Raw genomic sequence first — 106,741 nt, forward strand, 5'->3', positions numbered from 1 at the left:
CCTTCTGCCCACAGGTTCTGTCCTGTGAGCAGGCAAGGGGTTAATGTCTAGGCAGGAGAGGCTGGAGGCTGACCCGGCTCCAAAATACATAGCAGGTGGAGACGCTGAGATGGAGCAGAACAAGAGATAAGGGGAAAACCAAGACCGGTACAGGAATCTCAAGGCCACGAGCCTCCCAGTTTTCAACAAAAGATTGCCACTAACAGCCCTCCATGGCAAACCATTCAGATCCCCTCCCACTCTAGAGAGCTTTTTCCTTTCTTTTCTGCTCTCATCTTCACTTAATAAACTTTCACTTCACTTCACGCTTTGGTGTCCATGAGATTCATTCTTCAACTCCATGAGATAAGAACCCTGCAATCTGGCAACAATAACATCTGGCTTTAAAAATCAGCAGGGCAGGGACTCCTGGGTGGCTTAGAACTTGAGCTTCTGCCTTTGGCTCTGGGTGCAATCCAGGGTCTGAGGATCCAGTCCCTTCTTGGGCTCCCTGGAGGGAGCCTGCTTCTCCCTCTGTCTGTGTATCTCATGAATAAATAAATAAAATTAAAAAAAAAATCAGCAGGGCATAACTCCAGGAGCTTTGAAAATCTGTAGGGCCAGAGAGATATAGGAAATTGAGATTCTTAAAGGGCCAGCACACTCTATCACCCTGTCTGAGACCCAGCACAGAAGCAGCAGTTTGAAAAGCACTTGGGTTATCCATGAAGGAGGTTCATTGGCTAAGTTTAGCATGTCTGTGAATTAGTATTGTTAATTGATATGCATATTGATGCATATATGTCAATCACATCATCTTTATTCACTCATAAATGTAATGGAATATATCCATTATAATTTTTTTTAAGATTTTATTTATTTGACAGAGAGGGCAAGCAAGAGAACAGCAGAGGGAGAGAGAGAAGCAGGCTCCTTGCTGAGCAGGGAGCTGGATGCAGGTTCCATCTCAAAACTCTGGGATCCTGACCAGAGTTGAAGGCAGATGCTTAACAACTGAGCCACTCAGATGCCTCGATTATTATTTTGTATATATGGAATATTATATATTATTATCATATATGTTATATATATGGAATATTATTATCCATTCATATATGTAATGGAATATTACTCAGCCATAAAACATAGAAAATAATGAAATCAGGATCCCTGGGTGGCGCAGCGGTTTAGTGCCTGCCTTTGGCCCAGGGCGCGATCCTGGAGACCCAGGATTGAATCCCATGTCGGGCTCCCGATGCATGGAGCCTGCTTCTCCCTCTGCCTGTGTCTCTCTCTCTCTCTCTCTCTCTCTGTGACTATCATAAATAAATAAAAAATATATATATATAAAAAATAATAATGAAATCTTGCCATTCACAACATGGATGGACCTAGAGGTTATTATTCTAAGTGACATAAGTCAGACAGAGAAAGACAAATACCATATGATTTCAGTTACATGTGGAATCTAAAAAACAAATCAAACCAACAAACGAACCAACCAACAAAACCCAGAAAGATTCATAAATACAGAGATCAAAGTGATGGTACCCGAGGGGAAGGGTGTGGGAGAATGGGCAAAATAAGTGAAGGGGATTAAGAAGTACAAAATTCCAGGTACAAAATAATTAAGTCACAAAGATGAAAAGAAAAGCATAGAGAATAGTCAAGGATATGGTAACTTTATGATGATAGATGGTAGCTACATTTATTGTGGTAAATATATGTAATATATAGAACCGTCAAATCACCACGTTGTACACCTGAAACTAATATATAATATTGTGTGTCAGCTATACTCCGATTCAAAAAAACTTGTTAATAATAGAATAGAAACAAACAAAATAAAACAAACAAGAAACAAAAGACAACATATATTGATGAGGATGTGGAGAAATTGGAACTCTTGTCTGCCATTGGTGGGGGATGCAAAATGGTAAGACCACTGTGGAAAACAGTATGGAGATTTCTTTAAAAAATAAAAATAGAATTATATATGACACAATCCCACTTCTGGATATTTATGGAAAAGAATTGAAATCAAAGAGATATTAGTACTTCCATGTTCATTGCAGCACTATGCACAATAGCCAAGATGTGGAAACAACCTAAATGTCAAATGGATAAAGAAAATGTGGTCTATACGTACAATAGAATACTATTTAGGCTTAAGAAGAAGGCAATTCTGTAATAGGTGGCAATATACATGAAGCTCAAGGGCATTTTGCTAAGTGAAATAAGCTAGTCACAGAAAGACAAATGTTTCAAGATTTCACCTATATGGCATATCTAAAATAGTCAACTTCGTAGAATCCAAGAGTGAAGCAATGGTCTCCAGGGACTGAGGAGAGGGAGAAATGGGGAGCTACTAACCAATAGGCAGAAGTTAAACAATGTGAATAAGTTCTAGAGATCTGCTGTACCACACTGTACCTATAATCAACAATACTATATTGCATTCTTAAAATTTTTGTTAGGAGGGTAGATCTTATACTAAATGTTCTTAGTACAATAAAATAAAATTGTTTAAAATTAGGAAAAAAAATAACAATTGGCATAAAAATTCATAATTTAATAAGCCAGTAATGTTGAAAGGAACTAAGCTGAAATCAAAGAATTCCCCTGACAAAAACCCCCCAGACCCAGATAATTGTGAAGGAATAGAAATACCCATCTTATATACATGTTTCTAAATGGAGAACTACTAAAAGATTAAGTAATTTCTCTAAGGCTAGTGTCAATTTCAAAACCTTAATTTGAAAATTTTATTTCAGAGCTGGGGAAAGATAATTCAAAGAAATGAAAATTATTATCCTGTTTTATTTAAAATATAAGCAAGAAAATAGTCCCAAAATAGTCTGTCAATGTAGTTTATCATATTAATGGACTACTATGGAAACTTCATATGACTATCTTAACAGATAGAAAAATATTACTTCTTAAGTTCAACAGTCTGTATATGATAAATGATAGAAAATAGAAATATTAAAACATTTTCTAAACTCGACAATATGCTTAATAGCCAAATACCACAGAAAATATTATACTTAGTTAAATTTTAAACACCGTCTTTCATTTCAGAAAAGCAAGACAGAGGTAATTGGTGCTATTGAATATAAACAAGACATATAAGGATTAGAAAGAAAGAAGCAAAAATGTCACTGAGTGTACAAGAGATGATTGTCTACATGGAAAAGTTTTAGATAAACAGAAAAACTTTGAATTAATAAAGAGTTTGGCAAGGTTTCCAAATATAGGTTAACCTAAAAAATCCAGAACTGTTCCTAAATCACTAATAACAACCTAGAAAATTTCATTAAAAAATAAAATCCCATTCATTATAGTGAACAAAGTAAAAGTACCAAGGAATTAATTTAACAGAAAGTACACAAAACCTACCGAGACAAAATTTTAAAATTTTTGAATAAATGGAGTAAACTACACTGTAAAGATATCAATGCTCTCTAAATTAAATTAATATATTAATTTCAATGTAAGATGAATTAAAATTCCAGCTGTATTTTTTTTAAAAGCATAAACCTATTTCATGGTGTGTATGTGCATGTGTGTGAATCCCTGAATAGATACACCTTTAAAAAACACAAAAGGAGATCTCTCCCTACCACATTTTAACATAACAAAAGACATAACAATAACTATACACAATCATGAATAAATAAAAAATTAAATAGTGGGACAAAACTCTCCTTGACAGAGCTGAAAAACAGAGCTCATCAATAAGGAAAGGACAGATTGTATAGTAGCCTATGTTAGGAAATCTGGCTCTTTGTATGATGAAATGACAATACATGTCATTCCTGCAATATGTTCAAAGGTTAAAAGACCTAAATATGAAATATAAAAATATGAAACTAATAGATATTATTATATTTTTGTGAACTTACATGGATGATGACTTCTTAAAAAGGTCCCCAAACTCAAACTGTTAGGTGAAAAATGGATGGGTTTAACAACATTAAAGCATTAAAGATTTCTTTCTTTTTTTTTCTTTTTTGCATTAAAGATTTCTGTTCTTTTGATGATATAACTGAGAAATTTAATAGAGTGGTGCCAAATGGGGAGGAGCAATCACTATCTAGTACTGCATAAAGAATCTAGAATATAGGGGCACCTGGGTGGCTAAGTGGTTGAGCGCCTGCCTTTGGCTCAGGGCATGATCCCAGGGTTCTGGAATCAAGTCCACATCAGGCTCCCTACAGGGAGCCTGCTTCTCCCTCTATTGCTGAACCTCTCTCTCTCTGTGTGTCTCTCATGAATAAATAAAATCTTTTTAAAAATCTAGACTATAAAGAATTTCTGTAAATACAGACAACCAATCAGAAATTACATGAAGATATAGACAGGAACCCCACAAAGGGGAAGCCCGAATGGCTAAGAAATATATGAAGACATGCTCATACTTATTAATACTCAGAAAACAAACAAACAAAAATAACCCAATTCAGGAGGCGTCCTGGATTAGGGAATGAATAGAAACATTCAAAGTCATTAATATTAATACAACTTCACTTGAACCTACTAGTTCATGAAACTGAATTACATAAACAAATCCTTGTTTCCATTTATTTTTAAAATGGTAATTGCTGCTACCAAATTGATAATTTAACATGGAAGGTTTAGTCTTAAATTTGAAGTATGTGCAATGTAAGCAAAAGTCACATACCTGCCAATTACAAGTGTACAGAAACAGAGTGTCTCATTAAGGATTGCTCTGCAGGCTGCCTCAGCTGAGGTGTACTTTCAAGAGCATTCTCTGACCTACAGCTATGAAGACATTGACAGATCCATACAATTAAGACAGACCAAACACTCCCCCTAATGGCAGTAGATTTTAAAAGTATGCTATGAATAAAAAATTGGGAGATTCAGATCTCTTTAGAGATTGATCAAAGTATCTTTTCAATGCTTAGTTCAGCATAAAAATACTCCACTAACAGAACTTGCAGGTTATTTCTACCCTATAATAGTGAAAGTCATAATTTATGATTTGTCTTGTTGAAGAACATATCCACTGCACTCTCAAATTTGTACCTCTGGTCTCCTCTGCTCTATATATCCAGGTTCAAATATAATTGACATATTCTCTTGGATGTCAAATAGGCATTTAAAAATTAACATGTTCAAAATAGAACGCTTGATCTTCCCTCAAAATTTGTTCTAATTTTCCCCATTTATAAAAGGTTTCTTTAATCTATGCCAAAGTGTTTAGAATCACCAAGATAATTTCCCTCTTATCCCCTTTATCCACATGTATCCAGTACAAATCTTGTCACCTATCCCTAATCCCTCCATTCCCACTGCTACCACCCTAGTCCAGGCCACTAATGATTCCCATCTTGACTATGGCAATCACCTCTTTAAAACGCTCCTTTCATTCATTCTTGAATTCTAAGAAACTTTGTTCACATTCCAGTGAGAGAGATCTTTTTAAAGTGTAAATAAAAAAAAAAAAGTGTAAATTAGGTATTTACACCTCCTTGGTCTAAATACTTCGATGGATTAGTACTGCACATGCCTTTGAAGGTCCAAGGGCCTTAGCCATTCTAAACCCCATCTCTATTTTTTAATCATTGCTCTATGTACACTGACTTCATTTTGTCTTGGGACACATCAAGCTCATTCCCACCCCAGGACCTATAATAACTCTTCCTTTTTTGTCTGGAATACTCTTCGTTGAGAACTTCAGATTCCAATTTAAAATGTCAACTCTTCAGAGAGATCATTCAATATAAACAAGTCCCATAGCCTCTTTCAATTAGATCACTCTGCCTTATTTTCTAAATCTATTTTATAAATTTTCTATTATTTTCTAAATAAATAGTGCATATCACCACCCAGTGTTCTCTTGTTTCCTTTTAACTTTTCATTGATTACCTCTCCCTACTGAAGCATAAGCTTCTAAAACTTGTCTGTTTTAGTTGCGTCTCTGTTGCCCTCACTGAGAATTATGAAGAGCAATATATAGGCACTCAAGAAGTATTTATCAAATAAAGAGGTATTTCACTATATTAGTCCTATAAAGTATGACCACTTTCATCTTACTGTGGTTTTGTGAGGTTGATTTATCTCAAGCTTCCAATCTCAGGCTTTTTTACCACCCAGCGGATCACCTCCCACCAGTCATCTGAAGTCCATATGCTCTCTTCTTCAAAATCTGTTCTAAAAAAAGAATCTTAAGCTCAATTTACCATAAGAATAAATTACTAATAGCCCAAGTAGGGTATCATTTGAACAAAGAGAAACCCTTGACTGCAAAAATTACTAAGTACACAGAAAAGAGTTTTCCATCATCATCCTTTCCATGATGAATTTTGCCAAAGCCCTTGAAATTTCTTTTCTTATATTTAAAACTAACCCTATTTGACCCACCTTCCCTATCATAGATAGTAATACAACTTATTTTTTTATTTCTCTGAACAAGATGGAAAATGATAAACAAAATACATAGCAAAATGATGAATGTACCAACTATCCACAACCAAATATATGAACCAGAAGTACCTGAAAGACACAAACCAGAAACATGGTCTTTGTGACTATACTTCATTTCCATACATTGGACTGTCATTTTGGTACTTTAAATCTGCAATGCTCTTTTTTTTTTCTAAGATTTTATTTATTTATTCATGAGAGACATAGACTGAGAGAGAGAGGCAGAGACACAGGCAGAGGGAGAAACAGACTCCACGCAGGAGCCCAATGTGGGACTCAATCCTGGATCCTGGGATCATGCCCTGGGCCAAAGGTAGACATTCAACCGCTGAGCCATCCAGGTGTCCCTGCAATGCTCTTTTGATTTGCCATTGCTTTGTTGACTTTCAAATTGATACTATGAGATTATTTGCCATAGTCAATTTTATAAAAGACTGTACTAATGCATATTTAAATTGAAGACAGATAATATTTAATACCATTTTACCACGCTCAAAAATAAGAAAAAAAAATATAAAAAATAAAAAATAAAAAAGATATAACCACTCAAATATTCAATGCAAGATAATGTTTAAGAAAAACGTAATGTAGTCAGGATGAAATATTACTCAATTACTAAAATGGAATTTTCAAAGTATCTGCAAAAAACTCAAAATAAATTGGTAATGATAAGTTAGTAGTTAAGATTAATGTGTTAAGCAATGTGATAAGCATCTTATAAGGGTTATTTATATCAGCTAAGTGAGTATGATTATTAGGTACAGATGGAAAAACAAAGACTGATTTTAAGAAAATTGCCCAAAGATACATAGTGATTAAGTGGCAAAATTGGGAAGCAAATTCAGTTCTGTCTGGTTCTAGAGCCTGCAGTCTTTTTTTCTTTCTTTTTTTTTTTTTTTATTATTTATTCATGAGAGACAGAGAGAGAGAGAGAGAGAGAGAGAGAGAGAGAGAAAGAGAGGCAGAGACACAGGCAGAGGGAGAAGCAGGCCCTATGCAGGGAGCCGACATGGGACTGGATCCCGGGTCTCCAGGAACACACCCCGGTCCGAAGGCAGCTAAACCGCTGAACCACCCAGGCTGCCCCTAGAGCCTGCAGTCTTATGGAAAGAAACATATTATGTCAACACTGTATAGTAGGTATTTTGACCACAGTGTTCCTAAATTGTATTACAAATCCACTTCTTTCTGCATAATCTTCTGAATATAATTTCCATTTTTCATTGTAACATAAGTTTAACCAAAGGTCATCGTGATCATCGATGCTGGTTCTTAGGTATAACATAAAAGTGAAACACTACACTTTGTGAATGGACCTTAAGGAAATTTGCACTTATATTAAATAGCATGAATTATTGTGCATTTTATATTCTTAGGTCTGTTTGTGGTAGATTTTGGGGTCCTCTATCTGATTGAGGTTATTTTTCTGCTCATTGTACCAGCTTACCTCTTTTTAATTCGCAGCTTTGAATTTTTCATTACCACTGAAGAGAAATTCTTGCTAGCAATTATTTCTTTCCTGATGCTATTAGGGAAATCCATGTGAGAAACTTTGTGCTATTTATTTTTGACTGTTCAGATAACACCTTGCTGCAGTTTTTAATTTTAACTATGTTCTTTTTCAGTGGGATATTACATAGCTTATTCAAAATGGGCAAAGGAGGCTGAATGGGCCTAAAATGTGAACAGAGCCCTAAGTCAGCAATAATAAAGCATGGGAATTAAGGCTGCATAGAAGATTTCAGTAGTGGGGCGCCTGGGTGGTTCAGTGGTTGACCTTCTGCCTCTGGCCCAGGTAGTGATCCCAGGGTCCTGGGATCAAGTCTCACATCAGGCTCCCTGCAGGGCATCTCCTTCTGCCTATGTCTCTGCCTCCCTTTCTGTGTCTCTCATAAGTAAATAAAATCTTAAAAAATAAAAAAGATTTCAGAATCAGGAATCTATATCCCTAATATTTGTTGCAAAGCTAAGCAAGGAAGAATTATCTTCTAAATTCATAAGTTACTTCTTTATAGACATTTGTAGCTCAATAAGAAGTGAAATTAACCATAATAATTCAGCCAATAGACTGATGGGAGATACAATGGGCATGTTCCAATCACATGATTTGGGGAATTTTTCCAGGAAAAAGAAGCTGATTAATTTCACTTTCAAGAAACACAAGAATATTTACCTCTACTCCTTTCTAAGACTTCATTAAAATGATAGTAACAAAGGTAAAATGATTAAGTGAAAAACAGCAAACAGAAAAGTGATCTTTACTGGCAAGAGATTTTAAACAAATTTACAAAAGATGTAAAGTGGATAGAGGAATGGCTTATGAAGGTGTAGGATGAGAGAAACTGCAGGTTTCATGTATGCACAAAGAGGCCTACACCTGCAGGGACAGCTCTGCAGAACCTGGAGAGCATTAGAACTCAGATGACAAAAGAAGGAGGGGTGAATGTGAGAATGAAACTTACAGTCAAAAACACCCATTTCCATATCTGAAGTCACAATGCTGGAGAGCCAGGTGTGCTTACCCCTCAGCCAAGAAAAAGAGAGAGAGAGAGAGAGAAGAAAGGGGCAGTTAAGGAATTTAACAAATATACTGGAAATAACTAGAGTAGGAGGTCAGAAGCCCAAAGTACAGTCCTCTACATTCTGGCTTTTGGAGTCTCCTGAGTAACAGCTGCCTGCTTTCTACAACCAAAAATCTTTCTTTACAAAATGCAATAAACCAAATAATATTCTGTAATTCTCCAGTCAGGGCTCACTAGGCTTTGAATAAAGCATGAAATCAAAGTGAGAAAGACTAAGTAAAAGAAACATAAAATTAAAATGGTGGGGAGCACCTGGCTGGCTCAGTCAGTAAAGCATGTGACTCTCAATCTCAGGGTTGTGAGTTCAAGCCCTTGTTGAGCATGGAACCTACTTAAATCAATCAATCAATCAATCAATAAGGTGGTAGTGAGTTGGCAAGGGGGGGTGGGAGGATAGGAGATAATTAAAGAAACAGAAGATAATTACAACGCTTCTATTTTTTAAATTTTTTTTAATTTATTAATGAGAGACAGAGAGAGAGAGAGGCAGAGACACAGGAAGAGGGAGAAGCAGGCTCCCTGCAAGGAGCCTGTTGCAGGACTTGATCCCAGACCCCAGGATCACACCCTGAGCTAAAGGCAGATGCTCAACTGCTGAGCCACCAAGGCATCTCAATTACAACTACTTCTAAATTATTATTCTCAGATAGATTTGACAAGATAATTGCTTTTTTTTTTAAGTAGGAAAAACAGGGCATGAAAAAAATTAAATGAACTTTAATTTGTAAAATTAATCTTAAATTGTAAAAGCAGTTCAAAATTATAAACCTGATTGTCAAAAGAAGGAAAAATCGAATGAAAGCAGTTAAAGATAACTTTTTAAAATCTCTCTGATACTTTGAAAAAAGAGGTATATTTCTTAAAAGAAGAAAATAAAATTCAATTGAAATGTATTAATGCCCACTTAATTGAGGTTTATATATTTTTATGTATATTTTTTAGTGGAGTTCAATTTGCCAACATATAGTATAACACCCAGTGCTCGTCCTGTCAAGTGCCCCCTCAGTGCCCGTCACCCATTCACACACCACCACCCCCCCTCCCCCGCCCTCCTCCCCTTCCACCACCCCTAGTTCGTTTCCCAGAGTTAGGAGTCTTTATGTTCTGTCTCCCTTTCTGATATTTCCCACACATTTCTTCTCCCTTCCCTTATATTCCCTTTCACTATTATTTATATTCCCCAAATGAATGAGAACATATAATGTTTGTCCTTCACCGACTGACTTACTTCACTCAGCATAATACCCTCCAGTTCCATCCACGTTGAAGCAAATGGTGGGTATTTGTCGTTTCTAATGGCTGAGGAACATTCCATTGTATACATAGACCACATCTTCTTTATCCATCATCTTTCGATGGACACCGAGGCTCCTTCCACAGTTTGGCTATTGTGGACATTGCTGCTAGAAACATCGGGGTGCAGGTGCCTCGGTGTTTCATTGAGTGTGTATCTTTGGGGTAAATCCCCAGCAGTGCAATTGCTGGGTCGTAGGGCAGATCTATTTTTAACTCTTTGAGGAACCTCCACAGTTTTCCAGAGTGGCTGCACCAGTTCACATTCCCACCAACAGTGCAAGAGGGTTCCCCTTTCTCCGCATCCTCTCCAACATTTGTTGTTTCCTCATTGGTGTCAGGTGGTATCTCATTGTGGTTTTGATTTGTATTTCCCTGATGGCAAGTGATCGGAGCATTTTTTCATGTGCTTGTTGGCCACGTGTATCTTTTCTTTTCTTTTCTTTTCTTTTCTTTTCTTTTCTTTTCTTTTCTTTTCTTTCTTTTCTTTTCTTTTTAAAGATTTATTTATTTATTTATTCATGAGAGAGAGAGAGAAAGAGAGAGAGAGAGAGGCAGAGACACAGGAGGAGGGAGAAGCAGGCTCCATGCCAGGAGCCCGACGTGGGACTCGATCCCAGGACTCCAGGATCGTGCCCTGGGGCAAAGGCAAGCGCTAAACCGCTGAGCCACCCAGGGATCCCCACGTGCATGTTTTCTTTGGTGAAATTTCTGTTCATGTCTATTGCCAATTTCATGATTGGATTGTTATGTTTCTTTGCTGTTGAGTTTCATAAGTTCTTTATAGATCTTGGATACTAGCCCTTTATCTGATAGGTCATTTGCAAATCTCTTCTCCTATTCTGTAGGTTGTCTTTTAGTTTTGTTGACTGTTTCTTTTGCTGCCCAGAAGCTTTTTATCTTGATTAAGTTCCAATAGTTCTTTTTTGCTTTTGTTTCCCTTGCCTTTATAGATGTTATCTTGCAAGAAGTTGCTGTGGCTGAGTTCAAAAAGGGTGTTGCCTGTGTTCTCCTCTAGGATTTTTTTAAAGATTTTATTTATTTATTCATGAACACACAGAGAGAGAGGAACAGACATAGGCAGAGGGAGAAGCAGGCTTCCATGCAGGGAGCCCAACGCGGGACTCGATCCCAGGACTCCAGGATCACATCCTGGGCTGAGGGCAGTGCTAAACCACTGAGCCACCCGGGATGCTCACTCCTCTAGGATTTTGATGGGTTCATGTCTCACATTTAGATCTTTCATCCATTTTGAGTTTATCTTTGTGTCTGGTGTAAGAGAATGGTGTAGTTTCATTCTTCTGCAAGTGGATGTCCAATTTTCCCAGCACCATTTATTGAATAGACTGTCCTTTTTCCAGTGGATAGTTTTTCCTGCTTTGTCGAATATTAGTTGACCATAGAGTTGAGGGCCCATTTCTGGATTCTCTATTCTGTTGCATGGAACTATGTGTCTGTTTTTGTGCCAGGACCACACTGTCTTGATGACCACAGCTTTGTACTACAACTTGAAATCCACCATTGTGATGCTCCCAGCTCTGGTTTTCTTTTTCAATATTCCCCTGGCTATTCAGGGTCTTTTCTGATTTGACACAAATCTTAAGATGATTTGTTCCAACTCTCTGAAGAAAGTCCATGGTATGTTGATAGGGATTGCATTGAATGTGTAAATTGCCCTGGGTAGCATAGACATGTTCACAATATTAATTCTTCCATTCCATAAACATGGAATATTTTTCCATCTCTTTGCGTCTTCCTCAATTTCTTTCAGAAATGGTCTGTAGTTTTTAGGGTATAGATCCTTTACCCCTTTGGTTAGGTTTATTCCTAGGTAACTTATGCTTCTGGGTGCAATTGTACATGGGATTGACTCCTTAATTTCTCTTTCTTCAGTCTCATTGTTAGTGTATAGAAATGCCACTGACTTCTGGGCACTGATTTTGTATCCTGCCACATTGCCGAATTGCCGTATGAGTTCTAGCAATCTGTTCAGTTTTTCTATTTCTTCCTGTTCCAGTTTTGGCAATTTGTGATTTTCCAGAAATGCATCCATTTCTTCTAGATTGCCTAATTTATTGGTGAATAGCTGCTCATAATATATTTTTAAATCGTTTGTATTTCCCTGGTATTGTTTATCTCTCCTCTTTCATTTATGATTTTATTAATTTGAATTTTTTCTTTTTAATAAGGCTTGCTAATGGTTTATCTATCTTATTAATTCTTTCAAAGAACCAATTCCTGTTTCAGTTGATGCATTCTACAGTTCTGGTCTCTGTTTCATTGAGTTCTGCTCGCGGATCTTTATTATCTTTCTTCTTCTGCTTGGTGTAGGTTTTATTTGGTATTCTTTCTCCAGTTCCTCCAGGTGTGAGGTTAGCTTGTGTATTTGAGTTTTTTCCAATTTTTTGAGGGATGCTTGTATTGCGATGTATTTTCCTCTTAGGACTGCCTTTCCTGTATCCCAAAGATTTTGAACAGTTGTTATCTTCCTTTTCATTAGTTTCCATGAATCTTTTTAATTCTTCTCTAATTTCCTGGTTGACCCATTCATCTTTTAGTAGGATGCTCTTTAACCTCTACATGTTTGAGTTTCTTCCAAATTTCTTCTTGTGATTAAGTTCTAGTTTCAAAGCATTGTGGCCTGAGAATATGCAGGGGACAATCCCAATCATTTGGTATTGGTTGAGACCTGATTTGTGACCCAGTATGTTGTCTATTCTGGAGAAAGTTCCATGTGCACTTGAGAAGAATGTGTATTCAGTTGCATTTATATGGAAAGTTCTGTAAATATCTGTGAGATCCATCTGGTCCAGTGTATCATTTAAAGTCCTTGTTTCTTTGTTGATGTTGTGCTTAGAAAATCTGTCATTTGCAGAAAGTGCCATGTTGAAATCTCCTACTATTAGTGGAGACTAATATGGAGATATGCCTCCTTCATATCTCTTTACTTTGGTTATTAATTGATTGATATACTTGGCAGCTCCCACATTAGGGACATATATATTCATGATTGTTAGGTCTTCTTGTTGGATAGACCCGTTAAGTATGATATAGTGTCCCTCTTCATCTCTTACTACAGTCTTTGGGATAAACTTTAATTTATCTGATATGAGGATTGCTACCCCAGCTTTCTTTTGAGAACCATTTGAATGGTAAATGGTTCTCCACTCCCTCAATTTCAATCTGAAGGTGTCCTTAGGTCTGAAATGAGTCTCTTGTAGACAGAAAATAGATGGGTCCTGTTTTTTAATCCAGGCTGAAACCCTGGGTCTTTCGATGGCGTCATTTAGCCCATTCACATTCAGAGTAACTATTGAAAGATATGAATTTAGTGTCATAGTAACACCTATTCAGTCCCTGTTTTTGTGGATTGTTTCTTTGGGCTTCCTCTTTCTTTTACAGGGTCTCCCTTAATATTTCTTGCAGAGCTGGTTTGGTGGTCATATATTCTTTCAGTTTCTGCCTATCTTTGAATCTCTTTCTCTCTCCTTCTATTCTGAATGAGAACCTTGCTGGATAAAGTATTCTTGGCATCATGTTCTTCTCACTTAGGACCCTGAATATATCCTGCCAGCCCTTTCTGGCCTGCCAGATCTCTGTGGAGAGGTCTGCTGTTAATCTAATATTTCTCCCCATCTAAGTTAGGGATCTCTTGTCTCTTGCCGCTTTAAGGATTTTTTTCTTTACTTTGGAATTTACAAGTTTCACTATTAAATATTGAGGTGTCGAATGGTTTTTCTTGATTTGGGGGGGACCTTTCTATCTGGATCTGAATGCCTGTTTCCCTCCCCAAATTAGGGAATTTCTCAGCTATGATTTGTTCAAATATGCTTTCTGGCCCTCTCTCCCTCTCGGTGTTTTCTGAAGCCCCAATTATACATAGATTCTTCCTTCTGAGGCTATCATTTATTTCCCTTAACCTTTCCTCATCATCCCTTAATTGCTTTTCTCGTTTTTCCTCAGCTTCCTTCCTTGCCATCAACTTGTCTTTTATGTCTCTCACTCTTTCTCCCACCTCATTAACCCTCATCATTAGGACCTCCAGTTTGGATTGCATCTCTTTTAATTGATTTTTAATTTCGGCCTGATTAGGTCTAAATTCTGCAGTCATGAAGTCTCTAGAATCCTTTATAATTTTTTCCAGAACCACCAATAACTTTATAATTGTGCTTCTGAATTGGTTTTCTGATACTGAATTATAGTCCAAATTCTGTAACTCTGTGGCAGAGAGTACTGCTTCTGCTTGTTTCTTTTGTGGTGAATTCTTGATTCTAGTCATTTATCTCAGTGCAGAGTGGCTGTATGAGCAGGTTGAGTCAAGAATATCAACCACGACCCAAGTAATCTTCACCCTAGAGAATTCTTGCTAGAAGCGAAAACCCTTCTCTCTATAGCATTCCGGCTGTTCTTTCTTTAAATCTCAGGTCGAATTTGTGTATTTTAAAAGTTATCTCAGTAAGTTGGTGGACCAGGTGAGTTGAGGACCCCTACTCTTCCGCCATCTTGCCCCGCCCCCCTTAACTGAGGTTTATAAAAAAGAGTAAGTTAAGTGAGCAGGTGGAAAATTCTTAAAGAAATGAGAAAATATTCAAATTGAGGGATTTGAGTTTCCAAACCAAGGGAACTCACCAAATGCCAACTGCATTGAAGTATTAAAAATAAAACACCCTAAAAAATAGCACTAGGAAGTTTCAGAACTCTAAGGATAAAGAGAAGATACTACATTATCTAAGAGAAGATACAGTAATATTTACTATTATAATTATTGGATCGACATTTGACTTCTCAGCAATAACAATGATCAAAGACAATAGAGGAGTATTTTACAAATTCTAAGGGTGGGTAGGTAATTAAAGCAAAGTTGTGTAACAAGCAAATTATCAATCACATGAAACAACATTGTAAGACCATAGGATAGATTCTGTGGCCTGTTTGCCTGACTACCAAAATCACTAGGGAAACTGCTCACTCTTCTAACTCTGCAGCAGAGTTGACTCTACTTGAACCAGGTTGTGCTAACCTGGGTTGGCTGAAAATGATGCAAGGATAATTTATGTTGGCCTAAGTGTATTATGCTTTATAGTAGTTTCATTTTGTGCTGGTCATTTTTTTGTGCTTTATTTAGGTTAGTTCACAGGTTGTTTAGTTAAGAGATTAATGATATGTCCTAGGTTTAAATGAGGTTATGTTTATCGCATCCGGACTGTGTACTAGGCTATTTATTTCAATAGACCCATAAAATGTTATGCAGAAAAACTGTTAAACTTCCAAAAGATGTGATATCTCCTTCATTCATTCAAACTTTATGATTCAATATCATCGATGGCTAGTGATGCTTTTTGGCTCTTGGATGATTGTAACAAATTATGGAGAAATGTTATCCTCATCATTTTCCTGAGTTCACATATTTTCCAAAAGTGATGAAAGACATTAACCCACAGACTCAAAAAGCTTAGGGAAATGCAAACAAGATAAGTACACAAAGAATGTGACACCAAAACACTAATAATAAAACTAATATAAAACAAATACTAGGATAAAATTTTAAAAACATCCAGGGTAAAGGGGAGATACATTCCTTTCAAAGGACCAGCCATAAAACTGACATATACCTTTTCAAAAGAAATAATGAAATAAAATGAAGTGAATTAAATTAAATCATACCTTGTTTAACTATGGCTTTGGAACAGAGTGTACAATTGACAGAGCTTGGGTGGAAGATAGGCAAGGAAAAATGAGCAACTAAGAGAGCCTTTTTATGGTGAATGTCACAAAATTAGTTTTACTGCACTGCTGAAGGTTGTAGAAGTAATCAGCAAAAGAACTATATTGGGAAGAAAGGAACTATATTGGGAAGAGGAAAAGTTAAAGGAGATGTAAATGAACCTGGTCTTCACTGACCATGGCAGAAATTCAGTGGAAACCAGGTAAGGGAGATCAATTAAAAATTTGCCATTTAAGAACAGTTACCTTTGGAGGCAGAACTGAATCAGACAAAGTTTTCATTACTTGATTCTTTTAACCAACCATGTGCATCAGGATGACTTAACATTTCTAAAAATAGATGAGTACAAAAATACTTCTGAAATGAATTTTTAAAGCATTTCCCCTTGTTGACTATTACTTCTACTTACATTTTTGTTTAACTGACAAAGGAACAATCTTCTCTTCATTCCTTAGAGGATGATCCATGTGCACAGTCAGATGTTGGAGACCTAGGGACCTCACAGTCTTCAAGGAGATATTGTACATTTTAGTGATAGTCACCGTGCCATTTGGGTTCTGAGCAAAGTATTCTTCTGGTGGATTGATTAAGACTTGTGATGGGAAAAGAGATATTTGAGGAACAGGTTTTCCCACAGCTGAGTAAATAAATGTAAGAAAATCTTCAGAGTCAAGACTGGACTGGAGTTCAGATTTTAATTCAGATACAGCTGGGACAAAAAAGGAGACACAAAATTAAATATAAAAATATACCATACTAGATTTCTGAGAGATAGACTCCCTCAAATATTTATATGATGACAAAATGTTGAAATATGTCCATTTCAGATACCTCTTCTCACATTTTTCAAAACTTCACAATTCCATCTCTCATACCTACTATCCTCCAACTTAAGAGAAATGATTCATATCTCCACTTTCATCCAACCTTAAAATTAGCTTATATAAACATCCAATACTTTAAATTTACTGCAATATAATGAGGGGACACTATGACACTATCACTATTCCTTCAACATTTTGTTAATTTGTTAGGAAATTCTTATTCTCTAAGTCTTTCCTCTTTCATTTTCTCTACTCTCTTTTTCTTTTAAAAAAATGTTTTATTTATTTATTCATGAGAACCACAGAGAGAGAGAGGCAGAGGGAGAAGCAGGCTCCCTACTGGGAGCCATGCTGGACTCCATGCTGGGACTCTGGGATCACACCCTGAACTGAAGGCAGATGCTCAACCACTGAGCCCCCCCAGGAATCCCTCTATTCTCCTTTTCTTTTCCTCTCTTTCCCAGTGAAAATTCTGATGCCATTCACAAAATTTATTCACCAGAATAAAATCAGTGTGGTATAAAAAGTTAGATGAGAGGTCAGAAGACCCAAATGTTATACCTGCCCTTCATTGTGTGAAGACAGAAAAGTTATGTAACTATCACTGACTTCCATTTTTTTTCCTCTGTCTAACAAAAGACCTGCCATGGGTGACCTCTATTATGATCTTTCCTTCTCTAACATTCTTTCTCTGGATCTTAACTTTTAAAGACCATATCACCACAATTTTGACTGTACATAAAACATTTATATACCTATAATGCTAAGGCAGATTTGTCCAACATGGCTGCCATGTGGGAACACATTAAATAGACATTTGTAGCAGGCTTCATCTTCAAATGTTACTTCACGGATAGTTATGAATGAGGAATTGGATTCGATGACCTCACAGTGCAGCTGATCTCTGTATGGTGGGAAAATCTTTTCTCCATATATACTGCTATATCTTCCAATATTTTGTGTCAAAGAACCTTGAATCTTCTGCCAAGTAACTTGCACAACATCTGCTGAAGTTGTTAAATTGCAGAAGATGGTCACATTTTCTCCAGATACAGCTGTCTCATTATTTTTGTATTTTATTCTGTGCCTAGAATCTGAAAATAAAACCCAGTACTAATTAAGAGAAATGTACTTTCATACTACCCTGGACTTACCCCTATCCTAACTCTTATCTCTTTGTTTTAGAATTATCAATTTATTTGTGTCTCTTCCCTACTAGAAAATGAACTTTCCAATATTCTACATCATTGATAAGTAGTTTCTAAAAGTGTCTCTGGCATATACTACCTAATCAATAAATATTTATTGAGTACAAAAATTGAAACATAAATTAACAAACACAAGTAATGGTAATTTTGATGCACTTCTGGAGGATGAGTATGAATTCACTTGAGGGTGACAAACTCCTCAGGGCTCTAGTCTTAGAGAGGACCTAAAATTCTATAGGTTTCACCAGCATGAACACCTCCAGATTCTCATAGTGAAGAACTGAGAACAATCACCTCATATCTTTGGCAAAAGAAGGGAAACATCATAGTGAAATAAACCCAGGCCATTTTCCATAAAAAGACCTACTCTCCAGGGAAAAGACCTTACCAGATCCTTATTACATAGGTAGAGGACAAAGACCTTACTCTGGTTCCCTTTAGCTTCCCTGTCTTATCTAAGGTGGAGAAGGAGGAGAAAAAAGTAAGAAACGTGAGGGTCACAGCCAAGGGTCATAGGCCCACCAAAAGAGTGAAATATAAACATAAGATTTTAAAATACTTCCCTCTCCAACTTTTCATCACCACATCAATAGAGCTCAAACATAATGACAGTGGCAGTACTACTACAGTTGTATTTTGACCCACTGATTATCTCCTAGATATATACATCCAAGAGAAATGAATTAATATGCGCATGAAAAGACATACAAAAATATAACAGAAGCCTTATGTGTGGTAGCCAAAACTAAAAACAATTTAAATGGCATCAACTCTAGAAAGGATAAGTAAATTATAGTAATCTTCATAAAATTAGATGCTACATAGCAATTAAAAAAGAAAAACTATGTCGTGGATGATCTCATGAAATAATAATGAGTGGAAGAAGTCAGAATACATATTATTTGGTACCATTTATAGGAAATGTAAGAAATAGGTAAAATATTCAAGGGTAATAGAAATCCAAATAAAGATAATTCTGGGAAAGGGATACTGACTGGAAAGAGGTACAGGAAATATTCTGGGTTGTTGAAAATATTCTGTATTTTTCTATAGGCTGTTTTCACAGGTTGATATATATGTGAAAATTAATTGAGTTGAAAACCTACTACATGTGTGTATGTGTGTCTGTAAAACTTAATTAAAAAAAGCTTTTAAGGATTTTCTTCCATTTCACTTTGTAATACATTCTAGTGGCCATACACTGGACATCCTTGGAATCCAAATCATTGAGCTTTTGAGATATTTTTTGTTTTTTAACTACACCTTTCTCAACTCCCTGGTCTTTCTTTCTTTCTTTCTTTCTTTCTTTCTTTCTTTCTTTCTTTCTTCCTTCCTTCCTTCCTTCCTTCCTTCCTTCCTTCCTTCCTTCCTTCCTTCCTTTCTTTCTTTCTTTCTTTCTTTCTTTCTTTCTTTCTTTCTTTCTTTCTTTCTTTCTTTTTAAAAGATTTTATTTATTTATTCATGAGAGACACAGAGACAGAGAGAGGCAGAGACACAGGCAGAGGGAGAAGCAGGCTCCAGGCAGGGAGCCCGACAACGTGGGACTCCATCCGGGCCCTCCAGGATCACATTCTGGGCTGAAAGCGGCACTAAACCGCTGAGCCACCTGGGCTGCCCCGCCCTGGTCTTTCTAACTTAATTTCTATTGTATTTACTATTTACTATTTAACTTCCTTAAGAAGAGTCTTCTATCTCTCTATTAAGACCAATGATATTACTCCATACTCACTACAATAAACAATGGAGAATATCCCAAGCACATCACGTATTTCAAAAAAATCTGTGCATATGTAAGCTTAGTTTATCTATCGAAATATGCTAAGATATTACCTCATTTATACCAATCTCTAATTGGTATAAATATAAAATATAAATATAAACTTCTAGGACTCTGCACCCACCTGCCAGAGTCCTAGAAGTTTATATACAGAGAGAGGGCTTACCTGTGTTCCATCACACATACTGTTCAGATAGTTTCAAGATGCATTGCTCTCTTAGGGCTGCATTCTTGAAAATGAGTCCCACTGTGGGAACAGTGGGTAGAATGTACACAAGGACAGGGGAGGAAGTGAGGAGCCTGGATCCAGCTTAAGGGTCAACCAGTGGCCACTTCCTCTTAGTGACCGACTCCAGCAATGACTAACACAACTGCCTTTAGTATACCCATTGACTGGAGAAAAAGAACAAAGACCAGACTTTGCTTACGCTCTAGGTCTCCAGGCAGGATTCCTGAGGCATACGGATTACAATAGTCCTACTGTTCCCTCAAAGAACTTCCTTTAATATATTACCACTATAATTTTGCTCTTGATAATGCTGCTTTCCTCTCATAACTGTAAGAATGCCCATTACCCAAGATACATGTTAGCAATCACCTTTCACATGTATAGCCCATTGATAATACATTTGAAGTGTCTCATAACTAATGTTTACTAGACAACAATAAAACCAATCTTATCTTAACAATAGCTAGCCCACCAAGATCTTGCAGACCTTGCTTTTAATATGCACGAAGTCCTGGAGACTTGTGCTATCCCTAACCCCAACTAAGAGGTATACAATCAGTCACTCTTCATAATTCAGGGCAGCTCTTTCTGCCCACTGGTCCTGTCCCCCAGCTATCAAAAGCATTTTTTTGTACCAAAAAGTGTCAAGAATTCTCCCAGTGGAGACTCTGCTTCTCCCTCTCCCTCTGCCCCACTCCACTGTTCATGCTCTCCCTTGCTACTCTCTCTGTCTCTCAAATAAATGAATAAATAAATAAATAGGCAAATAAGAATTGAGAGGAAATCACTTACAGTAGATATTATAGAAACAAATAATGACTAATCATTTATTTTCCATTGAATTCACCCAAATTATATGTTCTCATTCATTTGGGGAATATAAATAATAGTGAAAGAGAATATAAGGGAAGGGGGAAGAAATGTGTGGGAAATATCAGAAAGGGAGACAGAACGTAAAGACTGCTAACTCTGGGAAACGAACTAGGGGTGTTGGAAGGGGAGGAGGGCGGGGGGTGGGAGTGAATGGGTGACGGGCACTGGGGGTTATTCTGTATGTTAGTAAATTGAACACCAATAAAAAATAAATTTAAAAAAATGAATCAGAGAAAATAAAGGGGAAAATATAGTTCCTCTTCCTTGTAGTTACTGGGGTGGAATTAAGTATGCCTGGAGAAAGAGATGAAACACAAAGAATGGAAAATAAATCTTTAAAGTAAATGTTTATATGTCTCTCATGAGAGTATAGGTATCGTGATTGCTTCATCTGCTAATCTAATTTTAACTCCAATAGAAGATAACTTGCATGTCTCTCATAAGCAATCTTGACTTTCATGTCCTTCAAATGTTACATACACTTTATCACTTTTGAAAGCCTTTCTTAGTTTCCTTGAATGACCACCCCTAAAATGGATTTCCATTGCTAACTTTGTGAAAATAATTTTCTTCAGCAACGTCTATTGTTTTATAGCCACTACAAGACCACCTATGAAGTCTGTGAAAGATTCTCTGCAGGCCGGGAGGATAATTTAATCAGCCATTATTCAGCATTTACTTCTGTCTTTGGTGGCTTCACCTTTAGCTTCCTCACTCTATGACCTCTCTTCCCTGCACAAACCTTTTTGTAGGCATTGAAATAACTTCACAAAGGTTTTGTGTGAGTAAAATTATGAAGATATCACATGTGCCAAGTAAGTATCTAAATTTCAAAATCATTACAAAATGTCTCCTAAAATATTTCATGATGATAGTAGAAATATGAAAATTGGCTTTATGGTACTATAAGTAAGTAATTTCAATTAAAATATCCTTTATATAGTATGTTTAGGAACAAGAAATGAGTGTATCAGGAATGCTTGGGTGGCTCAGAGGTTGAGCGTCTGCCTTCTGCCCAGGGCATGATCCTGGGGTCCCAGAATCAGGTCCCACATGGGGCTCCCTGCATGGAGCCTGCTTCCTCTTCTCCCTGTATCTCTGCCTCTGTGTGTGTGTGTGTCTCTCATGAATAAATAAATAAATAAAATCTTAAAAAAAAAGAAATGAGTATATCATTATTCCTAAAAATTCCACACATAAATGTTCCAGAAGTGAAAGTCCACCAAGCCTGTCCATTCTCCTACCTGTCCCAAATAGCCTTTCTCTCTCTCTTTTTTCTTACCCAGCAACCTGCCTCCTCATTTTTCAAAATCTATGCCACCCTGTCTTTCCCAGGAAACCCACTTCTTCTAGAATTTTAGGAAAACAGTGTCCATCGGCTCTTTGCCAGAAATCCATTGTTTAAAACTTTAAGTTAACATAGCAGTAAAATCCGTGGGGTTCCTTTTCACCTTTATTTGTCTATTTATGATTACTATTTTAAATAACCACGGCCTTAAGACTTCCAAGGTTGCCTTGGCAGGAAAGGGGCAATGATGCTGAAGAGCATCTTCAGGTGTATTTCATCAGCCAATCAAGTCAGGAGTTATGAAGCTGAAGCCAATGGGTGCAGAGCAGGGGCGGGGCTTGGAGCAAGTAACTGCCAGCGAGGATGCAGTTGACTGTGGCTCTTCTGGGGTGAACAGAATCGCTCGCCTCCACTTCTCATTTACTCCCTCAGGATATTCCTCCTGAGGCTCTGGACGGTGAGCCAGCCCAGTTTCCCCTTCGAGAAGTTGCCCTTCCTCTCTGGTGCTTTCCCCCTCGGCCTTCCTTCCTGGAGGATCAAATGCTCCCAAGAGGTCCAGCTACCCATTCGGCCAGCCATTCCCTCCTGGAGTTTGCATCCTTCCTCATGGCAGCCAAAGCCAGGCAGAGGAGCCTCTCAGTTGGCCTTTCTGACCCTCAGCCCCTGCCCTTCCTCCCTGACTCTTCCTCTATCACCCCTCCCAACTATTTATCTGGCTTGTGTTGGCTCCCTTTGCCTTGCTGAGGCCCTGAGAGGGAAGCACCCTGACGCCCTGGTCCATCTCCTCAGGTGATGGAGCTGAGCTGAGAAGGAGGAAGGGCCCCGTGGGAGTGAAGAGGCATTAGGAGGGCACCTGACGGCCCACCTCAGAGTCCGTGAGTATGGGCTGCTGTGTAGTGTGGCAGGACCCCAGGCGTGGGTCTGTCACAAACCATTAGGCCAGAGTTTGCACATGTGAAGATTACTGGGATGCCACCGTGCCCTCATCAGGGTGCTTTGTCAGCTACTTCCTGGAAACTGTGGTGATCATAGGAAAGAACTCCCCTTTTCAGGGGCAGGGAACTAGTCTGACTTCTACTTTTCCATGGCAGAGAATTTCTTAAGGGTGACTGACTGTTGAGGACAAAGATACATGCCCTTTTTGAGTGAGCAATCATTAACTCCACACACAGTGCGCGAACGGAGGCATTTTCTTTCTTTCTTTTTTTTAAAGATTTTATTTATTGATTCATGAGATACATACAGAGAGAGGCAGAGACATAGGCAGAGGGAGAAGCAGGCTCCCTGTGGAGAGAGCCTGGTGTGGGACTCGATCCCAGGACCCCAGGATCATGACCTGAGCCGAAGGCAGACGCTCAACCACTGAGCCACCCAGGCACCTTAAGATTTTATTTTTAAGTAATCTCTATACCCAACATGGGGCTCATGTGTACAACCCCAAATCCAGAGTCCCATTCTCTACCAACTGAGCCAGTCAGGCTCCCCTATCTTTATTTTTAAAACTGTCTAAGTGATTCCAGTGCAGAGCCAAGGTTGAGAATCTCTGTCTTAGAGGGATGGCAGGCTTGCTTTGCTTTTCAACTTGTATGGCTATCAAGATCCCCTGGTTTACCTTCAGCTCTTGACGTGATAAAGTCAGGTTAAGGAATTTAGAAATCCTTTGGGGCAAAACAAAAAACAAAAAACAAACAAACAAACAAAAAGGAGTCCCTGACATCAGAGAGCTGGTCAAGATGTCACTCAGTGTCACTACCAGCAGGTCTGTTGCTCATACATAGTCTATGTTATTCTCTTGTTGGACACAGTCTCACAGAACATCAGCATCAGATGAGGTCACTCAATACCATAATAAAGTGAAACAAAAAGTCACCAGGTAACCCATAGATCCCAAATATCCCCTCTCTTGGCTAAAATGAGTGACGGCTGCTTCTTTCCCCATGACAGCTTTATCCTTATTCCAGCCTGCCCTCCCTACAGGTATCTTAAGATACCCAGTCACAGAATTATCCTTGCTTTCTGACAACATCAATTTATAGTAAACCCTCGCTTTTCCAGAATTCTAAGAAAATTTTCTAGGATTTCTTTTTTTTTTTTTAATTTTTATTTATTTATGATAGTCACACACAGAGAGAGAGAGAGGCAGAGACACAGGCAGAGGGAGAAGCAGGCTCCATGCACCGGGAGCCCGACGTGGGATTCGATTCCAGGTCTCCAGGATCGCGCCCTGGGCCAAAGGCAGGCGCCAAACCGCTGCGCCACCCAGGGATCCCCTTCTAGGATTTCTAAATCTGCTCCAGAATTACCCAGCCAGAGCCCAGATCCACAATAATTTCAACATCCTGCTGCTAAAACACCCCCACAGTTCCCCAGGGTAAATGTTCTCCCTTATCGTGACAAACAATGAACCCAACTTACCAACCTCAGATGTGGTTTTGGTGGTCTTTGCCCAAAGGGCATTGATACTCTTTCTCACAAAACCTGACTCAAGAATATTAAAAAGAAACTGGATTTGAGACTAAAAATTGAACAATTTTGCCTTTGAATTGGGTGAACCCTGGTGGTTCCATGCAACCATGGTGGTTGCTGACCTTAACTACACATTAAATTTGTTCGTGGAGCCCCACTGCAAGCCAGACTAATTTAAATAGAAATCCCTGGGGATAGGAGCCAGGGACCAGTATCATCATAACACCACAGGTGATGCCAAATAAATATAATAAACACAGATAAGTTACATGGACTATGGACCTGTACAGATGGGAAAGCTGAGGCCAACAGCCGTGAAGGAAGCTACCCAGAGTCTTTCACCCAGCAAACCGCAGCCCCTCAGGCCTTCACTTACAGGCAGCCTGACCGCAGTCAGCACGTTTGCATTGGTGCTAATAGGATACAAGCTTTATAAATGGTGTTTGCAAGGCTCTTTGATGCTAGTGATACATACCAAGTGGAAAGCAGCATAAAGTATAATTTTTTAAGGATGAGCCCAACTGTGTAAATAAAACACACAAGAGCCATAAGACGGCATGACTGTGGTTGATTTTTTTCCTGTTTTTTGAAATGTTTGTTTACATATTTATTTCAAAAGTGTTCAATAAACATCTATTCATTTAATTTTCTCTTTCAAAACACTTTTTATAATCAGAAAAGGGCCTATAATAAAACATACATGTTTGAAATTTAAAAAGACATTGAAATTTGCATTTTAAAAGGACATTTTTTGGGGGGTGCCTGGGTGACTCAGTTAAGTGTCTGCCTTCAGCTCAAGTTATGATCCCAGGGTCCTGGGATCGAGCCCCATGTTGGGCCCCCTACTAGCGGAGAAGCTGCTTTTCCCTCTGCCCTCCCCCTGCTTGTGCTTTCTCTCTCTCTCTCTCAAGGAAAGAAAGAAGAAAGAAAGAAAGAAAGAAAGAAAGAAAGAAAGAAAGAAAGAAAGAAAGAGAAAGAAAGAAAGAGAAAATTATGGGATTATGAGGGGAAGTTTAGTAAAATAATTGATTAAGCACAACAGCCAGATAAGATGGTAATAGTAGGCACTAGAAAATGTTAAGTCACTACTATGACTTGGAATTGGAGAATTCCCGGGCATGACTTTCAAGACCCTGATATAAAACTTTCCTTAGCATGGGAAGCAGATGAGATTAGCAGACTGTAGCTATTACCTACTTCTTCAAACAAGACACATCCCAGGACACATTGGGGCCCTCGTGATTCCTCTTTCAGGAAGTAACAATAAGATACAACATGTAACAATTCCCCTTGTCTTAAATTCTTTTGATTTTAACATTTTTCTCCTATTCTTGGTCACTATATATGAATATATAAGAATCAGAGAAAACCTAGCTTATCACTCCCAGATGAGATAAAAGGCTGTGATGAGAGATCACCATGGTTTATTAATTATTCTGTTTGGAGAGAACAACAAAAGAGATCAGAATATTCTGACCCCATCCCATTTCCCACTTTGGAATAGCTACCAGAACATGCTTCCAGAGGCTCAGATATGCTGAAGACAGACCCCTCAGTTGTCTATGCCAGCTTGTGGTCCCAGTAACTGATTAGATGAAAACTCCTTTCAAACGGTTGGGTAGATGTGGAACAACTAACAGCTGAGTAGTCCTTGGCTTATAAGTGAACACAGGGTGACACTGGCTAGTGTCTATCACTTGGGGTTGTACCTTTTCTATCTCATTTAAATTGTAAGCATCATAGAAGGTAGAGGGTTCTCTAAATTTGGTGGACCCTAAGATATCACCAAAAAGAATTATGGAGAAATATGACCTTCTTTCTTCTCCTCCTCCTCCTCCTCCTCCTCCTTCTTCTTTCTTCTTCTTCTTCTTCTTCTTCTTCTTCTTCTTCTTCTTCTTCTTCTTCTTCTTCTTCTTCTTCTTTTCTTTCTTCTTCTTCTTTCTTCTTCTTTCTTCTTCTTCTTCTTTTTAAAGAAAAGCACTAGAAGGCCAGGACGAAAGCAAATTTTACAATCCTTTGATCCTGTGAGAGTTTTGCTGTGTCTGAAGAGTTGAATTCAGATGGTCTGTGAGAAACAACAGAATGGATTTGAATTACACTATGTCTAATTTCACTCTACTTACCAAAGGATTTCCTAGCATATGGTTGGAATTTTTAAGAAATACGTTTATTAATGCTTCTGATGATCTCCCTAAAATCATTCTAGTATTGTCCTTGATCTGCACAGTTGGAGGTAGGTGTAACTCTCTTTATTTGAGTTTATTCTATGGATATATCTAGTAAATGTCACCATATAGAATTGAGGAAAGTAGCAGTAGTAGAAAATCAGAATTTTATTCCTAAATTCATACTTTTAACCCAAGATTATCAGCTAAATGAATTCAATGATAATCTGCCCCTGAAAAGAAACATGTAGAGTCTGATTCATATCCTTCAACTTTTTTTTGAATTCAAAGTAGTCACACCATTTTACTTGATAGATAGATCCTAGTTAGACTTAAATGATAAGAAGAATTGAAGCAGATGAGCCAAGAATCAAGGGTTGGGGGATTTTGATTGTTATCTGTATTATCACAAACTATAGTTTCATTTATATATTAAAGCTAATTATGTATGTCTTTTTTTGTTTGGGCAAACAATTTTCAAAATGATATGTCTTCTGAGTGGGTGAGTTATTTTTAACCACATGGTGGAATGTCCCATAGGTTTTGTTCAAAAGATAAATTATGCCTAGCTTTCATGAGAAGAAAAGAATACTGTAGAAATCAAAAGAAAGCACCTTTTTTTGCATTATTTGATTGATTAGAAATTATGTTACAAAGAAGCAGAAAACATTACACTGAAGGAAATGCTTATTGGATTTTGATAATTCATTATAGGCTTTCTAATGTGTAGTAGGTAACCAGTTGTAGGATGCTAGTTTTTCTCATTGGGCAAATTCTTATACCTATTTCCTCATTGTTATTTTGGGAATCAGCCAGGAGATTTCATTAAAGTTTAGTTATTTATTGACCTCTTATTGGAAAATTGCTAAATAAATTAATATCTGATTTATAGCATGTACAAAAAGTTGCTATACATATTTTAGTAATAACCCAAGAGCCAGTGATTTCTAGCAATATTTACTAAAGATTCTACAGCAATGAAATACTTCATAGAAGAGGTAACTACAGGGATCCCTGGGTGGCGCAGCGGTTTGGCGCCTGCCTTTGGCCCAGGGCGCGATCCTGAAGACCCGGGATCGAATCCCACGTCGGGCTCCCGGTGCATGGAGCCTGCTTCTCCTTCTGCCTATGTCTCTGCCTCTCTCTCTCTCTGTGTGTGACTATCATAAATAAATAAAAATTAAAAAAAAAAAAAAGAAGAGGTAACTACAGAGTCTAGCAGATTAATAGTTACACTGATTCGGTGTGCTTAAGTATGAGGAAGGGTTTCAATTACAGGAATTAAGTGAAAAGTGGAACGGTATTTCATTATCCTCAGTATTAAGAAATCATATCAAAGTTCTATGAGTCATATTAATCATATGAAAGTTCTATAAATGTGGTATTTATTTCTCCTGCCTTTCAGTAAAGATGTATTTTTTTGCAGCATTTTTGAACCTACACTTAAAAGACTTTCCAATTCCTCTACCTGTGATATTATTTTTAATTGGATGCAGTTTTGAAATATTAAGTTTTACATCTGAACAGGTGTGTATAGTAAATATGAGTATTTTGTACTATATCTCAAATTCATACAAATACAAAGATGGCTTAAGGAAATTTGTAAAAATACTTGCCAATTCACTGCTCTGCCAGTTGATGGATGCTTGTGATCTGGATAAATCAGGCCAAATGTGTGAAAAAAGGAACCAGGCAAGACAGAGCTGAGGTCCAGCTAAACGTCATCAAGACAGAGCCTCCATCTGAAAGGAGACGGACGACTCAGAGAATGAGTTCACGTACACCCACCAAGAGTGTGAGCAACTAATGACAGTTTAAGCAGAATTCAAAAGCTTAGATAAGAATTGGTTGATAAGATAGAAGCCCAGAGACACTGGGCTGCTGGTACTGGACTCTAGTAGCAAGAGAATTCTGACATTAAACCAATCTATTCCCTCAGTTAGGAATGTTTTAGAGGGTTCCTATTAGAATAGAGGCTAGTCTTTAAGTGTGCTTGGCTTATAAGATCTCAAGGAACAGAAGTTGAACCTCTTGCCTGGAGTTGTACGTGAGGACGAAGGCAAACTACAGATGTAGTCAAGGCAGCTACAGTGTTGTAAATAGTTGAGAACGGCTGGAGTCAGGTAAGAGGAGACTATCTTTACTATAAGGGAGATAGAATGCATCATTGACACATTAAATAGTTCTCTAACCCCGGGGTTGGGGTTTTTTCTATGAAAGGTCATATAGTCAATATTTTCAATTATACAGGCCACATGCACTCTGTCACAATTACTCAACTCTGCCATTATAGTTCAAAAGCAACCAGAGGCAATATATAATTGAAGTGGCAGCGCTGTGTTCCAAAGACTTTATTTACAAAAACAGACATTGAGTTAGATGTGGCCCAGGGCCATAATTCACCAACACCTGCTCTAATCAATCAGACTGTAAATGAGAACATGTAGGAAAAGGATTGACTTTCCCAAACAAATGTAACCAGTGATATTAACAAACATTATGAAAAACATGTATCCATATAAGAACCAGAAGCCGATTACTACTTCATTTGTCATCAACAGGCTTTGTAATAGTAGAGTCTTAACTTTTATGCAACTTTAAGTACTTGTATAAACTTAATGTTTCTATTTGTCAAGGATCTTTTAAAAGAAGAGAACATAGGTCTAGAATTGTGAAGGGTCTAAGATTTTACTCTATTTGCAAGAAATAAGTTAGCCTGCCCTAGTCTCATGGTCTTAGCAAAAGACACGGGGCCCCTGGGCCCAAGACAAAGGACTTTAGTACTCACAGCAATAGCAGAAGCCAGAGTATCAGCATCTTCTTGTGCCTGTTCTATGAGCCCTTACACCCACATGAAGAAGCAAAGAAGGCCTGATGAAGCCTGCATCACAATGGATTGCATTATAAGAGAATAAACCCGAGTTTAGAGAACTTGAATATTTTCCTTTCTTTCTTTTTTTCTTTCTTTCTTTCTTTCTTTCTTTCTTTCTTTCTTTCTTTCTTTCTTTCTTTCTTTCTTTCTTTCTCTTTCTTTCTTTCTTTCTTTCTTTCTTTCTTTCTTTCTTTCTTTCTTTCTTTCTTCTTTCTTTCTTTTTTATTGGTGTTCAATTTGAACTTGGATATTTTCTGATGGGCAGTAAGCTCATCTGACCTCTTGCCCTAGAGGGAGACATTATCCTAATTACACTATACAGGATAGTAAACCACCTCTTTTTTTTTTTTTTTTTTTTTTTTTGATGGAGGGCACTTGGCTCTATCTTCCAAAGCTGTTAGCAGAACAAATATTTTTGAAAAATAGTCTGGAAGAAAAGCAATCATCTCTCTACTCATAAGATGTGGAGAAACACAAGAGACCCACAGAAAATCATCTCCCCAAAGCAAAGATACCACCTAACATTAGCAAGCAATCAGTGTTTCCTTCATGAACAAATGTTGAGTGGATGCCTATAACAGGATTTACAAGTATCAAGTAGAGACTTTTTGATAAACACCATTGATTAGTCATTTCATTTATAGCATTAACTTCCCGGTTTTTGTTCCTGATATTCTTCTCCATGCATCTTCTATGTAAGCCATGGTTAATTATTTGTAATTTCTGAGATTTGATATGACTCCTTTGTGGATGTTGTGCATGAAAATCCATCTACCTTAAACCTGTATGCCTGAAAATCTCCTCATAATCTCTTTTACACACATCAATGTACTTTTTTAAAAAAAATTATTTATTTATTCATGAGAGACCCAGAAGAGAGGCACAGAAAGAAGCAGAGAGAAAAGTAGGCTCCCTGTGGGGAGGTTGATGCGGGACTTGATCCCAGGATCCCGGGATCACACCTTGAGCCAAAGGCAGACACTCAACCACTGAGCCACCCAGGCACCCTCAATGTACTTTCTATGTTTGTTGTTTAAAAAATAAAATGGGCATGGAGCTGTGTATTAACTTTCCACTGTAACTGGTAATTTGATGGAGAATTATGAAAATCTGGGGCATGCAGTTGGTTAAGTGTCCGACTCTTGGTTTTGGCTCAGGTCATGATCTCAGGGTGGTGTGATGGAGACCACATGGGGGCTTAAGACTCTCTCTCTCCCCTATACACATCTTATTCCCTCCCTCTAAAATAAATAAATAAATCTTCAAAAAAAGAAGGAAAATTATGAAAATCAATGAGTTAAGATTTGAACACCTATTACATAGGTGATATATCTTTTTCTCTTTTGCTAGAGATAAGAGCGACTGGCATGTCTTCTATGCTAATAGAAGGATGGAAAATGAGAAAATGACATATTTTTATATTATTAGGTCCAAGCATATGCAGATGCCATACAATGGATGAGTCCAAAATTAGTTTTTGATATGTTTACACCAATAATTATCTTTAATGTTGCATTTGACATGGATGTTTACATGCTGCAGAAGTTATTTTGGCAGGTAAGAAACACTCCTTTTCAATAATACAATTCATTTATGAACTACTAGTTTATGTTATCTATGTTCAGATTTTTTTTAATTTCTCGAAATTAGAAAACAAGACAAGGAAAAAATATAATGTGTGGGAAGTAAATTCAGCTTTATATTTTAGTGAATAAACTGTATCTTAGCAATTGTCCAGCATATTGAAGGCTCAGAAAAAAAAATTATGGGAAAAAAGGTAATTCTGAAAATTTGACTGGGAGAGCTTAATTCCAGTTAGAATTTTAACTCTGAGATGTGATTAGAGAGCTACTATGAAATATATTTGGTCTATATATAGACCAAAAACTATATATAGTTTTTTTTAATTTTTCATAAAATTCGTGTTTTAAATACTGACCTTCTAAATCCTTAAATCAAGGAAATACCTCAAGGGAAAAATACTCCAGATCTTAAGCAAGGTATACATTTCTTTCAAAGTAATTAAAACAGCTTTGTAAATGTAAGGCCATTACCTAAACTACTTTGGAAACAAAACTATTAAAATAACTTACATTCTCACTTGAGTCTAGGCAAATGGGAGTTCAGACAAATGACCAAAAAAAAAAAAAAAAAAAGAAAAAGAAAGAAGAAAGAAAGAAAGAAAGAAAGAAAGAAAGAAAGAAAGAAAGAAAGAAAGAAATTGAAAAGAATAAAGATATAAAAGTACTTCGGGCTGGTTTGGGTGATCTCTGCAGAGCCATGTCTTGCATCTCTGTACAACTGTAGACTCAGCTGAAGTGGGATGGCCTGGATGGCCCCATGTGTGTGTGTGTCTGTTGGTTGTTACAGTCAGCATTGGCTGTAGGCAATGGGTGTCACTACCATGAAGGTTATTCCAGACTTCTTCCCATGATGGTTGCAGAGTCTCAGGCACCAGCAGAAGAGGGCAAGCTTGAATTTGCTAGTACTTTTTAGGCCTGTACTTCTATCCTGTTTGCTCTTGTACCTTTTAGTCAAAGCAAACGACATGACTGACCAAGTCAGTGCTGGAGATAACTTTCGAGTGGTGTGAATTCAGGGAGCAGAATTACTGCAGCCACTTTTACCAACAACATGCTATGTGACCTGTTAGGAGTGTTGACAGCTATTTGGTGGGAGAACAAGAATTTGGGCCTCCTGACCCTCAGTCTTCTTGTCTCAGAGCCCCATTTTAATTTTTTCTTTGAACAAGAGTTAGTAATACAACTCTCCAGATCAAAACCTTAAAATGAGAACGCAGCCACCCTAGAGGTAGGTTATGTAGGAGGCCTTGATTTTCTCCCACCATCACAATGCTATCATCAAGATTTATCCACCAAAGACTCCCGCTCAGGAGCTCGAGGGCTCAACGGTGCCGTGTGAACACTTCATCCCAGTTCTCCCATTTCTAAGATTCATTAAGAGATTTATGATTAAGTGACGTAATCAAATCACTTAGCACTACCTCACCCTAGGGTCCTGAATTAGAGTGCAGTGCTGGACTCATCATGCATGCAACTCATCATGCATGACTGTGCCTGTACAAATGAAGAAGAAATAATCAGAAGGAGGATAGCTTTTAATATTTTAGTTCTTTTGAATGTGCCTCTTTAGGTCTTATCGCAATGCGTCATCGCCTAGCAGATGGCGAATAAACATGCAATGAATGTTTCACCCCTTTCACCAACCTCCTCACCCCACCCCCTACTTCTGGCAATCACCTATCTTTTTTCTGTGTCTCAGGTTTTTTTTTTTTTTTTAAGATCCCACATGTGAGATTATACAGTATTTCTCTTTTTCTATCTGACTTATTTCACTTAGCATAATGCCTTTAAGTTTCATCCATGTTGTCACAAATGGCAAGATTTCCTTCTCTTTTATGGTTTAATAATATTCCGTTGTATATATAATACCTATTCTTTATCAACTCCATCTATCAATGAACACTTGCTTCCATGTCTTATTATTGCACATCATTATTGTAAATAATTGTAAATAGTGTAAATTTACATTATTGCTCTATAAGTAATGCTTCAATGAACATGGAGATGCATTTCTGAATTCTTATAAGTAGCTTCAGACACAATTACATCTTCTAAGTCCATCTGGGAATGCAATCTTGCTACATAGCGGCCACTGATACAATAAGGTATAGGAAGCAGAAGGCAATGGTGGGAAAGCAGAAGGCCAGCTTCTAGTTCTAGAACAACAGAAATTTTCTTCCCATCTTTTCTATAGTCCTCTGTTATTTCTCTACATCCTTTCTATTATCTTATTTTCTCCTTCTTTTCTTCTTTTGCAACTTCTTTCAAATTTGTGTTCTTTTTTCCTATGTTAATAGGCTGTGTTTCAGTTCTATGAATAGTTAAATGTGTATATATATATGTGTGTGTGTGTGTGTATGGTGTGTGCATATACCTTTACACATACATACCTATATTCAACAAACGTATCAAAAAATTAAAAGTTCCTTTTTTAATTACAATGTGGTATTTCCTACAACTGATATGTCCTAAGAATCTCTCGCAATATTTGCCTCTAATTTACAGAGTTGCAAGCACATATTTGTTAAATAAGATTACTTCAAACTTCCCTTTGAGGAATTCAGTGTAGTTCTGTATCCCCAATAATCCTGAATGTCTGCTTTTTAAAATAGGATACAAAGGCAATTTGATTTTTCTATCTATAAAATTTCTTTGCAGATACTCTTAATTACAATTCCTGGCTTTTTGATGAATTATACATTTATTCTTTGGTATCTGGCATCTGCGAATAAATTATTTTTGAAAAACACTCCATGGTTATTATTTTCAGCTATCCTTGTGAGTTCAGACCCCATGCTGACGGCAGCTGCTATAAGAGACCTTGGTGGGTATATTTTTTCACTTTTTCTACATTTAAAATATCGTATTATATACTTAATGTAGCTAGTTTTTTTTTTTTAAGAATTTATTTATTCATGAGAGACACGGACAGAGGCAGAGACACAGACAGAGGCAGAGACACAGATAGAGGGAGAAGCAGATTCCTCGCAGGGAGCCTGACATGGGGCTCGATCCCTAGACCCGGGATCACACCCAGAGCCGAAGGCAGACACTCAACCACTGAGCTACCCAGGAGTCCCATGATATATCTAGTTTTAAGATCTTTTGTTCACTGCAGCTTTTGACTATGTGAATAAGGTTCTGTGACATTGCGGATTGAGTATGGAGATTTGGGTTAGTGATGTTTAGAACAAAACAAAATGCCAGTAATAGGCTTACTTAGCACATATATTTTTAAAGTCTTTTATCCAACTGTGGAATAAAACAGGGTTATTTGGGATGCTTTTGCCTTAAGCCAACAGTTCTGGAGCAAATAATTTGCATATACATTTTGGTGACATTTCTATTGTCCAATACTGTTTTCCCTTTGACAATACTGTCATCAGGATAATGCCATTTGTTTTTTTAAAAAAATTGCCTTTATAGTCATAGGACCAAGAAACTTGAAAAGTCAAAAACAATAAAATCACATATTCAAACAGTGTTTTCAGTGTATACTATTCTAGGAGAAATAAATATTTAAAAATAAAATACCAAGTCAATGTAACCCATACAAACATACACACACACAAACCTAAGAGCCTTATTTAAGAAAAATGATAACCTAATTTGTTTTCCTCCAGTCAGCTTTTAGTAACAAGAATTACAACATCTGTTTTGAAGTGGACTTTTAATATGGCATGTGTACATGTGTACACACAAACACACACATAAAAATAAAAAATAAAGTATTTTTCTCTTGGTAACATTTTTGTCTGAGTTTTCAAAGCAAGATATTTATATTTGTTTTATTTTACTTTCACACACACACACACACACACACACAAAGTCTTCCCAGGCTATGCGTACATGAATACATTCACATGGTCTTGAGCTTTTGATGGTCCGTTGACTCCTTTTATGCCTACATGTCAGTTGTCTATTTTCAAATTTTTACATTTTGTTATAGTTCCATTTTCCAAATTGGAATAGTTATACAACAGTACCAGTTAGGTTTTTCTCAGTAAGGAACAACTCTGAGTTTCAACAACAGCATTAAAAAACACAGTGGCTTGGGCAACCCAGGTGGCTCAGGGGTTTAGCACTGCCTTCAACCCAGGTTGCGATCCTGGAGACCTGAGATTGAGTCCCACATCGGGTTCCCTGCATGGAGCCTACTCCCTTTGCCTGTGTCTCTGCCTCTCTCTGTGTGTGTGTGTCTCTCATTAATAAATAAATAAAATCTTTAAAAAAAAACACAGAGTGGCTTAAAACAATAGTTATTTATTATTTTTCAAGAGTCTAGCAGTTATGATGGTATGGCTGGACTCTGCTGATCTTGGCCGGGCTCATTAATGAGTCTACAGTCAGCTGGAGGGTCACCTGAGGGCCAAGTGATCTGGGATGGCCCCACTTGGGAAGATCCACCTTTCTTCCATGTATTTCTCACAATCTTCTAGTAGTGCAGCCAGGGAACACTATCATGATGGTGGCAGAGACTCAAGAGATAGGAAGCAAAAATCTTTCTTAAGTCTCTGTTTGCATCATGTCGCATAACAAAACAGACTGGATCTCTTAGGTGAAGAAAGTGCACTTTTAGAGAAACGGGCATGGATGCATAAGGAGGCGAACAATTGGACCATTAAGGTACTTGAGCTTCCACAAGAGCAAAATGCCTTGGCTTTTCTTCTCTGGCAACAGCATACTTACTGTATTAGTTGTAATCATAGAGTGGTTCGGGGATGTAATAACATTTCCTTCTGTGGACATATAGAAAATCATTAAGATGGTCAAAGTTATAGTTTTGCCACTACAATTATATTTAATAGAAAAAAATGATAATTGATAGATATCTAAACTTAGAATATCATCATATATGGAGGGAAATTAGATGGGAGTACATAATATCTGGGTGCTCTCCACTTCATAGAGCTTGATTTCAAACTCCTTGAATGTATGGGAAAGTCAAGCCAATTTCTAATCATACAGAGATTATCTTGACAATTGCCCTAATACTTTACATGCTCTAAGCTTGGCTTATGAATTTCCTTTATTCCTCCATCATTGTTTTTTGTCTTCCTAAAATACATAATATTGGCTAAATCACCAAATTTATCAAAAATTAGTGAATTTCATGTTTTCATCTGGACTTTAAAACAAAGAATGACAGCTCACTGATCTTACATATTACTTGTATAAACCATAGTCAACCACAATTAATTTCATTCCTAATTATGGGAGTCTAAACTTAACTTACAGCTGATACATAATTAAATTTCCTTAAAGGGAGTTTTCAAACATGACTACAGTTTATTTAAGTACATGGGGAAGTATGTGACATTAATCTATAGCTAAGAACATATTCCTACTTGCTAATAAAATTTTATTATTTTTTTAAAGATTTTATTTATTTATTCATAGAAACACAGAGAGAGAATGAGGCAGAGACACAGGCAGAGGGAGAAGCAGGCTCCAATGCAGAGAGCCTGACATGGGACTTGATCCAGGATCTCCAGGATCATGCCCTGAGCTGCAGGCGGCGCTAAACTGCTGCGCCACCGGGGCTGCCCAAAATTTTATTCTTTAATGTTGATGATTTTCCCACCTCAAATAAAATATTTTCTCTTCCATAGGTCTTTCTAGAAGCCTCGTCAATTTAATTAATGGAGAAAGTCTGATGACCTCTATAATGTCTTTGATTATATTCAGTGGTATTGAGGAGATTAATGTCAACCTGCAAAAGAAGAACCATTCTATAAGTAAGTACTTGTTTTTTCTGAATTTCTTAAAATCAGAATGCTGTATTTTCTAAAAGCTGATACGGATTTTATATTTTCTCATTAAGTTATGCTTATACAACTATAATTGTATTAGTATAATGATCTACCCTTTACAAAGAACTACTACACATCCTTTATTTAATAGTTGTGGTTTTATTGTGAAGCTGGGTAGGGACTTTCATGAGGATGCTTATAGGGCCAACATTCCACAGACCTAGGCTGAGTTGAATGCTTGACAAGAATGAGAAATGTTTTGTAAGGGTTGAAGATGAACTCAGAAGATAGGCCAGGTAGTGCGCCTGCCAGTGGTGAGAGGATGCAGCAATTGCCCTTCCCTTCACTGGAGCTATCTCCCCATGGGAACATCAAGTGGAATTATATGGCCATCTTCAGGGTCTGGGAGCAGTGCTTGTAAACAGAAAGATTGCAAGGTGTTCATGAGCTTGTTTACCTATTCAGAGAGCCCTGAACATAAGTATCTTTCATTACTTTATCGTAGGTCTACACATATATACATATATAATAAATGATATATGTACACTATAATGAATGATTATAAAATATACAGGTGTGTAATTAGCATTCGAGACAAGAAATATGTCATCAGCAGTCCCAGAAGCATCTTATGTGTCTCTCCCTGATCAAAATTCCATACTCTCCTCCTGCAGCAGTGGTTCTCAGAGTATAGTCACTACATTGGATGTGGTGGGAGGCTTTACACACGACCTTTTAAGGATGTCCATGAAATCAAATATTTTCAAAGTAATATTTAGAAATTATTTGCTTTTTTTTTTACTGTGTTACTACTGCACTGGTCTTGGAAAAGTAATGATTATAGGTTTCTTGAGAAAATTGTTGGCATATGGTATTCCATATAATATCCAGGTGCTCTCTATTTCATAGAGCTTGATTTCTAAATCTTATTTACATAAACCATAGTCAACCACAATTAATTTGGTTCTTAATTATGAGAATCTAGATTTGACTTACAGTTGATATATAGTTCATTGTGGGGCAGCAGGGATCCTACTTGCCTCTATTCTGACCCATGTATGCCTTACATATTTATAATCAATGTCTAAAGCTAAGAACTAAAGACTCTTCTTTCCCAAGAATACCCATTCTGGGTATCATCACTCTTCTCATGTCTTCCTCAAGGGAGCTGGTCCAGAGGGTGGACAGTTACCCGACTCACCCTCAGTCTTATTCCATATCCAATTAGTTTATCCAGACCATGGCAGCTTGGAATATCTGTGGTGAGCCTAGAACCCCAATTTAGCACAGGAAGGTACATCTTCTTTAAGTACTTCATATATTCCATCTGTGGTATGTGAGGAAATCAAATCACCACATATATTCAACCTTTTCCAAAATCCATATTTTGCCACCCAGAGAGCTTTCACCATTAAACTGCAGATAGGGCCTTCTAAAAATGATGAAAGTAAGCAACAAAGAGATATATTCAGGAGCTTCTTAAAACTCAAGGACCACTCTTTCAGAAAACCAAAAAATACAAGGATATAGTCACAAGTGCTGATTGGACAGATAAATGTCCAGCCTCCAAACCTGGTCCAGTATTCTACTAGGCTCCATTTAAGGCAGTAAATATTGACCACAGAATTTCAGGGAACCTTATCAGAGCTTACATCTACATTTAAACAAGAGAACTTGATTTACTGGTAAACAAAAGAGAGACAGAGAGGTAGGAGATGGGTACTGATATGGAGATTAATTAATTAATTTGTTAATACAATTATTTATTGATATGTACTATGTGATAGCTCCTATTCTAGGCCTTGTGCTTAACCATGAACATAATAGTCCTTGTTTTCACAGAGCTGGCTTCATAATTTTGATAAAATTAATTGAATAGAATTTTGTGTTAAAATTTCAGAAAAGTAAAAACTGTAAGTAATCACTCTATTTAAATAATAATAGTAAGAACTACTATTCTTACTATTCTCATTATTTGTACCAAGAATATACTACTACTATACTTCTATATATTCTCACTATTTATACAAATTCTTACTATTTATAAAAAATAAAAACTCTCCTGAAGGATGAAGAGAACAGTAAACTTAATTCCTCAGCTACAAGGGATTTCTCTGGATTTTTAAAGCTTTGAAAGAAAAATTTCTTTTAAGAAAAAAAGAGGCTTGATAAGCTTTACTGATAGTTCATTTATAACAAATGACATAATAGTGATCAATTATCTTCATAGTAATTATTATTTTTAAAACTCATGTAATTATTTAAATAATGTTGTTCAATCTTTGAAATCAGCACGTATTTCATAAAGAGGAAAACTAAGAGGAGTTACCACACTCACAGGTCTGTCTTTTCCAACTTGCATGCTAGGAGTTTAAAAACATTGTAAGAAATAATGGATTTCCGGGATGCCTGGGTGGCTTAGCGATTGAGCTTCTGCCTTCAGCTCAGAGCATGATCCCAGGGTCCTGGGATCCAGTCCCGCATCAGGCTCCCTGCAGGGAGCTTGCTTCTGCCTCTGCCTATGTCTCTGCCTCTCTTTCTGTGTCTCTCATGAATAGATGAGTGGAATCAGAAAGAAAAAGAAAGAAAGAAAGAAAGAAAGAAAGAAAGAAAGAAAGAAAGAAAGAGAAAGAAAGAAAGAAAGAAAGAAAGAAAGAAAGACAGAAAGAAAGAAAGAAAAAAAGAAAAAGAAAGAAAGAAAGAAAAGGAAGGAAAATAATGGGTTTTCTTTGAGGCTTCTCCTGGCCTAATAATTCCATGCAGTAAATATTTTACTGATTAAAAACTATTTTCCTTTCTTAAAAAAAGAAAGCAACTTTCAAATGGGGTCTTTGTAACTCCAGTTCCCTACCTCTTTCTGAAATCAGAGTCAATCTCTGTTCTGTTTCAGTTGCAGGAGGTGCTAGACTCCCCAAATTACCAGGATGGCTTAACTCATGGCTTAACATGCCTAGAGCAGGGCGTGACCTAAAGAAATCAATCAGTTCATTTGGCAAGCCAAAAGAACCCAAGAGGTTCACTCCAATGGGACTCAAGAGGCATTCCTTTCTCTGTATTTCCTGTGAGGATCTTTCTAGATAATAGAATATAAATTCCAAGAGTTTGAGGACTTTCTACTTCTTTTTCATTACTGCATCTCCAAGAATTATTGCACGGTTTGGCCCTGAATGCATGTGTATTTCTTTGTTGTTGTTGTTTTTTTAGATTTTATTTATTTATTCATGAGACACACAGAGAGAGGCAGAGACATAGGCAGAGAGAGAAGCAGGCTTCTCATGTGAGTCCAATACGGGACTAGATCCCAGGACTCCAGATCATGACCTGAGCCAAAGGCAGACCACTGACCCACCCACGTGCCCCTACATGTGTATTTCTTAATGGGCACTGAGAGAAGCTCTTAAATTAAACTGACTGAATTTTGCAAACTTGTATATGGCTTTCAGCATTTGAATAGAAACTTTCAATTTAGGAATAAGAAATTACCATACATACCAATGGCAATGAGCTATTTTTAAAGGTAAGGACAAAAAGAAAAGCTGACCCAGAGTATTGCTTAAAATTAAGTTCAAGTAATTTCTATTAACCATTTTCTGTTTACTCTCCTGTCTTGCAGCCCTTGACATCCTGCTTGAACTTTGGTTTTATTTTCTAGCAAGTTTCTTATTTGGAATTCTAAGTTCAAAACTGATTCAATTGTGGATGTCTACTGTTTTTGGAGAGGATGTCAATCACATAAGTCTCAGCTCTTCAATTCTGTACTTCATCTTTTTTATTTGTAAGTCTGGGGCCTATGCCTAAAACTAAATAACAGAAAAATTTAAAACAAACATATGGGAAAATACACACCAGGCAAAATTTGTAAAAAAAAAAAAAAAAAAAAAAAATTCAACTTCTCTAGGAGGAATGCTTTTGTTAAAATAACCTATCAAAGGATAAAAATATTAGTATCTATACAACAGAAATCAATGTCTCAAGATATATAAAGCAAATATCACTATAAAATATCACTATATAATTGTGATTTTGACAAAATCACAATTAAAATAAGATACTTCAGTTTGCCTTTCCCAGATAATTTCATAACCAGTTGGACAAAAAATAATGATGTCTATAAAAAGATATAAATAAAAACTTAAATGTTTGGTTTATAGAATATATAGTTTCATCTCCCCAAATAGAATATATATTCTTTACATATACTAGTAGAAAAGTATATGACTAGTAATTCATTTAAAGAAATGAACTAGACTTGAAGAACATTTTAATAAATCCCAAACACTGTTCAATCACAATACAATCACAATTTACCAATTACAGAAGTAGAGTCTTTAAAAATAGTCATTCTGGGATGCCCAGGTGGCTCAGTGGTTGAGTGTTTGCCTTCAGCTCAGGGCATGATCCTGGGGTCCCAGGATCGAGTCCCATATTGGACTCCATGTGGGGAGCCTGCTTCTCCCTCTGCCTGTGTCTCTGTCTCTCTTTCTGTGTCTCTCATGAATAAATAAATAAATAAAATCTTTAAAAAAATAGTCATTCTAATAGCTTGAAATTAAATATATTTTTCTTGGTAAATTTTAGATCAAAAAGGAAATCAAAATAGAAGTTACAGATCAAGTAAGACTAAATATTAGGAAATCTATCAATGTTATTAATCCATTTCCTACCACTTCCTCCTCACAGAAGCATGGCAGATATTAGTAATTCACCATATTATTGTTTTCTGATGCAGCCTCAGAAAGTTGTTCAACTCAGCTCTTCAAGACAGCCCTATAAATGACTTGGAGTTAGCATGTGCAGTAAATAATACCTAGTTACCAACTTACACTATGCCCTTCCATCTACATATAGGAGCAAAGCAATGTTTTCTATTCTGATATCCATGATTTCTCTGGAAGCTTTAGCTAGTGCAATAAGAGATACAGAGAGAGAAACAAAAAAAGAAAGATATATATCCTTAATTTTGAAAGAGAAAATGATTGCATTAGTGACCATGTTTTAGACTTCAGAGAAAAACCAAAAGAGTTAATTAATAAACTAAGCCTAAAAGGCTTTTTAATAGCTCAATTTAAGATAAGTATACAAAAAGATAGTGTCTTATAAGCCAGCAGTAGCTAGGTAGAAAATATAATGAGAATTTGATTCTCTTTACATTGGCAAAACATTATAAAATATAAAGGGGTAAATTGAACAAGAAGATTGAGGCTAAACATGGAAAAGTATAAAAGTTTACTAAGAAATATAAAATTTGAATAAATCAAGACAGAGAACATCTTCTTAGAAATGCAAGAGTAACAACATTCATTATTTTCATGTCTGGGACAGAAAGGCGAAATATAGGATCTTGAGGCTTCCTAACTCTAATCGGTAGATTAAAGCCAGTTATAATCAAGTGAATTTACAGAATCAAGTTTATGAATTAATGGATAGCAAGAGAGCAGTCAGTACAGATACATTCTTACATACTACTTTAATTGTGGATACCTAAATTTCTACAAAAAAACATATTCTAGTGAATAGAATTTCTTCTACCACATTTAGTAAGTGAACATAGCCTCAAGATTAAGGGTTATACCCCCTTAAATAATTATAAACCTTTAAAGTTAAAATGTCTCTATAAACGTTTTTTTAAATGATTTTATTTATTTATTCATGAGAGACATAGAGAGAGAGGGAGGCAGAGACACAGGCAGAGGGAGAAGCAGGCTCCATGTGGGGAACCTGATGTGGGACTTGATCCCAGGTCTCCAGGATCACGCTCTGGACTGAAGGCACCAATAAACCGCTGAGCCACCGGGGCTGCCCTATAAACATTTTAGAAAGGAAACTTCTAGAACAGAATATCATGAAAATGAGGTACAGAGTAAATATAAATCTAATGTAAAAGAACTTCCATTCATTTTAAGATAAATTAGTTGTGCTAAGCCAGGAGGCTGGCTTAATGTTTATATTATTGGTATTTTCAAGATATTCACCATAAATATTTTCCAAGTTTCACTATTACCTAATAAATGACTATGACTACCAAGGAGTTAATCTCCTCAAAGTGCCTATATCCACACTTCCCTCTTACTTTATAATTCAAAACTAACTAACCAAAGCATTAGTTTATGGCTTAGGTAGCATTTCTAGCCAGGATTAAAATAAAGAATATAAAACTTGTAATTTTCCATCTCTGGAAGGGAAGATTCAGTAGTATGCTAAGGTCACTAATTTTGTAAAATTGAAATGTATCACAATCTGAATCAAACAATAACTGTTTGAGGGTGTTGAAATTTTACCAATTTAAAATATCATCTGGAAATACTGATTGTAAAAACAGACAATATAACCTTTAAAAAAGTGAAGAGCTTTCTCTACTAGGTAGGTAAGAAACATTTAACAAGCCACCAGTAAAAAAACAAACAAACAAACAAAAAAGCAAGCCACCAGTAATTAAAATACTGATTATTGTAACAAAGTAATGTAAAGTAAGCCAAAGAAATGGAGGGGCAAAGAAGCGATCCAAATATGCCTGGCAAACAAAACAAACAAAACAAAACAAAACAAAACAAAAAAACAAATATGCCTGGCAATCGATAAATATGGCAACGTTATAAAAGTAGTATACGCACAATATTCTTTACTATTAAAAGTTTTCATTTTTATTTATTAACCAGAACAATGTCTGCTAAACAATAAGTGGAAAAAAGCTTATTACAAAACCCTATTGCTGTATAATCTCATTATAGCTTTTTTTAATGTGTGGCTTTGTGTGCATGTCGTATATATGCCATCATGAGGAGTTCATTGGGTACTCCACTCTTCTTAAAGATCTTGATCCAATTATCTTGAATTCCCAATTCTATAGCTTATGAGCACCCAAAGATCTCATGCTCTCTGAAAATTGCTGGTTTAGTTCCTCATGATCCCTGCTACCTCCTTTTAAATATACAGAAGTTTTTGGTTCTTAGCAAATTTTACTGACGATGAGCACAAGGGAGCTCACAAGGGAAGTTAAATTATTTAATTCGTGGTTCTATGAGATCTGAAAGCTCCCTTTAATTCCTCACTTTTCCATGCTTCCTGTTTAATTCTTACTGCTTGTATCTAGTATATAAATTCAACAAGTACCTTTTTTTTCTTTAAACTGTTTCTTTTTCTTTTCTTTTCTTTCTTTCTTTCTTTCTTTCTTTCTTTCTTTCTTTCTTTCTTTCTTTTTTTTTTTTTATTCATGAGAGACACAGAGAGAGAGGCAGAAACATAGGCAGAGGGAGAAGCCTGCTCCTTCCTGGCAGGGAACCCGATGTGGGACTCGATCCCTGGAACCCAGGATCATGACCCGAGTGGAAGGCAGACACTCAATCACTGAGCCACCCAGGCGTCCCAACGTATCTTTTAATGTTTAAAGCTGCCCTTTGGGTCTCATTCTCTATTCTTAACTAATTTATCAAATTATTTCTTCCAAACAAATACAGTCCTTTACATGATAAAAATTCTAATATATTTTTTTTAGAATTATACCGATCTTCCTTGACTCACAATGGGGTCATATCTCAATACACCCCACTGTATGTTGAAAATATCGTAAGTCAAAAATGCATTTAGTACACTTCACTTACCAAAAATCGTCGCTTAGCCTAGCCTACCTTAAACATGCCTAGAATACTTACATTAGCCTACAGTTGGGCAAATCATCTCACACAAAGTCTATTTTATGATAAGGTGTTGGATATCTCATGTAATTTATTGAGTCCTGGCTGTACTGAAAGTGAAAAACAGAATGGCTGTAGGGGTGCAGAATGACTGCAAATGTATCAGCTGTCCACCTCAGGACGGCCTGGCAGACTGGGAGCTGTGGCTTGCTGCTACTGCCCAGCATCATGAGAGAGCATCTTACTGCAAATTGCTAGCCTGAGAAAAGATCAATATTCAAAATTCGAAGTTCTGTTTCTATTGGCTTCACACTGCTTGTGCACCATTGTAAAGCTGAAAAATTGCCATGTCAAATCTTCGTAAGTTGGGGATGGTCTGTACTTAAAGTCTTGGTAGTTCGATTATAGCTCCTCTTTTAAAAAATGATACCATACCATATTATTTGAATTTCTTTAAAGATTTTATTTATTTATTCATGAGAGACACAGAGAAAGGCAGAGACATAGGCAGAGGGAGAAGCAGGCTCCATGCAGGGAGCCCGATGTGGGACTCGATCCCGGGACCCCAGGATCACGCCCTGAGCCGAAGGCAGACTCTCAATGGCTGAGCCACCCAGGCGTCCCAATTATTTGAATTTTTTACAGTGATAATATACTACTTTCATAAGCAAGGGGGAATATAACTCTAATACAACTACTTTTAAGAATAGTCCAGTTTTATATGCTTTTCAGTCCTGCAGAGTAAATGTACCCAAACAAAATTAAGCTGGAGAAGTATATCCATATGGGGTTTCTACTGGCTTGATTTCCTGAGTCCTGCCACAAAGTCAAGCCATTTCTATCTCCTACTGTCTCCTAAGAAGAAAGCACAGGAACTGGACTAGTCCATAAAGAACTCATTGGCTCACTTCCATGTCATTCCTCCAAGAGCCCCTCTGAAAAAATTAGACCTGTAGAGGGGGCTCAATCCACACTGGGGCACAAGGAGTTTGCGAGCTTCATATCATTGGCAAGGATCTGAAACCAGAGCAGTGCAAGGATGCTCAGTACAGACTTGACAACACAGTTGGGTGCAAATCTGAAAAAGAAGACAGATGATGGGTGGTGGTAAGAATCCGCCGCATAATCAAGTTGAAACCAAGTAAGGTAGCTTCTCTATAAAGTTACTGTACTATCAATATCAAGATGATAGTTTCATCTCAGGCAAAATTTGTGCCATTGTTGATGTTAGAGTAATACTTTATTTCTTTTAAAATAGGTGAGATAGTTGGAATGTCTGGAATATTTACCTTGGCCATTATGGGACTTTTTTTAAATTCCACAAGTTTTAAACCAGGAGTTGAAGTGCTTCTTCTTGAGTGAGTAGCTAGCATATTTTAGAAGCTATAATATTGTACTGGTGACTATATCTACATCTACATTGGTCAAAGTAAGATGCTGACTCCAAACTACCCAACTAAAATCCTTTATTAAAAACTCTATTCTTAAAAAATAAAAAAAAATTTAAAAATTAAAAAAATAAAAACTCTATTCTTGTGTCTTCTAGTCCTCTAATTTTAGGCAAAATTTGGAACCTTATCTTGAATTCATGTGGGCTCCCTTTTCCTTCTAATTTTCTCCATTCTCTGCCCATCTACTTAATAATTTCCAGTAGAATTCACTAGACAGGGCCAGGATTAAGGTAAGGCATGTGAAGCCACTCATCTCAGGCACAAAATTTAAGAAGGTGTAAAAAAAAAAAAAAAACAGTAATCAAGATAAATAATATTTTAGCACAATATTTTTAAAAAATAGAATTAATGCAGAAACTCCATGGTGAAAATACAAAAATTTTAAATAAAGATGAGACCAATATTACTGATTAGTTCCTTTTGCCTCAGGCTCCAATATGGCTCAGCATGGCACTGCTACTAGAATAGAAAACCAATGTTTTAAGGACAATGAAGAGGTGGCATGAAAAACAAAAAATTAAGCTAGGGCATTTGAAGAGCATTGGCAATGCTATAAGAGGAAATATGGTCACACCATTATTCTATCACCACACAGTTGATCCTTCTACTCCACCTTTCAGTTCCTGGACCTCCTCTCTTCCTATGAGCATGTTTGCCATCCCGCTTAAAACACCCACTAAATGATCACTTCATAATCTCAATTTCAAGAATCTTACTGTCTAACATATGACATGTACCAGCTCCTACTCACCAAGATAGTAGAAATCTGGGGTAACAATGGTAAACCCTCCTATATCCTACAACATCTGCAGCAGGTCCTTGCCACTGTCTCATGTGCATCACCTCTCATGTTTTCAGCTTAAAGTCTCTAGGACCCCATTTCAAACAATTCTGCAATCACACTGAGACTACACTGTGTCAATCTTATGATTTTCCTCACCGGCCTCACTTCCTCCTTACTGAGATCCTGCCTTTTGTTTAAAAACCATCTAATAACTTCTCATCCCTTCTGGCTACAGGTCAAAGTTGTTTTAATGGCAAATAAAGTCCTATGTCCCCCTGATTTCCACCACTCTCACCCTCACTGACCCTGCCCTAGCCACACTGATCACTCTGCTGCTCCTCAGACATGCCAGTCATGCTCCCTGTTTGTGCTTCTGTCCTTGTGTTTCTGCTCCTAAAATGTGCTTCCCCTGCATGCTGGTATAGTGGCTGCCTTACTTCTTTCATGCTTCTCTTCTATATTTATTTTGTTATAACACTATGACATTAAGCAGGAAATATATAGAAAGATAATAAGAAGTAAATTGTAAATAGCCTCCTATGGCACCAGCACCAAAATATGATCAATATTGGTAATTGAGTTTCCTTTTCCAAATTGCTTTGCCTGTAGCAGATGAGAACACGCACCTTGGAGTGATGTAGAGTTTTCCTGGGCTCTAGGGCACTTGAATATACATATGCTCACAAATCCCAAATGGAGAATCTACAAAGGACATTCATTTGAATAAAGGATTAATTCACATCTAAATGCTAGCTAGATTTTAGGATAAGCCTTAATTCTATCACTATGTAAGGCAGACTAGCAGTTCAGCATTTCTTTTAAAGACAAATAATTTTAGCTCTTCCTAATGATATAAGGAGTTCACAATTAGGATTCTCAAGTATATGAATCATGATGCCTGAATGAACCAAAACATATTTTCAGAATCCGTGCCAAAAAAACACACTCATTTACATGTAGTTGCTCTAGAATTATTTACTTGTCTTAGTGCTCCTTCCCCTCCAGTTAAATTATAAGCCCTTTGTGTGTAGGCAAATGCCTTATTCATATTTTCTTGATTAAACCTAGTACAATGCCTCACATGGATAACTTTGTGATAAATATATTAGATTAGTTAACTGTAATTAACTACATTTATTTCTTCTGTAAATGCAGATTCTGGAATTGTCTCTCATTTGTTGCTTTTCTTATGGTGTTTACCTTCATTGGACTTCTAATTCCTGCGCATACGTATTTATATGTATCATTTTATGACATATATTATTCATTAAATATCTATTTCACACTTATTGTTTTAAGGTAAGAATGTCATTTGTATTTTTTTTTATTTATAGGGCATTGACTAAGTCCAAAGATATTGTTTAAATAGAAATGATTCATCCCTTAGAATGAAAATGAAGAATTGCCTCTTAAACTTGCCAAGGAATCATTAGCAAATTACTGTTTTAGTGGGGTGGTTTTTCTTTTTTTCCAGTTTTTAACTGCATTTCAGAGCAATCCAAGCTCTTTATACAATTTTTGATAATTGAAAGAAAAAAATTTTTCATAATTTTCCTACCTAGAGGCAACTGCTGTTAACATTTGCTATTGTTTCATCCAGTGTTACTTTTTTCTATGAGGTTTCATAAAGTTCAGCACCAATCATAAATAAAAGTTTTATGTTGCTTTTGTTTGCCCAACATTGTATAACAAATAATTTCCTTCTGATTAAATTATAGTTACAAAGAGCTTTTTAAAAATCATTAGGAAGTCCTCTTTGTAAATGTCCTTTTTCCTTAAATAATTTTGTAGCCCCCTTTTCAACGGTAAGAGGCAGAAGAGGGCAGCCCGGGTGGCTCAGTGGTTTAGCGCCTGTCTTCCAACCAGGGTGTGATCCTGGAGACCCGGGATCAAGTCCAACGTCGGGCTCCCTGCATGGAACCTGCTTCTGTCTCTGCCTCTCTTTCTCTCATGAATAAATAAATAAAATGTTAAAAGAAAAAAAAAAGGGGGGGCGGGCAGAAGAGAGTCTGCCCGTGTAAGTAAAAAGGACATGACACAGAGGAGGAAAACTCTCTGGATTCTATTCCTCACCTTGCTAGCATTCTACTTCCATCTAGGAAAACTAATTAGGCGTCGACATCAGTTGGCTAGTGCCAACTAATGGAAATTAGTCCCATTCGTGTAAAATGTAGGAAATGTGTGATTAAAAGAAAAAATAGAAATGAATCAGCCAATATTGGATAGATTCAGCAAGGTTAAAATCTACAAAGAGAAAGGGAAGACATTCCACCTCCCCTTCAGTTCTTATTCATTAGATTTGCTTTTATTTATTTTTGGGATCCAGAAGAGAATGTATCTACAAACATCTCTTTTTCTTTTCTGCCTAAGAAATGTGGAATTACCTGACTATAAACCTAATAGGAGGAAATAAAGAGAATAATGTCATCGTCTTGTCATCTCTCTCTAGGAAATGCCCTTTTGCCTTTTTTTGGTGCCATCCATGCTAACAATGTGTGAAAGATGACTCCTTCATCTGAGAGTTGGCAATTCCACAGGGAATAGATTGGAATAGAGTAGAATGAAATGGAAAAAAAATGTCTATGGCAAGAATACATTTTAAAATCTCTTTTGTCTTTTAGACTCCTGGTCTTTCTATTATTGAGCCCTCTTCTGTCTCGATTTGGACATGGGTTCAGCTGGCGCTGGGCATTCATAATGGTCTGGAGTGAAATGAAAGGAACACCTAATATAAACATGGCTCTTCTGCTTGCCTACTCTGACCTTTCTTTTGGCTCTGAGAGGGAAAAATCTCAAGTAAAGATAAATTAATTCTTTTATTTGAACATTTAATGAATACTATTACAGTGTACTTTGTATGTTTTTGTCCTGAGGTAGCTCAACCCTACTTGGACTGTGGGAGTGATTTAGCTATGATGGCATGACTGGAGAGAAGAAAAACAACTGACAACTTTTTCTCTTCCTGGAGGCTCAAGGGATTTCTAAATCCTTTCCTTATATTGCAATCATATTTTTCATTACAAGAGCCACGTCAAATAAGAAAGAAATAAGAAAATAAGAAAAGAGAGATGAACACACCCATTCCTTCTCTTACCTATCACCTGATTGAATCATTTGGGTTTATCTTTTCTGGCTTCTTTTTTCTTAAAAAAGATTTTTTTTTTGTTTCTTTGAGAAAGAGAGAGAACATGCTGGAGAGAGCACTAGCAAGAGAGCACAAGCAGGGTGAGTGGCAGAAGGAGAGGGCAAATCAGACTCCCTGATGAACAGAGAGTCCAACATGAGACTCAATCCCAGGACCTGGGATCATGATCTGAGTAGAAGGCAGACACTTAACCAACTGAGACACCCAGGCATCCCTTTTCATTACACTCTTAAAATAAGTTTATTATGAAGGTTAAAGGAGTTAAATTTTATAAATAATTTAAAATAGTACCTGATTACAGCACCTGGATAGCTCGATCAGTTAAGCATCAAAATCTTGTTTTTGGCTCAGATCATGATTTCAGGGTCATGAGATGGAGCCTTGCATTGGGCTCCATGCTGGGCAAGGAGTCTGCTTGAGATTCTCTCTCTCTCCCTCTGCCTTCCTTTTGTGTTCTCTCGCTGTGCCAAATAAACAAATAAATAAAATAGCACCTAATACAGGGTACGAACTCAATAAGTGTTTTTTTTTTACTTACTCCTAATACTCAAGAAAAGCAGAAACTGCTTATGATTGGCTATCGCTTTCTGTAATTTTGTGCAGTGACATTTAATAATGCTAGGAACCAGAACATTTTAATTGTCAAGTGAAGTTGCCTCTTCACTGATACTAGCCCCCAGTTCTGCCTAACAGAACACTATGGGCATAACTCTCCCTCCTTGTCATCTCCAGGTAAGAACATTACAACATTACAAGGAGCTTTGCAAGAAATTTCCTGTGCAGATATCACAATGCATGTAACACTTCCATTGTGGGTTTTTTTTTTTTTTTAACAAAAACTCCAAATGTAAAGGGAAGGACAGCAAGGGAATCATTGCATGTTCAACTGGATAATAGCGTAATCATTAAACAATTAAACACTGCTTTAAAACCAAAGTATCTAATATTACATGATCTCCCCCTTCTTTTTTACTATCTCCACATGCCTGAATAATCAAGGTCCATTCAGCACCACACATCCTGACCAGTGTAATGGTAGACACTGCACATGGATCTGGATTCTGAATTTCTAGTTGGCTGCTATTTGCTGTGTGGCCATCAGCAAGTTATTTAACTCTCATCCCATCACACATGTCAGTTTCCTCATTTCAAAAGGGCTTGCTAGAAAATGTTTAATAAGTCACTTTATTAGGAGTCAAAGGGAGCCCTAATTCATAGCATTTGCCAATTGGTGTTGCCTAATCACTCTAACAGAATAACAGTCAACTCAATAACTTCCTGAAAATTTAATGATCAGCTCTCTTGAATTGGCAAATTTCACACAATTTCAAAGGGTTATGATGAGAAATAGAAAACGTACATAAAATGCTTAACACATTGTTTAGCAAGTAGTGTGAATGTATAAGAAATATGAGCTATAGTGATGAGGATAATGATGCCATGTAGACCTGATATGAGATAAAACTCTAGCAAATAAAATCTTGTAATGAAATGCCCTCACTAGTAGTAATTAGTTGAGAAGGAAGTCACACTTCTACCTTAATTTAACTTGGCTGAATCCTACAGCTAACTTTCTAATACTTATGAAGCAGCACTACAGGAAAAGGTTGAAAGTGAGTTAATCTTGTCTCCACAACTCCCAAGTTAAATGACCTTGGGTGAGTGACAGTACCTGAGTTTCCCACCCATGTAATTGGACAATATTGGTATTTACTTCATAGAATTGTGAGGATTAAATACTCCTCATATATTGTGCTCTGTGCTTCCTATAGAGATGTTAGCTTGCATTACTATTACCTAATTTGGTGGTTCTCAACTTTGAATGCACATTAGAATGCTTCAGGAACTTATAGCAAATTGCCGATGCCTGTGGAATTCTGACGCTGGCCATAATAAATAATGGGTATCAGAACTATTTCCTATAGTAAACAACTATTAAACTAGTTAAAATATATGAAGCACCTGAATATATTCTTCAAATTTTCTACAATTTTATAATAAAGGAAAAACAATCTAATTTTTAAAATAGGCATAAGAATTGAACAGACACTTCACAAAGAAGGATATATAACACTAAGTACATTAAAAATGTTCGACATAGTTACTTTAGGAAAATGCAAACTAAAACCACAATGGGAAACATAATGTTCAATTTACCTGAAGGTTTTAGAATTGGCAGTTCTTATCTATAGACATAGAAATCAGAACTGTAGTTGCCTCTTGTGGGGTACAGGATTGATTGTGAAGGGGTACTTGAGATATTGTGGGGGAATATAAAAATATTGTACTTCTAGATGGGGTTGAGGGTTATGTGAATGTATGCAATGTCAAAAATTTATCAAAGGGAACACAAGTGCATTTCAAGTATGTACATTATACCTCGGTTTTTCTAATTACTAATGCTTGGGCTCCACCCTTGAGTAAATCAGAATATTCAGTGGGAGCATCCTGGGCACTATTATGTTAAAGTTTCCCAATGATTCTAATGTGCAGCCTGGAAGGCTTCTGTTGTGGTTTCATGCTCTGTCTCTAACCTCCATCTGTAGCCAAAAAACAGGACTGGCTAAGGGTATAGCATAAATTCTAGAAGTTGGAGCTATGTAAATCAATAGAAGTGTGCAGTCTTAGATTGAAAACTATTGTTTCAACTTGGAATACAAGTAGAAAAAAAAAGAATCAAGTGGCACCAAAGACATAATTGCTCCTCCTTCCTGACAATGAAGGGATGCAGAGAGGCAAAATATGAGGTGAAGCCAACCTATCAAGAACGCTGATGGGTTCTCTTTTCTCAGATGATAATTATTTGCTATGGATGGTAATGTTGAACACAGAATGGCTATGCACATGGTGGTGTGTATAGTGAATAAGAATTGATAAAGTACAGGCATATTCCCAAGATCTAAGAAGTACAGCAATGGAATTTAAGGAAAAGCCTTTTTTTTTCAGTGTCTCTATAAATGTATGTTTACTTGTCAAATCATGTTTCCTGAGTTTTGATTTGGTTCCAAAAAGATGGATAAAACATATTCAGGAAAATTGAGAATCCCCAGAGCACTTTAACATGCCTGATGTTCAAATTCTTTCCTACTATGAGGACTTTTTAACTTAGTACAATTTAGCTGAATTTAAATATAGAATATGTTATAAGAAATTGTCATGAATACTTACTTTGTATTTTTCTTTCTATTCTAGATACTATTTCATGGAGTTTCAGTATGCTTAGTTACGTTGATTGTCAATAGATTTATTTTGCCAATTGCAGTTAGTAAATTAGGTAAGCCCTACTAATTACTAACACTGAGTGAAGAAACAGACATTCTAAATATGCCAAAGAATTACTAATGATGAAGAAAGCATCTGCATAAGTAAAAATCAACAGTATATCTAATTGAAGAGAAAATTGGATCTCTGTATAAAAGTATATGAACAGTTTAGGCCAATAAGCTTGTATAAAAAGATACTTGTTTACATTGGTCTAATTTAAATAAGTAATACAATAAGTTTATTTAATTATTCAACAAACTTTTATTGAAAGCCTCCTATCTGCCAGGCACTATTCTAACTGACAATGATGCATTATGGTCTTGTGTGCATCAAAGTAAACAAATCACACATAAATAAGATAGAAAATAAAATGAGTGCTAGGTTCCTGAGGAAGCTAGAAGCTGAATGTGTTTAAGGAAAGAGAGTTTGACCTTTTGAGAACAAGGCAGGTAGTAGAGAAAGTACAGATGGAGAGGTAGGAAGGAATTACGTAGTGAAGGGCCTTGGATGTTAAGATTTTTATTCTAAGGGCAAAAAGAGTTCCTTGACCAGTTTTAAACAAGTAAATATAATTATATGGTTAACTCGAGTTCTGTGGATAACTGATTGCTGGGTATGAGGAGCATAGAAGCAGAAATAGCAGTCGTAGGAGGCAGTTGGATTGTGCAATATGCCTGTTTTCATCCTCTACTTGTTAACAAGGGAAAAATGGAGATCTAGAGAGTAAAAAGTTCCTCCCCAAGATCATGCAACAAGGTAATGGCAGTTGAGGAACTAGAAGCAAATGGCCCTCATGTTTTGTTTGTTTGTTCTGTTTTTTTAAGATTTTATTTATTTATGAGAGACAGAGAGAGAGAGGCAGAGACACAGGAAGAGGGAGAAGCAGGCTCCATGCAGATCCTGGGACCCCAGGATCACACCCTGGGCTGAAGGCAGCGCTAAACCGCTGAGCCACCTGGGCTGCCTGGCCCTGATGCTTTTAATTCATTATACTCCCAACTGCTCTATCACCCTTTCTTTTACACAGATCTTTCATCCCAATGCCACTTTTAATCAGTGTGAGACTTCATCTTTATGGATGACATTGCATGCCCCAATCTATCTTCATTCCTTGTATTTGCAAAAAATCTTTTTTCTTTTCTTTTTTTTTCAAATTCTCTGAGCTTTAACATAGTAAATTGGGAAGAAAAGATTAAAGAGGGGAGGTTTCACAAAGAGTACATTTGTTCTACTTAGTAGCTAAATAAGCTTAAAATTCTTATTGTGGAGCATTTGTTTACTTGCACTGAGAGCAGAGAAAATTTGCTCACTGAACATTATTGCTTTCCAAGGAAGCTTCTATGGCTCATAAAAAGAAATTTGTGTCTGATACAAAGAGTCTTTCAAACCTTAATGAGATCTGGAGATAAATATATATCGCATATATTTATCATATATATACACAGTATTACATTTAGATAGGATATGTATATGCATATATCTATATCAATACCTCCTACATATGTATCCTACATACATTCTGTATATTTATACATATATAGGGGATACATATACCAGGGATGTATATGTAAGAAGTATAAATATACACAGATATATATCTCCTCCATGGATATCTCCTATATATTTATGTATCATCTACTCTGTGTATGTATGTATGTATATATATATATATGTGACCTTATTATAAGAAATCGGCTTACGTGATTATGAAAGCTGAGAAGTCCCAAGATCTATAGTCCAGAAGTCTGAGAACCAGGAAAGCCAAAAGTGTAAGTTCCTGTCCAAATGCAAAGGCAGGAGAGGACTGATGTCCCAACTCAAAGACCATGAGGCAGAGAGAGTGGTTTGGATGAGGGCTGCCCACGACGAGGAGAGCAATCTGCTTTACCCAGTCTACCCATGTAAATGTTATTCTTATCCAGAAACCCCTTCACAAACACACCTAGAATAATGTTACCAAATATCTGGGTATCGTGTAGCCCAGTCAAGTTGACACATAAAATTAATCATCACACCTCTATTCTTCTGTCCCCTCATCTATCAAACTGGGAAAAGGGTCTTTTAAAAGGTGGGTAAAGTAATGAAAGACTTAATATGTTCAAGATGCAAGGTGCTGAGATGTGATTTCTTGGCATATTGTAAGCACTCAATAAATATTAACTATTACTGTTATTTTTATGTACCTCGGTCTTTTTGAGGAGTATGAAAATAGAAAAGCTTGAAATTGTTAATGTTTCTATTATTAGACAATTTATGCTGAGTCTCTAACTTAAATAAAACACACTTGGTGGCAGTAAGAACAAAAGGAAACTTTATAATCCATATCAAAATGGTGGTGTCTTTATTATTGATAAAACACACTCTTTGTACCAAAGGTCTTCATGATGTCACGTCAACAAAATATAAATCACTTCACTGTACATTTCAACACTTTCAAGAGCTAACCAAATCTGCAGCCTCTGCACTCAAATTTGACAAAGATCTTGCTAATGCAGATTGGAATATGGTTGAGAAGGCAATTAGACTTCAAAACCCATATGCGGTAAGCAAGTCCTATCTTTTATTTACTCCTTCAAAGTGGATATCACTTACCTCGAGTAAGTCTAAATGTTATAAATATTAATTCAAAATTTCTAATACTTGTAATTGACAGAGAAGTTGTATCGGTAACCCACTGTCATAATGGCAAGGAGGGAATCTTAGTGTTGTAAATTCAAAAGAAGGAGCAATGCATTGGAGCTCCCTACAAAAGATGTCATAAGACAGGAGAGTGAGCCTTAGATAATGGCTGGTTTTTTACCAGATTGACAGTGGACAGGTGCTTTTGTTCAGTGTTTATTTAGCATTTGTTTATACTAGTATATATGCCAAGCACTTGCTAGCCCCTCACTTATGATGAATATTATATTTTGATATGAAATAGAATTCAAAGCCAGTATCGTGAGATGTCACCTCCTGCTTCTATGACATACTCTAGAAACTCTGTGGTCAGACTTCTCATTCATTGAAGGGCATGTAACTCCCCAGTCATCTCATAGCTGCCATAAAGAGAAATAATAAAAGCTGTTCTGGAATTTTCTCAAATGCTACTGCTTCTTTGCTATCTCCTACGTTAGGTCCAGTTTTCAATGTAATGTTGTTGTTGTTGTTTTTAAGGTTTTATTTATTTATTTGACAGAGAGAGAGAGCACAAGCAGCGGGAGCAGCAGGCAGAGGGAGAGGGAGAAGCAGGCTCCCCACTGAGCTAAGAGCCCAGCCTTGACCCCCGGACTCCATCTCAGGACTGAGCCACCCAGGCGCCCTCAATGTAATAATATTTCAATGCATACTGTATGTTGCAGTTTTTGCAATGTTTTGCTGCATCATACAATATGAGGAATCAACTTCTAGGAGTGGAGACATAGATAATTGGTTTCTGTAAAATAGGATTCCCCCAAATCCACTTTATGCCCACTAACCAGTGCTTGAAGCTCCAGATGGGGACTCGGAACCAAGCCCTATGCCTACAGGAATACTGCCAGGATTTCTGGATATGACAAGTACCAAGTCAAATCCAATTATTTTCTGTAGTAGCTCCCAATTGCTGACTGTGGCCTTTTGCCAACCTAAAAAGCTTATTAAAATATGACTTTATTCCCCAGTCCCCAATCAGGAGATTCTAATGCAGATAGTCTGAGGTAGTCCCAGGCATATATTTTTTTGTTCCATTTACCCAGCTGATTCTAGTGCAAAATCAAGATTGAGGCCCTCCCTCTGATGCTTGATCTGTTTTGGAAAACAGATGATCAAACATGGGGGATATTATGGTGTTACAAATAGATTGCTTAATAGATTGGATTTGGATTCAGAAAATCTGGGTTTGTGTCCTAGCTTTGTAAACTTAATAAATAGCTTTGGGATCTTGAGCAAATCTTTTATTTTCTCTAAACTTCAGCTTTTTTTATCTGTTAAATGAATTTATCCATAATCCCCAACTCCCAATGCTAAGTTCACTTTCTACTTTACCTTAAGTTATTAGGTTAAGGCAGTGATTGTCAAATTTTAGTGGCAACAAGAATCACGGAATGGATTTGTACAAAACACAGATTGCTGCCCTCTGTCCCAGACTCTCTGATTCAGCAAGTCTGAGTTGGGGTCTGAGATGTACATCTCTAACAATTTCCAGGTGATGCTGAGGCTGCTGGGGACCACACTTTCTGAACCATTGGTTTAAAGTGGGATCCCATATATGGTAGCTTTTATAAATTGTTAGAGACACCATGTAAAGGTAAAAATACAAGTCTCTTCCCTCAACACTAGCAATTAGTTTACCTCCTAGATAACTGTGAAATGAGGAAACTCACCTGAACACTTTTTCTGTATCTAGAAGATTTTCTATCATTTTTCAAACCAAATTTTTACATGAATTACTTGAGGGTTATGCTAAAAATATGTTAATATTTGTGTGTTTTGTTTTGCTTTTATTTCTGTTTCACTTAGTTGAGTCAAGGAGACACAACAGAACATCAAAAGGTGAAATGTCTAGACTGTAACAGGGAAATAGATGAGACCCTTAACATTGAAGCAATGGAACTGGCCAACAGGCGTCTCTTGTCGGCACAAATCGTTAGTACTGATCATGCACTTTTAAAATAATATTTTGTTTCAAATTATACTGAAAAATTTCTCCTTTGCTAACAACATCTTGATTATGCTTACCTGCATAACTTAATAGATTGCTACAAAGGTACAGGGAAGTTTGGCATTGTCTAAGGAATCTGTTTGACTGCCAAAAAAAAGGAAAAGAAAAATAGATCCATCCAAAATAGCCTGAGTAAAAGGTATTTTATTAAGAGGATTTGGGAATTTCACAGATTCCAATGTCAGGAATTACAGCTGAACTCAACCTTCAGGTGTGTTACGCAGCCATTTCTACGACACTGCCCATCTCTGGGTCCACGTCATTTCTTCATGAAAGATACCACCAACTCTGCTAATAACTGTAAGCAGAGAGTAGTATTTATCATATCAAATCTTGGACAAAAGTTAGAGAAATTCTGTGGCACCACAGCATAGTAGATTCTGTGCGAAATTGCTATTAGCTTAGTTGCCATTTACTATCCAGGTCAAGATCACGACTCATTGCCATGACTCCTGCTTTCAAAATGTTCATGTTGAGCTTTCCTCATTGCATATGGAGCTCTCATCCATGTCTTGGCTATTCCAGTCATACAGGATTTCAAGCATTCTACGTGTTCAATCTAACTTGGGAAATGGAAAGTCTATAGGGTACAATTGTTCTCTCTTCAGCATTAAGACGTGGCAAAGAGGTTGGCTCTCAAAGGCACCTTTTCCAAGGACCTAAATAATTTCTCTAAGCAAATGAGGCAGTGCCATGAAGGATGAACCTATATGATGCTTTGTTCCACCAGCAAATTTTATGATATTATATCTTTGAGTTACTTCCAGAGTTTTAATTTAACTCAGGAAGATACGGTATTCAAGAACTCTCAAAACCAATACAGAAGCCTCCATTTTGAGTCTTGCTTTCATTAATTATATGATTCATGAATTATTCTTTTTAGTCTTTATTCTCCCCATTTGCAAAAGAGGAAAATGCTAATCGCAAGACCTCTTATATTTTTCTCTGCTTGTGATATTCTGTTTTCTGCAATATGCATTCCACATACCTTTTTTTTATTTTTTGCCCTAAATATTTGTTTTCTACCATTATATCTTTTTTGATTTTGTGCTCTGTATTGGGTCTTAACAAGGAAATCCTTTTTTTTTTTTTTTAAGTAGGTTGGATCTTTCTGCTCTGCTCTCCAGCTCTTTATCTCATCTTGCATCTTTTAAGCCCTTCTTTGTTCTAGAAGTATTTTCATGTTTACCTTGGTTTGTTGATTTTGGTTTTTTGTTTGTTTGTTTTTTAAATTTTATTTTGGAGTTCAATTTGCCAACATATAGCATAACACCCAGTGCTCATCCCGCCAAATGCCCCCCTCAGTGCCCATCACCCAGTCACCCCAACGCCCGCCCACCTCCCTTTCCACTACTCCTTGTTCGTTTCCCAGTTAGGTGTCTCTCATGTTTTGTCTCCCTCACTGATATTTTCACTCATTTTCTCTCCTTTCCCTTTATTCCCTTTCACTAATTCTTATATTCCCCAAATGAATGAGACCATATAATGTTTGTCCTTCTCCGATTGACTTACTTCACTCAGCATAATACCCTCCAGTTCCATCCACGTAAAAGCAAAAAAGGTATTTGTCATTTCTAATGGCTGAGGAATATTCCATTGTATACATAGACCACAACTTCTTTATCTATTCATCTTTCGATGGACACTGAGGCTCATTCCACAGTGGACATTGCTGCTATAAACATTGGGGTGCAGTTGTTTCAGTGTTTCACTGCATCTGTATCTTTGGGGTAAATCCCCAGCAGTGCAATTGTTAGGTTGTAGGGCAGATCTATTTAACTCTTTGAGGAACCTCCACACAGTTTTCCAGAGTGGCTGCACCAGTTCACCTTCCCACCAACAGTGCAAGAGGGTTCCCCTTTCTCCACATCCTCTCCAAAATTTGTTGTTTCCCATCTTGTTAATTTTTACCATTCTCACTGGTGTGAGGTGGTATCTCATTGTGGGTTTTTTTTTTCCTGAGGATTCTTTATTTTGATACAAAAAATAAACCCTTTAACCTATAGAGTGTCACTTGTTTTCATATCACAGAGCAAATTTACAGAATAGGAATCTATTACCAGTTCCAAGAATATCACATATACTTTAGAAGTCATTGCTATTTGGATTCAAACAAACATCAGTGTGGAAGGAGTAACTAATTGTTTCCCTCTCCTGATTTTTTCATAATTTTACAAAATCATCACTAGGAAAGCTAATAGTTGGCATGTCACACAATTATGCCAGAATCTGGAAAGGGCAGTGAAACCAACCATGTTAATCCAGTTGAACTATAAAAACATGACCTTGTATTGTCCTTCTCTCCTGCTTCTGGAGTAGAAAAGCTCTACTTAAAAGCCCCATGGGCCAGCAATATGCTTGGGTTATTATTTTTTTTTTAATGCTTGAGTTATAATGTGTAGGTTCCCTCTCATTAAACTTGCAAAAGAAGCCACGGAATTCTTCAGAGTCTGATATGTAGAAAGGAGCAAGCCAGGAGGCAGACTGGATTTACTTGGATGGAAAACATTTATGTGAGCAGTCCAGCTGATAGGCTTTTAACATTGAAATAACCAAGGCTTGGGGCACGTGGGTGGCTCCGTCGGTTAAGCATCCAACTCTTGATTTCGGCTCAGGTCATGATCTCAGGATTGTGAAATGAAGCCCGCTTAAATCAGGCTTAGTGTGGGGCATGGATCCCGCTTAAGATTCTCTCTCTCCCTCTGCCCTTCCCCGCCTCCAAAGATATAATCAAGCCTGTACAGGTCAACAAGTTCAATCAGCTGATTGGAATACCATCCCTAGACCTTTAAGTGACACATTTGAAGTTCTCACAGTAAAGTTGTGGCTCCATCAGCTGTGATTATCTTCTTTGATTTTAATGTCCATCAGTCTTTACCAGCTGTAGCAGCCACTGCTTGGTAAAACTTTGTCACGAAGTCTGGCTCACTGACCTCCAGCTGCCTGACAAATTCATTGCACTCCTGCTCAGCCCAACCTCGAAACCACTGATCCCAAAGACGTAGCTGGCACTCAAAGATACAAGGTGGTCGGTTTGCTCTGGACACACTAAGCTGCTCCAGCCCTTCCAGCAATGGCTGTAATTTTCCTGGCACTGCCATAGCTACCAGGTCCTGTAGGAAACGTTCATCCTGGGGACCTGACCAACTGGCAAACCAGTGAAGAATACACTTCATCTCCTGGGAAGTGATGTAAGACATTGGGGGTGGGGAAGAGTCAGTAATACTATCTGGTCCTGAGGGTAAGGGAGGAGGGAAGGATAGTGGCATTGAAGAGGAAGATGATTCCAGCAGCATCCTCCCCTTTCCTCTCACAGGGAACCCAGAGACCGTCACAAAAATGCTTAAATTCCAACTGTCACCGCTGCTTCCATGTTTCCTGAAAACCCCTCCTCATTGTGGTTTTGATTTGTATTTCCCTGATGGCCAGTGATGTGGAGCATTTTCTCATGTGCTGGTTGGCCATGTCTATGTCTTCCTCTGTGAGATTTCTGTTCATGTCTTTTGCCCATTTCATGATTGGATTGTTTGTTTCTTTGGTGTTGAGTTTAATAAGTTCTTTATAGATCTTGGATACTAGCCTTTTATCTGATAGGTCATTTGCAAATATCTTCTCCCATTCTGGAGGTTGTCTTTTAGTTTTGTTGACTGTTTCTTTTGCTATGCAGAAGATTTTTATCTTGACTAAGTCCCAATAATTCATTTTTGCTTTTGTTTCTCTTACCTTTATGGATGTATCTTGCAAGAAATTGCTGTGGCCAAGTTCAAAAAGGGTGTTGCCTGTGTTCTCTTCTAGGATTTTGATGGAATCTTGTCTCACATTTAGATCTTTCATCCATTTTGAGTTTATCTTTGTGTGTGGTATAAGAGAATGACCTAGTTTTATTCTTCTGCATGTGGATGTCCAATTTTCCCAGCACCATTTATTGAAGGGACTTTTTTTTCCAGTGGATAGTCTTTCCTGCTTTGTCGAATATTAGTTGACCATAAAGTTGAGGGTCCACTTCTGGATTCTCTATTCTGTTCCATGGATCCATGTGTCTGTTTTTGTGCCAGTACCACACTGTCTTGATGACCACAGCTTTGTAGTACAACCTGAAATCTGGCATTGTGATGCCCCCAGCTCTGGTTTTCTTTTTTAATATTTCCCTGGCTATTTGGGGTCTTTTCTGATTCCACACAAATCTTAAGATGATTTGTTCCAACTCTCTAAAGAAAGTCCATGATATTTTGATAGGGATTGCATTAAGTGTAACATTGACAGTTTCACAATATTAATTCTTCCAATCCATAAGCATGGAATATTTTTCCATCTCTTTGTGTCTTCCTCAATTTCTTTCAGAAGTGTTCTGTAGTTTACACTAACAATGAGACTGAAGAAAGAGAAATTAAGGAGTCAATCCCATTTACAATTGCACCCAAAAGCATACGATACCTAGGAATAAACCTAACCAAAGAGGTAAAGGATCTATACCCTAAAAACTACAGAACACTTCTGAAAGAAATTGAGGTTTGTTGATTTTTTTTCTGTAACCTCAATTCTAATGCTCACTGCTCCAACTGTTACTAGTTACAGCTTTCAAAGCTTTGAGAGCTTTTACTTAAATCTCAGCCATTTATTGTTATCTGGGGCGATATCCTCTGTATTATTGTACATTAGGAGAGGAAGCACAACATGATGAGATGGTGGTATAGGAGACACAATATCCCCCAACCATCTTGGGGGCCTGGCAGAGGGAAGGGGAGACAGTCTTTAAATTCAGAGAGAACTGAGTAATGTGATCTTGGGAAAAATACTTAATTCTTTGAGCCTCAGCTTTCTCATTATGAAATAGAGATTAGAATATCTTCCCCATAGATTCTCTGCAAGAATTAAATAATTCTGTGTAATATACACATAAATCAGCTAATTTTATAGTATGGCAAAGAGCTCAATAAATGGCAGTTATTTGAAGGAATCAACCATTCTCTAAATTCTTCTTATATTTGGGTGTGAATGATCATTTTGGAATTAACATTTTTCTAGGACCTGTTTTGTCATTTCTGTTGCTAAGCTTTCATGAGTTCCATATTTACTTGCAGCTTCCTTATTTTTCTACAAACTATGGTGTTTACCTTAGAGGATATTGAAAAAAATAGACTCCTAACTCTGGGAAACGGACTAGGGGTAGTGGAAGGGGAGGAGGGCGGGGGATGGGGGTGACTGGGTGGCGGGCACTGAGGGGGGCACTTGATGGGATGAGCACTGGGTGTTATTCTGTATGTTGGCAAATTGAACACCAATAAAAAATAAATTTATTATTAAAAAAGGAAAATATGTTAATCTCATGTTATTTCATAAATATTGCAATGAAGTTTAAGAAGAAGAATGTTACTCTGTTGAATCACTGTATTATGGCAAATAATCTTTTGTTCCCTCATTCTTAAAATTAAATTTATCCTTTTCTGGTATCCCTCAAGAGCAAAACTGCGTTTTAATATCCATAAATGATCTTGCAGACAGGATGTGTTCTATGGAAGCAAAAGTCTTTTGTTACATCATACATTTCAATTTAGGAAGTTGGTCTGTACAGTGATTTTTAACAGTGTGCAGCACACTGAGGCAGGGCAGTGTCAGATAGTGGTTTCTCCAGTACCAGACATAGTGCCTGAAGCAAAGTGAGCTCTCAGGATATGGACCAAATGAACAAATGACTGTTTTCTGTACAACAGTGACAACTCATTTAATGCTTATACCAGACTGGAGAAAATAGAGTAGCATTGTCGAAATATTTAGAAAAATGAAGTGAAAGATATAAACCAGGATTCTCTACTACAGGATTTTTCAGAGCCTTGAATTTTCTAGTATGCACTATAAAGTGTTAAAATAGGGATATACTTGGATCAGGAACTTCCCACATTTTTTTGGCCATAGAACTCCACTTATTTTTGAAGGCCTTATTAAGGAACCTAGTTGCCTACAGAGCCAGTTTGATTTTACCCAAAGCTGAGACAGACCTTCTGCACTGATCTCAAGGTCTGGATTCCATAAAAACTTTTTTTTTTATAAAGGTACTAGATTATTTAAGGACTTCGACTTCTCTCTCACAGACTGCTTTTCCATAAAGGGAATACTAAGTTGTTTTTGTTATCCATCCTATATAATAATTTGACTGCACATTTCTTTTAGGCAAGCTACCAGAGACAATACAGGAACGAGACTCTATCCCAGAGTGCAGCCCAGGTGCTGGTGGGTGCAGCAGGAAGTTTTGGAGAGAAGAAGGAAAAGTAAGTATATGGCAAGAGAATGCTTTCATCCTAAGCCCCTGCCTTTAGGGAATTATGCAAGTGAGTTATCTTGCTCTTTCTGGTAACTTGGTATCATCCAGTATTATGTGTGTGAGTCACTGCCTGCCCTGCACCCCCAAATCAGGCCAAATCACTTACTTTCAGTTTCTTAGCTTGTTCTGCTTATTCAGACTTCTGTGCATTTGAACATGCTGCTTCTTCCAATTGAGATGCTCTTTCCTTTTTCCTTTTGCCCCCAAAGCTGACCTGTGGTAAAATACTTTTCCTTTTAGACTACTTGAATGCCTCACTAAGGTCAAAGACTCCCTTAATTCCTCCAGGCGCATCTTCCCAATGCATAGTCTCTCTTAGTACCCAGCATATTTTTGTAATAGCTTTTTTTGCTGTAAGCCTCTGCAGTACACAAGTGAGTTCCTTGAAGTCCACATATTAAACAGTAGCCCCAGATCCCCTTGGAAGGACGAAGGATATAAGAGTAAGCTAGAGAAAGAGTTAAACTGCCATGCAGGTACAATGATGTCTACCCAAAGCCCCAACGTAACATACATTCTTGTTCTAGACTACGCTTCTGAACTAAAGACACCAAAATTCCCTGCTGAAATGGTCCCAAAGCTCCTTTGCAAGGCGTTCTTGGACATTTTCCCTGGGCCACTATTTCACAAGCAAACTGGGCCTTTGGTGTGCATACCCTGAAAGCTAGGAGAAATGCCAGCATGGTGTCTACTCACAAGTACTGGCTTGTGGCAGAGAGGAGGGATAAAGTCTGAAGGGGGAAGAAAAGCAGTCAGACGCTGGAGCACAGTCTCACTGCAGTTCAAGTATAAATTTCAAAGAGTATAAGAAATTCCATTTCAAGCCTAGCCATACAAATCATTATGACATACCTGTCAAGGTAGGAAGATAGACTACACCTTACTTAAATTTTGTTTTCTTGATTAATGAGGGTAAAGACAAGAGCCTCTATTTGCCTCTTTGCTCTAGGCCATTCAAATGCTTATGGGAAAAAGACTGGGAAAAGGGCTGAGCAAATGCGATCACTTAAAAACAACATGATGCACACTTTAAAGAAGACAGATGCACAGTGTACAGCGGAAGTTTTTAAATGGATAAGTAAATAACATGCTGAAAAACATTATCACTGTGTTGTTCAGGAGAAGCTAATATTTTAAAAAAGCAGTGTAGAGCAATTCAGCCCATTTCTTTTATTTTTCTTCTTTAAATCTTCCAAGAAGGCAGAAGCAATTATGTCTATGAAGACCTAGAGCAAGGAGGTCAACAGTGGGGAGAAGGGAGTTCAAGTGTTGAAAGGATTCCTGATAAGGCAAATTTTAGAATACATTATTTTTTAGTCCTACATAAAAGAGATAAATATGACACACTAATATGTGCAAAAGTATATGGCGGGCACTGTGGGATAAGTATCACTTATCCTAATAGGATAAGTGGAATGGTGTTCCAATCCCCAGAGAACTTCCTGTTAATGACAGTTATATTCAGTACTTGCTCTTTGCTGGGCTGCTTTGGAGTTGACTTTGCCATTTGCTGGCCATTCCTATCAGTAGCCACATGCGTTGGCGTGTCCTGTGGCAAGAAAACAAGTCTAAAGAAAGAAAGAGTTGGGGGACTGGACCTCTGCTAACTGCCTGTGTAATTGCCTGAGAAAGGATTCTTTGCATAGAAAGCTTATATTTATTAAGTGCAGTGCCAAGCACAGTTCTAAACATGTTGTATTACCAATCTAACGCTATAAAAGTCTTGTGAGTTAAGTGTATTATCTTCATCTTGCTGTTGAGAAATGTGAAGCCCAAAGAGATGAAAACAGTTGACCCAAAGTCACTTGACGAATACATTACAGAGCTCGCATTCAAAGTTTAAGCAGCCTCACTATCCAGTTAAAGAGATCACAAATGTCTTCCCAAGTCAGGTCTAAAAGTGAATGTGATGATAAAAAATAGAAATTCAGGAGCCTAGATTACTGATATCACAGAACCTTAGGATTCATATCAACTACTGAAATGACCAGATCTTAGTTAGGACATTAATTCCTTCAGGAAGGTTTCCTGATTCCCCAACACTACATTAAATGCCCCCCACTTAATGGATCCAGAGTGCTCTGTTGCTTATTATCTCCGTATCTCCTTCACTACAGTTTATTGCAATTGTTATTTGCATGTTTTACTACTCTAGGCTGCTGGACTCTTGGGAGCAGATCTGTATTTGTTTATGGTTTCTCCCCAGCTTTTAGCAAGCATAATATGTTCATTAGATATTTTTAACATTCGAAACAAATCAAGTCCTATGTAATTACTATATTATTCTATTGAATCAGAATTGAATGACTTCCTTCTTTTCAATTACATCTGTTCATAGCAGAGAAATTGTTCAAATTTCAGAGTAAAAACAGTATAGTCAATAGGAAGGACAAGGTCTACTTTTGCCCCCCCATTAAGCCATACTGTAAAAGTAGGGCCTCAGACCCAAGGATAACACCCTATCCCCCTGCTGATGAAGATAATGAAAATCAAGGTATTTAGCTAAGCAAGACCAAATTATAGCACATAAATATGAGCTACCTTGATAGAAATGCCAGCAGAAACCTAGAGACAATAGGATGTGTGCTATCAAACTCTTTTGGGGTTTTAGAACCACTGACTTCTCCAAGTAACCACTAATTCTTTACTTACCACTTGTATTTTCCCCCATAAATTCCTCAACTACCTGCCCAAAAGGTAAAATCAAAGAGATAAGAGGATATGTGAGATGGCCTGGATGCTTCCTATTTACTTTCTTATTTAATTATCCCCAAAGGGCATGGATACTGTCAGGTCTATTTTGTAGAGCAAACACTTTAATGAGGTAATTTGTTCATTGCCTCATCAGATAATGGGGAGTCCAACATGAAAAGCTGGATGTTTTTGAATTCCAAATAGTTGAATCATGTTATTCTTTTCCTCCCTGAACCTTGACCTCTCTATTTTAAATCATGTATCTCCAATTTTTTATACTATCTCTTTAATGAGTGAGCCCCAGAATCTAAATTGATAATTACATATCTACTTGTATCTACAACTTTGTGACTTGCACCTATGCTCATGAAAGTATCCTATTCCCAGTTAAGAATGAACAAAACCATCTTCCTGCTTTTTGACAATACTGTATTAAATCTATCCCTCAAATTTTAAAGCACGTTTAATGATTGCTTCTTTTTTTTCAGATATATGAGTCCTGAGACAATAAAGCATTATTCTGAAAGCAAAAAACTGCTTGCCTTTATTAGAAAAGTATTGCTCAATTGGGTGTATAACACTAAAAAAGAAAAAGGGATTCCATCAAGGTAAGTGATTTTGAACCTTACTAGAGATGCTATTATGCTGATTTTACTTTTTAAAATTTTTTTATTATACTGATTTTAAATTCCCTTTTTATTTTTAAAATTTATATCCTGGGAGTTCTTGGCTGGCTCAGTTGGTAGAGCATGACACTCTTGATCTCAGGGTTGTAAGTTGAAGGCCCATGAAAAAATTTAAAAATAAATTCATATCCTGAATGTTTTAGAAAATATTTTGGGGTAGTTTACAATTAAATTACTCATGTACATACAAAAAGTTACTTGAAGAAAAAAAGAGTACAATAACTTTTTTTATTATTGAAGTAAACTTCACATAACAAGATTAACCATTTTGAAGTGTGTTATTCTGTTTTATCTAGTACATTCACAATGTTGGGCAACCATCATCTCTATCAAAATCCACAACATTTTTATTATCCCCAATATAAATCCAGCACCCAAGTCACTCCCTATTACCGCCAACCCCTGCAGTGCACTAGTCTACTTTGTCTCTATGAATTTACCCAATCTGAACATTTCATATAACTAGAATCATACTATACTCAGCGTTTTGTTTCTGGCTTCTTTCACTCAGCATTATATATTATCCACATGGTAGATGTATAAGTAACATAATTTTCACCCACTTTGTAGCATGTATGTAGACTTTGTTCCTTCTTATGGCTGAATAATAGTTCATAGTACAGATATATCATATTTTGTTTACCAACTCATCAGTTGATGGTCATTCGCATTGTTTTCACCTTTTGGCTATTTCACAGTGCTTCTATGAGCATCCATGTACAAGTATTTGAATACCTTTTGAGTATGCACCTAAGAGTGAAATTGTTGGATCATACACTATAATTTTATGTTTAACTTATTAAGGAACCACCAAATGGTTTTCCACAGCTGCTGGACAATTTTGAAATCAGGAAATATAAGTTTATCAACTTTGCTTTGTTTATCAAGATCTGATTAATTATTGAAAACTACATCTGAAACTAATGAGGTATTCTATGTTGGCAAATTGAATTTGAATTTAAAAAATGTAATCCCGTATAAATTTTAGGATTTGCTTAGTTTTAAAAAAAAATGTCATTGAGACTTTCATAGGGATTGCACTGAATCTGCAGTATTGCCATCTTAACAATATTAAGCTTTCCAATTCATGAACACGAGATGACTTTCGCTTATTTAGATCTGGCTTTAATTTCTTTCAGGAATGTCTTGTAGTTTTCAGCATACAAGTCTTCGATTAAAGTGAATCTTACATACTTTTGCTTTTTGATGCTATTATAAATGAAACTGTTTTCTTAATTTCATTTTTGGACTGTTCATTCCTAGTGTATAATTTTTGCATATTGACTTTGTATTCTGCAGCTTTGCTGAATTCATTGACTAGCTCTCCTGTTTTTGTGAATTTGCTAGGATTTTCTGTATATAAGATCATGTCATCTATGAATAGAGATAATTTTACATTCTCCTCTCCAACTTATTTCTTAGATTCAAGAGGAGGAAATATAAACCCTTCTTCTTAATAAAAGCATGAAAGATTATGTGGCTATCTTTAATCTACCAAACTCAATAAATACCAGAAAGATATTTTCATAGTACTTTTTTTAAAGCCTTCAATACTGACCAAAGCTACAACATTCTAATTATTTTTGTTGATACAACTTAATGAAAGGGAGATTTTAAAAACTATAATTGATAGTGTACCCTGTAGGCTATCTCTAAATATTATTCATCTCAAAGTGAGTAGTGGAGATTCTTGCTTGGTTTAGAATCTCAGTCTCTACCATTTACTATCTGAATGAGATTTTCAGTTCTCAACATCTGATGTATATAAGGCCTGTGACAAAGTGACACATAGTGGGCACCCAAATATGATAGTTGGGTTCTCCTCCGTTTCTTCATGGGACTATGGGAAAGAATACATAAAGAGTTTGTGTAAGGGATCCCTGGGTGGCTCAGCAGTTTGGCGCCTGCCTTTGGCCCAGGGCGCGATCCTGGCGACCCCGGATCGAATCCCATGGCTCTCGGTGCATGGAGCCTGCTTCTCCCTCTGCCTGTGTCTCTGCCTCTCTCTCTCTCTCCCTCTGTTACTATCATAAATAAATAAAAATTAAAAAAAAAAAAGAGTTTGTGTAGAAGCACCTAGTCCAGGGATGAGCACTGGGTAAGCACTTAACAAATGTAAGCATTTATTACTAAGTGCTGAATTCCAAAAATAAAAGTATTGTTAAAATATTGAAATTAAGAAGTGATAGAATCACCTAAAGAAACTTAATAGAAAAACACACATAATTCTTAAAATTAAAAATTCAACTTAAATTATTCAGAATTGAATAAAAAAGTCAACATATTCCATCTATTTTGAGGGAATGCATCTAGAGCTGCACACAAAAAGAATAAATGCCTAGCACTGACAGGGTTTCTATATCAGTGTCAGGGCTCTGAGAGAAAACGATCACGATCCTGAGATCTAAAGTGGTAACACTTGGGTGGATAAATGGAGGATCCTGAACCCTCACATTTCTCATGAACACTGTAGCCTGGCAGAGGGCAGCCACCTCTTTCTTGCTAGAGAATAATAGCCTATCACCATCAGATGCTACAAAGACATCACAAGATATAGCTTGTCTTTGTTTCATGGTTATTCTCTACCACCTTTTATTGCTTCCGAGGTAACTACCCATGTCAGATCTCAATACAATGAGAGGGGGGAAGTACAGTGCCTTATTTAGAAGACTACAACTTATCTACTGAAGGAATTACAGGACCTGACTAATACTAGCAAATACTGGTAGACATATAAAGGAATAGTTCTTGAGGGTATTGGATCACAGGGTTACAGCATAAGGCCAGATTGGGGAGGATATATTGGTATGGTGGTCTTACCCATGATTCAAGGTTCAATATTCTGTCAAAGACACTTGAGGCTGGTACTATTATACCCTTGGTATGGTTCTTTGATGCTTGACCAGGTCAATAACCGACAGTGAATTAAGTGCAGATGATAAAAACTGGAATATTTAACTATTATATGAGAATGAAGGACCCACCACATAACTTTTCTTCCTGGGAATGACCAGAAGACATTTACTTTCATAAAGCAACAGTGAGAAACTCTTTGATAGTTGTCCTCTGCAGGATATGGTTGACAGTAGTTGAGGCTGCCATGGAATTAGTGTTACTAGTATCAAAAGGACTTGGGAATGGCAGAAGACCGATGGCAGCACCTTAAATGTCAAAAGCAAGGTGGGCATACACTATTTTGTGGACAGTAAACCTAGAGTAGCAGTCAGAGTACCTTGACCGAGGAATGGCTAACAAATAATTTGTGTCAAAGGTCAATGTAGACAAACAGTTAACTACATTTTACTTGTGACTTTTCTAAAAATAGAGAACTGGTGAGCAAAGGGATGAGATCAATGGAAGGAAGGAAGGAAGGAAGGAAGGAAGGAAGGAAGGAAGGAAGGTCATGACTCCACACTCTTTCTTTTTATTTAAGTCAGTTCTCAGAACCAGAACCCTTGAGAAAAGTCTACAATAAAAACACAAGTACATAAGACAAATATTCCCTCAATCTTTTCTCAGATGGAGTTTTAGGTACTTTACTAGAGTTACTTTTCATTGGGAAAAAAGAATGCTCAGACTTTTAAAAAGACTTTGGGGGAAATATTAATAAACAAACCAAAGGCTTTAAGATATAGCATTTAAAATGATACTGATACCAAAGGCTTGAAATTCTAGCATAACTCTCAAGTTAGAGAGGAAGCTTCTAGGCTAGATGATATATGGAGTCTCTGACCCAGTATGCTTCGTAATAATCTAGCAAGTCCACTGTGTGGTTATTTCCATGAATCTTCAAGCGTATAGTTGGGAATATAGTTAGTGTGTGACTGAGGATTCACATTTTCTTGCTGACTCATAGAATAAGAATTATTATGGCAAGAAGGTCCAAGTGACCAAGTGGAACCCTGGCCAAAATAGTGTTTCAGTGTAAAGAAATTACACTAACATTAAAGCCTTAAAGGAATTGTGAGTAATCTCCATTATATCCCTTTCAATTCATCTATCTGGCATAAACAAGTCAAAGTATAGTCAATTATAAATTTAAGCAAAAGGTAACATCAAGTGCAACGCTCTGCCAGATATGATTTTATTGCTAGAAGAAGTCAAGAAAATCAGACTGTATTCTAGTCCAAGATAGTGACATAGGAGGCTCCTGAACTCAACTCCTTTCATGAACACACCAAATCTACAGCCACATATAGATTACTTCCCTCTGAAAGAAATCCAGAAACTAGCTGAGTGACTCCTACAACATAGGGCTAATGAGAAAATACCTACATTGAAACAGGTAGGAAAGACTCATAAAACTCACCCTCTGACATCAAAGCTTGTGATCAGAGGGCAATTCATGGCTTCCGGCTTCTCCATGAGAAGGAAAGGGCTTGGATCCAACATCTAGTGCCCCAACTTCTAAGACTTAAGGCATCCACTTGAGAGATGGGTCCCCCAAACAGCTAGCTCTAAGAGCCAATTGGGCTTATGTCCACAAGATCCAGAAGACTAGAGAAGACAATAAAACAGTTCTTATTGAGCTTGGAAAGACAGTGCCTCCCTGAAGTGAACTTCTGCAAGAGTTTGGCACCCTGATTTTTGTGATTGCCATTCAGAAATATACCTCTTATTAGTAACAGAAAAACATATGAAAGAATAAATCTCACTGTTAAAGATAAATATATAATAAAATTCAGATTATTCTAATATTTTAACAACAGTGGGTAAATCACATAAAAATCTAGCATAAAGATTAGAAGTCAGGGGCAAGCCCAGGTAGCTCAGCGGTTTAGCGCCGCCTTCAGCCCAGCGCGTGATCCTGGAGACCCAGGATCGAGCCCCACATCAGGCTCCCTGCATGGAGCCTGCTTCTCCCTCTGTCTGTGTTTCTGCCTCTCTCTCTCTCTCTCTGTCTCTCTCTCTCGCTCTCTCTCATGAATAAATAAAATCTTAAAAAATAAAAGAGCATTTGAAAAAAAGAGTAGAAGTCAAAAGTATTAAAAAACAACTATAGATACAATAATGGATACACAAGATAAAAGGAAGGAAATATAAATTATGACTCTCAAGAAACTGGGTAAAGAAAGAGTGTATCTCAACAAAGACCATAGATGACAGCCACACAGCTAACATCATATCCAACAGTGAAAAGCTGAAAGCTTTACCTCTAAGATCAGAAACAAGATAAGGAGACCCACTCTCATAATTTTTATTAAACATAGTAGTGGAAGTCATAGCTAGAGTAATTAGGCAAGAAAAGAAAAGTCATCCAAATCAGACAGAAATGAGTAAAACTGACATCTTTTACAGATGTCATGATATATACAGAAACACCTAAGAACGCCACCAAAAAAATATTAGAACTAATAAACAAATTCAGTAAAGTTACTGGAAACAAAATCAATATGCAAATATCAGTAGTATTTCTATACACTAATAACAAGAGAGAAATTAAGAAAATAATCCCATTCATAATTGCACCAATGAATAAAATACCTAGGAATAAGTTTAACAAACAAGCGAAAAGACCCATGTACTGATTACTATAAGACATTGATGAAAGAAATTGAAGAAGATACAAATAAATGGAAAGATATTTTGTGCTCATGAATTGGAAGAAGTAATATTGTTAAGATGGCCATACTACCCAAAGCAATGTATGGTTTCAATGCAATCCTTACCAAAATTCCAATAGCATTGTTTACAAAAATTTTTTAAAATATTTGTGTGGAATCACAAAAGACCCTAAATAGCCAAAACAATCTTGAGAACAAAGAATAAAACTGGAGGTATCACACTTCCTGACTTCAAACTATATTAAAAAAAAAAACTATATTAAAAAGTTGTAGTAAACAAATAGTATGGTATTGGCATAAAAAAAAAAAGAAAACAACAGACATATAGATCAATGGGACATAAGAGACAGTCCAGGAATAAAACCATGAGCATATAGTCAATTAATTTATGACAAAGGAGTTAATGATATACAATGGAGAAAGGATACTCTCTTCAGTAAATGATGTTGGGAAAACTTGACAGCCATGTGCAAAATAATGAAACTAGACCACTATCTTACTCCAAACACAAAAATCAGTAAATAAGACCTGAAATCATAAGACTCCCAGAAGAAAACATGGAGGATAAACTTCACGATTGCATTCTTGGCAATGACTTTTTGGATTTGACATCAAAAGCAAAGGCAACAAAAGTAAAAATTTAAAAAGTTGGAACTGCATCAAACTGAAAAGCTTCTTCACAGGAAAAAAAAATCAAAAAAAAGAAAAGGCAAGCTATGGAGCAGGAGAAAATATTTGCAAATCATATATCTGGTAAGGTAAGGATTAATATCCTATATGTGTAAAGAACTCATAGAACTCAATAGTAAAAAAACAAAACAAAAACAAATAATGGTCAGAGAAAGCAAATAGACACTTCCTCAAAGAAAACACACAAATGGCCAAAAAAAAAAAAAAAATGCCTGAAAAGGTGCTTAAAGTCACTAATATCAAGGAAATGCAAATCAAAACACAATGAAATATCACCTGACACCTATTAGAATGCCTATCGACAAAAAGACAAGAGATAATACCTGTTGGTAAGGATATGGAAAAAAAGGGAACCCTTGTGCACTGTTGGTAGGTATTTAAATTGGTACAGCTCCTATGGAAAGCAATTTGGAAACTGTTCAAAAAAATAAAAATGAATCTACTATGTGATTTAGCAATCCCACTTCTAGGTATACACCCAAAGGAAATGAAAACAGGATATCAAGGAGCTATCTACACTCCCATGTTCAATGCAACATTATTCACAGTAACTAATATATGAAAAAAAACCCTAATTGTCCATCAACAGATAAAATGAATAAAGAAATATGATGAATACATATACAAAAGAGTATTATTCTCTGCTAGGAAGAAGGAAATCCTGCCATTTGCAACAATGTGGATGGATGTCGAGGGCATTATGCTAAGTGAAATAAGCCAGAGAAAGACAAATACTGAAAGATATTACTAACATGTTGAATCTCTAAAAAAGAAAAAAAAAAGTCAACTCGTAGAAACAGAAAATAGCAAAGTGGTTACCTGGTTACCAGCTGAGGGGGTTGCGGGGGAAAAAAGAAAGGATGGTAAAGGTTACAAACAAACATGTAGTTATAGAATGCACCAGGTCTGAGGACCTGATGTAAGACATGGTGACTATAATCGATAATTTGTTAAGAGAGTAGAACTTAAAAGGTCTCACCCCCCACACACACACAAAAGGTAATCATGTGAGGTGATGGATGTATTAATTAATTAGTGTAGAGACTCCTTTTACAATGTGTGCATATATTAAATCACCATGATGTACACTTTAATATCTATGATTTTACATGTTAATTATACCTCGATACAGCTGAAACTTTTTTTAAAAGGGAAAGAAAGCGTTCTGGAGATAAATTAACTGAAATGGACAGAATTTTACAAGGCTTTCTCTGGGGCTCTTTCCTAACACGGTCACTGCCAGAGGCCATAGAGGACCCTGAAATATCATACAGGATCATAAATTTATTCCTAATTTCTTCTTTTTCTTAAATAAGGTCCCAAATTGTCAAAGTTTCAGGTCCTGAAACTGAAGTTCATCTACCTCTGAGAATAGGGAAATGACCCAGTCCTTATCTAATCTTCAGTCAGCAACTGCTTAATCATTTCAGTTGGGTTTTAACAATAATAATGCATTATTATATTATTTAAAAATTAAAAAATGAAAATACATAAGTAAATCCTTTCATGCCCAGTTCTACTCACTGGCATACGTGGTATGGAAACTATTTGGCAAAGCATATACATTAATTTAAATTTTTTTCTCCTTCAAGTTTTTATTTAAATTCTAGTTAATTAACATGTATTGCAAGTTGGTTTCAGGTATAGAATTTAGTTATTCATCATTCACATATAACACCCAGTACTCATCACAAGTGCCCCCCCAATACCCATCACCCATTTAGCCCTTCCCCTACCCCTCTCCCTCCATCAACCCTGTTTTTCTTAAATATAAAGAGTCTTTTATGGCTTGCCTCCCTGTTTTTTTCCTTTCCCCTGTGTTCATCTGTTTAGTTTCTTAAATATCACATATGAGTGAAATCGTATGGTATTTGTCTTTCTATGACTGACTTACTTCGCTTAGCATAATACCCTCTAGCTCCATCCATGTCATTGCAAATGGTGAGATCTCCTTCTTTTGATGGCTGAGTAATATTTCACTGTGTCTATATATACCACATCTTCTTTATCCTTACTGGACAAACGGGGTCTTTCCATAGTTTGGTTATTGTTGATGCTGTTGTTATAAACATCAGGGTGCATGTGCCCCTTCAAGTCTTGTATTTTTGTATCTTTTGGGCAAATACCTAGTAATGCAATTGCTGGATTGTAGGGTAGTTCTATTTTCAGCTTTCTGAGGAAACTCCATACTGTTTTCCAGAGTGGCTACACCAGTTTGCATTTCCACCAACACTGTCTACTCATCCTTGCCAACAATTGTTGTTTCCTGAGTTGTACATTTTAGTCATTCTGACAGGTGTGAGGTGGTATCTCATCGTGGTTTTGATTTGTATTTCCCTGATGATGACTGATGTTGAGTATCTTCTCATGTGTCTGTTAGCTATAGGGATGTCTTCTTTGGAAAAAAGTTCATGTCTTCTGCCCATTTCTTAACTGGATTATTTATTTTAGGGGCAATGAGTTTGATACGTTTTCTATAGATTTTGGGTACTAACTCTTTATCAGATGCATCATTTGCAAATATCTTCTCCTATTCCCTTGGTGCCTTTTAGTTTTATTGACTGTTTTCTTTGCTATGCAGCAGCAGCTTTTTCTTTGGATGAAGTCCCAGTAGTTCATTTTTGCTTTTGTTTCCCCTGCCTTCAGAGAAGCATCTATTAAGAAGCTGCTATGGCCAAGGTCAAAGAGGTTGCTGCCTGTGTTCTCTAGGATTTTGATGGTTTCCTGTTTCATATTTGGGTCTTCTACTCTATTTGATTTTTTTTTGTTTTTTGATAAAATGTAGATGCGTACTGTTCCATTACCATACATCCTAGGATTATTAATTTTATTTTACAGATTTTATGCCTTGACAAGGAAAGATGCTCAAGATACATTTGTTAAGAGAAAGAAAAAAGTTTACAGAAAAATATGTATGGCATAATTTCTTTTGTGTTTATAGATAATGATTACATAAACAAAGATTGGAATAATATTCATCTTGTTAGTAGTAATCATATCTGGAAGGTGGAAGAGATTCCCTTTGTTTTATTATTTTCTAAAATATTTTCAATTTGAATTATCCCCATCTATGACCAATAGTATTTCTATTAAAACTAAAAATGGATAAGAGTTGAGGAAGGTAAGGGGGAAAGGGGGAAATAAGCCTCAATACATTCAGCACAGGAGGAAATTAAAAACAATATCTGAAGTGGGATGCCAGAAAATGTGAGATAGTGATTATTCCTGCTCAGAACTAAGCTGGGCTCTGTACTGTGGATGATTAGAACAGAAGTGAGCATATAATGAAAATAATTCAGTGTAACTATTTTATCAGATAAAACTCTTTTTTTTTTTAGATATTACTTTCTTCGTGTATGCCATAAAATTGTATTTACTGATGAATTTGAGTATGTTGGATATCTTGTGACACTAATGAATATGTTTCCTATTATAATTTCTTGGATACCTAAGTTAAGTGATATCTATGAGCATGAATTAAGACATTCGAACTACTCTTTTCTTGTACTTTATATCATGGAGGCCCTACTTAAGGTAATCCAAAATTGTGTGTGTGTGTGTGTGTGTGTGTGTGTATGTGTATCTGTGTATGTGTGAACATGTTACATGTCTCACAGAGAGAATCCCTAGCTTCATCTTTTAATACTATACACAGTTTTCTAAAGGACTGTATGAAATTCTCTCTCACTTTGTAAACAAACTTAAAATTTTAAAGGTAAATTTTTAAGGCAACTCAGTAGAAAATATCCATATTTTAAGAACCAATTTTGTATTTGCAAAAATTTTAAATGGTGTGTGTCAAAGGGAATTTCAAAGGTGTTGACAGTGTTCATAAACTTAGAGTAGTGTTCAGTTTATTTTTTTAATAATAGATAGAGTGATAGAGTGGTAGAGATCCCTTTATTTTTTTAATAATAAATTTATTTTTTATTGGTGTTTAATTTGCCAACATACAGAATAACACCCAGTGCTCATCCCGTCAAGTGCCCCCCTTATACTTGAAAAACATTTCATGATTTGATTTTTAAATCTATTATAAAGAGGTAGTTGTAGAATGAGGAAATGTACCCCCACAAACTGATATTATTGTGTTATATGGATCAAAAAGTGAAGAGTGAGTATGTGGGTATATAACATGATGGACAAAAACAAGAGAAAACTTAGAAGCAACACTATGACACCCTCAAGGAACATCATTCCCAATGACTGGAGGAGCTTAGGGATGGATGGGTCAGCATGGATATTGGAGAAATGTTAGATTTGCGTGGGTAATATGGAAAATGAGACAAGACATGGATGTAAAGAATAAAGAGCTTCCTAAGCCATGCTAGCTCATGAACTTCCCTGGCATTAACTACCATTTATTGTCTAATAACTTACAAATTCATGTTCCCAGCTCAGATCTTATCAAGAACGTCAGATCATACAGACAACTGATGAACGGATCTCTCCAATAAAATACTATACAGACATCTCAAACAGCACACTATGCACAAATTCATCTTCTCTAAACCTACTAATTCCATCAAAATTCCACTGGAAACCCAATTTCCCAGACAAGCATCTTTAATACTTTAATCATCTTTAATACTTCCCACTCTCTTAGCTATAGTAGGCTTTCAATAAAATTTTCTGAACTAAAGAAGGAATGAATGAATGAATGAACTGTCATAAAACAGTACAAAATTTTGAATATTTTCTCCCATGGAATGGATGCTTCAATATTTCAACCATTTTAATTTTAAATTGATATGATTACTTACTAGTATTTCAGACAAGTAGTCTTAAGGTATATCAGAGAAAAATTTAACTATTGATGTTTCAGTTGTTGCAGAAAATGGTGCAGTAAAAGCAAAAACAAACAAGATAATGTAATTTTTTTAATCAACAGATGGCTGCAATGAGGAAGGAATATTTTTTACATGCCTGGAATGTATTTGAGTTAGTGATTACATTAGTTGGCATCATAGATATAATTCTTATTGAGACAAATTCCATTACTTATACTTTTGATTTTATTCTAACAGTAGTCTTTATAAAAATTGTTCGATTTCTTCGCATACTACGTATTTTGAAGGTAAAGAACTATTAAATCTTTCAATTTCAAGTTTTCACTGACTGCTTCTTGAAATATGGACTAAAATCAGCTTAGTCGTTTTATGACTTCTACTTTCTATTGGGATGATGTTTATATTTTAAACTTCATAACCCTTTCACAAATTTAATGTTATTTTATGAATATCCAAATTACATTTGTAATTTATTTAGCACATGAAAGTATAGAAATATTCAACATAGATTTTTATTTGAATAGAACATAAAAATTCCACATTAATATATGTATAAATTAACCCCAAAGTAATGTTTATTTTTATAGATACCTCGTATAAAAGTTAGAAATCAACAAAACAACCATGTAAACCATTCACGTGACAAATCAAATAGTATAAATTCATTTACATCAAAAAACAAAAAATACACATTTCATGTTATATAAATTCGTAGTAATATAAAATTATACATCAAAAATCACCTTTGATTGTCTAACACATCTTTCTATAACAAGTATTTATTTTCTCTATGAGTAGTTCAATGACATGAAACTCCATCACAGGGCATATGATGTGTATATATACTCTCCCTCTCTCTCACTGGCTCTCTGTCTTTTCATACACAAACAAGATACATAAACACTTAAGCCCTGACAGGGATACAAACCTAAGTAAGACACAGTTCATCTAGAGATAAAACTAACAGATTAGAATCTGTACATTTAGAGCTTTCTTACATATGCTTAAAAAATAGTTTTGTTACCAAGATGGAATAAATGAACTAGATCTAAAAGTATGCAACTAGTAGCTTTTCTTATCTTAGTACTAAATGAGACTGTAAGTAATACTAGTGTGCAATTTGACCTGAGAAAAAGGCAAGCAAAGTGTTTTCCAGTGACTGGTTAAGACCGGTTAATGGTTTCTGATAGGAGTATATACAAGGTCTATCAAATATTTTAAGTGAAGAAACTGGTAAAACACCTAAGAAAAGTTTGTATATATATACATATATATGTGAATATATTGATAATTGATATTATATATTATCAATATATTGATGTATTGAATATATATATATTCTTGAATATATATATATATTCAAGAAACTCTGAACCCTTAATCTTATGTCAAATGGTAGGCCCTTGAATATGAAGATGAATTAGATACACTCTCTACCCCTAGAGAGTTTCCATTGTAGAAGGAAAATGACAAGTCATCTAGATGTTCCAATGTTTTATTGTTGGATAAGTGAGAAACAGAGTATGTACAGAATGCTAACGAGATTTTTTTTTTAAAAAAGACATCTTTTATTAGGTGATACTTAAACTGAATCTTGAAGGATGAGCCTAAGCTAGCACTTTGAGGATTGATGGCAGGCAGCTGGTTGGAGGACAGGATATGGAGATTGTGGAACAGAGATAGGAAAACATGGGAAACCGTCAACTCTTCTGAAGTTAGGGGACTGCACAGTGGTAACAGATAATCTGGAAAATTAAATCCTCAGCAAAGAAACAATAAAAAGTTAATGCTGGGGTCAAACAAAAGTATAATTGTGGTGGGTTCTAACCCCTGAATAAACCTTTTAGTGAGGTTAGTAGGAGATTTCATAGGTAAAAGTGACAGTACTTTATAGATATTTTAAGACTTAAGCCCAGAAAATTAATTGCATAGTTTCCCAAGAATTTAAACCATTTAAAAGCAGCATCCAATTCTCTCTAAGGGACATAAGTAAAGAGTAAAGTTAAACTTCACACAGGTGCCCAACATTCTTAATTATAAGGAAATAACTTTAGTCATGAAGTTATAAAATCAGAAGAATAAAATAAGAACTTTGACAGGTTACTATAGTTACTGTTGAAAGCATGTCATTTCTTATTATTATCTACTTCAGTTAAACATGTAATTAACTAAATATATATGATTTATATTAAATAGTAATGTTTTTCAGCTCATAACTCCAAAGTTGCTGCAAATAATAGATCAAAAGATGAGTCACCAACAATCCTTTCAGTATGCTATACTAAAGGGTTATGTCCAAGGTGAAGCAGACATAATGACCATAATTGATCAGATTTCAACTTCTAAGCACGTTAAACAAGTAAGAAAAACTTTAAATACTTGGGAAAGGGTTGTTTTCCTCCAATCACTCAGTTGCCCCCACCCATTATGTCTCTGTCTATATGTGTAGATATGGTCTTTGACTCAATTTGCTAAGTAACTACTGTAAAAACTTAAACTAGGCTACATGTGTATGACTCGAAAACCTCCTTATCAAAATGTCTGTGCCATAGTAGGAGAAAATAAAAAAAAGAAGAAGCTTTCACAACCCACTTTTTGCTTCTTGTGGAGGCTCTCCAAAACATGTGCAGTGGCCATCAGTTCCTTCCTGATATAAGTTCCAGGATCTGAACAAGAAATATCAGAGGATGAGACCATGATGGCAGAGTTAAGAAAATGGAGTTTCCTCATAATTCTCAAAGGCTCCCTTCCTCTCTCCCTGCCTGATTTCCCCACAGTAAATAGTAAAATAAGCAAAGGATGGGGATCTGGTGAATGAAAAAAGTAAGAATAACTCATCTAGAAGGAAACTTTGTCGAATTCCTTCATTACACAGATAAAGAAGGAAAAAAAGAAAAGAAAAACAGAAAGGTTGAATGATTATGCTCAGTCATATGGCTAGTAAACAGTAAAGTGATTCTAAGGCCTAAGTTCTAGATTTTATTTTTCACTTTTTTGACTCAGGCGAAATAACACCATGTTCTCACACAAGTTTGTCAATTATGTGAAATATTTACCTTCCAAGGCAACCGTAGAACATCTGAATGGCATGTAATATGCCCAAAGCTCAGTAGTTGAGAAAATTGAACATATGATACATAGTAGAACACAAAAAGCACTATTTTCCTTTCTTTACCACCTGTAATTTTAAAACTGTTTTCCTGAATTTTGCTACCTTGTCCAACCTGGAAAGGGATATTTAGCTTTGGAGTTTGAGAATACACAGTAAAAAATACAAAAGGACCCGAATCCCTAAGATGTTGTGCAGTGTTAGACCCCATTTCTGATCACATACAGTTTGTTCAAACTTTGTACTTCATTAAGATTTAAAACTTTCTCTCTGTCCCCAATTTGGAGGCTTTGAAAAGTTTAAGAGTAAAATATCTACCATGCTTGTATTTTTCAGAATCAATACTATCCTAAAGCAAGTTACGTTAAGGAAAAAAATAAGCCTTCAGGCTTCTCAAAGTCAACCTGGTAATGCCACTTTTTATTCTCTCCACCAATCTTGCTGGAGCAAAATAAAATTTATTGCACAAAATTCAATTCTAATCCCTGAAAAGCTCCGTATCATATTTTTTCTTTAAAGTTAGGTAAAAAATCCATCAGTTGCAAATGTAAAGGTATAGCAGCTTACTTTCCAGTAGGGATAACTCTTCTTTTCTTTTGTAGGTGCTATTAAGGAGGATAACGAAGAATACAGGAAATGCTATGAAAGAGCTAGGTAGGTTACCCCTTGTTCTAAAGATTTAGCACAACCATCTCTTTTTAACGTTACTTTAGAGAGGAAGTTATTTTGATAACTAAACTGATGTTTGAGGAAACCTATTTATTACTAATAATAAAGTGTATAATTTCAACAATTGAAATGATCATATCTTTGGCTGGATGGGCTTAATGTAATATTACCTCTCCACACTTGTTCTTCCTGCCTTATACCTCAGGGAAACCTTTTAATTTCCCTTTAAAGGAAACAAATTAGCATTGCATGTTTATACATGCTATTATCACCTTTTAAAATCTATTTTCTTCCAAACCAAAGGTACACATACCTTCCTGAGCAATACAAAGAAAACGTTATTTTTTCTCTTCACTTACCACAGAACTAGCATCTGAGGATTTAGGCTTTATAAGATGAAATCAGGAGAATTTCATAGATCTCTGATATGACTGCTGGAAGCTTCTATGCCTAAACATGACAACAGCTTATTCTGAGTCATGTCATGTCATGTCATGCTCCTAGTACGGGATAAATCCTGGGAGTGTGACAGACACATTTCTACAGTATGCGTTCATGTGTGAGGTGAAGAAGGGAGTTTGGTACCATGTGGTGGGCAGCAAAATGGCACAGCAAGCCTGAAAACCAAACAAGACTTGAGAGATTTTGCATGGCGATAGTTGTCAAACAGAAAAGAAGCTATCACCAAGAAGCCAAAACATAGAGATTAAGTGAATGCAACTCTCATGAGCATTCAGGAATTCAGATAAGAAGGCAGAAAAGCATAGATGGATGAGTCATCTCAATGCACAGGGATGTTGGGCGGGCAATGACCCAGAATGAATGAGAGGACTTAATCAGAAGCTATATTTAAGCGCACAGTTTGTAGTCCAAAATCCTAATTCAAGCAGAATAGAAAGTAGGACATAAACTTCAGACCTAGAGCCTAGAAGAGCTTCTCAGTGTCCCATGCAGGTGTATCAGCATAATTGTTAATCCTAGGGCTAGGGCTGTCTGTCCTTCCTCATGGGCTTAGGTATAAGGTGACAAGAAAATGCCAAGCAGAACTCGGTAACTACCAGTGAATTATGATTGGTTGCAGAGGCCTCATCAGTGAAAAATACATTTCTCTATGTTGAGAGTTGTATTCTATGGATTGAGAGTGGAAATATTAGCTTATTGCCCACATGAAATATTTAAATAATGTTCTTATTTTATCTGAACATGTTATTTTTCAGGTTACTTAGAGTATGATCACCCAGAAATCGCTGTTACTATGAAAACAAAGGAGGAGATTAATGTCATGCTCAATTTGGCTAGAGAAATAGTCAGGGTTTTTAAGTCAAAAGGAATTATTCATAAAATTGAAAGTACTGAAATTAATAAGGTAAGGTAGCATGTTTTTAAAGCAAATATATTTAGTTGATATATAGTCATCCATGATCTTCAAATTCACTTTTGATTTTCCAATATAGGTCATCTCAGAGATAGATGAATATCTAACCTAAAATAACGGTCTAAAAAATAAAACACCTACGGTAGAGCATTTCCTTCCTGAGCTCCAATACTCAATTTCTCTTCCTCTTTCTTGCCATAGTGAGGGACCATCTCTTTCTATGCTTTGCTCCCAAACCAACCGTATGATGAAACTATTTCTCATCCTAGGCTACAACAGGTATCAGAATTTTTCTAGGAATTATCTGGGTCCTGAAACAACTTTTCCCATAGAATCTCATGATTTATAAGAACATTCAATTATAGGATAAAAATTAACTTAAATTTCCTTTTCCCCAAGTTATTTAAAAGGTACCATGACATATTAAAAAAATAGTCTCAACTAATTCTGTAGGTACAAAATTAATTCCCCAATTTGGGAATAGTATAAGAAAAAAAAGAAAAGCTATAATGCATGTGAATAAATATGCAAAATTTTTAAACACAATGACAGCTAACTGAATTTGGTAGTTTATTAGAAGTTTAATATATTATGACTAAGAATGTCTTAGCCCCCAAAATAGCTATATAATTTATTAAAATATTAAAAAGGAAGAAAAAATTTGACAAAATTTATTATTCAAAATATTTTAAAAATTCTTACAAGGCTAATAGAAGTAGCATCCTTAACTGAAGAAAGAATTTCTATTAAAAATTTAAAACAAACATTGTATTAGATGTCAAAACATTTATAAGTATTCCCGTTAAAGTCAGGAACAAAAGAAGAATGAACGGTGCCACTCCAAGTATTGAGAAAGTAGATTAAGTAGAGCAAATGAAATGAAAGTGGGCACAGCCATTATGGAGGGCGATTTAGCAAATAAGAACTTTAAAAATCCATACCCTTTAAACCAAAAATTCTACATGTTGAAATATACAGATATTCAAAAGTAAACAAAGATATGTATTCAAACACATGTTAGAAACAACCTATGTGTTCATCAACTGGAGAATGCTTATGTAAATTGTGATGAATCCTTGCAAATAAACCTCATATATAAATTAATAAGAATATGAAAAATCCATATATATTAATGTGAAAAAATTCACCTCAATACATTTTTAGTAGGAAAAAAGTAATTTGTAAAACTATATATAATATGATCAACTTAGTTGTTTTTAAGTTTATTTATTTAAGTAATCTCTACACCCATCATGGGGTGTAATCTCCTATACCCATGACATCAAGATCAGTAGTTAGATGTTTTTCTGACTGACTCAGCCAGGTGCCCCCAGTGTAATATATTTTTTTAAATTCTGGATATATATGTATCTATATACTATTTTGAAAAAAAAAAGCTAGACAAAATATATGAAATTCTTAACACGGGCCTCACCTGGAGGAGAGAGTGGCAAGGAGAATGAAAGATAAAGGGAGCCTTAGCTATTTATTATTTTTATATTTTTCATAATTCTTGACATTTGGATACTACTGTTCCTACTTTGTAAGAGAGAAAACTGAGAAACAGAAGGGCTAAGCCCCAACGCCAGACAAGTAGTCAATATGGAGAGAATATTTGAATGCAGAAATTCTGATTCCAGAGCCCATGCTTTTAAACACAGCACTATCAAAAAACAAAAATAGAAACAGATGGGCGCATTTCCAGCTAAACAGACTAGGAATTTTCAGTTTCAAAAACCGAGACTGATTTACCTGATTACGGTAAAAGTTGACTCTGTAGAAAATAGAAATAATTAACAAAAGCAATGCTGTTTAGAATGCCTTACATAACAATAGTAGGTTAAAGTTAACATTTTTTTCCCTATATAGGTGACCAACTGACCCAAAATAATTTCTAGAAAAGATTATCCTACCCTATTGTACTGCAGTGGAGTACTTCATGAATTAAATGACTGTGTATGTGTGAATGAGTTTCTGGGCTCTTTTGTTTCATTGTTTTATTTATCTGTCATTGAGCCTTTCTCAGTGTGTATTGCACCATCTTATACCGAAACTTAATAAATCTTCATTCTGATGGCATGTATCTTCCAGCTTTTGCTCTTTTCTTTACGAGTATTTTGACAAGTTTTGGCATTTTGTATTTTCAAATAAATTCTAGAATCAGCTTGTCAATTTCCATTGAATAGCCTAATGGAATTTCCACTGGGATTCCAACAAGCCTGTATGTCAATTTAAAGAGTACTGACATCTTTGTAATATTGAGTCAATCTTTTAGCGTATCTCTCCACTTAAGTCTTACCTTTGTTTCAATAGTTCTTGTGTTTTTCTGTTCTTATTCTTATTTCACTCCTGAATCTGAACTCTTATTTCATACCACACAAAAAAATCAACTTCAGATGGATGTACATAACTGTAAACGGTAAAACAATAGGCTTCTAGAAGATAACAGAAGATAATTTTTATGATATTGGCATAGGTAAAGATTTCTTAAACAGGACAGAAAATTGGATTTAAATAACATAAAAAGTGAGAACTTCTCTGTATTAAAAGAATAAGAGAATTAAAAGACAACCCACAAAAAGGTAAGGGATATTTTCAAAGTAAATATATCCAACAAAGGGCTTATGTCTAGAACACATAAAAATCTCTTACCCTCCAAAAACTTTCTTATAAATCAAAAAGAACAATACAGAAAACCCATTTTTAATGGACAAAAGATTTGAGTAGACACCTCATAACAGATGATATTCAAATGACTAATACATAACAGAAGTTACCAAATTTTCATTGTCATAAGCTTAACACAAATTAAAGCCAAATGAAATACCAATACACAACCATCAGAATACTTGTTTTTTTACCTGACAATACCAATCGTAGGCAATGATGTGGAACAATGGGTACATCAGAGTGAGAGTGTAAATTAATGCAATCACTTTGGAAAATTGTTAGGCAAAATCTACTAAATTTGAACGTACACATATGGCAAGGCAATTAGATTTCAGAACCATACACTCACAGCGAACAAATACAGCAGTATTACAAAAGGCCAAAACTGGAGCACCCCAAATGTTGATTAATGGTAGACAGAACTGTGGTATATTCTACAACATAATCCTCTTTGACAATGAAAATGATGGGAATGAACTTTTGCTCCCTGCAGTATTAGAGACGGATCTCAGAAACATAATGTTGATCAAATGAAACCAGACAAAAACAAGTTCATACTCGTTGATTTCATGCAGATAAACCTCAGAACCAAACAAAGCTAAACTCTGACGATAGAAGAGAGGTTATCTTTAGATAGAAGAAATGACTAGAAGAGCATATGAGAGGATTTTAGGTGCAGTAAATGTTTTATTTCTTAATCGGAGTGATCGTTACCCAGAGGTTTTCACACTGTCAATGTTCTTTGAGAGGACATTCATAATTTGTGTGCTTTTTGTTTATCTGCTATAATTCAGTAAAAAAGTTTACTTTTAAAAGTTTAATCTATGACTTCAGAATGATGATAAGAGAAAAATGTTGTAAGTGGGGAGAGGTTGAATGTTTCCATAGAAGAAGAAAAATCTCAGAAGAGCAAGTAAAGGAAATAGTACAAAGCCATATTTTTATAAACATTCTGTGAACACCAGTTTTGTTCATCTTCTTTCTTAAATTGTGTGATTTTAGTTAATAATGGCCAAAAAGAAAGAGATACTTGATTTTCAACCTGTTATCAAGCCTCTTACTGTTGTAGAAGCACTCCACCATATTCCATGGCTAGATAAAGACAAAGAATATATAACCTTCATTCAGGTAATATTTTTATTCTCTGGTAATACCGTTTGTAATGTACCAACAAATTATGTTTTTTAAATGAAGACTGTGATACTCTCCAGCTCAAAACTCGAAATGTCTTTTACTGTCTACAGGATAAAATCAAAATCCCTTTAAATGACATGTAAAGTTCTTCCCCAATCTGCCTCCTGTCTACTTTTCCATCTTCATTTTCTGTTGCCCTTTCATCATATCATCATATACCTCATACTCTATACTCAACCTTGCATGGTGCCCCAAATCCTTTACACTGTATTCTAATTCCCTTCCTCTTGGGGTGCTGTTTATATCTCTTAAAACACCCTTTGTTTTTACTTTTTTTTCAACTTGCTTCTCTGGAAACATCCCCACCAAAGTAATTCAGAAAAGTCAGCTTTAGGGGCAAACATTCACCAGTAGAAGACCATCCTGTGGTCCATACAGAGTTTGGAGGACCAAAGGTGTCGCCATTGTATCCATTATACAGTTTCATTATAGCATTAGGTATATAACATTACAATTACCTTTCCATCCCTCTTCTGTACTATATCCTTTAGCTCATCCATCTTTTGAATGCCCAGCCCCCAACACTTTGCATATTACATAGAGGGTGCTCAAAGAGTGTTTGTGGAATAAACAATAGGTCTAACTTGTTCTGCTAACCTTATTTTTCTATGTCTACATGGTGCCAAAGGACCAATTACATTTTTCCACCTGCTTAAAATACTTTGAATGATTGAATTTCCAATTTACTTCATCAGCTGTTTAGAGCATAACTATGTATGAGACGTATATATGCCATTAGCCTGCATCTGTTCTGATTATTTTTAATACAGGTGAAATATTTTATCCTTCCATTACATTCTTATTCCTATATTAGATTATTTATTTTCTAATCCTTGTATAAATACTCATCTGAAGTTACAAAAATCAATGAATATCCACCTTTCTCTCTTCCTCTTATTTTCTCTTACAAATTTATCACTCACACAATAAGTCAGATCTTACTGAATGATATTTTAAAATGTAAAAACTTTTAATAAGATGTAAACTTCAACATCCCCAACCACTGCTAATATAGTGTTTATATCTTCTATATTTGGTGATATTTTTAAGAAAAGAGCCAGAATTGTAACATTTGATTGTGGAAATGACATATTTGAAGAAGGTGATGAGCCCAAAGGAATTTATATAATAATATCAGGTATGGTAAAGGTAAGTCCGTATTATTCATAAATGCCTTGTGAACATTAGTTAAAAACTCTATAAAATTGAGAATTCATAGTTTTTCATGTTAAGAACTGCATTGTTCATCTTTTAGGACAACAGCTACCATCTAATTTTATTGTTCAAACACAATGGTTAACATTACCTACCACCTTTTAAGTGTTACTCTCCCATAGAGAACAAGAAACCATCCAAGGGATCATCTTTAAGATGGGGTATTATAAGTTGTTTTCATGTTATGTTTATCTGAATTGGGCATTTAGCCATTCTAAAGCAGGTATAAGTTGGTTGAGTAGAAGGAATCAGAAAGATTGCAGTATCTAAGAACACTTTGGCTAATTTAATAAATTCACTTCAAAAGGTACAAGTAATAACTGTCCTCAAAACAACATCTGCATATTAACATTGTTAAAATCAAAGGAAAAAATAAATAATTACAGAGTTTTGGTAATTAACTGACGTATGCTTTTGCCTTTCATTGTTCCTGAACAGCTTCAAAGATCAAAACCTAGTTTTGGAATTGACCAAATGGAGTCAGAGGAGAAAGATTATCAGATGAATTACACAGACTTTTTAATCAGTGGGGAAATAATAGGAGAGCTAAACTGCTTAACTAATAAACCCATGACATATTCTGCTACCTGCAAGACTGTAGTGGAGGTCAGAAAACATCACCTTATATCCTACTGCTGTATCTTATTAAATGTCTGGTATCAAATTTAAGGTTATTTCTGTACTTAGCATATGTTTAGAGTCTAGTGATAATTTTTTTTAAATTGGAAAAATAAAGGAACATAACTTGTTACCAAAGTATACTTACCCAGTATATTGTCTTGGCAAAATGGCTTGCAAAAGTTAACCTATCAAATTGAAAGAAAGATTTAACCAGAAAAACTGATTAAGTGAGGTCTCTCATGGAGAAATTAGAGGACATATTTGAACTATTAATACCATAATTTGAGAGGTGAGGAAGGAAAATGTCAGAGAACTAATATCTTTAACCAAAAAGTTGAACAGAGTGGATGGAAATTTCCCTAGACACAATAAGGACAAAATTCCCAAAGCAACAGGGGCTTCCACTGGCTTAATTTGAACTCAAAAGAACAATAACTGCAAACAATTGAACCCCATGATGTATAAAAATCCGTAAGTTGTTAATGATACCAAAAGTTGTTTAATTTGTAATAATGTCAGGATATCAACTTACTACGCTAAAAATGGATTTAAAAATAGAAAGAATTCAACATTTATCCTGCTTTCCCTCTACAAACTCTTTCAAGAAAAGAAGATGAAAAAATATTCTTCTATACAGAATTTCAGCTAACAAATCTAGAAGGAGAGAATTAGAATATCTTTATTTTGCTATCTCAAATGAAATAATGGATCTAGGCAATAGCCATCAATTGATGCTAAAACTACTATGTGCAATGTTAATGGGAAACTTTATAATGAAAGGACCAGGCTGGCACCACCTAAAAACAACTGTAGAATCACTAAAAGTTGGACAACTGGGCATCATGTGCCTCATGCTATGATGCAGCAGAAGTACTGGTACCACCCATGATGAAGTGCTCTTGAATAAGAAAAAAGTAAAAGCCTATTTATCGAACCAGTTAATAGAAAATGCAGAGGAGAGAGAAACAGGTTAATTGACATCAGAAGGGAAAAACTCGGTAAATCCAAAATATGAGAGATCCACAGAATGAATAATCTGTTTTTTCTTTTTCTTTTTCTAGCAAATTAATGACATATAAAGTGGGAAGGGAGAAGGAAGAAGGCAAGGGAAAACTTTATGTCTTTATTATTCAGTGATGCATATTATAATATTTCCAAGTTAAAATTATGCCTGGGATTTGCATAAAAATGCTTTAGTCTTCTGTTTCTGGTTACAGAACACCAATCATGAATTACTAAACAAGCAAAGAAATATGATGTCACTTACAGTGTGAAAAAAGGGGGCAATGAATAGAGACCAACATTGAGATGGCCCAAAATATGGATGAGGCAAAGACACTAAAGAGTCATTAAGAATACATTCAGGGCAGGCCGGGTGGCTCAGCGGTTTAGCGCCGCCTTCAGCCCAGGGCGTGATCCTGGAGCCCTGGAATCGAGTCCCACGTTGGGCTCCCTGTGTAGAGCCTGCTTGTCCCTCTGCCTGTGTCTCTGCCTCTCTCTCTGTGTGTGTGTGTCTCTCACGAATAAATAAGTAAAATCTTTAAAAAAAATGTATATATATATATATATTGAAAGAACTCAGGAGAAATATGTTCAAAAAATGAAAGGAAAATATAACCATAATGAGAAAAGTGATAATAAATACCAGTATATTGTAAAAATATAAAAAAGAGTTAAATGGAAATTTTAGAACTAAAAAGAGCTGATTAGAGATGGTAGTAAAAAGTCAATAACTGGAAGACAGGGATCCCTGGGTGGTGCAGCGGTTTAGCGCCTGCCTTTGGCCCAGGGCGTGATCCTGGAGACCCGGGATCGAATCCCACGTCGGGCTCCCGAGGCATGGAGCCTGCTTCTCCCTCTGCCTGTGTCTCTGCCTCTCTCTCTCTCTCTGTGTGACTATCATAAATAAATAAAAATTTAAAAAAAAAAAGTCAATAACTGGAAGACAAATGATAAAAATAATAGTTTGAAAAACAAAGAGAACAATGATTTTTTTTAATGTACAGACACTCTAGAGATCTATGGTGTAACATTAAACAATGTAATAGTGTATAATACAATTTGCAGTAGGAGAAGAGAACAAGAATGGGCAGGAAAAATATTTTCTAAATGATTACTAAAATGTTCCCAAGTTGATAAAAAGCCTTGACTCACAGTTTTAAGAAAGAAACTCAAATAGAACAAACAAATGCATGCACCACACACACGTGTGTGCTGAAAAACAGAAAGAGAAAGTCTAGAAAGTAGTCAGAATAAAAAGAAAATGTATTTGGGGGAACATAAAAGAATAATCACTGACTTCTTATTGGAAACAATGAAGATGAGAGAACAATAATAGAACAACATCTTAAATTGTGGAAAAGAATAAAAATGGGATAAATGAAAGCTGAGGCAATTCTTCCTTCTCAGACCTGCACTACAACAAATACTAAACAATATTCTTCAAGATGTAGTAAGTGCCATTAGAGGGCACAAATTCAGATCTACAGGTAAGGAAAAACACCAGAAACGGTAAATCGGTAAGTAAATATAAATAACTAGGTTTTTTCTTCTTGCAATTTTCTTAAAATAGAACCATTTAAAGAAAAAATAAAAATAACATTGTAAGGGGGTTATAATACATGCAGAGTGAAAATATGAAAATAACAGAGAGAAGGGTGATGGGTAAGCGGAATTATTCTCTAGTAAAGTATTGAAGTGTGATGCAGGAGTGGGGATGGTGAAAGGTCGCGTATGAGGGTAAGAATAGGAAGTGTAAAAGTGGGAAATATCAGAAAGGGAGACAGAACATGAGAGACTCCTAACTCTGGGAAACGAACAAGGGGTAGTGGAAAGGGTGGTGGGCAGGGGGTTGGGGTGACTGGGTAATGGGCACTTGGCAGGATGAGCACTGGGTGTTATGCTATATGTTGGCAAATTGAACTCCAATAAAAAAAATAAAAATAAATACCTGTTCTTCTCAAACTATTCCAAAAACTCAGAGAGGAAGGAGAGCTTCCAAATTCATTCTATGAGGCCTGCATTACCCTGATACCAAAACCAGGTAAAGACACTACAAAAAAGAGAGCTATAGGCCAGTATCTCTGATGAACAGATACCTATCCATAGATGCAAAAATCCTCAACAAAATATTAGCAAACTGAATCCAACAATACATTAAACAAAATTCACTCACTATGATCAATTGGGATTTATTCCTGGGATGCAAGGGTGGTTCAATATTTGCAAATCAATTAGTGTGACACATCACAAAGGATTAGAACCATATGATCATTTCAACAGATGCAGAAAAAGCATTTGATAAAATACTACATCCACTCATGTAAAAACCTCAACAAATTAGATTTAGAGGGTATATGCCCCAACAAAATAAAGGCCATATGTGAAAAATCTAGAGCTTACATCATACTCAATGGTGAAAGGCTGAAAGCTTTTCCACTAAGGTCAAGAACAAGAAAAGGATGCTCACTTTCACTTTTATTCAACTTTTATTCACTTTTATTCAACATAGTATTGCAAATCCCACTCAGAGTGATCAGACAAGAAAAATAAATAAAACTCATCCAAATTGGTAAGAAGTAAAACTTTCACTCTCTGACATGATACTGTATATAGGAAACCCTAAAGACCACCAAAAAACTACTAGAACTGATAAATTAATTCAGTAAGGTTGCAGCATACAAAAATCAATGTACAGAAAACAATTGCATTTCTATATATTAATAATGAAGCAGCAGAAAGAAATTAAGAAAGCAATTTCATTTCCAATTGCACCAAAAATAATAAAATACCTAGGAATAAACTGAAGCAAGGAAGTGAAAGATCTGTACTCTGAAAACTATAAAACATTGATGAAAGAAATGAAGATACTTCATGCTCATGGGATGGAAGAACAAAAATTGTTAAGTATCCATACTACCCAGAATAATCTACAGATGTCATGTTATCCCTATGTAAATTCCAACAGCATTTTTCACAGAACTAGAACAAACAATCCTAAAATATCTATAGAACCACAAAAGACCCAGTATAGCCAAAGCAATGTTGAAAAAGAAAAAACAAAGCTGTAAGTATCACAATTCCCAATTTCACATTATATTACAAAGCTGTAATAATTAAAACAGTACGACACAAAAATAGAAACATAGATCAATGGAACATAATGGAAAATCCAGAAATAAACCCACAATTATATGGCCAATTAATCTTTGACAAAGGAGGCAAGAATATGCAATGGGATAAAAGCAGTCTTTTCAACAAATGGTGTTGGGAAAATAGGGCAACTATGTGCAAAAAGTGAAAAATGGACTACTTTTTTACACTATACACACACAAAAAAAAACCCTCAAAATGGATTAAGGATTTAAATGAGAGACCTGAAACTATAAAAAAAAAAACCTAGAATAAGGATGCCTGGATGGCTTTGTCAGTAGAGCATGTGACTCTTGATCTTGGGATCATGAGTGCAAGCCCCATGTTGAATGTAGAGCTTACTTAAAAAATAAAGGAATAAAAAATGAAAATCCTGGAACAAAAAACAAGTGGTAATTTCTCTGACATTCAGCCATAACAACATCTTTCTAATCATGTTTCCTGAGGCAAGGGAAACAAAAAACAACAATAACCTTTGGGACCACATCAAAATAAAAAGCTTCTGCACAGCAAAGGAAACAACCAACAAAACTAAAAGATAACCTACTGAATGGGAGAAGATAGTTGCAAATGATGGATTTGATAAAGGATTAGTATCCAAAATATATAAAGAATTTACACAACTCAACACCAAAAATAATAATAACAAAATAATCCAATTTTTAAAATGGTCAGAAGACATAAACAGACATTCCTCCAAAGAAGACATACATACAGGCGACCAGCAGACACATGAAATAATGCTCATCATCACTTATCATCAGGGAAATGCAAATCAAAACTACAATTAGACATCACCTCACACCCGTCAGAATGGTTAAAATAAAAAAACTCAAGAAACAAGTGTTGGCAAGGATGTGGAAAAACAGGAACTCCCGTGCACTATTGATGAGACTATAAACCAGTGCAGCCACTGTGGAAGACAGTATAGAGATTCCTCAAAAAATTAAGAATAGAACTACCCTAAGACCCAGTAATCATGCTAGTGGGTATTTACCTAAAGAATTTGAAAACGGTAATTTAAAGTGATATATGCACCATATGTTTATGGCAGTATTACTTACAATAGTCAAATTATGGGAAGCAACCCAAGTGTTCATCAATAAATGAATGGAGAAAGAAGATGTGGTATATATACCTATATACAATGGAATATTATTCGGCCATAAAAAAGAATGAAATCTTGTCACTTGCAACAACGTAGATGGCTCTAGAGAATATATTGCTAGGTGAAAATAAGTCCGAGAAAGACAAATACCATATCATTCCACTCATATCTGGAATTTAAGAAACAAACAAATGAACAAAGGAAAAAAAGAGACAAACTGAACACAGACTCTAAACTATAGAGAATAAACAGATGGTTACCAGAGGGGAAGAGGGTGGGGTGATGGGTGAAATAGGTGAAGAGAATTAAGAGTACACTTATCTTTTTTTTTTTAAGAGTACACTTATCTTGATGAGTACTAATATATAGAATTGCTGAATCACTATACTGTACACTTAAAATCAATGTAACACTGTGTGTTAACTACACTGGAATTAAAATATATATATTATATATAATTTATATACATAAAATATATAATATATAATTTTTAAAAATAAATCATCATTTATTATAATCAGCACCATATGTTATTAGCCGAACATAATATAGATCAGTGGAACAGGGAAGAGAATCCAGAAATAGATTCAAATATACACAATCTTTAACAATAATGGTATTTTCAACAATTGATCCCGAAAATCCCAAATATCTATATGGAAGCTATGAGCCTCAGATTCCTACATTACGCACAAAAATTGAGTTGGAATGATGATAGACCTAAACATAAAAATCAGAGCTATAAAAATTTGAAAAGGAAACACAGATCTCGAGATAGGCAAAGATTTCTAAGCCAGGACATACAAAGCACTAACCATGAAACAAAATATTGATAAATTGAATGCCACTGAAATTAAAATCTGCTGCTTTTTAAAAAAAGACATCATGAAGAATATGGAAAAAAGCAACCCACAGACTGTGGGGAGCTTTTCACAATAGCTTGATCTGAAGAATTACTTGACAATGGAACCTATAAAGAATAGAAGACAAATCACTGAATTAAAAACTGGGCAAAGGATTTGAACAAACCTTTCACAAAAGAATATACAAGTGGGCGATAAGCACATAAAGAAGATTCTTGATATCATTAGCTCTCAGAGAAATGCAAATTAAAATCATGATGAGGTATCACTACACACCTACTGCATTGGCTAAACATAAAAATAATGAGCAGCAGGTAATGGCAAGGATGTGAAGCAACTGAAATGTTCATCATGGCTGATGAGAGTCTAAAATGTTACAACCCCTTCCAAAATCAGATTGACAGTTTTCTTATAAAATTAAACACACACTTACCTATTACCCAGCAATCACACTCATACATCCTTACCCATAAGAAATAAAAACCGACATACACAACATCTTGTATATTCGCAGCAGCTTATTCCTGATAGCCAATAGTCTGCTCATTAGCACTGGCATTTTATTGTTATCTAAAAAGTTTGCTCCCCTAAAATTATGTGTTTTTATTTTTATTAAAGATTCTATTTATTTGAGTAACACGTGGAGAGTGCATACAAGCAGGGGGTGGGAGAGGGAGAAGCTTGGCAGGGAGCTCAAAGCTGGGCTCAATCCCAGGACCCTGGAATCATGACCTGAGCTGAAGGCAGACACTTAAACACCTGAGCCATCCAGGCACCCCAAAATAATGTATTTTTAGAAATATTCATATCTTTAAAAAAAAGAAATATTTATATCTTTAGTTTAAAAGTTTAAATGATTTTCGATACCTTGTTTTCTACTTTTTTAGAATCTGTAAGAATAATAACATCTCATTGGAGCATGTGGCCTTTTAATAATTTATGATAAGATCACACAAATATTTATTACTATACACATTTTAGTAAGTCTCCAGGCAACAACATGAATCTTAAATAATTTAAATTCTTAGCTTTAATGTAAATGAGAAAAACCTGATCTCCTTAGACTATGGGTATGCAGAATGAGATATTAAATTTAGATTTTCCTTTTTTCAGACATGTTTTATTCCTAAAAATTACTTGTATGAAGCTTTTGAACAATGTAGTCCTCACATTGAATATAAAATGTGGCTAAAACTTGGACTTTCTATTACTGCCAAAAAAATCAGGGAACATCTATCTTATGAGGTAAGAGGTGTTTATATAAGCTCATTCTTCACTCTGAATGGAATTGTATTAAAATATGGTTATTAATGAACTATTTAGGAATTTATATTAAATTTTATCAACAGTAGACTACGAAATTGTGCTTTCCTTGTAGGATTGGAACTACAAGATGCAATTAAAACTCTGTAATGTGTCTGTAAAAGATATACCAAAGAACATCAAAACTGGTATCTATGATGAAACTGTGATTTATGTCATCCTCATCCATGGAGCTGTAGAAGATTGTCAGTTACGGAAAGCTTATAAGGCACCTTCTTTAATTCCTATAACATGCTATCAGGTAAAGGAATGTTGATTCATACCTTCCAGTCAATCCGCCATATGTCTGACAATGTATGAACATTAGAAAAATTGTCACTTTCCACCTTCCCATCTCCCGCCTTTCCCCTACCACTCCATAAGCACAAACACCACACACACCCAGTTCACGGATTGCCTTGACACTGGGTAGCCCAAACACCAACATATTCCTATTCAATGTCGATGAGGCAGGCCGAGCTGTACATTTTGGCCATAGTTAGATTTTGGTGCAGCTGTAAATAGAAAAAGGGGGCCTAGTAAGTTCATATACAACATTGCAGAAGGACCACTTTCTCTGGACTGTCTTAACAGTACTCTGGAGAATTTCTGCCAAACCCATGCTGAACTGAGCAACAGAGGTATTTGCTCAGATACTTTGAAAGATACTTCCCACATTTAGGCTACTGAGTTTTCCTGGCCCTCAAAATGAGAAGCTCTGCGTATGAAGAAGGAAAGAATGCAAACCCTGTGTGTGTACGTGTGTGTGTTGGGGTAGAAAAAGGGAGGCACATGGCAGGAGAAATCAGGTGACATACAAAATACAGCTACAGAAAGTACATTGAAAGAGGGACCTAGAGTTGATCGAATTAGACATATATTTTTTAAGTAATTAATATATGGCAGCAACAGTGCTAAATGCTAGAGTGACCAAGACAAGTGAGATTTGCAACTTGCCCTCATACGATCTCTCAACCAAGTGAAAAGAAAAATATGTAAACATATTAATGAAACGTGTACAGCTAAGATAGAAGTATTTACGAGGTAGATTTGGGACACAAGAAGAACGTGAGGTGGGGGTAAGAGGAATCCTAAGGTGGGAAAGGATCACAAGAAAAAATTTCTGAGTGGATGCCTCTAGCACCAATGTGATACACCCACTGGGAGGAAGTGAGACATTACTCTTAACTATGGTGCTGCAGACTTCTATTCTTGAATACATAATAACAGAGCTCTGCTGTGGGTGCTGATTGGGAATTTAGATGGCCAAGCAAGAGGTTCTCAAGGCAGCCTAAAACCTACGCAACTCTGTCTACTTTCTCAGGCAGACAGCCCTGTCTATTGTAGATCTGGGTACTCATGTGATTCAAAGCATATCGAAAACAACATATCTGATATAGACATGTTTACCTTTCATCCCAGATATTTAGAGAGGTCCTGAGATAGTAGCTTACCAGAGAAACACGTAATTGTATGGTAAGTACTCAGGAATTAACTTAAATTCTATTGAACATCAGGTACAAGGTACTGAAGATTTTACAAAGGTAATGATTGTTCAAACTTCGGTTGATCTGAAAAACTTCAGATGGAACACTAGAAAATATGTACCTTCACGTAAACCATCTCTTCCAACATGTAAGTTAGATTTCTTTGAGTAATTGAGAACTTTCCATTTATAAAATAGCCATATATGTATTTGGAAACTACTGAATGCATTCTACCTAGAGTATTCAGAAATCATTTTAATTGCCGTATTTGATATCTGATGTGTGAATTCAGACTGAGAAGATCCATGTTCACTCTATTTTTCATCTATAAGGATAAATATGCATAATTACCAAAATACTATGGGAAAAGGTTAATGAGTAAATTTTTATTTTTAAAAAATTTTATTTATTTATTTTAGAAAGAGAGCCAGAGTGGTATGGAGAGAGGGTTTGGGGGAGAAGAAGAGAGAATCTCAAGCAGACTCCCAGCTGAGCGTGGAGCCCAACTCAGGGTACGATCTCATGACCTTGAGATCATGACCTGAGCCAAAACCACAATTTGAAAACTTAGTTAACTGAGCCACCCAGATACCCCAATGAGGGTATTTTTAGTTCTTCCCCAATTAAAATATTTTATACAACAGTAATAATGAAAATACTGTTACACTGTCTGTTCCAATTACCCATGGGCCTGGCATTCATTCTCAACATGGCTTAACATAAATGTATTTGGGATTATGGGAGAATAGATTATTTTTTCTCTCTTTCCAAAATTCCTGCACATTTTTTACATAATCCTTATAATAAAAGGCTTTTTAAGCCTTTTTTTTTAATGTGACCCTTCTTCCCACCAATTGAGATTACCACCAATTTCAGATCACAGGCCCAGGTGTGAATGATTTGAATCTGGTCTAATGTGGTAGGTGAACTGATAGGAATGGTCGTTTGTTCCATTGTTTATACTAACACAGTCTTTCTTGAACCAGCTACAACCAGACTGTATAAAGAAGGCCTTCAATTTGAGACCAATATTGAGGTAAATTTAAAGCAGTTTTTTAAAAGTTTTATTTTGGAGAAAAGAGAGTCTGGTATTTATGGAAATTGTCAATGTATTTTTCTTAATCTGAAAGAGTTTACCTGCTAATCAGTTTGTCAATTTCTTAGTCCAGGGTACAGTGGAAATTGAATTTATATTTTTTTTTATGAATTTATATTTTTAAGTAAATATTAGATAAATGATAAAGAAAAGCAAAGTTCAGAAGATCCCAGAATATTTGTTTTAAATCACATTAGCCACCACACACTATTGGAGTAGCTAGGGTTGTCATGTATGTGAGCTGCTACCACTTCTCTGCCTTGGGCTAAAATTTTGACTGGTCTGAAGACTTCATGGCCACGTCAACTATCCATCTGGGATCTTCCAACTTGAAGGCAGTTTGCTCAACTAACCACAATACCTGTCACAAAACAGGAGCTCCATAGTGAAGGTGCTAATCTAATCTGCCCCAAGCTCACCAAAGTTATCCAGAAAATCCCATAAACATTGGTTAATTTCACACCACTATGAACTTGGATAGGTCACTTAGGGATCTTGGGCTCTTCAAAACCCTAGGCCAACTTTGCAGCAAGATCCCAAGTTATGAAACACTGTAGGGCGCTGGAAATGAAAGTGGGCCACAGAGAAATACAGTGGCAGCACCTCACAACATCTACGCCAGCTTGCCTGTAGACTGAATCCTGGGGAATTCCAGATGACGTAGGGAATATGTTTTTAATTCTACTTGGTGCCAAACTGGTTGCATTATTCTAGGAGATGCTGATTATAATCCCCAGACTCTGAGAGAGATCTGCTACAAATACACAAACCAGAAAATTGTGTATTTGGTTGTTAAAAATATATTTTACATCAAGTCCATTTGCTCCATTAGCCCTAGGCATAAAACTTGGAGACACATGTGCCTTCTCCCCCTGAACCTCTCCTCACAAGCATACGTTGAGTGAAAGAATGTATGTTCTGTGGTGGAAGTTGAAGGTGTTTTTCTCATGTCTGTCCGGTCTTCAAGAGGCCAACACTTTTTTAAAATACACAGTTCCTGTCCAGCATGAAAGCAAGAAGTTCACACCCTCCCTAAATATTTTGGAGTCTTTCTGGGGAAGCTATTCTTCAAACCTTCCCTAGTGGCTGCTGGTTGCCTGGAACTACTGACCCAATAACATAGGGGCTGGGAGTATGGGCTCTGGCATGAGACTCCAGGTTTGCTCCCTGGTTCCATCGCTTCTTAGCCACGTCACCTTGGACAGATTTCTTAACCTGTTTAAGCATCACTTTCAGCATCTATAAAACAGAGACAGTGACCATATGTACTTCGTACAGTGCTGCTGTGCAGATTAAAGAAATGGAAAGTATGCTGCATAGTGTTTGGCACATAACAAGCAATCCAAACAAATAATTTCTATTTTTCTCTGCTAACCCCTTAATCACACTGAAAACTACTTCTCCAAACTTCTTGTGCTCTCCAGATACTAATTTTCTAAAAAATATGGATACAGGTCCCTCCTCTAAATCTCCCAAACACGGTTGCTGCTGAAGACTAGGAAGTAGCAAAGGGAACTTACAATTTTAAAAAAGGAAGAAGATGAGGAAAACACTTAAGATAAAATATTAGATGGCTCCTAGAGTCTTCTAGAGTAGTTTATCTTTCTCCTTAGCCTGGGCTGGCTGCCAAGCTTGTAGGATTCAGCATAATAGCTTATTTTGGAGAATGAGGATGCAGGGAAGCTAATGCTCTCCCTCTACCTATTTCCCCGAAGTGCTGCTTTTTCATAATTAAAAAAACACCTGATTGCATGAGGTTGTTAATATAGAGAAAGTAGTGTGGAAGTGAGAGATAATTCTTTAAATGGTAGAAACAACAGCTAGTGAGTCTTATAAAGGCAATTGTCAAATTGTGTTATTTAGTAAATGTTTTTTGTCCTTGATGTTAGATCCTGCCTCTGTTTCTGGGCCAGCTCCCTTCATGCTCTCCCAACCCCTCCTCATACTGCCTCCCCCACCAGAACTGTGGCTTTACCATCACATAGTAAAAAGGCCCATGACAACATCCAGCAGCTCCTTACAAACTGTTCTGATCCCCAGAATGGAGCATATAGCACTGCCATTGCCAGAAGCCCTGGTCCTCAGTCCCCTGCTCCATAGACCAGATTCATATATCTGCCCTACTTTATAAATCTAACCTTTATTAATAGTCTGCAAATTTGACTCCTATCTCCTGTCTCAATTTCTAGATTCAACAGCCTAGTGGGTTACTTGATAGTATCAAGGAGGAAATGGACTTCTATACCGTTACCTAGAATAAAACTAAATGAAAATCTGGTAAGCTGCCTTAGTTTGCTCAACATGATCTGGATCACAACTGTCCCTGGAGATACAGGCTGAAGCCAGAATTGCATGTGCCCTTTTGTGTGACAGTGTGAAGGATACCACGTACCACTATTTATTACTTGCAAAATGATCACTCACCACTAACAGCTGATTCTTCTAAAGACGCTATTTCTAAATTCCACTTTGGAAAATTAACTCTAAAATAATATTCCTTTATCTAGATTTCTGAAAGCCTTATAGACTCACGGTTTCCTCTATATATTTTGCTACTTAATCTCACATGCAGCATGGTCATTTTTCAGGCCGCCATGTACTGTGCAAGATATAAACAAGTAATAAAGATATAAATAGGTAATAAGCAATTACTTCAATTGTCAAGAGTTTCTGTTCTAGTTAAGGAGGTAAAACAGATCAGAGGGCAGTTAAATAGCAATACGAGATACACAGTGGATAGTGCCAACTGAAGCTACAGGAATTCAAAACTGAAACAACTGCTGTTGAACATAAACAAAGCCTTTATGGAGGAGGGAAGAGGATGTTTGGAATAGGGAACACAAAAGAGCAAGATTTTGGGAAACAATGAGTAGACCAGTCTGGCTGTTGGTTGCTCAAAATGTAGAGTCAACGGGGAAGTGCGTGTGGGTGTGGATGTGGATGTGGGGGTGTGTGTGTTTTATGACTCTAGGTTACATAAAGCTACCACTGAACTAAAAGATAATCGTCCAGTAAGTCTTTATACTGTTTTAAAATGTTTTTAAAATGTTTTAAAAATGTTAAAATGATTTAAAATGTTAACTCTTGCGTGCTACTTCCTATGACAATGATCATATTTAAAAATAGATTTAAAGGGTAACAATACACTATGAATAAGTGTTTATAAGAATTACTTGTAATACGACCAATATCTTCACATGGGAAAAAATGTATACAAAATGATAAGGAAAACTCCATGACTCCAGTAGGCAAATTTAAGAACAGCCAATTCAGGAAAAAGACAATACCCAGAATATGGGGAAAAGAAAAGTGCCAAATTAAACAACAATGAAGTATTAACATAAGCTCCTTAAAATTAACAATTTTTATTCCACGGTAACATCTACTCCCTTTGAAATAGATGAAACTAGAGTGATACTTGTTTTCGTATATTTTGCTGCTGGATGAGCAAAAGGAATTTGAAACAAAAGTCATAAAAATGCTCATCTACTTTGATTCCATGAATTTGCTTCTGGAAACCAATCCAAAAAGAGTAATCCAAAGTGATAAAGTAGACATCTGTACAAACTATCCAGTGCACCACTATTTTTAATGGCAAAAAATTAAAATGAGTCCAAGTGTCCAATAGTAAGAAAGTTTATAATTTCACTACAGACCATCTGTTAGAGGAAATACCATACAACCATTAAAACAATTGGTTGTATAGTCCAATGTAAAATATAAAAAGAAAGGCAAAACTGCACATACAATTTTCTTAACATGAAAAGAGGTCATGAGCACCTGGATGACTCAGTGAGTTAAGCTTCTGCCTTTGACTAAAGTCATGATCCCAGGGTACTGGGATCAAGCCCCATGTCCAACTACCTGCTTAGAAGGGACCCTGCCTCCTTCTCTCTCTACCCCTCCCCTCTCCCATGCTCTCTAGCTCATGTTCTCTCTCTCTCTCTCTCTCTCTCAAATAAATAAAATCTTAAAAAAAAAAAAAAGAGGGAGAGAGAGAGACCGAAAAAGATAAACTCAAATGATTCATTCAGGTGTTAGAAAGGTAAAAGAAGGGACAAGTGTGGTGTGTTCACCTCTCATGTTGTTTTATTGCTCTTGTAATGAAGAATATGATTGTAAAATTCCTACGCATTATTCAAATATAAATTGTCTCGAAGTTGTCTGTTCCTTTCTGCCCCTCTTTATACTCAGCCATCCCAGTGCGGTGAAAAGGAGTGGGAACAGTCAGTGCTGAGACCCAGTCCATGAACTACCCCTGTCTCCTTCAGCAGAACCCAGGGGTTTCTCAGACTCTGACTGGCAGTTTAAATCCGGCCACCACCACTTTGTGAATGCTAAGTGACTCACATTCCCCCACCCAGCGTCCTTCCTCAGCCTCAGCAATAATGACCAGGAGGTTATTTCCTGTGGGAGTGAAACTGATCCTCTAGTACATCCTGTTTGGGGTTGTAAGTCAATTTTGAAAGATTCCAAAGCTCTGTTTGCATTTTTTTTTCCCCTCCCTACTTCTGTTAGGAATGGTTGACAACACTGTTTTGAAGACTGACACACGTATGGGCACTGCTGTCACAAGACGCCTCCTGTTTTTCGAACATATTTCCCTGCATCAAAAGGGAGCAACTTCAAGCTAGATCCTGTATGGATGATCCTGGTGCCACAAGAAAAGGTGTTTGAACCTTCCAACCATTCCATCTAAAATATGTTTCTTGGAACATTTTCTTGATTTAAAATAGCTTTTATTTTAAATATCTAAAACATCTCAAAAATCGTAGAGTAAGGTTTAGTTTTAGAACCACCTGGAGTCATTTGCATAATGCTCTCAAAGCAAAAATGGTTCGATTCATTTTGTGAAAACCAAACTGCTATTAAAATGTAGTTTAAATGTTGATCTTAGTCCACGTAATTATTTTTGTCATTCATTGTACTTCACTCATCTTGGAAGTGCTCAGTGAATTAAAATAGTAAAGAGTGGAACCTGATTTACACCTAAACAGTGTAACTCAGTCCAAATTGAAACTTTCAGTGTCCATTTCATTCATCATCTCATTAAAAAAAGAGCCTGATGCCTGGCCCATCTTTTTTTTTTTTTTTTTTTTTTTTTTGAGAGAGAGAGAGAGAATCCCAAGAAGCTCCACACCCAGCACAGAGCCCAACATGGGTCTTTTTTTATTTTTTTTTTATTTTTTTTTTATTTTTTTTTTTTTCCAACATGGGTCTTAATCTCACAACCCTGAGATCATGAACTAAGCTGAAATCAAAAGTCAGATGCTCAACTGGCTGAGCCACTCAAGTGCCCCTGGCACATCATTTTTAAAAATAGTCTTAACGAGGGGCATCTAGGTGGCTCCTTCGGTTCAGCATCCAACTCTTGATTTCAGCTCAGGTCATGATTTTATGGTTATGGGATCAAGCCCTACATTGGGCTCTGCACTAAACAGGGAGTCTGCTTGAGACTTTTCTCTCCTCTCTCTCATAAATAAATAAATAAATAAATAAATAAATAAATAAATAAATCTTTAAAAAAAAAGCCTTAACCAGTTGTTACTGCACGCTTTCTACATGCTAGGTGTCTAACAAACACTACACACTTATGAACTTATTTAATCTCCACAATAAGCATATAAGACAGATACTTTTATTTCCAATTTACAAATGTGTAAACTGAAAGAATTAGTGTAATTTGCTAAAAATCTCACAGCTAGTAATAAGCAGAGTAGATATTTAAACACAAGTCTGTATTTAACTATTATACCATATGACTCTCTAGTATGGTAAGTCCTGAAGAAATACCCGAAGAATTAATAAAATTTTAAATATATGTCTTCAGGACCATGCTTCCACCAGGGGTTGGAAATCTGAATCCTTAAGTTTGTCTTCTACAACTGGTAGTAGGCACATTTTCAGAAGCCAGGTGTAAAGACTCCATTCCCAAAAGGTTCTTGCAGAGAAGACAATTTGGTTTGTTTCTGTTGGGAAAGTCAAGTCAAACTACTATCACTTCTGTCCAAAACTGAACTCAATCAGTTTTTGATTCCAATGATAAGTGACTAGCAACTGTATTAGTGTTTGAGGGAACCCTGTTAAGGAGTACCCTTTTTCTCCTGGCTGGTGAACCAAATGAAAATTAAAACAAAGGATTAAAGAAGGTAGAGACTAAACCACACACACACATACACACACACACACACACACACACACACACACACTCATGCACAAGCCTTTATTAGTGACTGAACTGACATAAGGAACAGGATTGCCTTCTGACCCCCAGAATTGGATGTACTGACCATCCTAGGCATTTATCATTACTTACTGCCTTAGCTGAGAACAACAATGCCAGATTTATAAAGTCAAATTTACTCTCAGAAGAAACCAGGAAGGAAGGACTGGACAAAGAATGTCCAGATTCTGCTTCCAAATTCATCAATCTGATAAGCCACTCCACCTCAGCAGAATGAATGAGCTGGTGACAAGCCATGAGTATAGGAGCAATGGAGAGTAGAGCTCTCAATCCAGGACAAGACGCGAGGTGGGAAAGAGCTCTCCACCACTAGCTTGTCACAGTGAGCTCAGTATGCACTAGACTCTCTTCTGAGGGCTTTGCCTTCATTAGCTCAGGCCATCATCACAGGAACTTTAGGAAGTGGGTACTCTCATTGCCTCATTTTTACAGAGGAAATAGTGGGACTTAGGGAATTCAGATAAATTACTCAAAGTCACAGCTAGACATAATGACACCAGGACTCAAATCCTCTAAGCACATTCAGTTATATTTTGTGAAATAAATTCCCTAGACTCTATTTTGGAAATCTAAACCGTTAGAGAAGAGGATGAACTCCACAAATATTAGTCATGGTCATTGTCTGGCCAAGTTTGTGTTCTGGAGTGTAATCATTTTCACATGGGGAGAGAACCCTGAACAAGACATTGAGATATGAAGTGATCCCAGCACTACGCATGGTATATACCCACCTGCCCCCATCAGCAGGATCTGGGTGATTGTGTGCCCAGAACTCTTCCCTCATCTGAAAGAATGTAATGCACAGACTTTGACCTGAGGAGGATGCTTAGAGCTCACTTCCACTTGACTCTTCAGAGGAAACCCACG

At 36.3% G+C, this 106,741-nt stretch overlaps 2 protein-coding genes across 2 annotated transcripts; one reads left to right on the plus strand and one right to left on the minus strand.

The window, feature by feature from the left end:
- Window positions 1-22,557: 22,557 nt before the first annotated feature.
- On the plus strand, window positions 22,558-104,519 carry SLC9C1 (solute carrier family 9 member C1). The gene is given in 31 exon segments (XM_072812519.1): window positions 22,558-22,688; window positions 23,021-23,106; window positions 26,671-26,868; window positions 26,870-26,930; window positions 28,289-28,389; window positions 31,163-31,291; window positions 33,976-34,141; window positions 36,930-37,055; window positions 40,684-40,845; window positions 45,960-46,059; window positions 48,092-48,235; window positions 49,558-49,732; window positions 53,274-53,355; window positions 55,721-55,887; window positions 57,825-57,950; window positions 64,195-64,292; window positions 67,528-67,647; window positions 77,318-77,513; window positions 78,871-79,056; window positions 80,979-81,128; window positions 82,481-82,532; window positions 83,765-83,913; window positions 87,595-87,720; window positions 88,837-88,935; window positions 89,440-89,607; window positions 96,859-96,990; window positions 97,124-97,309; window positions 98,565-98,682; window positions 99,521-99,570; window positions 101,820-101,907; window positions 104,149-104,519. Coding segments are annotated over 28 exon segments (3,465 nt in total). The 5' UTR covers window positions 22,558-22,688; window positions 23,021-23,106; window positions 26,671-26,838; the 3' UTR covers window positions 101,886-101,907; window positions 104,149-104,519.
- Window positions 60,399-61,408, minus strand: LOC140624723 (uncharacterized protein C14orf119 homolog). The gene has a single exon (XM_072811651.1). It carries the CDS (start codon window positions 61,320-61,322, stop codon window positions 60,894-60,896), a length of 429 nt encoding a protein of 142 aa, XP_072667752.1. The 5' UTR covers window positions 61,323-61,408; the 3' UTR covers window positions 60,399-60,893.
- Window positions 104,520-106,741: the final 2,222 nt, after the last annotated feature.

This window comes from Canis lupus, chromosome 35 (genome assembly GCF_048164855.1).
Source record: "Canis lupus baileyi chromosome 35, mCanLup2.hap1, whole genome shotgun sequence".
NCBI lineage: Eukaryota > Metazoa > Chordata > Mammalia > Carnivora > Canidae > Canis > Canis lupus.

What these genes read in the sequence shown, in the direction of transcription:
- LOC140624723 (XM_072811651.1), bottom strand. Translation starts at nt 61,322, where the DNA reads ATGCTGCTGGAATCATCTTCCTCTTCAATGCCACTATCCTTCCCTCCT.